Below are 144,179 nucleotides of genomic sequence, written 5' to 3'. Positions count from 1 at the left end.
TAGCAAATGACGCGGGTCTCCATATAAAATGCAGTCCCGTTCTCGTAAAGAATCCGAGTCATCTACCCCTTTAGATATGAGCTGCGCCATGGCCACTTCACTGTCTGACTCGCGGAGGTGGATTCGTTAAAGTGAGTGACTGTTTAACCTCAGGCTCAGGCCTCCTCCGTATTTGAGCTTCCTGCCATTTCCCATCGCGCTTAGATGTGAGATCGCACACTTATTTCCTTCGATGGTTGACTCTTCACCTGAAAAAGGAACAGTGGGTGTGAGGATTGCTTGTGAGTAAAACACGACGATCATGCAGTGTTTTAAATAAACAAAAGAAGCATTACTACAACAACTTACCCTTGGTCAGGCTAGTTCAGATTCCGCTTCAGAAGTATTCCTAAGCAATGAAGGCGCTATTCGTTAAGTGAACGCCGGCGCTTGTGGAGTGCTTTTGTCGATGCCTCTTATTGCGCTAAACCTTCAAAAAAAATAAAATTCGGGAGATTTGGATTTGCAATTGTGACAGCATTAGAGCAAACACGTTGCGTTTGAGTCAAAACGTTACCAAGTGCATATGAAGAAGTCTGGCCCCATGAAGAAAGAGAAAAAAACATTAGTGTTGTGGAGTGCTTAACAGTGTGCAGGATGCCGTACTGATTTCGGCCAGCGCTGTTATTTGTAAAATGCAGCGAAGCGTGGACAGGCGCCCTAATCTATAAGCTGTCCCTTTTCCATTGTCCATTACGCTTCCATTTGGTCGTGTGTCGTTGGTTACTCAGATACATCTGTGGCTTTCAAGCGTCTGTGGAAAGCGAAACAACCATGCTGAATGGTCCTATCACAGGGACGTTACGAATGGCAGAACAGTGAGGCCAAGCACACTCTACCGCAGGAGGACAAATTATAATGAATAACCAGTCTTCACCATCGAAGACAGCTGTCACTTAACCTCGCAGTGATAACTACTCTGTGAAGTTTTTCTGTGCATCACGCGAGTTGCGATGCGACAGCAGCGGTTTCTGCGCCTGGCCGATGAAAACTGCTACCACGTAGCCATCGAGCTAGGGTTCCGTGGAGAATGAACCAGAGTCCTATCGCGGTATCCCATTGTAACGAAGATAGGCTGACGACACGCTACGACATAGAAAGCAATGGAAAGCACTGTTGCAAGCAGTCTCCGCAAGCTGTCATGATCTTCTCTGAGCACAAATCGCTTCAAAACCGGCGCACCATTTTTGTGCAGGCTAGACTCGCTTAGCGACAGAACTGATATAGCTGTATCCCACTTGCCCCTTCGGGGTAACGGGGAAATCGTTAATGTTGAATGCATATAAGTTATGGCGAAAACGGCCATGTAAACTAATACAAAAATTGGAATTGTGACCGACAGCGACAAAGTAGCAGAGGATTTGAGCAGGATGAAAATACAGAAAGCCGAAATCTTATGGTGTCTCATAGTGGCATAGTGTAATTTGACAGAATAGCCAGGGCATGCCAAATTTAAGGACGGGAGGTAAGTTCAGGAAACTTCCTTCAATTATGACTTTGGATGTTGAACAACTTAACTAATTGAAGGTCAGCGGGAGAGCTTTTCTTCCAGCAGTGAACATAGCCTACCTAATGCTGCTGGTGGTGACGATGAACAGAGTAGGCAGCTGCTGTCCCGCCAAGCTGGTTCAGTGATTACGGCGCTCGGCTGCTGGCTCGGAAGACGCGGGTTCGATCCCGGCCGCGGTGGCTGAATTTCGATGGACGGAAAATTATAGAGGCCCGTGTACTGTGCTATGTCAGTGCACGTTAAAAAACCCCAGGTGGTGGAAATTTCTGGAGCCCTTCACTACGGCGTCCCTCATAGCCTGAGTCGCTTTGGGACGTTAAACGCCCATAAACCAAACCTAACACAGCTGCTGCCTTGCCCTGTCGTGCTCTTCGGAACGCTCCTTATTGTAGGTCTTCGTAGCTAGAATCTATAAGCTAAAGGTTGCCACTCGAGAGTACCAAGGAAGTAGCATTGTCGTGTAAAATCTAACGTGAGGAGCAAGAGCTATCCTGCTTCCGGTCACGTCTCATAGTTTGGAGCCCGTGTGCGAGAACCTGAATTGGTTCCATAATGGACGACTTAGTTTAGAAAGGTGGGTGCGTGAGGGACATACACCTGTTAGCACTTTTTACCCACACAGGTCACACCAGTTAGAAAATATAGAAGAAGGATTTTACTGGCTTTCACACATTTACCGTGGTACAGAAAAAACACACGGTTGCCGCACAAAACTCACGGGAACGTCCGTCAAGAATGCACGTTGACGAGCTGCCTTCCCCGACAACACACACTGCCCGCTCTCTCTTCCCAGCCGTGCCTTAACTCTTTCGCTACCGCGCCATAGGCGATCGTTCGCATATGATCGATTTAAATCGCCCGCGCAAAAAAGCTCATTTTGGAGCGTTGTGGACGTGCTCCGCCATCTAGTTAGCGAGCTCAACAACTCCTCTTTCGATTGCAGCCTTGGCTTCAGTGTTTTGACATGAGGGGGCGCCGTGAAAAATAAAACTTTGAACGGCCGCAGCAGCGTCAGCCGGAGAAAATGGCGCCCGCGTCGCCGCGCGCTCCTCGAAAGCGAAAGCTGACACCAAGCACGTCGGCCGGTTTCAGTTTCGTTTTTTGCGACGAAAGCAGCGGTTATTAGTCGGGCAACAATGTACAAACGTCGGATTTCGGTTTCGACAGCGAGACTTCGCCTCGGGAGCCTGGAACGTCAGCACGTACTTGCATGTAAGTTCTGTTTTCGTTCGCTGTGTGTTTTCTGCGGTGCATACGGTTTGTAATTGATGACAGTGGTTTATTTTTGTGCTTCAGGGTCTTGACAACGTATGGCGAAGACAGTTTGCCAAATGCTCAAGGTCGCGTCGCGTTTTTCAACCAAGACGACAGCTAGGTGTCCATGTCGGCACATCGCTGCGGAGCGGCGCTCGGAGATTCGCTCGACTTCTCGACTTTTTTTTTGATGCTCTTCACGGCGGAAATGATTAAGATCGTGTGCGGAAACACTAATAAGTATGCATGGATGAAGATTTTCAGTAAATTCGGCGTGACGGCTCATGGGAAGACGTGAATCTGTTGGAGATTCTGATGTTCATTGGAATCATCATATACATTGGAATTGTTGACCTGCCACGACTGTATCTCTACTGAAATACCAGAATAACCTATTCTGGCCCTCTGCCATCAAAAATTATTTCTCAAAATTGGTTTTTCGCTTTTTTTGTTTGTTTATTTTTGCACGTAACGGACCCGGATGATTCAGTGGCGGCAGCATCTATTGGCAAGACTTCGAAAGTGTCCTGGCTTTTGAACCACATCGCTAAAACTTATTTCATCTATCCTGATGTTTTAGAGCTTGCCTAAAATGCCAAATTTTATCAGCTGGCTTTCAGGGAGCAGCTCATTCAAGAAATCTTCGGGTATGATGAGGGAAAAGAAGTCCACGCCCCCAATCCTCCCATAGAATCCATTCAACACCAATCGAAAAAAATGAAAAAAAGAAGAAACTGCAAGCTCGGCTATCAGAGAACAAGGGAGGAACAAGGATAAAACCTTATGTGAAGCACTTGTCAGTCTACCTCTGCTTCACATCATCACCTCTGATTGCCCTTCACAGTGGCCCCACAGTCATGACCCCTGACTTGACAAGCCGTAGAAAGTGCAGTAAATTTTTCTCATAGCTGAAACTGTGAATAATGACAGCTATAAACATGTGCAACAGTTTGTATATTCCAGTTTTCCTCTAATCAAGTTCGGGCTTAGTGCAGCCGGTAATTTTTGTTTTTGCTATATACTTTTTTTGTGTTTTTAGCAAATTTCACAAATAAATGTTCATTTACTTTTGCACACACAACTCTGGTGTTTGTTTTATTCAGAAGTGTAACTAATAAGCTACAATTTCATGCATTGCAACATGTGCTGGGTGTATTTGTTCTTGAGCAAAAAAATTTTTTTCCAGTACGCTCCAAATCATGCATTTTTCCGCGGTAGCGAAAGAGTTAACAACGCCCTTCAGGCTCCCTAACGTAGGGGGCGCCAGCAAGCGGCTGGTAAGGAAAAGTCACACTCCAAGGCGACCGATACAAATCCATTATCCATGATGTGTCGTCCATCTTCAGCCAAAGATCAACGTTTTCCAGGTGATGATGAGCGGAAAGAGACGCTTGCAAACGTACAGGGGCCGCTCCTGGGATTGTGCCTCCATCATCAACACACCATCAAGGGAAAAGGATGGCCCACTCCTGGATACTGGCGATGTACCCAGTGAATGGAAAGTTGCAAAAGTAATTCCAATTCATAAAACTGGAGACGTTAATAACCCTGCAAACTACCGCCCAATTTCCCTTACCTGTACAGTATGCAAAATCCTAGAGCATATTATACTTCAACACATTGTAACCTATTGTGAACAGAATGAATTACTGAACAATAACCAGCATGGCTTCAGAAAGGGTCTGTCCACAACAACGCAGCTATTGGAAACCATACATGACTTGGCATCGACAATTGACATGCACGGACAAATCAATATGCTTTTCCTCGACTTTTCAAAGGCTTTTGATCGCTTGTACCATCCCAAACTCATCTACAAAATCGAAAACGTTCTCGGTACTAATACGACTACTGACTGGATAACAGCATATCTTTCTGACCGCAAACAGTTTGTTCAGTTTGAAGGATGTTCATCCGAGTGCGTAAAAGTTACTTCAGGGGTCCCGCAAGGCACGGTATTAGCGCCGATTCTATTCCTAATATATATAAATGACATAACAAATGGTATTGACGCTACTGTTCGCATGTTTGCGGATGATTGCATAATATATAAAAACATTAACAGTAAAGAAGACCAGATCACATTAAACGCCGATCTCGAAGTAATATCAAAATGGTGCCAGGAATGGCAGATGACACTAAATCTAGAAAAAACAGTTGGGATGACCGTGTCAAGGAAAAAAAGAACACTCACTTTCCCGTATGAAATTGGAGATAACATAGTAACATTTGTCGATAAATATAAGTACCTTGGCATAATCATTTCTTCAGACTTAAAATGGGACAAGCATATAGCATACGTAACATCCAAAGCATTTCCCGCTCTTTGCTCGTTAAAGGGAAGCTGAAACGGTTTTTTGAGAATTCGAGGTTATTCAAGAATTCGAATCCATCAACCTTCTAGATAAAGCATGCAAAGTATTTTTGCACTAGCATTTAAAATGGTGACATAATCGTCGATTTTTAAACCGCGACGATGTTCAGGCTTCTCCTCACTGCATTGGAGGAGTGCAAGGAAACTCCACAGCGACGTCATTGTTGCCGAAATTTCAGTGTCCGCTGCTTACGCCTTCATGCTGCTGTGTGCCGTCAGTTGGCGCCAAACAATGCATCGTGAGCTTCACCTCCGATGGCGTCGGTTTTCTTCCATGGAATAACCGTTTCTTCTCTGGAAACGTAGTGCCGTCATACGTGACGTCATTATCGGGGCCTCTGCCCGTCGCTGTGCACTTCAGAGAAGCCTGAACGTGGACGACGACTTTATTCGGCGATTACGCCACCATTTGAAATGCTAGAGCAAACTGATTTCGTAGGCTTTACCAGCACATTTCGCACATTAGGCAACCTTAAACTCATCGAATTCTAAGTCCGCTTCAGTTGCTCTTTAAGGCGCTCCATCAATTTCGCCTCACCCGACACAAAATTGCTTGCTTATACATCCCTCGTGCGACCAATTTTAGAATACAGCATAATATGCTGGTTCCCACACACAAATAATTTAATTACCAAATTAGAAAACATACAACGCAAGGCAGTTAGGTTCATCTATAACAAATATCGCCGCCACGAGTCACCATCCGAACTTCTCACCCAGGCTGGTCTCAGCACTATTAGTAGTCGCGCCAAGCATACACGCATCAAATATATGTATCTTCTCTTGTGTGGACCCTTTAAGATCAACAGTGAGAGTTATATCTCCCGCTCAGCTCACCGCAGCACTAGAACACAACACTCCAAGCATTTAATCGAATTCCGGGCACACAGCAACATTTTTAAATACTCATTTTTCCCCCAAGAAGTCCGTGAATGGAATGCCTTACCTGATGAAGTGGTCAAGTGCCCGTCCCTGGAAAGTTTTATTTCAAAGCTGTCAACTGTGCCCTGACTGCAGAATGTTGTCGATTCGTTACTTTTGCCCTCCTGCAATTTGTTGTTTTTGTGACTTATGATCTCTGACTGCAGTTTTTTTTTCTTTGTTCCACTGTGCCAACTAGAACTGTATAACAATAATTTAAGTGTACTTTTCTTACTGTTGTTTTCTCCTTTGTATAATATGCCTCAATCCTGCAACAGCCTCGGCATGAGGCTAGCAGTATGTACTAAATAAAAAAAAATAAAGGCGGGGTAGGAGCGCAGCAGGGCAATTGTGCTTTCTTAGCTCTATGGGAAATCAGAGTCTGATAGTTTCTACATTGCTGAGTGTATAAGGAACGCCTTCCCAGTTTCCCGAGGTTCGGCTTTCGCAAAGACTCTGTACTGTTCTAATGTGCGTTAAGCACAGGTGGTACCTCTTGCACAAGTACGATCACCTGACTTCGTGCAGCGCCAGCGTTCGCTGTAATTGCCAGCTCTGCCGTGTTTTTTCAGTAGAATGCACGCCTCAGACGCGAACTTAATCTTGCAGCAGCTGTTTTCTAGCTAATCCGACAGCTTGAAACGGGAAAGCAGAAGTCCGAAATTTTTCCACATTTTCTGGCACAGAGGAGCTGCATGCATATCTATTAGTCACACTCACTTCCATGCCATGGCGCGGCGTGGAGGAAAGGTGGTACAAGAGGGAGTCCGAAGGCATTTATCGCGTTTTTCGTTCCCTCTCAATGGAGGTCGCACATCTGTTACTAAAGGAAGTTACAAGGAGATCCCATTGGTACCTCGCTTATGAGCAGCATACGTGTCCTTCACAAGGTACCTAATGTCATATTTAGGGCGGACAGATGTGGACATCGACACATGGCTCAACATCACATGAACCGTCCGGCAGATATTTTCCCTCCACGAACAATGTTGCCTCAGCGACATACGCTGGTGCAAGCGGTCTTGTCTAATCGCTGGCAGAAACTGCTTCATAACATCCAGTTCAATGGATTACAGAGGCTCAGCTTGAACCTCCAGTTAGATTACAGAGGTCTAGCCTAACAGTGCACCGTTGTTGGCACGGCACTTGCAGCTAGGCTATTGCTTGCTTCAACTTCAGAAACAGCAATTTAGCCCGGTGTGCATTATAGCTACTAATGCCCTGCACTACGCATTTTTGCGCTGTCGCGTTTGTGACCACGGACAGCTGGTAGACGAACGTGGCGTGAAGTAGATCCCTTTGTTGATGGTGACATACGTCTAGCCCACCTGATCTCTAAGACGGAGGCTGTCAGGTTCCAAGAAGGGGCTCGGTGGCCGCTCGTGTACAGATTGCGAGACTGGGACAGAAAGCTGTGGGCAAGTGCAGCAGCAGGAGGCACTGGTGGTTCCTTGGGGACGCTCCGAAGAGGAAGGCACCTGGATTGCAGAAGGAGCCTGGGCGAAGAGCACCTGGCGGACACGGTGGATCCAAGAGCAGGGACGATGCAGGAAACGGCCGTTGTGTGCGCGAGCTTCTCGAGCTGTTCGCGCGGGCAAGCACGAGCACGGTCAGTCTTCCTCCTCTTTCAATCCGAAAACGGCAAGCAGAGCCTAGAAAGGTGAAGAGAGGGTTTTTAATGTACGAATGAAGTAAGGAATGAACGGGGTGATTTTTTTACATTCACGCATTTTTCTCTCGAAAGCATTGAGCACGCCAGTGCAGCCTCCGTAGGTGGATTTCACAGCATGGCGAACATAATGTACAGGTGCCGTCAAAAGTAAATGGAAGCCAACATTCACGAAAGAATTTAATCCTTGGCCCCCCAATCCATGCATCCTTGAATACATATGTGGAGCCTAATTGTGATTTTGCGAATTTCACTGTGCACCAACAAGCATTGACCATTATGCTTTAGATTTAAATGAATTAAATTTTTTTGACAAAGTCGCCTTCCATTTACTTTTGACTGCGAGTGTACGTCAAAGAGCTGAATAATTAATCAGTTACGTAACTAATGTGCACTTAACAACTTTTATTTTTTACCTGAGTGAGCAAGATTAAATGGAAATTGAGGGCGTCAGCTTCGCAGCTGAGCACAGTTTCCCAATTTATTTAATTGGCAATGTGGTTGGAAATATAGTGCGTCAAAATTACGCGTTTCCGAGCTCGACGAGTTGAGTTTCCAGCGTTGCATATTAAAAAAAAAACTACGGGCGGCACTTAGGTATCCATACGTGCTATGAATGGGAAAGCCTTCTACACTACTGCTTTTTCCGTTGTTGCATTTGTGGTTGGTTGTCTGTGGTATTCCGTGCGTTTGTGTAAACTCGCGTTGGCCACCAAACGGCACACCATTAAAAGCTCTGAGGGTTATTGCCTATATATGCAGAATTGGTCATTCTCCGCTTATTTTTTTAGATTTCAGCAATTCTTGATGCCTCTACCAGCTTAGTGGCGCAGTGGCTAAGCGATACACCACTGCACTGGCCTGTGGCTGTTCCTGTCACAGCCACCGGTAGGATAATCAGATGCGACTCTACACGGACGCGGAGCTGAACGGACGTGCCTAGCATGGGCTCCGCGCTTTTTTACTCCATTTCAGCGGACTTCTTCATCGTTTCTTTACGAAACGCGTCCAATCTGTCAGCCTATACCTTATTACCACTCCTTTTCCTCTAAAACTGCTAATCTTTCCAACAGTTCACCATCTGTGTCTTGGCCACTCCCCCGTAGTGGGTATGTGCCATTTTACTTGAGGCCAACCAACCAACTTCACTAACGCATCCGTGAAGGTGAGAGGATCCGTTTAACATCTTCGGAGCCCGGTTCCGTCCACGTTCGAGCATTTTACTCCAGTTTTCTGCTGCTCCGCGTTGCCAACGCGCTAAGCCTATCGCGCGACGCAGTGCTGCGCTCTTCGCCATACCCGCGACCATCGCGGCCCAGCTTCGCCGCCTGCACCGCGGCAGTTCGCAGACCTCCAAGGATCCAGCGTGGCCTACCAAGTTGAAGGCGTGTCCATCACCCCAGCCGAACTTGCAGCCGGCTCACACTGGGTGCGTGCCGTGAAGGCACACCGTGCAGCCGCGGCACACCAGCCCAGCGTCTCACCACCGCCTGCCTCGAACGCCTCCAGGACATCTCCTCCACTTTCCACCACCAGCCCCTGCGGTACTGCCACTCTACGTCGCCACGCTCCCCTCCCTCGAGCGGAGGACTTTAAAACCTTCTTCAGACCGGGAGGCGTGCTTGACCTCCGCACTGCCACGAACAGAGCCCTGCTGCAAGTCCTCTGTGCCCTTGCAAGCATCGACTACGTCACCGCCAGCATGACGTCACCATGCGCCCCCCGCTTGGGGTTGTGCGCTGCGGAGAAGCTTGAAGGGCGTCGCGTAACTATTTTAATTGGTAGCCCAAAAAGACTTCGCGTGCTTTACCTGCAAGTTTCACACATTCGACCCTTCTGAGCACGTTGAATTCTAAAATCTTTGCAGTTGCCCTTTAACGCTATTGCGCTATTGCGTTAAAAAGAAAACAATAAAAAGCATCGCCGCCATATACAAAACAGGAAAATCTGTGACCTTTTAATCTCACAACATGTTGCTCGTACGAAACAGTTCTTTTCGGGTATCATCTTTAATAAGACAGCTTAACTAATCTGGGGCTCTTAAAATGTCTTTTGTCTCAGCGAATTATTCCATCCGACGCGTCCAATATGCCTTCTTGTACACCTCACTCAATATACAGTCTAATGCTGTGTAGAGCAGGCTTCGGGAACGGAGCTGAGGTACAAGAACTCGCTCTCTTCTTTAAGCTCTTCTCTCGCGTTATAATGGCGCGCAATACTGCAGACGATGTGGCTATGGCAGGATTATGAGATATGGGGAAGCGAAAGCGTAGTGAGAGTTGATGAGAAATTTTCTCTTCGTTGACAGGACATCGTGATTGGTACAGCCACAGAACAACCTCATGATTAATAAAAATTCGCTAAATGTGCTAACTGATGAGTCCGATGAATGCGGAATTTGCAGTGCTCATATCTGAAGCATGTGTTGCTATTTTTTACCCTGATTCATCATCAGCGAGTTCGCCGCACGATCGGACTTGCTGAATTTAATGTTTTGTGTTCGTCATTTCGTAAAGCCTTTTCCTCTTTTTATAAGGACTGTCCTTGCCTTTATGCCCGTTTCTTCCTCTATTTCCCCGTTCTCGCTATTTAATATTGTCTTTTTATTCTCCTTCCATTCCTCAATCTTCCGGTGCACTTTTCATCTTCATCCGCTTCACGACAGTAGATCCTGCACTTGACCTCATCTCATTTATATTCAATTTATGGATTGTCTCATTCTCGGCGCTTCATTCGCATTGCCAAAGTGTTTTGTAATTCATGAATTGTTTAGCAAACGTTTGAGCACGACCTCGTCGATCCAGTAATGATTACTTGAGATAATCTCTAGCGCTACTTTTCATCCCCCTTTATTCCCGTTCTCGCATTTTTTGCTTTTTTTATTTTGTCCTCTATTGTAGCATGCATTCCTGTATTTCCATATGGGCGAAAAAACATGGCAGTACTTACACAGCGCTCATGTTTGTTTTGTCAGCTTAAGTGTTTTTACTTCGTACTGAGGCACACTCAATGCTAACCTTCCTTCATTTTTTCAGGTGATATTTGCCGTTTCAATTTAAAGGGACGTTTTATTGCCCGCATAAGCATTCTACACAGGCCTCAAGAAAGGTAGCCCGTTATTATGGCAACGGGAGGCGCGAAAGGTTAATTTTTCCACGTATGTTCAAACCATTTATGGTCGGTTAAGTCAGAACTGTGAGATCAAAATACCACGGTTAAAAAAAACACCTCGACAGCGTGCAATAATCTTCCATATGAAAGATTCACATGACGGTGGCAAATTAGTTCTAAAAAGTCGTATTTGTACTGATCGCAAAATACTGTTTAAAAGATACTGGTAGGAGACGTACCGCTATGTTCTATATTAAAAGAGAAATATTTATAGCTGCTTTCGCTAGTTCACTTAACGAAAACACTGTGGTTGCAACACAAAGGTTGCTAAATTATCCCGAAGCAGATCAATCACTGCTATGTACAACACATTGTAGAAAAAAGTTCATAGTTAGCCACGTGCCCCATTTTATACACGGCGCCTTAAGGATGTTAAATAACATCTTGAGGAGAAAAAGCACTTGGACGGATTCGATATGCAGCCACCTGCTTAATTTTTCAGATTGTATAACGAAATCGTGCTGTTTCAACAAGTGCCTCAGGATTTCTTTATTCCTCCTACAAATTTTTACCAGCTCTAGAGAGATATTTCAGTAAGACGCTCATGCCAGATCTTAACTACAACTTCACTACGGGAAGGGGCCTTTGGAGTAATTTTGAGCATTTGAAATTTTTTGTGCGCACTGGTATCGCGCAGCACAAGGACGCCTTGCATCTGGCACACATTGAAATGTGGCCGCCGCGGCCGTGATGTCATTACGCTAATTGCGGCTCAGCAGCCGAAATCCGTCGTCACTTACCTGCCACGGAGGTGAATTATCTCAGCACTCAAATGCCGTGAACAATACTGCTTCGGCTGAAACAGGATTAACTGCCTACACACTTCCCGCATGCAAAAGCCAGTTTGAAGTCGCTCGTTTTTCTTTCCCCACACGAAATGCGCCATAGCAACAATCCACGTTGACCTGCATGCCTTGCTAAACAATTCTGCTAATTATTTTGCTCGCTATTAAGAAATTTTCAATCTCAGTGGTAAAAATGGAATGCTGTACTTCAGCAAACGATCTAAAAGTACCATTGAGCGAAGGCTTGCACTTGAGTACATTACTTGTAGTTACTGCCAAACAATGGCAGCTACATGGCCTCGAAAAAGATTGCGTGCTCTTCAGGGCTCTCTTATTTTCATGCACCTCTTTCAGAGCGGTGACCTTCCGAACAAACATTTCCCGCAAGCATTTCCCGCAATCCCCGTAAATATATTCGCCAGTCGCCGCGGCACATCGCTTCATAAATTTTATTTTGCAGTGTCATTAGTGTCATCACAGAGCGGATGTTCGACGCAAGCTGAAGTCAATCTGCTCCGGTTTTCTATTTCAATTGGCCTAATTATGTCACAAGACGCTATCGATCTCCGTTCCCAATGGCAACCATTCAACGAGCACCCTCCAATAGCTTCTGAATGAAAACTGCTGCACTGCGCAACTAATGTATGCATGGTATAATCTTTTATTGAGCTTTGCAATCTCTTCCGTGGTGGTAATCCGTGAATCACTCGCCAGTTGGATCACTGAAGCTCGCGATATGCGCGCAAGTGCAAGGCGTGAGATTGGACATCTCCAGGATATATCAATTTTTAAAGGAAAAACTTTGTTCCCAGATATTGTAAAGAGGTACAAGGAATGCCTAAATAAAGGAGATTCCATAGTTCTACAATCTTTATAAAATGTTACTCCTGAGATAGCGCGAAAATTGCTGTATGTTACATGGATGGTTTAGCTCCGAAGTTATCTTTCTGTTCCGAGTACGTCATCATACAGAAACTACTACCTCTTTTAGACTGGTTAGCTATCCTTCATTGATTCAATGTGTAGGAGCTGGTCCTACCTGTTTTAACACGACAGCATTCAAGGTCAAGTTCTGCTGAAAACCCTACTTCGGGATAGGCATGACTAAACTATCCTGATTAGTAGACAACGTAGTGACGTAGAAAAGCACTCTGGCTAAAAAAAAAATGAGGGTCGAGCTGTGTAGTTAGCCATATGCGAATTAGGTGCGCTTTTACTTCGGATTTCACTTCGGTTCCGGTGTTCAGATCCATTATTCAAGGATGGACATTGATCTGATAGCGATTAAGCATAAATGCCCATATATGCAGAATTCGTCATTCTATACATTACATTAATAGATTTCGGGAACTCTACTTCACTTTCATAGATCCTTAGAAGTCCTCGCACCACTACTGGCGAAGTGGCGCAGCGTTTGAGCGGTTCGCCACTGCCGCGCAATGGCAGGTGCTGCCACCGGAGGTACTTTTGCAATTCAGAATGCTCTTCCTGGGCAACCTCTCGAGACGAATTACTAACTGAACTGCCACCTGCCATGGTGACAGTTTTATCACGATCCGGTGGACAGGTTGCCAGGTTTATAAACATGCATATATATGCGGAGAAGCTGCCTACAACGCTGTAGACAGGTAGGCGGCCTACCACAAAGCGGGCTTCATACAAACAGGCAAACGAACAAGCAAACAAGCAAAAAGCAAAACAAAAATTGATAGGGGCTTCACGTAGTTAAACCGAGTAGACCTGCGAAAGCAGGTGTTTTTTCTTCAATTGGAGGGGGCACTTAGGGGTGGGGCACAATGCCTTTAGTGGGTTAATACCCATGTATGCGGAATTAGTAATTCCTACTTAAAAGTCATAGATGGCGGTGAGTCCTCATATACCATTACCAGCGCCGTGGCGCAGCGGTTAAGCGATGCGCCCCTGCACTGGCAGGGGGCTGTTTCTATCCCTGCCACCCGTCGGGATTTTCCTAAAGATGTTGCTCTTCCCGAGCAATCTCTCGCGCAGTAGGCACGACGCTCGTCCGAACTTACCCGAGCTTATCCGAGTAACTCATGTAAGCTCGGGTAGCAACTCGGGTTGCTAGGCAACGGCACAAGGTCGTACGTGCCATTTTTGCCAATAAGCTTGTGGTGTTAGCTTGTGGTTAAGCGTTTGGTTTAGCTCGTGCCGGCTCCATGGCTAGCACGACGAAGTCATGAGCTATGAAACCCAGAGCCTGTGCGAGGGTGGTGTCCACTGGGTGTGTAGGCGGCAGCAGCGCGGCGCCATCTGTTGGAGCGCCGCTGAAGCGGTTGCTAGGCAACGGCAACTCAAGGTCGTTTGGTTGCCGCACCGCCACGAGCATACGCGACGAGCCGAGCTAGGCTCTAGTAGTGTTTCTTTCGCAACAAAACAAACACACCACTGCTAATTGGAGGAATAGCCACTCTCAGCGTTAGCACTCTGAAAAAGGTATTCAAGCGGAGTCTAAGCGCTGCCCTTAGGGTGGTGAGCCGAGCACGCAAACCCTACATCACTGAGGAACATTCGTTTAGTAGAACAAATAGAGGCTTCCTTCGATCTCCTCACACCGCACTGCAGGCGAATTAGATGAAAAGAACATTTACTTAATTAAGGTAACTAATTAGCTTCATCAATAAGTGTGGAGAATGATATGTAACAAAGCAGTACGTGTTGACATCAAGCATGCTGCTTTCTCCGAAACAGTAAGCCAGCCCTTATAAAAATGGTGTATAGGCGGTCTATAGACTTCTTATAGACTCTATTGCCTTCCTATAGATATTTCTTCTTGTCTATCCATAGTCTATAGATATTCTACAGACAAACGTCTACTAAAAGTGTGTGGCCATAAATGTATAGTCTATAGACTGTCTGAAGGATTTGTATTTCCTGTTGACTATTCTATAGGATTTGTCTATAGACAGACTATAGACTCTATAGACAGCAGTCTATGGACAGTCTGTAGACTGTCTAAAGAAATTTTGTATGGGAAGGGCCCCCAGCAACCGAAGGGACCTTTTTACGGTATCGCGTCATACTCCTAAGGTGACCTTAAGTGTCCGGCAAGTATCCTTTGTGTGCGTTTTTTTACTAGCTTTTATTTCGTCGCTCCCGCTGTTGAGTTGCTATGTTCCTCATTTTCAGCACTAGTGTTTTTACATAACCGCACATGAGATTTTTAACTTTTTTTAGCTACATCAAACAGAAAATGCTCCGTCGAAATAAATAACTGTGCACATTTTCCTCCAATGTCACGAGTGCAAAGGGCAAAACACTGCTCAATAGCGCCGAATACGACCAATGACGCCTCACGCGGTACTTTCGCACTCGGGGATGAAGCCGTCGGGCTGTTCGTCCTTGACTAATGGTCCATTGTTCGTGCTCGAAGAATGTATATTCAACTGCAGAACTTGGTCGTTGCTGGAGGGTCAAGGAATGAATAAAACACCAGGCAGCATTTTATGCTTCGTAGTTGGCGTGCATGGACAGTGCGTGAACCTGCCAGCTTTTTTTCGTTGAGTAGCTTTTGCGTCACAGATGCAGTGCTCTGGAAAGAAAATGTGCCGACATGTACAAGAAGCAAGAAGCAGCATTATTTGTTAAGAACAGAAAAATGCTAGCAGAGAATGGAACCTTTGTGCTCGCTAGCGAAGTAAAATAGCAAAAACTGTATTCTATGTCGGATGCACCAAGCTGAGAACGTGCAAAGTAATCCGTTTTTGCGAAGAAATAGAGCACCGCCCCAGCATTACTTTCTTACACGTGTTGAGCTGGACAACACACTACATGAGTGGTAGTGTGGTACCGAACTGCACAGGCCACAAGCCATATTTGCGAAGCGAAGCATATGCAATAATGCAATCGACAAACCTCTGCGAGCGATATGACATGAAATAGCAGATTATAACTTCGCAAGAGTGATGCTGAAAATAACAGTCTAATTCTCATTCCCCTAAGGCGTCCCATAAGGAATAAAGGGACCTTTCAAAGCGAGCGCTTTCTCCTCAGCTCTTGCGCTATAGCCCCAAAAACAGCCAGCAGCGTCCCCCAGGCCCTGGTGTTTCAGTTGGCATCCCTTTTGTTTCCTTGGAAACATATCTGCGCATGGATAAAAACAAATGCATCAAATCGCCTTCCTTCTCTTCAACAAGACATAAGGCATTTAAACGGAGGCTTGAAAAGTTCTCACAGATTAGGCAGCATGTTAATTCAATTTCAAGTGGGTTTAGGCATACCACATTTGCTTTATGCAGATAGGGACACTTGGGAGAGTTCAGTCTTTTTTATAATGAACATATTTTAAACGAGAGTATCGAAATTTACTGAATAACACTGTGAACCAAGGACTATAAAGAGACAATAAAAGACTTCTGGGCTATCTAAGGTTGTCATAGCCAAAATAAAGCTAAATCTTCAGATCACTTTTCGGCATTTTGCCGCCGGGTCAAAGGCGCAGCTTTCTCCAATTATTTTAGTGATTATCTTTGCGCATGCTTTTTAAGGAAGAGACCGCTACAGAATCAGTCAGTATTTTTTTCTTATATCTGAACATCGTGTTTAACATATTTTCGTGCTTCCTATACGCTTGTGGTCATGAGGCACCTCGTATACACGGTGGAATTGGTTTCTGTCAGCACGAAGTCTCCATATTCCCTTTCCACTAATATCCGCAGAAATACACAAGAACTAAAAGGAAAAACATTTATGGGAAATCACAAAAAAAAAAGTATTCATGAGAGAGCTGGGTTGTGTCCTTAGTCCAAGCAGGACAAAGCATGAGCAGCAAGCGATAGTTGTACAAGTGCATTATGTCTCAACTATTTTTTCACGTTGAGGCAGTCTGAGATATGGATGTAGTGCACGTGGACGGGGCTTAGTTTCATTGTGTTGCTTATGTTTCTTTGAACTTGACATGCTTTGATGAGCAGACACCGTGTAATAGTTTTGCAATGAAGTATACTGATGAATTTTAGCAGCTTCTGGAAAGTCGTCTTCAGGTTTTTCTTTTTTCTGTTTTGTAATAAATTTTCAAGTTCACCAATATTCTGTAGCCATCTGAGCTGCTCTATTGATTAACGTCCTTGATTTTTGTTTTTGACATTTTAGTTTAGTGCTTATCTCATACCGCACGCGTTTTGTGAACTTTTGTTCATCACCACATTTTTTTTTCAAGGATCATTTGAAATAAACTGTGATGTCCCCTGAAACTGTCTCCATCACCCACTCGTCACATATTATAGACACCTTCAATGCCATTAGATTCATCACAATTGTATTTTTATGTGTCCACACTGTTCTAGCTGCGACAAATGTAATCTTTTCTTTCAAGTCTAAGGAGTGTACTCCAAGAGAGTGTGTGGAATTTTACACCACAGTTAAAAATAGAGGTGCAGCATTAAACCACTTTCAGTATAACTGACAGATGTAGATAGGAGACTAGTGCGGTTTAACTGGGTACCTCGGCTTTGAGTCATTGATGCCAATGTGATGGCTGAGTTATTAGCAATGTCTCCCATTCGCAGACCTGTGGTACCATTTATTGCACGCATTCTGCATTTGACGTTAGGCCGCTTTCAACGTTCTCGGAAGCTGCACTCCTTGAGTCATGAGCCTCTCCTTGCTGCAGAGGATTTTGAGCACATGGCATTCCCATCGAGTGACCGCTTATGCGTGCCACGGATTCAATGCGATTGTCAATCTCTCCCTTGCGGCGCAGAATACTTTGATTAAATCTCTATACATGTTGATTCGGGTTCTATCAGACAAAACTTTGTGAATGATGTAATGAAATTTAATCGCTTGATCACTTTCTCCTCTCCTGTCAGCAGTTTACTTCTCAGCCATGAGCTTGTCTAGAAATTCCCCTTACTCAATCAGGGCTCCCTGTTTATATTTCGGTTCTTCTCTGTTTTGAGGCAAGCGCCATTGGATATGCCCCAAAACCGAAGTGCGATCATATTCATAATTACATCTTTGCGTCAGGGAGATTCATTTGTTTGTTATATCCTTCACTTGTGTCTTTCACATAAAATTACACTGAATTCAGCGTTATTTGCGTCAATATGTCACAATTCTTTCAATGTTCAAGGCACACTGGGCCAATCTCCGAATGCGGGTGTGTGCCACTCCAGCTGAGGCCGACAACAACACAAAAGAAGTGTGTACGAGGTGCCAAGACTTCCCGTCCACTCGGGACTTGACCGCATTGCGTCAGACCGGGGACCAGCTTCCAGCACCCGCACCACAGCAGACCTTTCCCACAGCCGCACGCGAAGCCGCAACTTCGATCTGAGCAGCTCTACCGGCTCCGGCGGCACGCAGCTGCCGGCCTGTGTCGCTAGTCCTCGCCTGACCTCCGAGCACGAAAAGTGCTGTGCCCATCACCACCACCAAATCTTGCGAGGCTGTCAGGATCGTTGTTAACATTTACCAAGCGCTGTGTTCTGTATTCGAACCCGGCTCGTGATCACCAATGAGTCCCAGAAATGGAGCTTTGGAAGCCGGTATGTTTGAACCAGCAGCTGGGTTTGCCGCTAAGGAATTTCAAGACTGGTTCGAAGGCCAGACACGCATGGACCAGGATGAGCTAAAAGCTGACAGGAAAGAAGGCCGAGAGTTTATCCGAGAATTTCTAAACGGTAAAGCCGAAGAATCGGATCTCGAGAAAGAACTCCGTGATCAAGAGCAGCTGTTGAGGCAGACACGGCTATATTATTTATTGGAGTTCCGGTAGGGGCATGTTAGCGAAAGAAAGAAGCACTCACACAGTGGTTGTGCAGCCAGCTGGTTGTGCAACAGTGGTTGTGCAATCAATTTGGCTGAAAGCCCGAACCTGGTCACATTGCTTAACCAGGCTGAGAGACCTGAAAGAATTAACATCGAGCTAGCCATATTGAATGCAAAAGCTTTTCATTAACCAAACAAGGCATCAGAGCTGCAAGACATAGCCCAGGGAGAAAACACTACTTGCGCTGAGTGCTGTTCTCTCGTTGGAACGCCACATCAGTGTGTGACAGTTACCTCAGTGCACTCGAGTGAATGCTGTAAAAGGTATGCTGCCTGTCGCACAAAAAAACTGGAAATGTAGTACGAGCCCAATGTGCCACCGGGAGAATTTCGGTACCGTTCATTTGGAAATAAGAGATGAAAGTACTAAGAGCACTAACTGCGAAACAGCCAAAACGCAAAAAGCGATGACGAAAACAGCTTTCCTGAATTCGGGACAGGACTTTTCGTGAAAGATCTGGCTGATGAGCCTGAGAAGCCCGGAATTGCAGTGTTCGTCACTAGACGTTACAGCGCCTTCTCCTCAGTCACCAATTATAATTAGCGATTACCAATCTTCCAATCAGCAGTCACTATCTAGGTTAAACTGCATGCTCATACATATGCACACCATTTCGTTTAGTGCAGTAAAGCACCACAACACCACCTTTTCATTCCGGTTTTAGTTTTTTTAATTATTATTACACACGTTACATATGTACAATTACATACTAGTACGTTACGAAGTCATACGAACCTAGACGCGTTGACTAGGTTGCCCCCCAAACACGCTTGAACCAACGATCCATCATGGCCTATGCATTGTGTGCCCGCCCGACGCGCAGATGGCTTGAATTCAAACCCCATGCCGGCGTAATTTGTTTTAATTAACTACTTTTATTTTCTGAACAACTCTCGTTAGAAGAACCTGCTCGCCAATTTTGGCTTTATTTGGACTGTCCCCCAAATCTTTAGCCTCATTTGAAACTTCTGAGATTTTCCGACTGACACTGAACGACGGGCCACGCCAGATTTGTGCGCGCAGCGTGCAGCACATGCAAACTGCTCAGAGGCGTCTGAAATTCGACCCCGAATCCCGCGCCAACAGCATGGGCTATAGAGGAAACCTCACTGAGAGTGTATTGCAGATCACCGAGAGCCTTCGTCGTGCCTGTTCGGTTACGCCTGAATGGGTCACGGATGGCGAGGATCCAAGTGCCGGACCTTGAACTCCGGCTTGGCAGCCCTACTCTGGTGAAGTGCCTCAAACGCTTCGATGCAATCACCTTGTCGAAACGCTACGTAGGTGACGATGGAGCAAACGCGCACTCCGCACGCACAAGAACGCTCACGCACTATTTTACGAAGTACGACAGAACTCCGCCAACGCTTGAATTCCGGCTTGGCGGCCCTACTCTGGAGAAGTGCCTCAACCACTTCAATGCAATCACTTTGTAGAAACGCTACGTAGGGGACGATGGAGCAAACGCGTACTCCGCACGCACAAGAACGCTCACGCACTAGTTTACGAAGAACGACATACGATGAACCCTGGGCTGCATAGAGCGCTCTGGTCTGGTGGGGTCTTGCCTGATTTGGTGAGGTGGAATTTCAAGATCGCATCGTAAATGGCGATTCGAGCCGCGAAACATGGTTGTCGCAAGAGTTGTACTAGGTCAGCTAAATCTTGTCGGTGACATAAGAAATGAAGCAGAAAGTGCTCGCCGCTCATGCACGTTTCATCGCAGTGTTGTAAATTCTTGCGTTAAGCGTCCATGTAGGTCAGACTGCATGTCTTTAACGCGTTCCTACTCGGTATCGTTCCTACGGGAAGCGGTGAGCCTCCAAAACCTCACCGATAGGAAGCCGAGTGGTTCCGAGTGCTCACGCTTGGACGTTATTTCTGGCGCTTGGTACGGGCCACCCTTTTTGGAATTTCCCTGTAAAAACGGCGTATTTTGCGGGTTATTCCTGACACACTCAGTTGTACAATTAATACTCTGACTTGTTTTTATGATCGGATTGCAGGCCACATTGAAATCTAGAGCAGTGTCCTAAACCAAGCTGAGGAAGAGCCTTTTGTAAGCCATCGGCATTACTAAATAACAGCTCTCAGTACAGAAAGTGCGCATTATTGAACAATCCGAGGCTACGGCCTTTGCAAGCATGAAAAAGTCGCAGATGTGCTCTTTGTGTCGAAAGAGCTCTAACTCGCGCATATTGTTCCCCATCTCAAAACCTACAAAAAGTTGAGCATTGCCGCCAAAATTGTAGCTATTGCGGTCAGAAAACAACCTCTTTTTGTGGCTGCATGGTCCTTGTACGCAACAATCAAACGCACACAGTATATGCCTTCAAAGTTCATCCGTTGATATTGTGACAGTTCTTACACTGATAGGAAACTGCAGCGGCTGAACGAGGGCACCGAGGCTGAACAAGGGAACGAGGGCACCACAGAACGGGCCTACACTTCAGCGTCGTCTACCTCTGCCGATTGCGCTCTCTTTCTTCTACCTCTAATCCACGTGTCACTGCCCCCTCCTCTGGAGCATCGCCCCGATGCGGTGTTCAGGCAATAGACTACATGCAGCCTGAAAGTCAGTCGGGGGGTCGCTCGTAGTATGGCTTCATTCGCACCACATGCACAACGTCGCTGCGCTTGCTGTTTGGCGATGAACGAGCTGGCGAGGCTGGTCCAACAACGAACGTAACGTCGCTGAGGCGGCGGACAACAAGGTAAGGGCCGAAGTAGTGGCGCAGTACCTTTTCAGACAGCCCGCGGCGACGAACGGGCGCCCAGACCCACACATAGTCGCCTGGGTTGTAGGTAACGTAGCGGCGTCCAAGGTTGTAGCGGTCAGCATCGATCTGCTGCTGACGGTGAATGCGGTGTCTGGCCTGTTGCCGCGCTTCTTCCGCGCGATGTACATAAGTGGCGACGTCGACGTCAAGTTAACTCTCACTGTCAGGGGGATCCACGGGTAGCAAATATCCTGGGGGGTGGTAACCTGTCGACCGAAGACTAATTCGAATGGAGTGAACCGCGTCGTTTCTTGCTGCGCAGTATTATACACGAATGTTACGTATGGAATAATTTAGTCCCATGTTTTGTGCTCTATATCAACATACATGGAAAGCATGTCGGTCAAGGTCCTGTTGAGGCGTTCCACCAAGGCATTTGTCTGCAGGTGGTAGGCCGCTGTACGTGTCGTGAGCTGGTGTGCGTGAGCTTGAGCACGGTCTGAGCGAAGCGGGCCGTAAATGCAGCTCCACGGTCAGTAATGATAGCTGCAGGAGCGCCATGACGCAGGACGATGTTCTGGACAAAGAATTCGGCGACTTCAACAGCAGTACCGTTTGTAAGTGACGTGGTCTCAGCGTACCGTGTCAAATAAACTGTGGCGACCACAATCCACTGTTTTCCTGTGGACGACTGCGGAAAAAGGCCGAGGAAGCCATGCCAATTTGCTGAAAAGGGGTCTTTGGCGGGGCTATGGGCTGCAGAAAGCCGGCTGGTTTCAGAGGAGGAGATTTGCGCCGTTGGAAATCGCAGCATGTTGTTACGGAGCCGAGTGCGCTTCCCCACCTGAATTCACCTGAATTCGGGCCTCTTGCTACCCCAACGAGGATGAAGCAGCCTCGACCAGTGGTCCCACCAGAAATGGCCATAGATAGCAGCACCCCGGAGCCCATCCGCTACCACAAGCCGCGAACACCGCCATCTTTTCACGGTGACATGTACGAAGATGCGGAGGACTGGCTGGACACCTTTGAGCGGGTCGCCCGCTACAACGGCTGTAGCGACGACCGTAAGCTCCATAACGCGTATTTTGCGCTCGAGGACTTCGCTAAGACATGGTGCGAGAACCACGAGAACGACCTGTCCACCTGGGAGACATTTCGCCAAAATCTCCTAGCTACATTCCCCAACGAAGACCGCCGGGAGAAAGCTGAAGCTGCGCTTCCCTCCTGTAACCAGCGGACTAACGAAAGCGCCCGCATGTATGCGGAGGACATGACGCGCCTCTTCAAGCGTGCTGACCCCTCCATGGCGGAGGAAACGAAGCATCGCCACCTCATGCGCGGGGTCAAGCAGGAGCTTTTCGCCGGTCTTGTGCGCAGTCCACCGCGCACTGCTGCCGAATTCCTCACTGAAGCGACCACCATGGAGACGACGCTCCTGCAACGAGCCCGGCAATACAATCGGGATATAAGCACTCTTGGGCCCGCTGTTTCTTCGATACCGCTAGGGAGTGATGTGGCCGTTTTGCATGACCTAATCAGGTCGATCGTCAGGGAGGAATTACAAACCTTTCTGCTGCCTCCCAGCGCGCTGTCTGTTACATCGCTGTCTGAAGTCTCCTGGATCGAGGTGCACCTAGCAGCGCAGCAGCAACACCTCTCTGAGATTCCTAGACAGACTGAGGTCAGACCTCCCTATGCATCTGTCCTCTGCCGGGCGCCAGCACCAGGCTACGACGTGAATACCGCGACTCAAGCAGTGCAGCAGTCTGGTCTTTCCCGTTTGCCTGTTCGACCAGTCTATGAGCGGCCACGGAATAGGGATGTTTGGCGTGCACTGGACCGGCAGCCGCTCGGCTACCACTGTGGTGAGGCGGGTCATCTTTACAGGGCTTGCCCGTACCGCCGAGTGGGTCTGCGTGGCTTCGCGCCCGACCACCCTTGCCCACGGAACGGCGAACGACCACTCGAAATTGAAGCTCATCTGTCGGCCCGTCAGAGGCCTGGGACATACGGTCGCTATGATTCTAGGTGGTCATCTCCGCTGCCTTACCGTTCCCCCAGCTCTCGCCGAGACGCCACCTATCCTGAGCGGCGTTCTCCCAGTCCACGCCGGGAAAACTAATTCCAGCGGTCTCCGGAGGCAAGGCCGCTGCTGTCGGAAAAACTGTGAAGATCCTCCGCTGCCGATATACCGATACGCTGATTTCTCACAGGGGCAGGGTAGCGACAGCATCCGACACGCTACTTCTGATCTGTGTGTGAAAATTGACGGAACTGACGCGATCGCTTTACTTGATACTGGTGCAGACTATTCAGAGATGAGCCACACCCTTGCCCAGGAACTGAGCAAAGTTTTGACGCCAAGGTTGGGCCCTAGCATTCGCACGGCTGGAGGTCACCTCATTAGCCCGGCCGGAAGGTGCAAATCTCGAGTCGGCATCCGCGGTTTTGTCTATGTTGGTGAATTCGTCGTCTTGCGTGAGTGTTCGAGAGGTTTGATCCTGAGCCTCGACTTTCTGCAGGCGAACGGTGCTGTGATCGACCTATACGAGGCGCGAGTCACATTTTGGACGAAGCACGCTCTGGCGCATAGTCACACAGAAGACCCAGAAGAAGTCAACGCTCTGCGTATTGTCGAAGACGACGTAATGCTGCCACAACGGTCCAGTGTGCTGGTGTTAGTCAAGAACGACTCGTTTCACGACTACAAAGGTATCGCGGACAGTCACCCTTCGCTGTTGCTCGAGAAGGGAGTGGCTATCTCGTGCGGTCTTGTCGCACTGAATGACGGCTGTGCGAGAGTTTTTCTGACGAATTTCACCAATGAAATTCAGCACCTCACCGAGGGAACGGCCGTCGCCTTCCTCCACGACGTCGATGGGCTGCCGAATCCGTACACAGTTGTTGCACTGAAAGGGAACTGCAGCGGCTGAACGAGGGCACCGAGAGCTGAACAAGGGAACGAGGGCACTATAAAACGGCCCTTCACTTCAGCGTCGTCTACCTCTACCGATTACGCTCTCTTTCTTCTTCTACCTCTAATCCACGTGTCAATATTACATGAAGATACGAGAGCATTGTTTAGGTTATTCCAGTCCTTGCAGTATGAGGAAACATTTCGTCCATGCTTTTCTCAAGACGCTGTTTTGTTAAATTTTGGAATGGTGTCTAGTGTCTTTATAGGGAGGTGGCCAAAATGTTTCTCCTTTACGGCTTTTCAGCGAGGGCCGAGTACGTGGAGAGAACGCTAGCCCAGTTAGACAACGCCGTATACACGGACGCTGCCGTATATCCGCGCGAGAGAGAACGCGTAGCCGCGACGGTAGTGGTAAACAAGGAAGGAAACATGATCACGTGTGCCACGGCAAAGGTCGCCGGCACAGCGGAGGCCGAAGAGATTGCCGTTGCGCTGGCGCGAACACCCGAGTGCGGAGCAATGGGAGAGTCGGCTCACCAGCGGCGAGCTCGCGACCCAAAGGGCCTTAGTGCAGCAAGCGACTGATGCAGCACGACTCAGTGGAGCCTTGGAATAGGGGCCCACCCTTGCTGACGAGAAGCCTCAAGTAGCCAGCGCCAGAGAAGACGACGGAGACTTCACAACCGCGAATCCCTTGAAAGATAGAATAAAGTTTTCACTCACTCACTCACTCACTCACTCACTCCTTTACGGCTTTTCAAGAGTTTTGATTTTTCTTCCAGGTCAACTCAGGACGGCACGCCAATGAGACGCTTCGTCAACTTGGTGTACATGGTGGACGTCTTATTCTCTGGAAGAATTAGTGCAGGAGTAGCACGGCGCACTCTTCGGGAACGATGGGTGCGAGCGCCTTTAGGCCTCCTGTTGAACATATCCAAGGTCGTCTGAAAAAGGCTGTGTTTTACCTACCCCGATCGCTTCGATATATTGTGTGGGAAAAGGACGCATCAGAGCTACACGTCGCTGTGGTACATGCTAAACGTAGCCACAAAATAACACTGATAGAGTTTTTCTCTCGGGTCGTCAACAAGTAATCTAATGAAATCAGGCGGTACTCTGGCTCTTAGCCAATAATCGGGGAGGCATTATATCCTATAGCCGACATTCAAGTATCATTTAGCAGTGAGTTCTGGTCCAGTAGGAGGTCATGCTTCAGTAGCAGCACTCGGAGACGCGGATCTGAAGAATCTCACCTCCAGGCTTGGCGCCTTCGTCAGTTTAACCGGTGTCAGCTTGTTGAAGAAGGCTGGAGCTGGTTCGATGGATTTCATGAGGTAAAAACACCAGTCATTCCCACACTTAAGCTCTAGATCAGATGTCACGAGAAAGTGACCTGAGCAGCAGGCTGAAATTCATGAACAGTTAACAGAGGAGTGGCGCGTAATACGGACTCTTATTGCGTGGTTACCTTGTGCCTGTAAAGAGAAGACAACGTGGCGTGGGTGATAGCAGCGACTGCACTCGTTGCTGCTGTAGACAATGCATTGTTGGTATTGTGTATCATAGAATGACTGCTTCTAGTTCGTGTTCTCCTTAAATTAAGCGAAAATCACCTTGAAATCGCGGAGAACCTGAAGGCCAACATGGTCTGAATTACTCGAAATTCTCTCTGCTCTCTTTTTCTGAATAGCATGAAGCGGAAGCGATATTTACGGGCTGTCTCATCGTGGCGAATAGATGCAAACATGAATTTCAATGCATGAAAGTCTCACCGCCGACCACGCGGCAGCTGAATTGAGTTCTGAGTGGCCTCCACCGTCCTCCAAATTTTTCACCTGGGCAGCTCACTCACCATCCTTCTCTTGTTATGTGGCTACCCGCATAAGAAGAGCCGTCCACGTGCTGAAGGCATGACTGTGTCATTACGCGCGGGAAAGAATTATCGGATGTGTTCCTCAGCAAGACACCACTTCTCCATCGACCACCTCCTCGACAAAACCGCATTAAATGCAGTCATGGTCATGTAGTCACCCCCTTAGTAGTCACCCCCTGGTCATGTAGAACTTTTTAGAATCACCTCCTCGTAAGCAAATGAATGGAGCTTTTCAGGCGCGCCACTGCAGGTACATTAAGTGCCACCCCTTTAAGACGCTTCAATTTTTTGCACAAGAAATGGCGTTCAGTGCCTTTCATTGCAATCATTAGGTAAATTTCGCTGCATAAGCACTGCGGTGTTCGTTCGCCCTTCATTTGCCATTGCAGCCATTGGCGGCGAACACTTGAAAGGTAGTGTAGACGGTTATACACAGCGGGCTGTACTAGAGGCTACCAGCAAAAGCAGGCTCCGGTAGAAGTTGCAACTATGGTCGATTGGTCTGAATAATTGCACTTGGAAATGCTCTTTTAACGCCATCAATTGTTTGAATCTTGTTTGGAGCTGAAGTGTTTCTCTACTGAACGTCTTCCAGACGGCTAACTTCGGGTGTTTTCAGGTATGTTGACCTTCATATTAACTCGGACTCGGTGTAGTGTAAGGATTTTCATCCGACTAATGCCATAATGGCGTTACCATCACATTACACCTAAACAATTGGAAGGGACACTTAAGCTACACCTTAAGGATATGACGCTGTAGCGTAGTGGGTTAAATCCCATATATGCGGGCTTTCATTCTCTACTTTCACATATCCCTCGGAGTCCTCGCGGCACTCCTGGCGGAGTGATTCAGCGGTTCATTAAGCTATGCGTTTGTGCCCTGAGATGTCAGGTGCTGCCATCGATGGAACTTCTGCGCCCCAGGTTGATCTTCCCGACCTACCAATCATTCATTTAACTGCCACCTTCCACAGTCGGCAGTTTGCTCACTATCCGGTGGGTAGCTTGTGATCACGCCGCAAGGTTACGTGACCCAGGTGGACCACCTGCCTGTGGCCACCAGGTGCCATATTCGTGCTCGTGATTTTTCCCTCACAACGCTGACATCGAAATTTCTGGACAACGAGGCCTTTGACGCTGTCGCTTTAAAAATCATAGGCGATGATACGATGCGGTGCGAAAGATTTGCACCAGGAGTATTAGTTATACATTTCCCTTTGAAATTTTCTCTTTTACAATGGCCGCCCTCCAAGAGTGGCTTTCAATTTGATTTCGCCGTTTCTTTTTTCGTTCCGCTGCGGGGGGGGCTTCTTTGGTGTAAAGACTTCGAGTGGGCGGAGTTGGATAGACTGGGAAGGTGCATGGGTGGAGGTAGTTGGGTGTGTGGTGTATACAGGCTTCTGACACACATTCTGCTGCATTTTCCCACCATGTGGACAGCAATTAACGCTATAATACTTTTAAAAATTATTGCATCCAGAGAGATTCCAATCAACGGAGGTTTCGAGCAGATTACTACAGCAGTTCTACAGACAAATGAACAGTCCCTGCATCATCCCACGAGACGCTTTCTTGCTGGTAGCCAGTACGGCAATATGTGAAGAATTGTCCTCTCCATCATCGTTCACCTACACTACGATTGAAATTATATGATAATTATTTTTTTTTTTCAAACGCATCACTGAGTAATATGTGTATACACTTTTTTGTGTATACAGTAGTATACACCATTGCTCCGTTAGAGAAACAAAAATTGCAGGGGATATTCGAGCCCTGACTTCATGGAAGGACGCGATAGCGTTAATGAGTTAATGCCAGTATATCAATCATTAACCCTTCTCTAATTTACAACAATAGATCCCTCGAAGCCTCATACCCCTCCTGGCGCACTGGGGCAGCGGTTAAGCGATGCGCCACTACTCTGCGATAGCAAGTGATGCCATCGTTAGGGCTTGTACGACCAAGGTTGCTCTTCTCAAGCAACTATTTCGTGACCAATCATTTTTAAAGAGAATACTTTACTAGCCTCGTCGAGCCAAGGCCATCTGCGCGCAACATTTGCCCTTCAATTGGAGGAGTGGAGGTGTGTCAGCCACGTGAAGTACCATGTGAGTCGTCCCAGCTGCAGCTGCTCAGCGTCGCCTCTGCTCCGACCACCGCCTCACCATCTGCGTGCACGTGACTAAGCACGTGACTCGCCGGCCGCTTGAAAGAGAGACGCAGAGCCGCCTCGCAGTTTCTCGCTGTGGATGAAGCGAATCGGCCGGGACCGCCTACGCCCTCGGTATGGTCTCGTAGACGACGGGCTGAGTCTGATCATCCGGCTGACATTCCATATCATGCTAAGAACGTGCCACGCTAACGGTAGAGACTACCGAAGAACGGGAGCGTCTAGTGGTTCAACGGCGGTTGAAGGATGCCGAAAGACGGCAGCGAAGAGCTTCGGAGGCAGCCGCGGCTACTTCTGCCTCCGCCCCGACATCGAGTTCGGTGACGGACGAAGAGGTTGAGTCTAACCTGGCTTGGCAACAAAGCATAACAACGCATAATAAAGCTAGCGCTTGCATAACCGGGCTTAGCCGGGCTAAGCCACAGCCATTTTTTATAACTGCCACATGCCACGGTGCGGAGTTTGCCCACAGTCCGGTGGTCAGATTGTGATGATGCTGCAAGGCTCGTGACTTAAGTGGCCCACCTGCCTCTTAGGTGGCTTCTCACGTTATTTTTATGTATTTTTCCCAGACGGTCCACAACGACGACGCATTCGTTGCGACACGAGCTCCTTAACGCTATCACGTTGATAGAAGATGGTTTAGCATGGCTGGCTAAACGCGGAATAGCGTGCAGGAGTAGTAGTTACGGTTGGCATGTAAGGTCCTTACGTGTGAAAGGCATTTGACCTGAAGGCCTTTGTCCTAAAGGCCTTATACAAAAGATACTGACCATAAAGTTCATAGACGAAAAGCCCTTGGACCTAAAGGCGTTTACCATGAAGGCATTTGTTTACCTTGAAGGCCTTCAACCCAGGTCTACCCTTCACCAGGCTTTTACCCAGGTGTAGCCCTGACAGCTGAACACGGCTGACAGGTTTCCCACAACGGGTGGACATGTGGGCCGCCTCTTACAAAGGCTACAGAGACGTGAGTGCGTACTTATGCCCCAAATTGCAAAATGCACCTAGTAGTGCTAATCACCTAAAACAGCGAGGCCGTTCTAAGGCGGACTTGCCACGTTGGCTCGATGGTTATGGCTCTCGGCTACTCAGCCGTAGTTCCCAGGGTCAAACCCAAGCGCGGCGGCCGCGTTTCGATGGAGGCGGAACGTAATTGGCACACGTGTGCTGTGCGATGTCAATGCGTGCTAAAGATCCCCAGGTGGTCGAACGACACCTCTTTCTTCCTTTCTTCTTTCAATCTCTCCTATATCCCTTCCCTTACGTCGCGGTTCTGGTGTCCGCCGAGATGTGTGAGACAGTTACTGCGCCGTTTCCTTTCCTCGAAAACTCAATTTTATTTTATCTCGAAGGCCGCGTTATGAGTTCAGGCACTAGGAAACTGTGCTCAATACATGCTGCTACGATCGGTTCGATCGGTTGCTGAGCACCGTTCGCTCCTCCTGTTAATTTTCGTCTGAACAACAGCTCAACTGTGGCCTACACAATGAGTTGAGCTTGCATGCCACAAAGAAGAGTATACAAAACAGGTTCTCCAACAATACACCTCGGTCTCCAGTGCTCGACAAATATAAGTTTCTAACTGGAAACCGTGAGCGTGCCTCTTAAGGTTCTTCATACAATCGCTGAGAGCGCTCAATATCTAAAGCCTCTGAGTTCCGCACGGGTCATGCAAAAAGTCGTAAGAAATATTCTTTGTATAGTGAGCACAATATTCAGCAGAGCCGCACCTTCAAACACAATCAACAATGCGTCATGTGCAGCAATGTTTGATACTGAATTAAGCAAGCCTTTTCTTGAGCAAGCTTGATGCCTTTAGCGCATGTACGACTTAGCTGCGTAGATGCCGAAAAATCCCCCATCACGCAAAAGAACATAAAGAAAGTTTAAGCAGCCAAAATGCGCTAGCGAGTTTCCTTCTACAAGCACTTTAAATCGAAAGCGTTTGAGTAACTGTTAGCGCCTTCTCCTACTTAAAGGTTACCTTCCTTTATCTGGCAAATATAATAGCACCAATAACAAGCTCTTTTTTAATTATTATATGAACTCTGCATTTTTAAATATTATCTAGGTGGTCATCTTCCACAATTTTTCTTATTACACTTTTAGCGAAGGAGCTCTAAAACATCTTCAAGATTTAGGCTAACTCTTTATTAATCGTTATTTTCGTCTTTACATTTCGTTTCATTGCGATAATGAAAGATGTAGCGCATTTCTTTGCTATCTAATTACTAGAAACAACTGCGCCAAGCCATTACCGATACCGCTACGGTTAAGCTCCCAACTACCACTGAAGCCTGCACTGTGGCTCAGTGGTTATGGGGCTCGGCTGCCGACCCCAAATACATGGGTTTGATCCCGGCCGTGCTGGTCGGATTTTGAGGAAGGCAAAATTCAAGAGGCTCGTGTACTGCGCGGTGTCAGCGCACGTTAAAGAACCCCAGGTGATCTCATTTTTCCTGAACCCTCCAATACGGTGTTCCCCTTTGCCTGAGTCGCTTTGGGATGTTAAACACTAAAATCAACCAACTACCATTCATTTTTGAGAGAATTTAGAATGTTGAATGTTGGACGCTCAAAGCCGTAGGCCTTGTGTGTATGCTAAAATGCCAAAGTGGCACCTTCGTAGTTAGCCCCATTTTTCCTGCTGGCGGCATTCGTTTCGCGGGTACACATCTGCTGATCTTAGTCGCGTTCTCATATGGTTTCGGCATTGTGACCTCCCACATCACATACCTTTAGCCCTTGACGCTTTTTCGCTATCTGGCTCCTGCGCAAGTGTGGAACTTCATGTAGTCGCCGCATGTAGTTCCACTAAAGGCTACGCTTGCAGATGTTTTACATGTGGTGGGTCAGGCAACCATCACCTCCTTGGTAGGGAGCGATGGACTGAGGACACGCTCAAGAATTAAGCGCCACGAGCTGCGTATGCTTAAAACTTGGCATCCAAAAAAATCCGGAGGCCGCACTTCGGGACACGGGCTCAACATGTCTGATAGAGATGGCCTGATAATATAAACTTTCTTTGAACTAAACACTCTAGACTAGCTGATGCTTTAACGACTTTTGAAAATATGTCCACTGCAAAGGTTAATTTGGGAAAAAAAAAACAGGAAAAGAAATTTGCTACACGCGCCTGGAGTTAACCGTTTGTTTTACAATTTTGTTTTACAGTAACTATTAGGCAGCCTGATTCCTGTAGACACTATGTTGGTCCCTTTCTCGGCACTATAGATGCAGAAGCATGACAATGGGCGTTGTATCAACTAAAAAAAAAGCATTGTTTCTGAGCTGTCTTCTTTACACAAATGCCATTATCACGTGATGCGCTTAAACCTGAAGAGGATATAGGCAATTATTTTCTGCCCATAATAGGCCGTAGATTTCTTGGAACAACTGCATTAGAATATTCCAAGAGGAACCCATTAATTGCTTGTTATAGCACTAAGTAGAAGGAGCGCCTACTGCAGCCTTAAAGTAGCACCCTTTGTTCCCAGTCGTTTCAAGAAGTGAAACATCTCTCGATAGTTTTTGCAAATAATATGTCTTGATAGAAAAGCTAATACACAAAAAGAAGAACATTATGCGTCATAGAAAGCCTCGCATCAGGTGCTATCAGAAACTGCTGAACCTCACTGAATTCAGAAAGCAATCACTGCGTAAAAGAGCACACTGTCAACCCCGCGCACCACATACGCACGGATGATGGAGTGCTCATATTGTTACTCTTGGGACAAGACTATGCGTCTAATCACAGAGAAGAGAATTCACCCCACAGCATTCGCAAATAAAAGGCTGAGTGCAAGGACTGTTGGTGAGTGGAACTAAGAAGAAGCCTTGCCTTCGCAGAGGTCTGAGCTATGATTACGATGGTCAAAGTACAAGCGTGTCTTCTTCTGGTCATTTTTTGCCTGGCTCTTTCAGAGGGTAAGGTTGCTGTTTTTCCGCATACAAGGTGGATATGCGATAATATTCTTATGCCTCTAATCAATGCTGTAGAAATGGTAACATAATTTTAGTCTAAAGCATAAAAATTCCAATTGATTGTTGTTTTAAACCTCATAGTAGGGATCTCTAGCATGGAACCTATGAGCGCATTTTTTCATATCCAACGATACCCGAATATAGATACATACATTTATTTACTACACTGTTGACTGCCGCTGTTCCTGGGGAACACGAGGCAGACTGGCACGATAGTTGAGTAACAAGAATCCAATCTCTTGTGTGTTTTGTAAGTTCTCACACCGTTTCCCTGTTCTAGAATAATGAACGGCAAACAGAGCACAAAGAGAGGTTGGTATTTTTATGTAGCCTGTATGTGGACTTGGCAGCAGCGAAACGTTTTATTCCATGTGTTTCTTCACGTGATTATTGCATCAGAGAAGTACTGTGGTCCTGAAGCACCATTTCTGCTTCGCAGTGGTGTTTTAGGTATTTTTGTACCACTCCTCAAAGAACAAGGGCCCCGCCGCGGTGGCTCAGTGATCACGGCGCACGGCTGCTAACGCGACAGACGCGGGTTCAATCCCGGCCGCGGAGGCCAAATTTCGATGGAGACTAAAATATAGACGCCCGTATGCTGTTCGATGTCCGTGCGCGCTAAAGAACCTCATGCGGTCAAAATTTCCAGAGCCCTTCATTACGGCGTCAATTATAGCCTGAGTTGCTTTGGGACGTTAAACCCCAATAAACCAAACCATAGAGCAATAAATAATGGGGCCCACAATCCGAGCATTTATTCACGTCTATGTGTGCCATGTTCGATTCTACGTGCGCTGCGAAATAAGCGCTGCACTGAACGCGAGTTTTTCAACTTTTCGCGCCTGTTCACAGCGCTGCGTCTGCTACCACTCTAGTAATCACGCATACGCAGGAAGTGGCATGAACCACAAGCGAGAGCCAGTTATTGACAAGACCCTCTTAAACAAGAATAACCCAATATTCTTCTCTACTAGGCTGCCAAAGTACACCGCCTCAATTAATTTAGGCCACTAGTTCCATATCGTCTCCCAATGCAGTACCGCCCCCAAAAAAACTACGTACATCTTCTCTGATTTTAGAATATTGATCTACAGAAGAGGCAAAGGGAGGTCCGAGAGCGACTACTTCTTGTTATTCCTTTTTTCCTGTCTAGAAATCTGTCCTTTCATTTCGATTCCTTTTTTTTTCCTTACAATGTCAAAAGAACGAGGCAAACATCAAGTTGTCTTTCACCGTGTGTAGGGATACGCTGCGTATCTCCTCGTTCTTTATCACGGAACATGCAGAGCTAAATCCTGCTTCGCATTTATTATTCCCCACCACCTCCCAAATAGTCGTCCACACGTAATTTAAGACTTGCCTTCTTTCCTACTGATATGGTTTCCATGACCAACCGGCAGGCTACTGACCGTTTAAGTCAGAATAATTTGGTGTTTCCAGCAAAAAGTGGCCTGTCATAGTAGGAAGCTTTTCAGAGCAGTTTTGATTTTCCAGCGCGCAATGCTGCCGAGCAGCGTTGCTGTATGTACCATCGGCCTGTGAAGGAAATTATCCGAGAGTGTAACGTGTGTAACTTTCGAGTGAGAGTACCAGAAACATGAACGAGGACTCTACAAGAATTTCAAATTGTTTAAAACTTGGTACCTTTAGCGATCATAACCATGTTGACTGCACCAGCAAATAGAATGCTTCTTTAGTTTCACGAAGAAATATACCGACACAAAAGTATTTATTCGCCACCAGTAATTAATAGCCCAATAGAAAACTGACCTTCCCCATTCCGCAAAAAAGGAGAGAAATTATTGTGATTTTCCAAAACCCGCATGGAAAGAAGTCGCCACTTGTTGGGGTGAGCGAAAGCTTGGGGGAATTCGATTTTTAAGCGACTGCATTACGGATCTTTTTCTCCAAAGTGTCTGCGGCGCGTTATCTGTTTTTCACATTTCTACTGACCGTAAGAGCATTCACACCGCTCGTAACGAAAGACCTACGGGTGACGTGCGCCTTCATGCAACCGCCGTTGTTCGCTGGCGCGGGAACAGCATGTGATACTTTCCCGCTGAACAGTGTTTGCTCTCACGTAACAATAGCGCGATCTCTTCGCGTGCTATAGCTCTCGAGCTGTGACAGCTCAGTTCCGCTGGCGCTTTCGAATCGTTCGGACGGGCACAATGTAGACTCTCCTTCCTTTTACCTCGTCTGTCTACAGCTAAGGCCCCGCGGCAGCATGCCATCGCGTGCGGTGACCGCAACGGTTTTGTGACTAGCGTCAATGCAAGGAAAAAGTTCTAGTTGAACTACAGCGACGTCAAAGATACAAAACTTGAGGCTGTTGCATATTCATACATAACTTCTTACGATCGCTTGTCATATTTTGGAGCTAGCATTCAACAATGTGGTGAAATTAATAGCGGAATCGCATTACGCGGAAAATAATATTTGAGAAAGCAGAAGAAAAACAGTCGCATTCCGCTAGGGCGGATCGGAACCTGCGACTTTCCTTATGTAACCTTTTAATTTATATGTGTATTGCTGCGTTTCGTCTCGTCTAACTTTTAGTGAGATCCCCACCGCCACAAACATCCACCGAAATGGGCGCGGGTGGTGCTTTGTAAGCTATACGAAACACACAATATTACTTTACTAATTTCCCACTTTGTTCAGCACAAAACAAAAAATTCACGTTTTCCTATACTCTCCTTGGTTTCAATCACTCTTGCCTTCATTAGTGAGCAGCCATCTGAAACCAAATACAAGGGAAGGAAAGATGCCTGCGTTAGAGAGCGACGGCAGATGGGAAAAAAATGAGTAAAAATCACTTAATTAATGTTGACATTATAAAAAATTCAAGGACATTTCCTTCCTCAGTGCCAACTGGAGCGTGTGTAAGAATTCAACTATACCGAATTTAAACAGACAACAGACATGATATGTTCTCTACTACTGTGTGTGTGAGAGAGAGAAACCTACTGCGAAAAAAAAATTAATCCCTCATGTTTCGTGCAGTATGCTTTCTTTGTAGTGACCATTTTCGAGAAGGTGCCGGCAAGTAAAGCATCGAACCGTCATCGAAGAAATCATTCATGAGGTCATTTTTCTTTCAGATTAATACCAACTATCGTTTGCCATTTAATAGCGCACTTAACGGGCTATTAAAAGAGAAAAGCACGCTCAGGCATATCTCATTAAAACAGAGCGATGACGGTGCTGATGTGCATGTGGCGCATAATTACGGGCTGTGGTTATCTCTCGTACTGGATTCTTTCCTCTTTTGTTTATCCTCGGCTTCTATTGTTTTTCGTTTTTTATTCCAGCTGCTCGTCCTAAAAATCCAGCCTGCAGAGAGACTCCACGAGAAACTGGACCCTGCAAAGCATTTTTTGTAAAATGGTCATACAATCACATAACGCGGGAATGCGAAGCCTTCGTCTATGGCGGATGTCAAGGAACGAAAAACAACTTTGAAACTTGTGACATCTGCATGAAAAGCTGTGCTGGTAAGTATAAAGAAAAATATTTTGCTCGCTTCGGACAAAGCTAATGAAAAACGGACGTTTAATGCCACGCATGACACCAGTATCGAGTATGCCTTCCAATATATCTAAGAAGATACATATCAAATAATTATTCGCTTGGAATATTACAGTTTACACATCTGAGAACATTTTTGGCTAGAATCTTTTTTACTTCCACATGCATGTGAGTCATTCCATGCCAAACGTACCAGAGCCTGCGTTCAACCCACTCCGGCCATGTCGATAAAATTTGTGGATCTTTTTCAACGATTTAAAGTAATTACCTCAATAATTTTAGGGATAAATTTGCTGGTCATGTAGAGCGCCTTGAACTTCTGAGGGAAGTGTAAAACTTGGTCTCCCTATAACCTTTACAAAAAAATTTTATTCTTGCGTTCGAAAATTTCTGGTTATAAAGCATACGAATTGTGGTTTTTATCACACAGTAAAGATATTTTTTGCACACACCTTTTGTGTTCTTTTAATTCATTATTTTGTCCAGGAAACATCGTTCTTGCTATTTCTTTTATCCCCTTTCGCTACAATTGTGAGCAACATGGCATGGTTCGGCGCTTCTCGAGTATATGTACTAGCTCAATAAATAGTCTAAATTGCATTACAACGCAATATATTTCAGAAACAAAATGTAGACATGGAAAATTGTTCTGTGCCGCACTTTCGCAAATACGTTTTGTGCAGAGGCGTTCGTAGTAAAAATATCAAATATAGCCCCATTGACAGCTACTTTTATTCAACCTTCTCACACAGATATTTATAGGAGTCTTTTTTTTTGAGCAAGAAAAAAACTTTGATGTTCAGCACCGCACCTCGAGCCGTGGTTGCCCTGTACTATATGCCTTATCTCTAAAAGGTTTTCGAGACCAAAAGCAAAATATTTGTTTTTTTAGTGATTTCTTAGGGAGACCAACTCTTGCAGCTCTTTGATAAATTCAAAGGACTGTCACATAACCAGGTAATATTTTTGCCAAAAGTTATTACGGGTAATCACTTCAGAGCGTTCAGTACAGAGCCACAAAAAAAGATCGACAAGATCGGACGGGGTCGAGCCAAACTTTGGTATGTGTGGCATGAATTCCTATATTTTCAATTAGAAAGCTTCCATCTTCACCTCGAGCATATCTTGACGAAGCGACAAGAAGGAATTTAGCACTTAGCTTACCTCGGTTACCATGCACCAAGCTTTTTTACTGGCTGTCGTCGCCAATATTTTGGCAGCGTTGAGGCAGAAAAGGTAAAAATTAAGCAAGAAGCCCCGCTCCGAATCCTTCCTCTCTACCCAGTCTATTGGTCAACTTCGCAGACGTCCGAGTACAAGAGCTCAGTTTTGCTTGCATTGCAGTTGCCAGCAATAAAACGAACACCTACGCAAGAGCCCTTGTTTTGAGAGTTGGGATTAAAAAACCAAAGCAAGAGCAGTGGAATGCACCTGCACTTATTGCTGCTATGCGCGACAGCAGAAATATTTGACGTTTTCATTTAGAGAATTTAAATAGCCAATCGTAGCCAAGCAAGGCTGTCATTGTTTTAACGCGGCAGTGTTAAAATAACCGTTCCGCACAAAATCAGGTGACGTGGCCGTGGTGAGCGAAAAAGCAGGTCGCCCACCTGCCACCTGGGTCACGTCACCTTGTGACCTGGTCAAACCCTGCCCACCAGATTATTAGCAAATTGCGTACCATTGCAGACGGCAGTTAAATAGTTACTGGTCGGGAGAGGTTGTGGGGAAGGGCAACATGGGTTTCACAAGCCACACCGTTGGCTGTGTTTCAAGAAGCCACTTGCCAGAGCAGTGGCACATCTTTCAACTCCAGCACATTGCCCCAGGAATGGTATGAGGACACCAGCGATCTATGAATGTAAAGAAGAGAAGGACCAATTCTGCACGTATGGGCATGGGCATATGTTGGCATAGAACAGTATCTGTGTCTGAGAAGTGATACGCAAAGCGGATCGTATGCTGCAAAGTACTTATTAATGATATCTCGTCACACCCTTATGGCAGAGCTTAAGTGCCACTCGACATTCTCGCAAGCATTTTGATGTGTACTTACTGACCACTTATTTGTGCCATCGTTCAGTATATCCTAGATTCTGATATATGTGAACTGTGATAAATATTTTAAACGCGCATTTTTTATCGTGATGCTTTTAATGCAAAATATGTGCCAAGTCAGAATATATGATTCGAGATATCGCTCCATTGTATTATAATGAAATGCAGCAGTTCTTTCGAAGATGCTATAAAGAATCTTGTAGGTTTGGTTTTGTTTATGGGGCTTAACGTCCCAGAGCGACTCAGACTATGAGAGGCACCGTAGTGGAGGGCTTCGGAAGTTTCGACCACCAGGGGTTCTTTAACGTGCACTGACATCGCACAGTACAAGGCCCCTAGAATTTTTCCTCCAAAGAAATTCAACCGCCGCGGCCGGGATCAAATCCGCGTCTTTCGGGTCAGCAGCCGAGCACCATAACTACTTAACCACCGCGGCGGCCGAATCTTGTAGGCTCGTACTTGCAAGTAACAGCGCGAAACCGTCTATTCCGTGCTCATTGGCTTGCTCTACGACCTTGAAGAGCGCTCGCCAGCAACACTGGTTAGAGATGTTCAGGTTCCTAAATGTGCACACAAAAGCGTTACTGACTGCATCAAAACAAAAATCAAAGCTAATTTGATTGGTTGAAGCAAATCGAAGGAAATGAAAAATGACCCCATTTTCAGGTACTTATTCCTCCTCAGTTTCTGCACTGCTGAAGGAAGGATTCGGGGCTAACATTATGCAGAAATCCTTACTGGGCCGACAATATAAGACGCAGGTCACGTAAAAAATAAGAATTTCACGGAATGATGGAGGGCAAACGAAAAATATCAGTAAAATTCAGAACGAAAAAGAAAAAATGAAAACACACAGAAAGAAGATTTAAATTTCTTTTTGCGATACTTAAACATAAATTACTCTCATTATGATGCAAGGGCTCAGCGGCTTTCACAAGTATTCCAACAAAAATTTAACCCCGCATACGATAGTTGCTGCGGGTGCCCTCAAGAGACCAAAAAGATGCCGCATACTTTTGTCTGCTGTGGCGAACGGCAACCCTGACTTGACGGTACGCCCCCAGATCCGAGATATTTTATATTAACTCGTAGTGGAAAACAAGTAGAATAAAAGCAGATTACTTGAAAGTCTAATCGCCATATTGCAATGATAAATTGCAAAATATTGTCGAAAACACACATCCAGAATCTAGATCTCACCACACTTCTCCAAACATTTTTTTTTTACTACTACAATAAAAAGTGCTATCACGAACGAATATTACTATCGGATTTCAGATTTCTAATCGTGAGGCCGCACTCGATAACGATATACTGCTCAGATGGCCTCTAGGTACCAAGCAGCACTTTTGGCTAGTCCAGTAAAGCAGTTTTTCAAATGAAATTAAGTTCATAAGTATAAGCTTCATTACACTGAGGTCCGAGCGCACACACGGCAAGTCAAAAAGAAGGAAGCCTGGAAGTTTGCAATATTCCAGCCTCCTCTCAGCAAAATTCAAGCTCATACCTCAAATTAGGAAACATTACCGCTTTGTCGGATGGCTACTAGAGTGACAGTATGGCGTGTCTGGAAGTGTATTATTAGCAAAATAAAAGTATACGGCGGTACGTTCTTCTGACAACTCGAAACATAACGGCGTAGGTGAGAAAGTAAGGAAACAGAGCACTATTATGATTTTCAGTCATTTGGATTGAGCACAACTGCAACGAAAGCCGTCACTTAGTTAAAGTTGGATTTCAATAGCGGTTTGAATCGCACTCTACAGTGAACATAAATGATATTTGGCGCTGTCTGCAGCCCATTAAGGAAGTCTATTCCTCTAGGTTCATCGATGAAGAGTTCGAAGATACGAAATACTAGAAAAATTTCGCATTATTCTTTTTTTCTTGAAAGAGGTCTCTTGAAGATGCAGATAATTATCACAACATTCTGTGAAATTAAAAAGAGATATGTTATTTCAAGATTGCTTGAAAGATCGAAGTTCACAAACCTAGAAATGCTCCTTACGCCTTGCAGTGTTTTGAGGGAAGGGTCTCGCTGCATAACTTATGAAAAATCTTCTTCGAAAATGACAAAAAAAACATTATACTCACATAAAACAGTAGGCCAGGTCCCGGAGTGCAAATCATGATAACGCGTAAGTGACTGAAAAGAAGAATTTGAAAATGAAATCTTTCTACACCAGTTCCGGAGAGCTGAACACAAGGAGCCAGACTTAAAAGCAACGACTAGAAAAACCTAAATGCCACTCATGCAAAACCCAAAGCAGATAAGGATGACAAAAGTCTGGGATGAAGTAACCATGCATAGGAAAACATTATGTAAATTGACTGCTAACAGTTCAGTAACTTTTATTAAATTCTTTATTTCCCTTTATTTATTTATTTATTTATTTATTTATTTATTTATTTATTTATTTATTTATTTATTTATTTATTTATTTATTTATTTATTTATTTATTTATTTATTTTGTCTTCCAGCCCGCTACACGAGAAAAGAGAGAATGCTTTGCAAGAAGCTGACGAGAAAGGCCAATGACAAATACTACCCTAAAAGGGGACCCAAATAACCGGATACCCCAAGAATCTAAAACGTTTTTGATAGAAACGTCACTCTTCTCCTAACGAGAATGCCTTGGCCGTCTGAATAAACTATACAACGGCTGTGCAAGCATGAAGTGATTATTTATTGTGACAGATCTTTATAGCGTCCGGTTACCCTGAACAGCTGGGCATATCAGTCTGGAACAACCGTGCTGCATTTGTAGAAAGTAGTAGAGCTTCTGTGAGCCCGGAGCAAAGAGGGCCCGACATTCCTTGCGGTAAACGATTTGAATAGGCTTGATATAAACAAATAACATTGCATTTTTATAATCCTTGTGCCACAGAGAAGGCAATCGGTGGTTGTTCACATGCATGTGCACTTCCCAACAAATGTGCCAGCATAACTCATCTGTGCGCGCTTGGGAAAATCTGTACCAATGACAGCAAAGAGAGCGCAAAATTTATTCTGAAGGAATCACAACCTAGAACTGGACGCGGCATTAGTCCGCTCATGCAATCGTCGATAATAAAAAAAACGCCAGGCGCACTTCCAGTTGAACCTGCGCATATCGACACAGCAGTGTGCACTGCTGCAAGGAGGAGGATTGGTTCTTGAGTCGCTCTCTTTCTGCCTTTGGAGCTCGTTATCCACCCTCCCTATCCGCGTAACATAGGTTCGCTTCAAAATACAGCGTAAAATATTTGGTTGGAAATGATTCGAACATAATTTAAGGATGCATCACAATATGCGTTCGACTCATCGCAGGAGGTGAACGCATTCACAGCATCACCGGCTGTCGCCCGCTTACGCTGGTAAAGCGCGCAATGATCCTTCGTGTGCGCTTTGGATGTGTGTGGTCCAGGGAACGGCGGGTCCGTCACGGGCTCGCGACGAGTGAAGTGTGTGACGGATGCGGTGCGGCGGCAATTCTAGAGCACCAGCTCCTTCGCTGTACCGCGTTCGCTGATGCTCGTCGTGACATGCTCGCGGCCTACAGGGCGCTGAGCATTCTTCCAGGCGCTCTTACTACGTTATTGTGGCCGCAGGGCAGTGCGCGCACCCATGAGCGAACAATGGTAAGCTTCTGTGCATTCCTTGAACAGACAGGCTTGACATCCCGCCTGTTCTCCGCCAGGTAGTTATGTGCAGTGACCGAACGCTCCGCGTGTGCTACCTTGGATGATGAACAGCTGGACGCCCCCACTCCAGCTGTTTTGTGCTTTGTGTCGTGCGCGTGTTTGTACTGTGCTCAACTAGATCACCCCGCGCGTGCGACCTCTACATATGTTAATTTGTTAATATGTAAATAGCTTTATTGTCCAGTGTACCTCTCCCCCTATCCTTTCTAACGGTCCCCTCACCCCTTTCATTTCATTTCTACACACTGACTGCTATCCTTTACTTCCGCTGCCCCCGCTCAGATGCTTCCCCTAGCGATAGCAGATGCCGGGACTAGCACCAATCTCTTCCTTCGATTTATTGTTTTATTAAACCGCTTTCTATTGCTACTAAAGCGGGGAGGTCGTTCTTTTAGGAAATGAAACGAGAGGATTTATCAAAAGAATGCAAACGGTACTATTGAAAGCAGATGTGCGCATGCAACCCAGTGCATGCAAAGGAAAGAAGTGACGGATTTAATGTTGAATGCACGTATTAAACTCCAAAGCACGCTGATTTACTCGAAACTAATTTATTTTAATGAGCTTCGGTTGTACTATCTCCGAAGCTAAACTCACCGGCTACAGAAAACCAACCAACGACGCTGTGGAGTGCGTCGACCGCGAAAGCTAAGTCGCTACATTTGCATGTACCGAAAATCACATATGGTGCGCGTGTTTTGCGTCGGTGCGGGCAAAAACGACAGTAGAAAAAAAAAACAGGAGATCGCGTCGGAACGCTATTATGCACGCTTTGTTGCCTAAAAGCCAGTGCACCAACTTCGTGTAACATTTGTAACCATAGTCGGTCTCAAATCACCGGCGTGATTACAGGATTGACGTCAGGTAAAGTAATTTATTTATTTGTTCTTGTATTCATAGTGAAGTGCCTACTCATACCCAGAAGTTATAGAAGTGACGTAGAAGGCACAACTGTGTGAGTTAGAGTAGGTTCATGGCTGAACGGCGCAACAACACTGTACTGCAGTTCCATCCCACGGTGCTCATGCTGCTCATTCCAACGTCGTAACGCCGAAAAAGGTCCCGTTCCTAACACATCACGAACTTAAGCGCGGCGGGCATCGAAGCCGCAGCGGATGGACCTTTGGAATTGGCCAGCGCTATAGTAAATGGTGCGCTTACCGATTTACTGAAACACCGCAGTCTTATTTTATAAGAAAGATCAGTCGACTTAAGCGACGCTTAGCATAGGAGCTATCGTGCAAGCGAGCGGATTAGCCGCGCTGTTGGCAGCTGCTATCCGGCTGTCAACAGGCGCTTGTATCACCTGTATCGCACCTGGGTTATTCACATTCCATGTCAGAAGCACCAGAGTCTGCGCTCGACCTTCTCCGACTTCTTTTAAATTTTTGTGGCTTTTTTTAACTGTGAAATGCAATTTGCCTTAATATATTTCGAGAAAAAATGCAGTCATGTGACAGCTCTTTGAATTCTCCAGACTAGTGCAAAACTCCCTTACCCAAGCTCCCAAGCAAAGCTCCCTTACCCAACCTAGCCCATTCTCAATGGAGGCCGCTCTGCGAATTGCTCAGCCAGCTGACCAAACATGGCTAGTGTACAGAGCTCTTCGTGAAGCCCAGACCCATGGACTCTTGGACAACTTGGGGCCCACTTTTGAGGTCATTTTGTTCTTTTGTTCAAATAAAGTTGTTTCGCCCGCTCCTAATTGATATTTTTGTGCTTCCTGCGTCATTGAATCTCAAAGAACAAGCGCTATTCTTGTATTGACAATACTCTCCCGATCGGTGGTCGAAGTGTGCTATAGTAAATATAATCGCAGTACCGCCGCCCACGCTATTCTGACTTGCTTTCACCAAGGAATATAACTTTTTTTTTTCGGCGCTGCTAAGTTTTTGAAGTTTCAGGGCAAGGATTCCACGCATTGAGCCTTTTTGATGTGTACACACGCCCATGCGTTTGAATGCTGAACACAAGATCGGAGATTAGAAACCCGGGGGTGTCGGCCTCTCTTTTCTCGAGGCGAACTCTAAAGCAGATTCGTATGCTGTGGAATTTTAGGGCAATTATCGAATCGCACGTGGTCGAAAATGATCCATGGCCCTTTTCCACGGCGTCTCTCATAGTCCGAATGCAACGTTTGGGCGCTAACCTTCACATATCCACACACATAACCATACCGTACCTTACAGTACCAAACCATCAAATCATTCTCTACCTTGTTGTCTTACTAAAGAGCAACAAATGTTTCTTTCTTCTGAGCGCTCCATAATTTTATTAATCAATGCAACTGTTGGTTGCATCGATTAATAAAATCTCATTGGTCGCTCGTTCCGCATCGGCTAGAACAAAGATTTGAATAAAAAAGCTTCGTTTACTCTGCAAAATGGTCCCTAATCTTTCTCTATTGCTTCAGTCGAAATTTCGACAAGATTGCTTTTGCTGACATCACGACTACTACAAGCAGCTACTTTCAGGCGACACTACGGACATCGCATCATCCATGCATGTGAAGGGGCTACAGAAATCTTCCCGTAAGATGACAAGCTGCTCAGCGCCATCCACTTTCTGCCCTCTGCAATCATACAGAATTAGAAGTACTCTAAACATATGGCCGCTTATGTGCTGTGCGATGTCAATGCTGTTGTTGCTGCTGCGACTGAAGGAAGTATGAAGAGGAAATTGCATGGGCCTGCCTACTGGCTCGTGCTGAGCCACAACAGTACATGTTAAAGACCACCAAGATCACCATTAAAGATCGCAATAACAGGAAAGTGATACGCTCGCACCAGCTGCCAAAAGTCTGAAAGTTTCGGCTATAGACCACGGGCATCGCATTGAAATATGGTGGATTTGCGGAAGATGTTGTGAATGGTTAGATGAGATGAAGTGGTTGTTGCAGAAGCCATGGTTACTGCTGTCTTAAGATTCGCCCCTCTGGGCTGCAAGATGCTGACACCAATGGCTCCACTGCCAGAACAGCATCTACCTCAGGAAGCCTTTTTGACGAAGGGCTTGCGCGGACAAGAGACTTGTGGTTGCATACAGCATAGGTATCTGTAATCCCGAAATATCTTGTTCTGTGCAAATTTGCTGCTTTTGGTAGGCCAGCCTGTCGCGTGGCGGTGTCTTAGGTAGAGCGCGGTAGTCGGCATTTGTCGCATCTTGTGTGGAAGATGGGGTTAACTTCAAAATAGGTGAAGAGGTTGAAAGCTTGCCACGCTTTTTATTAGCAGCAGCTGCGTAGGATTTCCAGCTGCCTTGTCTTGTTGAGTTTGTTGACGTTGGTCTTGCATAGTTGCGAAAAAATTTCAGGATTAGGTGGCGGGTCATGACGTTTACACGATTTTCCTTGCACTTTTTCCAGTTTGTGTACAAGCATGGAGGCTTACTTTTTGGGACACCCTTCGTATGATGCGGGGTGTGGGCCATCGCAGTTCGCGTATCTTCGTCGCGCTCTTGACGTACATTCCTTGTATGAATGAGAGCCAGCGAATACTTTACAGCGAAAGGAGCCGGTGCAATGTCTTGAGATGTGTTCATGTGTCTGGCATTTGAAACACCACGTTGCTGGTCCAAAATGTTCACTTAACAGGGTAGCTGTATAAGCCCAGTGCAACCCATTTAGGCAGCGGGGAATCTTTGGCGAATTCCAATAGTGCGGTGCAGTGACGTACCTCTTTGATGTTTCCACCGGCTTCACAAATGTAAGCGGTGAGTTTCCTTGCTGAGACAACGCCCTGCTCATGGAGGTACTCATGTACATTTTCGTTTGAGTAATTGAGAGGTATGTCCTCAATTTTCCCATAGCTGACCGCGTGCGAGTATGGGACGCGGGCCTCTACAGCCACTGCAGCCAGTTCCGTCACTGCAAACAGACGATTCGCGGTGGGCAGCATCGATACCGAAACCATCAACCTTCTGCCCTTGTTGATGCGATGTCTAAGCACCTTTTCTTGGGCCGCCATCACAATCTCCGTTGCCACGACGTTGGGGCTGGCTTTCCATATGTCTGATGTTTCTTTTGTAGGCCTAAAGACGACAGGAATTCTAGCAACACGTTTTAGAGCGCAGCTCTTTGGCGTCCGTTCCTGGGTTTCGCGTCGTCGTCGGCGTTGTCGTCGGCCTCGTAACCAGCTCCGCCCCCCTTTCATCCCCCCAGCGCTAGCAGCGACCGACTGATACCGCTGGATGCCGCTGACGCCGCTAGAGAGTCAAGATAACGTGACTGCATAGAACACCGTCGCCGCCATGCAGAAAGAGGAGGAAAGGGTCCCCCCCCCCCCTGTTCTTGTGTGGCGGATAGGGTACTCTTCAGTTGCCGACGCGCCGGTTATTTCACGTAGGCCCCGGCACGTCGACGAATACGTGACCACCTTCCCACAGCTAGACCTGGTTCTTAGAGCTGCGGAAGCGAGGGTATCATATTGTTTGTGTCGGCATCGGCGGCGTTGTCCCTGAAACCAACTCCGCAGCTGGGGTTGACTCACTATCGGCGTCAGCGGCATCAGTCAGTCGCTGCTATCTCTTCCCTCCTCCCTTTATCGTGTTGTCCGCTTGCTGCGCGCGCTTCTGCCCCCATCGTTTGCCGTTGGGTGTACACGCCGCCCCCCTCCCCCCTCTTCCTGCGAAAAATAAAAAAAAAATTCTGTGATAGCGCATACATGTGTTGCTCGATTTCTTTGCCTCAATCTATCGAAAAGGTGAAACAGCTTATTTGCTGCGCTCAAATTTCGCATTAGGAAGTAACGTAATCGTCGGTAATTTTTTTTTCTTGTAAGACAAGACCGTAAATGTGGTCTGGTCAAATAATATGTCCTATGATTCAGCCAAAGGCTCGCCGGTTGCGTGATCTTCTTGCGGTCTCTTGTTAACAGGTTCGTGGCCACTGACCAAGGCTATAGTGTCCGCTGCAGCTGCTGCCACTGCTGCTGTGGACGCAATGTTCTCATTTGGCAGAGTTCCCATGAGTGCAGCATGAGGTGCAACCGGTGAGGGGACCAGTCTAGGCGTGTACGGCGCACAGCGCTCAGGAGGCGCCGCCCGACGCGCTTCTTGCGTTGCGCCAGGGCCCCCATATCGTCGTACGATGAATGCATAACACAGATTTACAAGTTCATAGCACAGAAGCACAAAGAAACAGAAATTAGGGGCTCCGCTCGGAGACACACGCCACTAATAATCCTCCGCCTCGTCCACCTAAAAGAATCGATAATGACAACGAAGACTCATAATGTGGTTAACTGAAAACACTAAGGAGTTTCCTTTTTTTTTCATTTAGCACTGCAGCCAAGCAAGACCACGTAATTGTCATAGCGCTTACGAATAAGCAAGCAGACAAGAACATTTTTTTTTAGATATCGCTTCAGTTATATATGACAAGGTGTTGTTTTTTTTTGCCTTTTTCTGTGTTTATAAATTTTAACAATCATTGACTAAATCAATAATGAATATAGATGCCTAATCTTGTTTGCAAGTGGCAAGTTTGCAAGTGGCAAGAATGAAGCACTTAAGGTGAAGTGCATATCATTAGAAAAAAAAACATGATGAAGCTGTGAGACGCATTGTTCACATGGAGCAGTATTCTCGAAACATGAATATTGAAATCCAAGGTGTAGTAAAGCAGGAAGATGAGAATGTCCTGCAGATTGTTCAAGGGGTTGGAGAAGCAATCAAAGAGCCAATCAGTGAGGATGACATTGAATCCTGCCATCGAGTTCCAACAAGAGATGCTGACAAATCAAACATCATTGTCCAATTCAAATCTCGTTCAAAACGCGACAGCATACTTAGGAAAGAAAAAAAGGCCCGACTGACCAATGAGGATATTGGGATCAGTAATGCCGCCCCAGTATATATAAATGAGCACCTCTGCCCGGCCCTAAAGAGACTCCTGGGTATGACTGTAAAGCGGAAGTATGAGCACAAATGGAAGTCGGTGAGGACTCTGAATGGAAAAATTTTTGCTAAGCAAACAGAATCTTCTGATGTTGTTCAGATCACTTGTGAGGCTGACCTTGTGAGAATCGAGTGAGTCCTAGACAGCTTTAACGCTTTAGTGCGTTATTGTTGCTTGTTAAATCGGTCAAGATGGATTGTCACAGCTTCGTCCTACCTGGGTGCATACGTCCTCAACCACCCTCTCTTCAAACAGTCTTGCACATCAATGCTCGTTCTGTACATGGGAAACAAGATGGCATCACACATTTGTTAAGTCAATTTCCTTTTAAATATACCACCATAATGATCTCTGAGACCTGGTACTATGATGGCTGTGACATGCTCCATCTTGATGGGTATGACAGATTCTTTAACAATCGCAAAGATAGACGAGGTGGTGGTGTTGCGCTCCATGTCCAAAGATGTAAAGATTGTGAATTACTGCCTGAATTTTGTGAAATTACCAATGATTATGAATGTTTGACTGTGAAGGCTGGGCTAGAGATTATCACGGTCATGTATCGTCCACCGAAGGGAAACATGAAATCTTTTATGAAATATTTTGACCTCCTCCTAGAATATGTTCGAAGCAATAATTTTCAGCTAACATGCGGAGGTGACTTCAATATAAATACCCTCGATAATACTTCAACTGTCATTGATTTCACTATTCAACTTCAGTCGTTGGGATTCATAAGTGTTATCAATACACCGACTCGTGTTACTGTGTCTACTTCATCTGCTTTAGATTTGTTTATAACAAACTCAGAAACTTCTGTTTTTAGTGCTGGTACTATAGCATCGGATGTTAGTGATCACTGTCCCATCTTTATGTTCTGTGACTCATTACCAAAACCTAAAAAACGTTCTGAACAAATAACCGTACAATATATGCCTCAGTGTACTTTAGAGGCTTTCGAAATAGACATTAGCTTCCAAGACTGGTCTTCTGTGTATGACAAGTTAAATGTAAACGATGCATATGTACAATTTCTCGAGATATTTTCCACAATCTATTCCAAACACTTTCCTATCAAAACTTTTACTCCATCAAAGAAGATAAGAAAGCCGTGGGTAACAACCGACCACTTAAAGACTATAAAGAGAAAAAATACACTTTTTCACACTTTTCTAACAACGCGAAATCCTGATGCTTTGAAAAATTTCAAAGTGGTCAGAAACAAGTTGAATTCTGAGCTTCGGCGGGCAAAAGTTGCTTACTTTGAAAATCTCTCTGCAAGTATTGGTAAACAACAGCCGGCCGCAGCCTGCAAAGTAATCAATAATGTTCTGGGTAGAGACAGGAAGGATTTATTACCTGATAAAATAACTCACGAAGACCAGATAATTACCGGTCGAGGTCTTGCAGACTTTTTCAATAAGCACTTCATTGGAACTGTACTACAACACAAAAATTCCCAAATAAACGAAGATTTAAGTTGTTCATGCGCCGAAAGTATATTTCTTACACCAACAGATGAAGCAGAAGTTTATAGAACATTTATGTCACTAAAAAACAGCAAAGCCCTTGATATTGATAACCTCCAAATTAAGCCTATCAAGTATGTTATAGAATACCTAACACCAGTACTAACGTATATATTCAATCTTTCTCTTGAATCCGGGGAATTTCCAAATGCGATGAAAAAGTCCCGGGTGTCTGTTGTATACAAAGGAGGGGATAAAAACGTGCCAAAAAATTACCGCCCAATATCTATAATACCTACATTTGGAAAAGGATTTGAAAAGATATTACATGACCGCTTTAACAAATTCTTTGAAAAGTTCCACCTAATTTCTAATGCACAGTTTGGCTTCAGAAAAGGACGCTCTACTGAATTAGCATTATTAGAACTTAAGGAATACATAGTGAAAAATTTTGAAAAGAAAGTAATAACCGTCAGCCTTTTCATCGACTTCAGTACAGCTTTCGATTCTCTGGACCATGATATTCTAACTCATAAGCTTTCAGCGTACGGTATCAGGGGTAAGCCTCTATCCTTATTACAGTCCTACTTAGCAAACAGGCAGCAATGCGTATATCTTGCCAACCATCAATCGTCCTTTTTACCAATCATCAGAGGTGTACCGCAGGGTAGCGTGCTGGGCCCTTTATTATTCAATGTGTATATCAACAGTATTGTAAACATTGATAAGACCTTAAAATTCATTATATATGCTGATGATTGCACAGTACTATTCTCTGGTGTAGATGTAACTAAACTAATGATCAAATGTCACCAATTGCTTGATACCCTTCACAAGTGGTATGGTGCTAATATACTCAAAATCAATCCTACAAAATCAAAAGTGATGGTATTTCGACCAAAAAACAAGGCTATCAGGTTTGAAGGTGTTATTACCTGTGCTGGTGAGAAAATTGAAATCGTTCTTGAACACACCATACTTGGGGCAACATTTTCTTCTAACCTTACTTGGGATTCACATGTTCAAAAGTTAACTATTAGTCTCTCGTCAGTGACAGGCGCAATCTGCCGCTGCCGCACTTTTCTTCCTTGTAAAATAAAACTTCAGATATATAATGCGCTATTTGCCTCACGCATCAATTACTGTTCCTTAGTTTGGCTCACAACTACTAAAACAAACATAGAGAAAATTTCACTGCTCCAAAAGAAAGCCATTCGTCATATTGCGAATCTTGATTACTTAGGTCATACTCGACAGGCGCATAATATTGTAAGGATTCAAAATATGTACGAATTGCGAATTATGTTGTCATACTATTTCCCTTCCAGCTTCAGATCAATGGTAGAAGGTACCACACTGCTAAAAGAAAATAGCCATCCAGTAAACACACGCAACACAGACAAATGGCTAGTACCCTTTTTTCGAACAGACTACAGGCTACAGACCCTAGAATACAATCTTCCCACCATTCTCAACAAATACAAAGACACGAATAAATCTACCAAAGCTGCACTACGTCATTATTTTGTAATGATGTAACCTGATGTTCTTTCTCTTAGCTAAAAATTTCTCTCCAATTTTCCTCAGTTTGTTTAACAAATTTCTCGTTTAAAGCGTTAATAAAGTGTGTAAGATTTGCTGTCATTTATTGAGTTGATTGTATGCATATTTCCTTGCAGTTAGTGTTATTTGCCAAATTGATATTTTTCGTGTCCTCTTAATATAACTATATGTTCACTGCCTTTATTTGAATCCATGATACTCTTTTGTTTCCTTGTTGTAACAACTATTTGCTTCTCTATATTCTTAATGTGTGCTGTTATGCCTTGTAACGGCTGGCTGGGGCCTCGTCAAGCTGTTTATGCACAGCTTTTAGCCCAGTCAGCCGACCAGAACCTTCTGGAAAAATAAATTGAAATTGAAGTGACAACAATAATGTCTTTCCCGTGTAGTGTCTCTCGAAGAAACGCATTTTCGCTCTCTCTCTCTGTTTGTTAACTAAATTAACAGCGGCAACTATGTTCTTACTTTGTATCGGGGGCAGCGCGCGCAACTTACATGGAAAGACAGATTTTGTTAAATTAAAGTAGTTTTTCTTGTTTTAAAGATTGCGAAAGACTAATTTTGTACGGACCTTATCCTGGGAAAGATATTAATGCACACTGATCTGTTTCCCAGTATTTATTCAGGAATCCACACTTCGGTGCCTCCTGAGCGCTTCGATTTAGTGGTACGGCAAACAATTTCATCCTGTGTACAAAAAGCAAGGGTGGATAAGACATGCTGTAGGCAGTATAGCGCAAATCTGATCACCAACTCACTGTTAGCTTCATGAGGCACCAAAGGTCGAAGTGTAATAATTTACACGACCGCAAGCCCCAACAATGATTATAAAATAAACTTCAAAAAAACAATACGAAACAAGGAGCGAAGCATTACCAAGTATAAAAATAATGATATAATAGAAAGGGAGGCTCTAGATATCCGGAATTAAATCACTCTGGTAGTCACACAATAAATTACTGACAAGAAGAAATTCATATTAAATTTCATGCGATCAAGGAAAGTAGTACAAAGCAGATAATGGTACTACGCAAGAAAGAAAAACTCATGCTGTGGGGAAAGAGCGGCGTAGCGCCGTATCACGGGGTCCGGTCATAAGCGTCCGACTGCAGGTTGCTGGATGCGAAGCTAATACACTGCCAATGGTGCCGGTGAGCTTGGGCCAGCTGTTGGTTCTTGACTCCGAAGTGTTACTGCGGTCGATGCTTCAGGCCTCGGCGGAAACTCCTTTTAACCAGAACCCCTGGTTTGCTTACCTGTGAATTTATGCAATTCAGTGCAAGTTTGAATGTCCTGACCATTTCTACCATTCCCCCTCGCAAATATTCACACTACTGTACTTCATGTTAGCGCTCGCTGTGGTAAACAGCTCGACACAGTGAGAGCTAGGGGATTTCTGCTTGTTGAACACTAAACTGTCAGCGGCTTCTTGTTCCATATTGCAGGCTTCCATATAACCCACACTCACAAGTTTGTTCTAAACTCATATGCACGCGTTCGAAAAAAAAAAAAACATTATCTATTTCAACTTCGAGGAATTTCCAGTCTCCCTTGCCTCACCTGGCATAGCCTTGACGGTCAATACTGAGAAAACGTTCGTGTAGAGCGGTTTATTGGCACCTTCAAGCGCCGGCGACGAAGACCCTGGCGCAAGAAGCCTAAGAACGAGCGAGGCGAGGGACCGGCACACAAGCGGCAGTTCTCCAGCACGAGCCTCCTACGGGCGGCGCTAGCGCTTCGTCGTCGTTGGTGGCGGTGCTGTATCATCTTCTTCATTCCAACTGCCCCGGCGGAAAGAGGGAGCCATCCTGGCGAATCAGGGCGAGGAGACGACGAGAGGGCTGTAATAAGGCTTCAAGCGGCTGACATGAACGACGTCGCGACCACGGCGGCGATGGTCCAAAGAAGGTGTCACCGGTTCGATGACATAGTTGACAGGTGACGTACGCTCTAAGATACGGTAGGGACCAATGTGCTTGGCCGAAAATTTGGACGCAGCCGGAACAGAGAGCCAGACCAATGATCCAGTGGAGAAGTGTGCAGCGGGCGTGTCTTGATCGGACTCATGTTTGCGGAGTCCTTGACGTTCGACGGTGAAAGAGCGAGCCAACTGGCGGCACTGCTCAGCATGGCGGGTAATGTCAGAAAGGGAAGTATATTCTGAGCGGTCGGGGTTGTAGGGAAGGATGGTGTCCAGGAGGCAGGAAGGCTCGCGCCCGAATAAAAGAAAGAAAGGGGAAAAGCCGGTGGTTGCCTGAGATGCGGTGTTATATGCATAGGTCACGAACGGAAGGACTTGATCCCAATTAGTGCGGTCGGAGCTAATGTACATGGCGATCATGTCCCCAAGAGTTCGGTTGAATCGTTCAGTGAGGCCGTTAGTTTGAGGGTGGTAAGCAGTAGTGGTACGGTGGACTGAGTGGCACGCATCGAGAAGCTCGTAAACAACTTCAGACAAGAAAACACGGCCGCGGTCACTGAGAAGTTCTCGCGGAGCGCCGTGACGCAGGACGAAGTGATGAAGAAGGAAGAGGGCGACGTCGCGAGCAGTAGCCGCAGGTAGGGCAGCGGTCTCAGCATACCGAGTGAGGTGGTCCACGGCAACTATAATCCATCGATTCCCGGCGGTCGTGAAGGGGAGCGGCCCATATAGGTCGATGCCCACACGATCGAAAGGGCGAGCCGGGCACGGTAATGGCTGTAACGGGGCAGTCGAGGGTCGAGGTGGCGACTTCCGCTGCTGACAGGCTGTGCAGGAGCGAACGTAGCGACGAACGAAGTTGTACATGCCTCGCCAGTAGTACCTCTGCCGTAGTCGCTCGTAGGTTTTTAGTGATCCAGCGTGAGCGCTCTGAGGGTCGGCATGGTAGTGCGCACAGATCTCAGACCGAAGGTGTCGAGGAATCACGAGGAGCCACTTTCGGCCGTCCGGTCGATAGTTGCGGCGGTACAGGAGATCGTCGCGGATGGCAAAATGGGAAGCTTGGCGACGAAGAGCTCAAGGGAAGGAGGACGTAGAGTGGGCACGAAGGACAGCGAGCAGGGACGAAATCCATGGATCCTGGCGTTGTTGATTGGGCATGTCCACAGTAGTGAGCGCTGCGAGTAGGGAATCAGGTAAGGGGGAAGAGGGCGCAGGAGAGGGCAGTGGCGAGCGTGACAAGGCGTCGGCGTCGGAGTGCTTGCGGCCCGACCGGTAGACTACGGTAATATCGAATTCCTGAAGACGGAGCGCCCAGCGGCCAAGGCGTCCTGAGGGATCTTTGAGGGAGGCCAACCAGCACAAGGCGTGGTGATCAGTAACGACGGTGAACGGGCGGCCATATAAGTATGGGCGGAATTTCGTGAAAGCCCACACTACGGCCAGACACTCCTTTTCATTCGCAACGACGTCTCTCGCTTAGATTGTCCCGCTCTTAGAAATTTTGTTCTGAGCCGTGGCGCTTTTACCTTGAAGAGTGGTCCATTTTCAGCCATGTCATCCATGTGGACCGTCCAGTAGGAGCACTAGTTGACAAGGGCGACAGCTGGGTGAATTGTGAAATACTTCAGAGGTCTGCGTTGTAACTTCATTTCTTTCGGGCCGCTCAGCATCCTTATTATCTATCATTCGACGGCCAAGTCCTTTCCACGCTTTTTAGTACAGTAAAGTTTCGCCTACAAAGCGAAAAGGTTCTTTTCCTCTTCTTTCCTTTGCACCAGGGGTGCCCCGTCGGAGACGGCTTTTGATGACTTGAAGGCTGAATGAAGTTCTAGCAGACAATGCTTGGCAACAGCTGAGAAACTTTCAGGGGATATAAACGGGAGCTTTATGTACAATAGTTTACATATATGCATACAAGTTGAACAGTGAGCACAACAACAACATGGAACTGGCTAACATTCAGGGGAGGCCCCTACTCGGCATAGCCGAAGATGCGTTACATCTATCTCCGTAGCCTAGAACCATTTTTCCGGGCACCGGGACCCAATTTTAAAGACACCTGGGCCCGGCCCACATTCTTCAGCATCCAATCGTGTCCAACATTTAATACGATTGGCTATTAGCCGTGTGGCCCGCCCTCCAATTTCCGTAAAGCACATAACCCTCTCTCAAATGTACATATTGTAAAAAGGGCATCATTTTCACTTAAAAGATAGTACATTCCGAGAATGCACACACATACGGATTGACCTCCTGGGTTACGTGCCACGCCCCACACTTCCACTGTATTAGGCAAACTCTCTTCCCTATGGAAAGAAAAGCAAAATACTTAAAAACAACATGTCAAAACACTTCCGCGGGTACGTCTGTCTCCCCATTACCCGTGACCTTGACGGTTCTCGGAACTAGGGCAATTATCGGCCCCAACCCCAGCTGCTACAGTCGCGAACAACACCCGGGAGCGCAGAACCACTTTCCGATACGAGTCGAATCACAATGGACTCCCGACCCAGCAGCCGTCATCCAGGGTCCGGGCGGCGTCATAACTCAAGTGGCTGTCACCGTCCTTAATTAAGCAGGTGGCTGTGTTCGTTCTGTCCGGTGGCGTCTTCTGCATGCGCCTGTTTCTTCAGACGCCACGTCACACCGGTAGGCTTGTCCCGTCGGTTGTCTACGGCTGGCGTGCGCAATTACATGAGTCGAGCTGAAAATATGAGCGCGAATATCTTGAAACACGAGCAAACAAGGATAATTTTACGAAACAAAATTGAGCAGGATTACGAGAGTGTATTATTTCACAATATAAATATGCCCATTTACTACAGCGACTAAAACGTTATTAAGCGTTTTAGCTATTTGTGTACCTCACGATGACGACCATTATCTCACTTCGTTTCCTATAGCTGTATAACTTATGTGCTGAGGTGGATATGTCATACCTCACAGTACCTATCTATAAGAAATCCGTAAAGCTTAACTTTCATCACTTCATATCAATCGACAAACGTTCAAACATGCGCAATTCAAGGGCGATTAGGACCGTTCATGTCAGTAAAAATCGGAGCCAACATATGTGCTAATGAACGCATGAAAAATAATTGTGTAGAAAATTTAAAGACCAACCCAATACGTGTTTTTCTGCCTTTTGTTAAGCTTTTAGCCGCTTTTTAAACCAGTTTAGAAGTTCGTAACAAATAAAAAGTATCTTAATATAGCAAGGTAATTTTCTGTTTCTGGATGGCTGTGTATAGAATGAATATCTGAACTCAGCAAATAAGCTAGCTGCTTTGTTTCTAAACCCTCTGAAAACTGCCAGTCTGTCTTGTTTACGCATGGGTGTATTAGTATAAAAAAGGGGACCTTTCTTTCTTGCCTTGGTTCCGTAACAAGCACGTGCGGAAATAAAATGTCACTGAGGTGAGCTGCTTTCTCCACAACATTATGGTGCACCTTACACAGCACCCCTCCTCTATATAATATGCACATGTTTATTTATCAATCCCAGTCGAGGTCCATGGCCATGTTTGTTTTAACCATCGACGATATCTTTTCGAACATCTCAGGACGGGAGTGTATTGTGAAATGATATGCCGGCCACGCGCTGTTTTATTGTTACTCAAACATTTGCTAATTTGCTTTGTCTTGAATTTTATGCTCATCTATGCGTCTTGTCCGTTGGCCTTGTTTTCTAAGGATCCTACATGAACAGAAAGAAAGGAACTTGCGATAGGCTGCTTGAATTCTTAATTGAAAGACAAAGCGCGAAGGGTCACTAATTGAAAGAAGACCGGAATAACCAGCCTTGGCAGCGTTCTGTAACAATCTCTAAAGATTCAATACTGCAGTAGGTTCCTATGATAAATATTCTAGCTTCTTGAATAAATTACCTAACTTTGGAACACATGTAACGCTAGGAATTACGATGCCAGATTCGAGCTGGTACGCACACTGAGCAACCGAGCCTATCGCTCCGGCACACAGGTGAGTCTGCGTACCTGCGGCTGCACCTCTTCCCCACAACCCCGTCAGCAAGAAATATCTTTCATCCGAAGCCACGCTCAGGTAAGCGCGCAGCCATCGCAGAGATCTTTAGGCATTTTTCGGCACTGGTCTGCATACTGGGGAACGAAAACAATCGACGAAATCTATTACACATCCGTACTTCTGCATGATTGGCCGAGCTCAAACTCTCAAACGCTCTGCAGCGCAGCTGTACCCATGTCTCCAGCTAGAGACATGTAAATTTTCTCATAAAATCGCCTCCTGTGGCTATGAGGCGACAAAGTAGTGAATGCGATGGGGCCGGCAGAAATAATTAGGAGGAAGAGAAGGCAAGCATAGCAGGGTGTGGCAGAAAGTTAGGTGGGCGGATGAGATTAAGAAGTTTGCGGGAATACGGGGGCCGCAGCTGGCTAAGGACTGGGTTAATTGCAGAGACATGGGAGAGGCCCTTTCCCTGCAGTGGGTGTAGTCAGGCTGATGATGATGACATTTAGCGAACTGCAGCTAAACGCAATACTCCACGCCAATTTTGGGTCCTCCCCGGCGAATTTGTTGGAACAGTCGGGGCTGCGAAGAGGAAATACGCCAGAACCTGGGCTAGGCGATCGCTTATGGTCAGCCGTTGGAACACTCTACCCGCAATGGAGACACCCCACTGAAATTGCATTTCTTCCGAAGGGACCAGAATCGTAGCCGCATGAGTATTTCCAGCATTTCTTTTAAACTCATTACCAACTAGACAAAAAAAACGGGTACAGTAAAACGGCTGCAGCTATAAAGAACACTGGATTATACGAACGAGTGCGCTGCTACCATCAAAACACGCATTAAAGCAATCACAAGTCGCCGCTGATACAACAAACAACTGTGGCCACGTCACTCGGTTATAGCGAACGAGAAAGCGCCGTAAACTGGCCACAGTAACAGAAAAACTCGCGCTTCAAGCTTAGCGCGGAGGACCAAGAGAGTCTCTCACATAACGCGACACAACCCCGCAAAGAGCATGTCGGCCAGGTGAAAGCACGCGTCGCGAGTGTTGAGGTTATTTGCTTATTGGCCTGGCGGTTAAAAAAAACTTATATATCAGAAACGTTGTGCAGTCCTGGCTTCAGGTTTTCAGGTTGTTTGCATACGGTGGGTTGTCCCGAAGAATTTGGCAACAAGTTCAAAAACTATGTTGTTAATTTCAGAGTTCTTTCTTTCCCCCATCTTGTGGTGGTTCAGGATAAAAACTCAAGAAACTGAATCTATTAAGACGATTTAACGTAAACTGCAGCCTAGTGCCACGGCGTAGTGGTGGCAGCACAGTCGGAATGAGCGGACATGAGCACCTGCCTAAGAAAGAAGAACGGCACTCCTTCCACCATCCCCAGAGGCGAAGCATTTATCTCTGGCGTTCTCAGTTACTGCACAATGCATCATGTGCACTGTAATAAAATTTTTGCGTATCATCCTGTCGGTTATTCATGGAAGACACCCATATTTAGAAAGTTAAAGAAAAGCTCTTACGTTTGCAGAGGACCCCAATAAAAGATAGGAGGGGCTACTTGTGCTCCACATTGAGGGTATGACGGGATAACGTAATGAGTTAATTACAAATATATGCAGAAGATCATTGCCTACTTTACATTCATCGATTCCTGGGAATCATCATACCCTCCTAGCGGCGCAGGGATGCAACGGTTAAGGGATGCGCCACTGCCCTGCGAGGGCAGGTGCTCCCAGCGGTTGTCCTTGTGCGACCCAGGTTGCTTTTCCTAAGCGCCTAATCCTTAATTAACCTGCCACCTGCCACTGGGGCGGGTTGTGATGACGTCACGATGTCACGTGACCTAGGCGGCCCACCTGCCTCCTAGGTCCCTCTCTGGGGACCACCTGCCAGAGCAATGCCCGTGATTTTTCGCTCACTACGCCGACACTGGATTTTCTCGTGAACAGGGCCTTTGATGCCATTGCGCTAATACCTCGGTGACTAGGACAATAACCTCTCGTACTTTCTAATTTAAGCGTACAAATTCATACGGAAACAATTTCCAGCGGCTAGCTTTTAAACCTAGCTGCGGGCATGAGCAGGAAACTCCCTCAGCACCCCGCACTAATTCCTTGAAGAATGTTACAAATATTCCCATTGCGCCCGAAAAAACTGGTCTCAGAAGAAATAAATTACTTATTCCCTTTTCACTGAATGAAGTCACTTTTCGGCAGGAAATCGAGAAGTGATTTTTTTCTAACAGCGTACATCCACCTTCGAACCGCAGCCAGTCTCCAGAAGCTCCTCCAGCCCCACACGATACATAAGCCCACGGAGCAGTGAAACAGAAAAGCCATAGCGAAATCAATTATAAAACGGATGAACTGCAGCTGAAGCACATTTTTCGCACTACATCGTAATAATTGCCTGTGCATTTTTTTGTTACATTCTTCCGCCTCGCTCATCATCGCACACTTTTAGCGCATGTCCTAAATTTTATCTCCAGCAAAAATGGACAAGTCCAAAATAAATTTTTTGCACACGAAGTACGGGGAATCTTGATGCGTGAAAGCCTCAACTGCTGAACCTCTTGTGTTTCCATTTTACATTTTCGGTCCCGCCTGTCTGATTACCTCTCCCTCATATTCCCTCCATCTGTCCTCTTTGGCGAGAATTGTCTCAAAAAAAAAAAAAACCACACCTTTCAACATGATAGCCCTTTGAATGCTTCGTTTTTATTCTCTCCTTCTCCGCAAAAACAGGCTTCTCCGGTCTGTACAAAGACGAAGCTTGCAACAAAACCTGCCGCAAGTATTGCACCGTTCCTGGAATTTCTTTTTCTGCATTCTAATCTTGGTTGCATAGTGTCTGCGCTATTTTTTATCATTTCATGCACGTGAGGCTGTCAGTAGGCACTGTTCTGAATGAGATCTAACAGTGTGCGAAGTTCAAAAGTGCAAGATGCCGGGCTAGTTGGTATTGCATAATGAAATAAAACAGCGCAAGGAACGGGACGAAACACGAGGAGCGCCCGTGTCTGTGTTTTGCTCCTCGTGTTGCGTCCCGTTCCTTGCGCTGTTTTATTTCATTATTCAGTGTGCGAAGGTCTGAGGAGTTTATTTTATCTCAGGTGTACAAATATAAAGCGTTAACCTTGGGCTTCCCGAATTTGTGTGATTTGTTCTCTCTACTGACATGTCCTTCCCGCTTTTTCTAGTCATTGTTATGGAACAGTAAGGTGAACCTCAGCACGTAAGGGCATAGAACAAAGAGATTTGTACGGCCATTCTGTAAGGGTAGGCTTTAGCGCTGCTGAGGCAAACGCACTATGTCTCTTACGCTGTCAAACATATATACTGAGCAAAAATAACTGAAGGACTGCAAAAAGCATTCATATCGGCTCCTTTGTTGGCCGTCGTTTCAAGGTAATGTTTCAAGAATTGTGCATGCCTGGACTCTTTGTTAACATCCGTAAGCCGCGAAACAAAGGCTGATATACCCATAAATTGATATACAGAATATAATCCACACATCCGTCGGCCTCGGCTTACCGAAAACTACTAAATGCAACAAATTTTTCAAGGCACCTTGTGCGTATCTATCTTGAGACATATATTACATGCACCATAATATTTGCTGAGAAATCTCTTATATATAAAGAGGATGCAGCGACAGCACGAAGAATTTTCTTAGCAACGCCCGCTTCAGAAATTCTCGGCACAAGGGTGACTCGTTGGAAGCATCATAAAGAAGTTCCGCTTTTTGCACAGCTTTGAGACATGAGCGCGGCATTCCGGATACAAGTATGCTTTCTTCTGTTCATATTCTGTTTGACTGCCTCAAACGGTAAGTCCTAGTTTTGCAGCATGTTAGGTAGGTTTTTACAAGTATATGAGTGTGCCCACTTTTGATTCGGTGCATATGTCTGAATATTCATTGTATGCATTTGATCTTTTTTTCATGCATGAACATGTTGTACAGCAATTTGTTAGGAACCACACAGTTACATTGTGCTCGTCAACGTCAGAAAATAAACATCACAATCATCACGCCCGAAAACCATAACTGCTCACTTTTTCTTTCTAATACAGTGGTCCTATCCTGCCGCTGTTTCTCAACAACACAGAAGGTAGCACTATACTGCGTTAGTGACCTTAATTCGGAGTTCTTTATAGCGATCGCTTCCGAAAGGTTTGTTACTGCTTACTACTCACGAAAAGGAAGAACTGGGGCTCATTTGATGTTACAGCTCAATCAACCTGTACAGCTGGTAATGGTCCTGTAGTGACATTGCTCGGCTAACCTACGGTAAAATTCAGAGCGAGCCCACCCCCCCCCCCCCCACCCCACCCCCCTCCTCACACACATGCATGTAGAACATGTCGAAATTACCGGCAAAGCGTGTGTGGACAGAGGGGAAGCTTTCCGGGAGCGGTACCAAAGTGGAAAATTTTCCCGCCAGAAAAAAAAAAGCGCACTGCACATGGATTTAAAAATTTGTTGTTTCTGGGAACTAAACTTAATTAGGCCAAAGTTTTGTTCCTGCTATAGGAATCACTTTCTAAGCCATTTTAATCACATTGAAAACACCAGCGCACCATCATTTATCCTTCGTCGAAATTTGGATTTCCAGCGGTTTTGAGGTAGCAAATTGTCGACATTCTTGACCAATTCTCGTGTCCGTTTCCTTTCGAGCTTGAACTGTCGCGACGTCTGATCGATGTTTTTCCCCTTTTTGTCGATGTCACTGGCCGACCTCGATTTTCTTTGCCACTGTGTAGGAATGCATAGCCGACCTGACACCGCCAGAACGAAATGACAAATAGCGCGTGGCTGCAAAGCAGTATTGGGTTGTATTGGATTTTTGCACTGGATGGGATAGACCAGTGTTGCCTGATTGCGGTGCATGATAAGGGCCCGGAGCGGAGCGGTGGTGAGGGGCGGGGGAACCTTATCGGAACGGTGCGGAAATTCGCAGTGAAGTTAGGGCCATGGGGGGGGTCATGCACATGTGGGTGCTCTTCCTCGGCAATTTACAGTATATACCAACCAGAAATCACTGCACCTTTGTTCGGTCACCTCAGTGTTACGAAGAATTCTCAAGGAACTACTTGCCGCTGTCTGCTCAAAACGACCAGGTCAAATCTTTGACATGCGCTGTAGAAAGGTGGCGCACAGGCGCGCACATGGAGTTGTGGCGTCTTTTAATGAGAACTAGTGAAAAAGTTCTCTCTATACCTCAGCAGGTCACAGGCTGATGTGTGAATATATTATTACAATTTATCACTCATTTTCATGAAAACCCTATCTTTAATGCAATGCTTACTTGCGGTTCACTTCAGGATATATCATGTATCTGAAATATCCCAGAACTTAACTCGGTTAAAGAGGACTTAAAAGAGCATAAATGGCATTGAAGACTAAAAACCTGGGCCCATTTGTAGGTTTCAGAATTAAGACTGCCACAGATAAACTGATAATTTTAAGTATTTGCACCGCTGACTTCGGTGCCCTTTATTTGAATAACGGGCGGGCTAATTCCGGATACGATTATTGCAAGCTTAAATACATTATTCACTGTTAATTTGGTAGTTGATCCCTCATGAGGCATTTGAACAAATGGGTGCCTTACAAGAGTGTTCTGTTACCGGCGACTTCTGTATTTCTCTACGAAAAGTGAAAAACAAAACAATATGCGAGTGGCAGTGGCCGAGCTCGCTGTTTCTCATCAATGCTTTGTGGCTGACAAAACTACCCATATAGGGTTCATTCTCGAAGAGCAAAAGATTGCATTGCGACAACTGAGGAGCCGCATAGCCGAGCTGTCGCATATCGCGCCCCTCTAATGCGCGCATTCTAAGATTGAGCTCGGCGCCTCTCACCCTGCAAGAAAATGCAGCGGAAGAAGCAGACGGTGATATATTGGTCCCTCCCACACATCTGCTGATAAGTTCAGCTTTGTAGCACAAGCTTCAAAGGCGCCATTAGATACCTTTAGGGTACCGTGTACCGTGTTACCATTACCGGTACCGGTGTACCGGGAGCGCACGCAAGTCAAAGCGCATGCTCAAATCGCCTTGACGGCGCCAGATGGCTCCAAGTACCCGGCTGCTGCGCGCGTGCTGCAGCATCGGGACCAGTCAGCGCGTGCTCACCAGCAGTGGGCGAGCTCCCGGTACTCCCGGGATGGCAACAGGGTACACAGTATGCTAAAAGTGTCTATTATCAAAGCTGTCGCAGGAATTGTTTGTGTGGGTCGATACGTCGATGACAAAGGCGAGCGCGAACAAAAGAGCTGCATAGTACTTCCACTGCTTAGGACGAGATATTTGGCACCAGATAAAAGCAAATTCTACCATAAAAAAATACCGCGAGCAGACTGTGATTGCCGGCGTCACTTTCTTCGTGATCCACGGAAATTCGTAATATTTGAAGATTCCGGCGCTCATCGTTATAGCATGAATGAAATTTTTTGAAATGATCTGTCTCTGTTATGACACACATTGCGTAATGCTGCAGAACTGGTTTCAAGTTCGTTTTTTTTTTCGTGATTCTACGAGCGTTCTATTAGGCTCGTCAGAGCAGTCCGCTACTAGGAACTCAGTACCTGTTTTTTTGTGAATGCAGGAGTCACGCTTTTTCGGCATTCTACACACACACGCAGACAATCCCACACGCACGCACACACAGCACCCTGCAAATAATCTCGAGCCGTTCCTAGAATAATGACGCGAGCAGTCTATAGTCCGTCGACCGCAGGTGCTTCCTGATCCGCGACGAGCACAATGGATGTTCTTTGCGGAGGTGACGGCTAAGCTCAGCACTCATCACGGATACAGGCGCACCGGTGTTAGTGAGGGCACGCACAAGAACAATGTCGACTGTGAAGCCAAGTAAGTTCGATCGAGTGGGTAGTTAAGAATTTCTGATCGGGATCAGTGATGCAGCGTCATCTCCGGCAGCTGCTTCAGCTAGCTTTTCAAAGTGGAGCGGAAGTACGGGACAGGTGCCAAAAGACTGCGGTGAGCGAGAGCGTCGGACTGGCGGCGAAGGGAAGCACGTATGGTGGAACGAGAGTTCAGATTGATCTGTCTGGAAGTGGAGCAGAAGCGGCGCTGCGGGTCAGGACCGTAGCGGGAGGAGAAGCCACCGCGGGAAGGCGTAAACCATGGGCAACACCAATGTCGGGTTAGTGTGCAACGCGGGAGCAGTCAAAACAGATGGGTTTGGCGCCGGCAGTGCACCATTCCGCCTGATTGCGGTAAGGCGGAGTGGTGTAGGGCTGGAAAGCATAGGGAGGAGGGTGGCGGATGGCTTGGGTGCCAAGAGAACACAGCGCTGGAGAAAGACCGAAGTTGGCCCTTTCCGGCCTCACGACGCCCTGAATAACCGACACGATGTACAGCGTGTTGTCAGGCTCGTTTGGGGGGGGGGGGGGGGGGGGGGGGGGGGGGTCATAGGCTTCTAGTTCACGGCGGACGATCCTCGTGACCGTGTCGGTGACGTTACTCTTTAGTGATGGTGATAAAAAGCATCGTAGGCTTTGCTTTTGAGCACATGGCCGGTCTTATCTGTCTCACTCATGGTAGCGTCGACCATATTGCAAATAGCCAAGATGTTCTGGATGTAGGCACGGTAACTTTCAGTCGAATACTAGGCACGAGATGCAAGGTGCTTTTACGCCGAACTCCCGATCATACGGCCTACCGAACAAAGTTCTTAACTTCTCTCTGAGAGATTCAGCTTGTGAGTTCATTCTCATGGGTTTCGTACCACACTCATGCAGTTCCACTGAGATAAAATACAACATTGGCGAGCATTAAGGTAGAGTTCCTTCTTTTATCGATGCCGACGCGTTCGTAAATTCTGGGCCAGTCTTCCATATCAGTGCCATCAGTGCCGGAAACACTGCTGGGGTTACGAGGAGGAGCCACGACCGCGAAAGGAGCGGTGAGGGTCTCCTTGAGTCCCCGGGTTGAGCCATGGTGATAGGCCTGGCCTAACGACTTCTCCGAAGATGCATGATGTGCTGAGCGTAAAAACCGCACCTTCCCCAAGGATGTTATTGAGGATGACCCTGACTTCGCGCACAGGCCGAGACCACAGAACCCTCTCATGGCACAAAGAAGAGAGCCCAAAAAAGACAACACGCGAGCTGCTTAGAGATTTCGTTCGCTTCGTCTCTATTTATATTGTCAGTTGTAGTATTATCGTGTGCGTTATCGTAACCGGTCGGCACTGGGTGTATTGTACCATTTCGAACAGCATGTGCCCTTCAGCTACGTTTTCGACCGTAATAGCATCGAGAGTACGACGTGTTCGTGCCATTGAAGTGGTGAGGTCATAGACATCTACTAGGCTTATGCGCCATAATTTTCTGCACCCAAAGCTACACCGCGCCAAGCGTTGGACTTGGGATGCCCTGGTGCATTTTCCTGGCTCGCTGCCATCCAGGCTTGCCGTCATGTGACGTGGTTTATTAGAGAACATCACACCGTTAATAATATATCACCTGCGACAGTTGCAGTCAGCTCAAAGACCTGTCCCGAGAGTCGCGGAAGTCCCGCCTCCTCCATTCAGGTAGCGCGGTTAGTGCAGGTCATATATTTTATGAACAATAAATTAGCGGAGGGCATAGGGGGACTTATTACACAAAATATTTAATAATCAAATAAAGGACTTTGACTGTTCGAAGTTGTTAAGTCACGTGCTTAGCATTCTGTTCATTTTGTCTTCCAAACGTCGTGCGATAACTTGATGTTCTCGTTTCAAAGCAACCTCTTTGTAATGCGTTTTCGAAATGAAATTTTACGTTTTTGTATTTTTTTGTCTTTTATTCTTACTCCTGCATTGGCCCGAGACGGGCCTGCAGTATATGCAAAGAAACCAATAAATCGAAAGCTTGGTAACGTCTGGCTTTCATTTGAAATGCAGAGAGTGGCAGCGGCGCTTTGTGCTGATATCAGGTTGGCCAGTTTAGCTGCTATGATGAGCTATCATAATGGATTATACTTTATGCTCTCATTTATGTAGTGAATTAAAGCGCGGGTTTCATTTTAAACCGTCAATAAATACGTTCTTGGTAGCTCCATCCACGTCGTGAACATGCGAGATGAGTATGCGGCCACCAACACGCCAGCGGATACGCTACTATTGCAGTTAAGCACTGATCACGTTCGCAGACTAGCGGTTGAAGCCGTTGCAGCGTCTCAGCTGCAAGGCTCTAGGCCATTGCATGACCTGCGAAATCCAAGTGCCATGCACTTAAAATATACGCGAACAACACCACTCAAAGCAAATGCTACGCGGCTTAGACCACGAAATAAAGCAAAGCTTCTTGAGTGCCAAGCATACCCAAAACGGTGCATAGCGAAGCAACATGTTTCTGCTATTCTCTACAGTTCTCTTTGCTAGCGAGAGAGATCACAGGGCAGAACGTAAGGAAATATAAATAGCAAAGCAGGATCTGGTACCAGGCTACTAGGAGATGTTGTAAGGACAAAATTTGTTGTGGAGGCTTGTTCCGACTATTTGTGTGCAAGTTCTCATTAAAATAAAAAACAAAAGACCTGATGCAATGTATAGAACGGTGTTATTTTCAGATTAACCAAACCGTTTGTGCTTTCCACCGTAACTTTTGTTACAACAATTTAAAGCAAGGAAGCTTGATCTATCTCACGCTGAAAACTTAAATGGCAATAAATTGGAAGTCAAATTTGTCAATAGTACTGACGTACTGACACTTGCACGGTGTATCTGCCCCCAGCATTCCGTGCATACTCACGTAAAGTTCTCGGTAACTATTGAAACATTCAGCAAGTGAGCTCGTAATCACTTTCGCTAAGGTACTTAATTAAACAATTTATATACACAATTTCAATTTAAATTAAATTGTTTCGTTGGTTTTTAAGAGTTTCTTGTAACTGCGTGCGAATTTATCGTCTTTGCTAAAAGTAACAGTAACAGAACAAGCGCGCTGGCAGCCGGAGTGGGCTTGAATTGGGAGGCAGCGCTGTCTCCGGCGCTGGCCGCTGCTTCCCGGCAGTGAGTGTGAACAAGCAGACGTAAGACCGTGCCCTCGCTCATTATGACAGCGCTTCGAAGGTGCGAAACTGCTCGCCGCACAAGTTGCCTGCTTTCTTCTTATGATCGAAGGAAGAACAGTGAGGACGGAGGCTTACGTCAGCCAGCTTACACTCGCACCGGAAGAGCAGGAGCCAGCGCCGGGTACCGCAGCGCCGCTGCTTGGCCGCAAGGCCGCTCCCCGACCACTCGCGGCTTCTCGGTAACTTTTGGCAAACACGGAATTTACTATTCCATATTATACTACTTCTTTCTCAGCGCACAACCGAAAACAACAAGTAGCGCTGTTACGCTTTCTGGACTTTTCTTTCGGCCTCATACCTTCCTTTTTTTCTCTTCTTTCAGCAGCAAGACGTAAGCCCGGGTTTTGCACGCAACCGCCAGATAAAGGCAGGTGCAGGGCATACCAACCAATGTGGTTCTACAATAGCCTGTCTGGAAAGTGTTTGGGATTTGTATACGGTGGCTGCGGTGGAAATCGCAACAAATTTGAGACCTGTTCACAATGCATGAAAATATGCAGTAGGCGTGAGTAACCTGTACTTTTGTTGCACTGCTTTCTCTCTGTATTTATCCTTTTCTTCCTGATGAATCGGTTCAAATATTAGTCAACCGCAGCTAAGCTGCATTGTTTTAATTCCCACATTTAACATATGTTCATTGGCTACTGGCTTGCCAAATGCATATGCCATCCTCCTTGGTCCATGTAATAGATAGAAGGTCCGGCTAGGTGCACCCGAACAGCAGTTTCTCGTACTGAGTTCTGGACTGAATGAAAACAAACGTACCATGTGTAACCGGTGCGGATACTTCGCGGTGCTGCTTTTTCATGGTATTTGTACCTTGGCTTTTGGGAAAAAAGGCACCACTCTCTATTCCGGTATTTCATCACTAGTTTTGTATTTAGCTTTCAGAGTACCAAGAAGAAAACACGGTCTTAGGTACAAAATAATAGCTACACCTGTTTCACGCTAATAAATGCCCTAAAGACTATTCTTTAAAACGCAAAATGGCACTCCTATTGCATAAATTATCGAAGGCATTGCTGATGTTCTGACAAGCAATTTTTCAAAATTAGCTTTAACAGAATACAATACTTCTAAATCTGAATCCACGAGCAACTCCAGCGATCGGTTAATGATCACAGCTCCAGTTACTCCTAAAGCTAACCACATGAGACCTTATGTTAGACTCACGACGATGTGGAGGGCACGGTTTCACTTGTGCACCTCTTGAGCACTCATGCCATAACATGGCACTACTGGAACCTAGGCTATACCAAGCCACAATCATATTTAATAAGAGATGTGCAAAAAATGTGAAGAAAAAATTGTTCATACTTTGTTAGATGGGGCAGAGTCATTCGTAACGTATGAGCAAGCTCATTCTGTATCAACAAGTTCCTGCGGCTCATCAATAACGTATTTAAGGGGCATGCATCAGTGGTACAGTAAGAGACGGTTGTAGAATTGGTACCCTAAACTAGAGCAGAGGCCTAAAATAAGAAAATTAGCATCGAAAGTCAAATATCATAAAATAACAATTTCTTAGACAGGCAATTTTTGAAAATATTGCTCTTCGAGGCTTCAATTTTGAGATACGAAATTACGGGAAAAAAATCCTTGCACACCATTCACCCCAGCGTCTTCATCCATACTCCTTCAATTATCTCTCAAAGGGGCGGCCACATTCTCTCCGTAAAGTTACTTACGCAACATCTTGTGTGGGCGTTCTAACCAGGATGTTTCTAGAGGTTCGGCAAAGTCATTGTTTTCCGGCCAAGGGTTTGAGCTTCCTAAATCTCAGTTTTCTGGCCTTCCTATCGCTAAACTGCGGTGACTGCTTGGAAGTTTCAGTTCATCTTTCGCGCATTGCTAGCTCAGGTTTTACATTTCGTGCACATTCGTGACTTAACTTCTGATTATGAAAAATTATGAAGATTATGAAGGGCTGCTTTGCGAAAGAGCGCCATGGCACAAGGTTTGGTCTACACAATGGGTGGACAGAGGCCCGTTGTCCTAACATTTCGCCCTCTGTTTTGGGCGATGTGGGAAGAAAAAAAGGCACAAAGAAAGGTAAAACGAAATTCACCCCATTGAAGGGGAGCACCAGAAGAGGCGCAAGCTTGTACGACCTGGAAAAGCGGTGCGTGCCGGGCGGCACTGGGGTTCCAACCTCCCTACCGCTGGCATACGATAGTTAGCTTTGACAGAGCAGTGCAATCGAGATAGCCATGAACCTGGTCTGCGGGTAGTGAAAATGAGGTGGTTACATGATAGGGACAACCTCCGACGCCAAGGATGTTGCGTGCTGTAATCGTATTTATACTGCTCCTGTGACTTCCAGCATACTCTGATAAACTCAGGTTTTCTCATTATAACCCTGCGCGTCGGGCCCAGTGCATATGGACACCCTTTTTGTTTTAACAGAGTACGCAAGTGCACATCACCTAGAACCTGATCTAAGTAGCCGAGGATGCTACTCTGCTAGGCACCTGTCTCTCTCAGAACATCGCTGCATGAGAAACAGTTTGAGAAGAACGACTGATGAAACAAATATTTAAGTCTAAGTAGACAGCGCGAGCAACCAAAGAAGGCTAGGATTCAGATGGTTAAAGATTAGTTAGATTAGTTCATGGGGGTTTAACGCCCCAAAAGCGACTCAGGCTATGAGGGACGCCGTTGTCAAGGGCTCCGGAAATTTCGACCACCTGGGCTTCTTTAACGCGCACTGATATCGCGCACCACACGGGCCTCTAGAATTTCGCCTCCACCGAAATTCGACCGCCCAGGCCGGGACCAAACTCGTGTCTTTTGGGTCAGCAACCGAGTGCCAGGTATAGGTAAATTGCTGTACAGGTCTCATGCGGTCATGATGTTTATTGGGTAACACCATGCTGCACACTGGACCACGGTGTTCGAATGCATCAAAGGCCTCTGGCACTCCACAAGCACTTTGCTGAATGCAGCAAATTAGCAACCCCCCATAATAAGAAGAATCCCTCATAATTTTTGAAGAAAATGGGGGCGACAAGCAAGTTTGCACTCCTGGGTGAAAGCGGATAGCCAGATGGAATACTACTGCCGCGCAAGTTTGTTGAACTCCCCCCCCCCCCCCCCCGTACCACACGATAGTGCATCCATATTTACAAACAATTCTTTCACCCCTCTTTTCATTTTTCTGAACTATTTTATGACTTTACTTTTCATAAGTGATACCGTCACTACCAAGTCCGTGGCCGCATTCTTCGCGGGGGCGCTCTTTGGGAGTATGTCAGTATGGAGGTTCTCGCCCAGATTGAAACAGTCACCGCCTCCATCCTTTTGTCGTAGAGAATGTTGACCCTAGCCCTCCTGCACCGCCTTGCACGGCTCACTTTCTGTGCTATTTCGGTGACTTGCCTGTATTACGCGTTCGAGGAGCTTCATGCTTATCCGGGTTCTGCTCAGGCGTCCTCTACTCCTCACTCAATTTGAAAAGACTGCCTACCCTATCCCAACGGCAGCAACATACACCGCACTGCAATGTTAACTCTCTCACAGTAGACCTCCTGCTTCAAGCAGCACCACGCATCTATACATCGAGGTATTTATAAGTGCACTCTTTTTCTCTTCTTTACCCATCAGGACCGAGAGGACAAGCCCTATGCAGAAAGCTTGAAGCGCAATTCGCAAAAAACTTCACGGCCGGGAACAACCGTTGAGGTGAGAACCCCTGAGATTAAAATACTTGCCAGAAGTAGTAGAGCATCCATCCACGCCAACAACGTACGCTCTGAAATTGGGGAGAAGATTTGCGCCAGAATATAGCCTATGTGGCTAAAATAAAAGAAATGTGCAATAACTGTGACTCCTGATTTCTTTATTCATGTCCAACATGAACAAAAGTTAGAGATATTGAAAACTGTAAGGTCGAGATTTAAGATTATAGAAGCTAATGGTCCAATGTTCCTATATGTAGCAAAAGCTTTCTTTTATATTGCTTCCATGGCTCTCGCCGAGCAGTTAAAGCCAATGAGGAACGGTTATGACAATAGCAAAAACGTTAATAGCAAAAATATCATAGCCTACCGACGGGAGATATGTGTATATATTGATTCTTATAGTTAAATCTTAGAATATATAAAAAATTGGGCTCATAAACGCTTTCCCGTTCAAAAATGCTTTTGTACAAAATTGTTGGGTATGTGTGCTCCCGTATCTTTCACCGCTGTAAAGAACCGAATATATCCGATATGATGGAAACAGCAGTGAAGAACAGAAAAGAGCACTGTGGGTGCTAGCAGCGCTTTTGATGTCCGAGCTTTCGTTTCAGAGGTGCGCTCTCACCGATGTGGCTTGCCTGTTTGGTCAATACCGCTGTTTATTTACCAGTTGTACTCACAGTGAAAGGTAGGTAGGTAGGTAGGTAGGTAGGTAGGTACGTACGTAGGCATAAGCATAGGCATAGGCATAGGCATAGGCATAGGCATAGGCAGGCATAGGCATAGGCATAGGCAGGCATAGGCAGGCATAGGCAGGCAGGTCGGTCGGTCGGTCGGTCGGTCGGTCGGTCGGTCGGTCGGTCGGTCGGTCGGTCGGTCGGTCGGTCGGTCGGTCGGTCGGTCGGTCGGTCGGTCGGTCGGTCGGTCGGTCGGTCGGTCGGTCGGTCGGTCGGTCGGTCGGTCGGTCGGTCGGTCGGTCGGTCGGTCGGTCGGTCGGTCGGTCGGTCGGTCGGTCGGTCGGTCGGTCGGTCGGTCGGTCGGTCGGTCGGTCGGTCGGTCGGTCGGTCGGTCGGTCGGTCGGTCGGTCGGTCGGTCGGTCGGTCGGTCGGTCGGTCGGTCGGTCGGTCGGTCGGTCGGTCGGTCGGTCGGTCGGTCGGTCGGTCGGTCGGTCGGTCGGTCGGTCGGTCGGTCGGTCGGTCGGTCGGTCGGTCGGTCGGTCGGTCGGTCGGTCGGTCGGTCGGTCGGTCGGTCGGTCGGTCGGTCGGTCGGTCGGTCGGTCGGTCGGTCGGTCGGTCGGTCGGTCGGTCGGTCGGTCGGTCGGTCGGTCGGTCGGTTTACGGTGTTTAACGTCCCAAAGCAACTAAGGCTATGAGAGACGCCGTAGTGAAGGGCTCCGGAAATTTCTACCACCTGGGGTTCCTTAACGTGCACTGACATCGCACTGTACACGGGCCTCAAGAATTTCTCCTCCAAAGAAATTCGACCGCCGCGGCCGGGATCGCAACCGCGTCTTTCGGATCAGCCGCCGAGCACCATAACCACTGAGCCACCGCGGCGGCCCACAGTGAAAGGGAAAAACAGCGGCCTTCATCACTCGCTGTGTGTGGTCGGTCTGTTAACGATTATGGGGGTGGTGGTGAAAAACATTTATGGAAAATTAAGTTTTTTTACAGAAAGGTGATTGGGGTAGGACCCTATTGGCCCTTTCCCCTTACAATACTGGGTGGAGCCCCTATTCCGGTGCCCCATTGGCAAGCAACGCCGCCCGCGTCCGTTGAACTAAAGCCTTTTGGCTGTTTAGGTCTTGACAGCCGAGCAGGGCCGAATCCCAGTCCTCTCTGGTGGGGTTGGGGTTGGGGGGGATAGATGGGTTTGATTGACACGCCCAAACCATGTGGAAGGTGTCAGCCACCTCCCCACAGAACTGGCACGCGCCATCAAAGGATGTATTGAAATGTTTAAGCACCGCCGGGCACAGCACAGTGTTAGTAAGAATTTTGATGAGGAGGCGCTCGTCAGCGCGATCCAGACCCTTACAAGGGGCCGGGTAGCGCCGGTTCTCCTCCTTGTAGTAATCGGTGATTTGTTTGAATGTAAGGGCCAGATTGTCTGAATGGGAGTACCCTTCCAAGGACAGGGAGATAGCTCGGGGAGAGAGTGCGCGGGCGGCCTGATCGGCCTGTTCGTTTCCCTGGAGTCCCTGGTGACGGGGGGCCCAAATCAGGTTGCGTGGAGTTGGATCTTCGCATCGACAGCTATATTCCAGTATGCGCCAGGCAAGCGGGGGAGCCCAGCCCAAATCGTACTTCCGACAGGCCCCTCGCGAGTCGGTGATGATGTGTTTTGACTTGGGATTCGTGAGAGCCAGAGCAATGGCAATCTCCTCCGCGTGTGTTGCGTTGTAGGCTTTGAAAGTGAGCCCGTTAACTGTGTTTGTGTTGTGTACGACTGCGGTCGTGTACCAACGCGCGTGGTGTGGGCCGGCAACGTCCATGTAATACACGTGTTCTTGGTTACCATAGTATCGCGCCAACGCTTCCGCGCGCGCCTGGCGACGACCGCTATGGTCTTCTCTGGACATGTTGCGGGGAAGGGGTCGGGCCCGGAGGGCGCGTCTCCAGGGTTCTGGCACTCTCTCCCTTTCCTCAATGTGGTAGTTATGTTTGATGTGTAGCCGGTCCAAGAGGCGGCGACCGGACGTGGTCTGTGCAAGACGCGTGTATTGGTTGACTAAGTGTGCTTCTCGAAGCTCCCGAAATGTGTTCACCACGCCCAAGGCCAGAAGCCTCTGGTTGGACGTGGTGACCGGGAGATCGAGAGCCCGCTTGATGACTTTCCGCAGGATGACCTCCAGTTGGTCATCATTGTGTTTGCGCAGGTGCAAGTAGGGAGTTGAGTAGAGGATTCTACTCGTTACGAAAGCATGGGAAAGCCGCAGTGCATCCTTGCTTCGTAATCCGCCCCGCTTGTTGGAGACCCGGCGGACCATGCGGCCTACCTGGTCTCCCACCGTGCGAAGTTTGGCTAGGGTGGTGTCGACTCTGCGTTGGTGGTGTATGAAGAGGCCAAGGACGCGGATCTCCTTGGCCTCCCGGATCGATCCCGAGGGGAGACTGATGCGAAGCGGTGTTGTGTCCCGAGGGGAGGGACGTAAGTGCACAAATTCTGATTTAGCTGGGGCGCACTGGAGTCCGCAGTAGGCCGCGTAGTCGTCTACTAGGGTCGCCGCTGCTTGCAGGCAGGACTCCATGTGGCCCAGGTTACCTTGCGTGGCCCAGATTGTAATGTCATCCGCATAAAGAGCGTGATGTATCCCGGGCAGAGAAGACAATTTGGACGGAAGACGAAGCATTGCCAAATTGAAGAGCAGGGGAGACAGGACCGCGCCTTGAGGTGTTCCCCTCGAGCCGATGGTGTATGGCCCGTGTTCCGCATCTTGTATGCGTATATAGGCTTGACGTTCTGTAAGAAATTGTCTTATGTAATGGAATGTTTTGTGGCCACGGTTCGTGTTACTGAGGTGGTCCACGATTACTTCATGTTTGACGTTGTCGAATGCGCCTTTAAGATCCAAGGCCAGGACCACCTTGTCATTGTGGGGACATTCTACAGGATCTAAAATGTCGTGGTGGAGCTGCAGAAGTATATCCTGTGCTGACCTGTGAGGACGAAAACCGAACATAGTGTTCGCGAAAATGTGCTGTTTCGGGATAATCGGAGAGTCTGTCACGCACCATCGTCTCCATCAGCTTGCCGACACAAGACGTGTGGGAGATGGGGCGAAGGTTCTCCACATCAATAGGTTTGCCGGCCTTCGGAATGAAGGTCACGAGAGCCGATTTCCAATCGAGAGGGAGAGGAGTCTCTCCGTCCCAAATGCTATTGATGTATTTGAGGAGCGCGGCGTAGGCTGCGTTGGGAAGGTTGGCCAAGAGCTTGACCGTAACCTTGTCGCGCCCGGGTGCAGTGCCCCGCTTCATCTTGCTTAAGGCCGCCCGGAGGTCGTGGAGCTGGAACAGAGTGTCCAGCTCCGTGTTCTCTCCGCCTGCATAGGAGTACGCCGCCGGCCGGGGGTCCTTAGTGGTGCACAGGTATAGATCCCTGAGCGTGTGCGCTAGCTGTGTTGTCGATCCTGTAAAGTTGTGCAATGCCCTATGTAAGTGGCGTTGGGTTTCCGTGCGTGTTTGTATTGGATCGATGAGAGCGTGGAATAGGCGCCACGTGTTGCGGCCAGACATCTGGCGCGCAGCCGCGTTGCACCGGTCAACCCAGTTAGTGTCGGCTAGCTGAGTAGCATATTCCGCTGCCTGTTGTGTGAGTTCGAGGATGCGTTTCTTTAGGCGTCTGTTATGTTTCTGTTTCTTCCATCGTTTGGTGAGGCTGGGCCGGCCTCCCAAAGGTGGAGCAAGTGGTTGTCCACGTCCGTTTGTGTTTCTGTGAGCTGTATCTGCTTTTCGTGTTGTTTGAGTGTAGACGTGAGCGATTTGGACCATGCGTCGTATCCCGACTGGAGGGGGTCCACGATGGGTAGAGAGGTGCGGAAAGTCGTCCAGTCCGGGACACGAGCTTGTGTTAGTGGGCGTTTCAGGGGACGCATGTAAATGGTTGTGTTGATTATACAGTGATCACTACCCAGAGTGTCTTCTGTATTCAGCCAGTCGGCATGGCGTATGTTGCGTGTAAATGTGAGGTCCGGGCAAGTATCTCGTTGAATCGAATAGCCGACACGTGTTGGGTTGGCGGGGTCAGTGTGTAAAGTTAGTCCAAGTGTGGAAAGAAGTTCCGCAAGCTTCCTCCCACGTCTGTCCTTCCCGGGGGTACCTCCATAGCCTGCTCGGGGCGTTGAAATCCCCGACGATCAGAAGGGGATCCCTTCCAGAAACCTGCATAGCTTGGGTGAAAATTTCATTGAACGTGGCGTTCTTAAGTTTAGGTGGGCAGTAAATGTTTAGAATGTGTACAGGTGGGTCAGACCGCTTTAGGGGCAGCACTGACACCATCGTGTATGGGAAAGGCGGTGTTGTGGGGAGCGTGACCTCCTGCGCAGTATACTGCTTGTGAACAAGTATACATGTCTGCGGGTTGTGTTGAAATGTAGTGTAGTTGGTTAGTTTGGCCCCGCCGCCGGGTTCCTGAAGGGCAACCACGGCAACGATGAACTCAAAGGTCTCAAGATAGAGCCGGAGATGAGTCCGCTTCGTGCGGTTCTTGAGACCACGGCAGTTCCACTGCGTTAGTGTAAGCGGCTGAGTTGGTCTTGCTCGCGACTTAGGGTTGGGGGCCATGGTCGGAGGCGGAGGGTGGGGTTACGTTGTTAAGCCTCCCCAGTCCGCTAGTGCCCGGCGCAGACGTGCAGGAGTCTTCCGAGAAGTCAAACTCATCGGGAATAACTCTGTTGAATTTGGAGGGGCGGTTAGCGTCCCTGATGGGCCCTACGCGTTTAAGGACGCGCGGATTGTCTTTTATCCATTTTTGGATAATGTGAGTTACAGCTTGTGTCACCTGTGCGATGACACTCTCCACCTGACGCGCAATGGTATCGTGGATAATTTTGGGGAGGTCAGCCAATTGAGTTTCAATCGCGGTGACCCGGCTCTCCAGGGCCGCGGCACGACTCTCCACAGGAGTAGGAATCTCCCTGTCTGTGATGTTTTCTTCCTCGCCGCTCGACGCGGGCGGAGTAGGGAATTGGGCTTTGAGCGAGTTAAGCTTGCTGGCTAGTTTTTCGTTTTGAGCTCGCAAGAGGGCGAGCTCGCGCTTGAGTTCCTGCGTCTCGGCGGTGCTGGTGGGGGAGGAGGGAGGAGGGGAAGCGCTGAGAGCTGGGAACTCCGCTGCTCCGGGTGGTGGCGGTACTGTTGCTGTCTTGCCAGGGGGAGGCCGTGGCGTCTTCTGGTTGTTTTGCTGCCGGCCGGTGGCGTGACTTCCCCGTGTCGTGCCGGAATTGGCTCCCTTGGGTGGCTTGATTGGCGGCCTGGGCCCTGGCTGCGGAAGCCGGATGAATTTCCTGGTGCATTCGCGGGAGCTGGTGAGGTGCGGGCCCCCGCATATTATGCACATGGGATTGCAAACGTGGGGTCCATCACCTCAGTACCAACCCCCACGTTCTGGCCACAAAGGCCGCATCTGTCTTTGACCGGGGTGGGACAGTTGTCCACCCGGTGCCCCAGGGTGCCGCAACGGCACGTTTTGTTATACTCTTTGACGGGAGTCAGTTCTGCATTGTAGTGGACGTAACGCGGAACGCTGCGTCCCTCAAAAGTTAGCACAACTACATTCGATGTTCCCAGCTTGCGCACATGGACTAATTCACCACCGCGCCACTGCACACTATGTTTCAAGGATTCGCTGGTTTCAAGGTTATGCACAGTAATCACACCACGACAAACATCACCGGTGAGCTTGAGGTGTCCGTGAAGCGGGAGCGATCCTTTGCTGGTGGTAATTTGGATGTCCGTCAGAAGCTTTTGAGCCACCTTCGGGGTTCTTCGTGCCACAGACGATAATATTTTGTTCCCAATTTGGAGAAATTGTAATCGCATTCATATGCTGTCTGCCGATGAGTTGCGAAATGGCAGCGCCGAGCTCACCGTGCTGGAATGCTGTCTTGAGGGCGATCGTACTGCGTGGCCGCAGCACAATCACGTAATCGTCAGGGTTCATCCTGACCGTTGGCTTGGGCGTCCACTTGGAGACTGGTGAAAATGTCTTTTGTGGACATTTAGAAGACGGAGCGCGAGCGTCTTCTGTTGCTGATTTGTCGAGAGGAGTCTTGGGCATTGCAGCTCCTCGTGCGTTCTGCCGGCGGCGGCGCCGGCTCTCAACGACTTGAAAAAGGGCAGCTTGCTGCGCCGAAATGGTGGATGGGCCATCCTCTGGCTGGCTTGCAGGGACAGACGACCACGACAGAGTCGTGGGGTCGTATCCGCGTTGTTCAGGCAGAGCCATGTTGAGAGGTTGACCCCGCGGGCGTCTCCGCAGCCAGCGGCGGGGGAGCCGGAGCCGTTAGGCTCAGCTCGACCGCTACGTGGGGATGCGGAGGGTTGCTCGAAGTGGCCGAAAATTGGGCGTACCTGGGTCAGATCGGTGTCTCCAGGATCCTGCTGACTTCACAGATGCAGACGCACAGGTTTGATGGGTGTTATATCAGATTGCCGCGGTTCCTGTCGAAAATCGACGGAGCCGATGTGCCACGCGTCCGATCACTCCGCGCTCAAACGCGGCGTCCCACAATCTTAACGATTATACTTTCATGTGATCCGCCGCTTATGAACCCGACCTCAAAACTTGTAGCAAAAGCATAAGGCAAAGAAGCGTGAGCGACATGGCTCGAGAGTAATCGCCTGACATGAGAGAAGATGTGATGACAGCGTTATTATTTGGATCTTTCCGTAATAACATGTACTAAGCAAGCATCAAATGAAGCAAAAGCGGTATCAAGAAAGAAAGGGGGAAAATGCAATGTATAGCCGCCACACATGATGGCTGGCTCCTGAACCCACAGCGGGACTCCTGCAGGCCTAATCACCTCAAACCATTTGGTCGATAGCCTTATCAAGCTTCTACTGTCAGTCGCTATCCTCCCCCCAGAATTTGCAATCGGAAGCTGTCTTCTTTGAAAGCGTGTCTTTAGAAGTACGCAGTATATTATATGTAAACGTAGATTAACAAAAATTACGAAATTTAATGTTTCGGTTGCAGAAGGAGGCCATTAATAGCAGCTGCAGTTAGAACCGGCCAGATTGAATATCGTAAAAGATATCGCGTAAAATACGATGTCTGTTAGAAAAGTATCTAACTTTTTTTTTTTTTGCGAACACCTGATGGATATGAGACAAGCGCGCTTGCATCAGGCGACCTTGAACCTTCATGCGCATGCATGAATTTTTTCCCGACTGCCGATAGCGTCAGTCGCTGGGAAGCAGCGTTTGAGTGAGGCAGTGTGCAGTGCTCTCGGCCTACCTAGGTAGGCCTCATTTGTAGGCCTCATTTGTAGGTCTCATTTGTAAACGCGACCAATTTCCTGTAATATGGCACTGCTTGTTTTCGACCTAAGCAGGGACGCCTTGGATACCAAATATACCTCAAAAGCAGGCTCCAATGCCTTTTATCAACTGCTTTCTTTCAATCTCAACCGCATTAAAGAGAACCTTGCTGCTTATGGTTGACGAAGTGGCCTTATATGATCCGTGTGAGGAGCTCCTCACCTCACTTTATGAGTTACTCCTACCCTCTTCCAGACTTGTACCCTTGGAGTTAGAACTGAATTATTACTTCGCCTACCTAGTCCTTTTCTTCCCCATCCCCCAACTATGACTACGGGCCCTGGTCCGACAATAAATGTATATTTATTCAATCATTCCATAAACCAAGTTATGAAGTTTTAAACGTGATGCTGATGAATATTACTACATTAGCGAAGCCTGATGTTCTTGTTGCGCATTGTACATTCAAATCGCTCTTTATTTCAGATCAGGACTTCCGCCTGAACCATCAGACTTCGGCGATGCTGCTTGTACGGCAGATGTAAGCATGACCAAATAGTTTGCCTTATAATATAGAAACCAGTGAATACTATATCTTTCTGGGGAGCTTGCGCTGCCCACGTAGCACTGCGGTTGTTCCACATCATAACCAAAATCTTCCTCTTGCTCTAATTCGTGTTTGTAGGAAGAGGTGAGAGCGAGAGGCGCAGGGTTCGCCATGTAGTCCTGCCGCGCGTCAGTAATAGTTCGGCGTATTTCGCCCGAAACAATGCTAATCTCTACTTGAAGACCATATTAATTGTGTGCGTGCAAATTGCAAAATCGCTTTCGCATCCTACACACATTATCTTTGTACCCTGTTATATAACACAATTTGCTCCAAATTCTATGGCCACATCGGTAGGAGAATCTGGAGGCTGGGAACTGAAGTTTCTTTTGTAAAAGTTTTATGAAGCACTGGTTAAACAGCGTCTTACCAAAGAAAAGTTATCTAGACATGGAAAACTTTTTTTCTTCTATGTGCCACTCAAGAGCATTGGAAGACTGTTTCATAGTAACTTAAAGAATAGCTGTTCATTGTGCTAAATCTCCAAAATTTTCGCCGGGCAATGGGAATCGCAGTCATGTCTACGTCGCACAAGATGATGATGCGGTGTAAAGGTAGTCCCAAGGTGGGCATGCTGATGTTTCCTGGTCATTGCGAAGTAACCCTTTCAGTACTCTCTCTTGTAACTCTGGGCGGGGGCATGGGAGGTGGGTTGTGTTGGTAGCGTTGGCCGCCGCACTCGTATTACCGCACAAGTGAACAGCCACCGTCGGTTGAATGTCGACTGTGCTGCAGCCTCGGTAACGGTAGAGTAGTGATGAGACACGACGACCCGTTCGCCTCGGCTCTCTATCCCACCAGCTATGCAGAACGATATTTAGGGTTCTTTTGAGCACGCCGCAAGTTTCCCGCCACTTAGAGTCTCCCATGAGCCCACCGCAGATACGTCGCCAACGCCACTACAGAAGTGCTGCTGCGGATCGCTTGTCTACCGCGCTCTCCTCCGCGGTGCATCTCCTCTGCTTCGTTCCGTGCCGTGCCCTTCCGCCGCTTGGAGACTGAGGAGTTCTCACCATCTACTCGGGTTCGAACGTGGTGGCGCAGCCGCATTACGATAGGGAACACAACCTAAGTTTGGCTGCGTGACGATAGCGCCACTCTTTCCCTAGCGGCGGAATTCTGAGGCGTTGATCAACCACGACGCTGCCGTTGCGCTTTCACTGAGCGTGTTCTCATGCTCTGCGCGCTTTCTCCGCGTTCTTCTCGTTGCGGCCGTCTCCGCGCGGGAGCGCTGGTTGTGTACCAGATGCCGGACGGCTGTACCCTTAGGCGATTATGCTCATCGGCGGGAAGTTTTAGTGATGACCGAGGCGGTGCCGTGGCTGCCTAAAGGCAGGGAAGCGTCTTGTTTGTTTCGTAGGCTTACCTCAGATGATGCAATCGTTTGCAGGCTTGTGTGTTGTCAATGAAATCTACGCAGTTGGAAGTGAGACTGTTACTGCGAATTTTCTTTCCAAGTGCACCCGCGCAGTGAGCAGGGGGTGATGCTGCTTTGTGCGCTGGTTGCGTGCTGTCAACAGCGCGAGTGGCATCACACACTACGATCGCGTTCATGCTCTTTCGCCAATCTCAGAGCAACGATAGGCTTCAACCCTTGTTCTTTCCTTCCCTTGCGTTTTCGGGTGCGTTTAATTTTTTGCGCAAATTTTTCGTCCAAAAGTTACGCAACATATTGCTTGTCTACAACATAGGTTGAACTATCTGCTATAAGCACAAAGCATGGATATGATGCGCTTGCTGCCAGTCGACAAGCCGGTGCAGATTTCTCTTCTTTTCCTCGTGCAGCCCAATTAGAGAAGCATACATGAATGTCATGCTTACTTATGAGCCCCCACGGCGGCTTCGTAGCTAGCGCGCTCAGCTACTGAGCCGGAGAATCTAAGTTAAATTCCAGGATTGCTGGGCTAAACGCAGATGCAGCCATGTGTCCGGCGATTTCATGCACGTTGAATAGACACGGGTGACTGTAATTATTACGGAGCACTCCACTGCGGACATCTTTCTAACGTCATGGTTGAGGTTACCCCTGTTGGGACTGGAGTGTCTCAGCCTGCTGCCTCTGTTGCGCTGAGCTGAGCGAAGAACGGTCGAGGTGACGGTGAGTGAACGGACGTTTATATACAGTGTTTACAAGGATATTTACATAATAGGAACAAGGGCCGAGAGCACAGCGGGATAGGGCGATTAGAGCTGTGCACGGGCCGCAAATTTCAGCCCGCGCCCGGTCTATCATCTGTTCCTCCCGTCCCCAACCCAGTGCAGTGCAGCGATCGTGACCCCAAGAGGAGACAACCAGCAAGCACTGCACGACCTATTCTTCACCAACCAAGAACCTCATAGCGGCCCGAGCCCTACACTACTAACGGAGGCCCGGCCCGGCCCGACACTCAAGAAACCTAAGCCCGCCCGGGCCCGGCCAGAGTTATGGCCCGGCCCGGGCCCGGCCCGACCTGCAAAACTGACATTGAAGTGACGATGAAACAGAAAGAGGTAATTTAAGGAAAATCAGTTTATGTCAATGTTCTTAAAATGCTCGGCTCTCATGGTCTAGATGAAAATTAGTGAGTATATGCAAACACGGCGTATGTAGAGAGTTATCACTCCAAGTTATTATGTAAAAACAACAAATCGTCCATTGATGACGGCTTCAATCGCGATCGCGAAGCCCGGCCGGCCCGTCCGAGACAAATGTACCGTGGCCCGAGCCCGGCCCCGGCCCGGGTGAATAGACTTCCGCAAGGCCTGAGCCCGGCCCGCGGGCCGGGCCGGGTACGGGCTTTCGGGCCGGCCCGAGCCTGTGCACAGCTCTAAGGGCGATGCCCTGCTGAGAGCGTCTCTCTGGCTATGATGGCGCGTCTGCTACCCGTCTCCTGCTGCGTCTGTTGTTGTTGTTGCGACTGAGAGAAGGATGAAAAGGAAATTGCACGGGCCTGCCAACTGGCTCGGGCCGAGCCACCACCGCTGCCACGTGCAGATAGAAGAGAGTTGAAAGATGAGGAAAGATAAAAAGACAGGAAAGACGCGAGGAAAGACAACAAGCCATAATGTAGGGAACCTCCGCCGCCGGTCCAGAGGCGAGAAGAGCCGTCCGCCGTGGTGTGCACCCCCCGACGACTCCCCACTTCAATGACCGACTCCAGAAGCACCAGCTCCACCTCCGCTTCCCCGGCCCCTTCTGTTGCTTGCTTCGGAATGCTTCGCCACCAGGACCTGCCAGTCTTCAGCGGCACCGACGATCAAGACTTTGAGAACTGTTTTCATATCCATAACTTTGAAATACTCATAATACAGAGAAAAATAAAAGAAAACATGTTGGTGGCAATTTTTGGGGCAGGTCTTGTCGGTCACTCATATGGTGCATTTCCCCTTGCGTTTTGTGGTGATCTGATTCTTAGTTTTGTATTGATTTTTTTCTATTTTATAGGCCTTGCAGCCTTGTTCTCACGTCCTTCGTCGCCCTTCTCGCTTCTGCTCCTCGCTGTAAAGATTAAGTGTTCGGTAGAAAGTGAGTACCAGTCTCCGTCTCTGACTGCGACCTGTCGCTTTCGCGCTGCATCTTTTCGTTATGTGATAACAATCGCCACAAAACGCCTCCTTACGTGATTCGTTTCTGATGTAGACAGACTAACTAACTTTTGCAAGCACAGTGCTTTCTTGCGTGTTTTCCTCATAAAATGTTTTATTTTGCCTTAACTTAGTGCAAGAAGGCATGAAGCACCAACTAGCCTAGTAACAATTTTCTTAAAGGGCATTTGGTGCAAGATTATGTACCTTTGTTTAAAAAAATCGTGCACAATTACGTCAGTCTATTTGTCTCTTGATTACACGGAATCCAGTCACTTTAAATGCATTCCGTCTGTGTTTTCACGCATTTTCAAGGAAAACATCGCCATCCGATTTCATTGCAAGCCAGACTAAAACTATTTTAAAGAATATAAGACAGTATAATCACAATCAGTATTCTTGAGTACGCTACTCTTGTTTCCTAATCAAGTCGACGTTATAAAGATAAAGAAAATGATTCAAGATTATCAGCAGTAAACACATTTACTTACCCATTCGCGATCAAAACATTTACCCAGTGTAAAATATCCTACTTTGTCATGGACAGCCTCTATGAGTAAATGTCTTCCTAAGCTGTAAGCTTTGCGTGCGTGGTTCTCATATGTTCGTATCCTGTAAATACCATTGTACAAAGTATATGAACGGTGTCGTTTCCTAATTTTGTATTTTATTTTCTCTCATACCTGCTTGGTGTAAAGCGACTCCACATTATTAAGAAATAAATACAGCTCCTCACCTCACTACAGATGAGTACGGCCACCTGCACAGTCTTTGAATATATGCTCAGGTCAAAACTGGTTTCAGAGCTTTTTCAGCAGTATTGCCACGCTTGAACAGGGAATGTAATCGAAGTGATCTTCTTCTTTTTTGTTTCATTTGCTCCCATTCTTCTTGCTGCAAATATTTTAAATTCCAGACGCTCAATGTAGGTACTGCGCTTGATTGATGGACGAACAAATATTAGGCAGGCCCATTTTATTCCTCCAAAGCATCGTATAGTGAAATTTGCTGCGCATAACTTGCAAAAGTAGGAAAAGAATCCCTGTAATCGTTGGCTTTCCTGCTGTGTCTTCAGAGGTTCGTCGCACCAACCCTGGGTCTCACTCGGCTCTGTTTGTCGCAGCGTTGCCATCCAGCGTCCTGTTACGGACCCGCTTGCAGTACTCCACTGCGTTGAAATCTAGTCGAGAAAATGCATGTTAAGCGAGTACAGGCTTGCCCGGAAAACCAAGACAAGAAATAATTAGAAAGTTCTTAACCATTTTTAATCGCAATTCCAAGCCTTCGTTGTTTGCTGAAATATATTTCTTTATGCCCAAAATATATATCGCAAGTAAGTGTGTAAAGGTCCCACTTCTTGTTCGCAATTTTGGCGGGTTTAGGAGCTTATCCAAAAGCGAAATATTATAGCTAAATTTTCAAGCAACAGTCTGACGCTAGTATATGGCATATAGATGTTCACCTAATCGGCACAATAGTGCCGTCCCTACTAGCACTTACAAAGAATCACTAATTTGCATTCTTTTTTAGATTTGTTTCCAAGGAACGTAGCGTAATGTATTTAAGGCGGCTGTCTGTGCCCTACTAAGATAAAGCTGTCGAAACCTAACAACAAATATTTCCTAGAAGGAAAGGTTCCGAAACAGTGCGAAAATATTTTGCCGTCAAAACTGCCAAGAAAGCGAGGGTCCTGCTCATGGCAATCATGAATTTCATTAAAAAATTTCCTATTTCTCAGTTTCCGCTGCTTCAGAGGAGAGAAACAATTTGCACAAATCTGCAGAGTTAAGTGAACGCCCTGCACGTTAATCGTAAGTTCTGTGTATAAACTTCTAAGCATGCTATCTCAACTAATCGACGTTATCACAACCGATCATATAAATTTTACATGCATTGGACTTCCTTCTGAGATTGGTATTAATATGCTGTAACACAGTCGTATTTTTCATCTATTTCTTTCTGTGTACAGATGAAATGTGAATTAGGTCATGCTTTGTTGCTCTGCTGCGACCACTTTTAAAGCAGTCTGCGTACCTTTCTTTCACCGTAATGCGTTACTTATTTCAAGTGCACTGTACTTCAAACTCTACAAGAGAGCTGAGGCCCCGTCATGTGTCACACGCTTTTGCTCCAGCTTTCTGTTCGTTTGGTATAAAGAAAAGAACGTCTTTGATTTAATTTGATTCGATTTGATTTGATTGGGAATCACTTTTGACTGGAACAGCAGTGCGCGAAAGCTCAGGAGTCCTGCCTTCGCGATCGAACACTGTTCCTCCTGGGCGAAAAAAAATAACTGCAGATACGTTCTTGCAACAATTATGCGGTACCACATTGAAATATTAGGCAGAACGAAGATGTCGCCCTTCCACCCACTACATGATCTTATGTGAAATAAGTCATTAGGGTGCACAAATAGAGCATAGATTTATGGTACGCAGTTTTCTTTCCTTTTGTGATGATGGAAGCTGGCTTGGCGTGTAGCTACTTTGAGCCATGCCTACAAATGCCGACAAATCGTACTAGACCTCAAAACCGTCAAAAATTTGTAGCCAGTAATTTCCGAAGCTTAGCTATTATTAGGATTTATTGTTTACGCACAACTAATACATTATCAATCAGCGACTATTCTTGTAAAGCTTCTATTTTCGATGCTTTCTAATAAAATGCAACATAGTGCTTTATTTCAAAATTTCTTCTCCATCTCAATCACACCTATTTAGGACCTCAGCCTTCTTTTCTGACCAGACATTGTTTTGTACTGCATTATTTTGTTGTTTGCAGTTATTGTTGTAGATTTTATCGTTGCAATATGTTAGCACCCAGATTTTGCTTGTGTGCGCATTATTTGTGCTCGCAAGTAAAACGCATTGCTTTTGGAGCTGTGCACATGGGTTCTTTTGGGTACGATGGCGCTCAGAACATGACAATAATGGCCGCTTTTCAATATGGGCTTTATAATAAGTGAAGGTACCATGGGAACTGCAAGAACAGACAGTAACTCGGTAGAAAACCACCCTCTTTGAATTACAAGCTTAAGAACATGCAGGATTGCTGAAGCAGCACTTCTTCGTGAAGTACGATTTGAGTACATTTTCATTGTTCTAGGACAAACCGGAGACGATAGTATTTCGACTGTAGGCGTAATTTATGAATTGAACTATTTATGAAATTTTAGGCGTCGTGAAAATATAACTGCTCATGCGGCTTCACGTGAGCTCTAAGGATACTTTAGATCATTCGCGCGTGCCTTCTCCAGTCGCTCGAACGCCGCTTGATTACAGCGGCGCTGCATTTCATATGTATGTGCGTTACTATGTGCTGTTTGGCACACTCAAAAATTTATAGGACTTTGATTTCTCCGTACTACTGCTCACGGGAGCACTACGCTTCATACAGAGATAGCGTTCTTTGATGCATCATAAGAACTGCCGCCACTAGATTCACGTCCCAAACATCGCTTAGATGTTCAGCATATTCTGAGCGCTAGAAAGCCCTTGGGGAAGTAGAATACCTCCACAAGACATGAATCACTGGCAAGTGGTAATGCAGTTTGGGAAATAGCTCCTCAAATCCCACAGTTCTAAAATTCATGTTTCATTGATATACGCAATATGATTAAACGTTTCTGAGGATGTGTTTTGTGTGTTACGAGATGCATTTGAGCCGTATAAGCTTTTTGTTAGCTCCTCTAGGGACTTTAGAGGCAAACGTTTATACAAAATATTTATAAAACCTTGACGAGACACTTAGAATCTCCTTAAAGGGAATGACACGACAGCGTGAATGGGTCCCATAAGCGGCCTTGGATCCTCTTTGTGTATTACTTCGCCTTGGTTCTGCGTACCTGCTCATATGAGAAGAATTTTTCATTCCCAGACCGCGATAAGTTCTAATACCACTCCTGCCTCAGTGGTACAGTGGCGCACCGATGCGCCACAGCCTTGGCAGGTGGCTATTTCAGACACAGCCACCGTTTCTGCTTGAGACTCGGGCTGCTCCTCCCTGAGCAACCTTTCGCGACCAATTATTAATTTAACTGCCACCTGCCACAAGGGGCCCTTTGCTCACAGTCTGACCCTCAGGTTGCCGCCTGCCACGGCGGGCAGGTTGTGATGAGGTAGTCAGGTGACGTGACCTCTATGGCAGGTGGGCCACCGGCTTTTTTGGTCACAACGCCGCCGACAGCAGTGCATTTTCTGCAAAACGGGAGCCTAAACGCTTTCGAGTTAGAACACATTCTAAAGCGCCAACGTCCGGTGTTCATGCACCTTTGACGTGCATTCAGTGAATTTTACGAGGGCTGCTAGCTGTATTTTGTAGTAGCACATTAACACGAAAGAGTCCAATTAACTAGAGTGAAGAGTTGGTACAGGGGAGACTGCAATGGAGTTTTTCGCCGCTGCGTGCTTATAATTTTGAAACCGTATTTCTTTCTAGACTAAAAACTCTTAGTGCTCTCACAAGGTGCACTGGAGTTTAATTACTGCACTAGCAAATAATACGTTAATGCTACAAGGAAACTGAGTGCGTACGGGGTTAAGCAAGAGGTTGGTTGGTTTATGGGGTTTAACGTCCCAAAGCGACTAAGGCTATGAGAGACGCCGTAGTGGAGGGCTCCGGAAATTTGGACCACCTGGGGTTCTTTAACGTGCGCTGACATCGCACAGTACGCGGGCCTCTAGAATTTCTCCTCCAAAGAAATTCAACCGCCGCGGCCGGGATCGAAGCCGCGTCTTTAGGGACAGCAGCCGAGCACCATAGCCACTGAGCCACCGCGGCGGCTTTTAAGCAAGAGGGGGAAAGTAAAACAAAAACTTACTGGTGCAGGTGCCCATGCATTTCCTGCATCTAGAAAAGCTGTTGTGGTTTCTTCCGCAGCTACCGTCGATAAATTGAACACAGACGCCGTACTTTTCATCGAAGCGCCAGCGCTGCGTAGGTGTCCTGCATCTTTTTGGACTGGGCGGCCAGCTACAAGTCAATTGTGGGTTACTTCTCGCTGCAAATAGAGCCAAATAAAATACGTCGTTAACACTCAGCAAAGAAATCTTTGCCACAGCACTGGCACTTTGGCTATATTCGAAACGCGGCCGATTCTTCGTTACCGTTGCAATAGCTGGTGCCTTTTACACCCTCGCGGTGTTCTCAGGTTGCGAGGTGCAGAGAGTAGGCGCGCGCAGGCCGAAGGCAGACGTCGTCCGCACTGGCGATTGTAAAGCGAAACAATATTTAAATCCGATATAGGCCGTTTACCAGTTTACAATCCTTGGATGATGTCGATTCCGCGCCTCAAGATGTCAACTTCCGAACTCTCTCCTTTTTTTACCAGCCGTCTTCATGCCTTTGAAACATGAAAACGATATTTCTTCTCCTCAGAGTGAAGTTGCGCTTTCATAATTAGCTCTCTTGGATGAGCGCACACTATTGCGTTCCTTACGCTTCGGTTAGAACGTACCGATGACAAGTAGGCGCACAGAGCTATGAGTTCTGCGAATTTGAAACACTCGACCACATCTGGTTTCACCACACGAAAGAGCGCTCCCACGTGGGGAGCTTATCCCGACCTATAGAATACTTGTACAACTCCCGAACACCAAGCCAGTCATGTGGTGGTCATTTTCACCAGGAATTTGGGCATTGTGCGCCTGTTCCCGTACGGCGGCTGACTGTTTTTGACGTAGTCTACTGTAGTCATGTCGAGAAGTCAATCTTCTTCCTTGCCGCTCTTATGCCTGCTGATATATTTTCTTCTCCCTACTTTCCTGGTGACAAATATTAACCTAAAAGTAAGTAAGCGGAATTGAGAATGGCCACTCGCTGTCTATTACGTACGCAGAGGGGCTACTACACGTCTTAACGAAAACGTTGGCCAGGCCTGATGCAATGCGAGACCTGCAGGCCTCCCTTCCGGAGCTTTGCACTACAACCAATGATTTCGATGGCCCCGGCTATTTGTAACTGCTTCTCTTCTAAGTTCGTATTTCAGGACGAGCTAAACACCAAGTTTGGTAGCGGAATTGTGCGCATGATGACGAAAGAGCTACATCTAATCCACGTATAAAATTCTGTATGGACACGTAGGGTTCTTTCTTAGCTCGAGGCAAGCCCTTGTAGTTCGTTTTTCTATCCGCGAGCCACGCATGAAAGATCAGTGATTCCCCTACAGCAGTACTGCTCGCAGATATTATCTCATTACCGGTGGTAATTTTCTCTAACGACCGAAATTCACACGGCGTTTTATCCTTTTAATGCGCAAGTGCTGAGCTCGGAACTTTGACAAGCGCATTTATTGCGCCGTGGCAAGGTGTGATCTTTCATTTTGGCCCACATACACGTGGGTAGACATGTGTTATTTCACATCCTCCTGGGAGTCACGTAAGCTTTCTTTCGTGCTTCCAAGCGCGAAAGGTTGATTGCCTGAGTATTATTTTGACTCATTCGTAAATATCGACATGATAATATTGCTCTAAAAACAAGTGTTAACACTTGTTCTTTTTGCGTGTTCCTGTTGTTCACAATCGGGTACTTAGACATTTTTAAACTATTCTGAAGGCTTCGTAGCAAAAATGCTTCCTAATTTAATTTTATAATAGACCGCTTTTCTAAATTTAGACTATAAAAGTTGTGAATTACATAAGTGTAGGAAAGTAATATTACATGGTCCCTACTTAGTAGAACGATTGCAATAGCTGCACTGTGTGTAAATGCGTGGCTTATTTAACCTCCCTGCCATTCCGTTCATCTCTCTCTCTCTCTCTCTCTGCACTGTGCAACCGAAAATAATGCAATTATAATATTAAAAGCCTTGTAAACTACGTAATTAAAACTGAATGTTTGTTGTTTGAAACAATCAGTCAATAACTGCGACGAGTTAATTCCCCTATTCAGATAGGAGACACGTGTTAGCCTGCGTCAATCTGTACTACGACTGTCCACCCAGATGATTTCCAACGGGCTCTGCGAGAAGGGCTACATGGCACCTTGGTGAATTGCACCATGCCGCCAGCCGGCTTGCAGTTGTGTGCTGGAAAAAATGCTTCAAGTCATAGCCGTATATCACCACCACCAGCTATTGTGAATGGCAATGCCATGAAATTTATTATCCGCCACATGTTTTCCGGGTGTCTTGAAAATTATGTTGACAAATAAAATGTACAGCAGATCATTGTAAGTGGTAATTATTCCTCTGTGGCGCCATCCGCACCACTCCTGTTCTCTCGGCAACCAATTCATTGCCACATTCGACAGGTTTTATTTATTCTTTGTTTTTTCTGCACGAATTTCATATAAAACGTTAGTTATCTAGTGAGCGCATTAGAGCTCCTTTTGAAATACACTTTGTGACAATTATTCCACCTTTCGTGCAGAAATTAAAGCCTGCTGTACTGCACACACTGTTGAAATATCTATCTCAAAGCTCAGCAAACACTATTTCCGATTGCAAACATTGCTATCCATGGTCTTATTTAGAGCATCGAGATGCGTTTGCTTAGAAAAAATCGCTGAAATGTCGGCAGCACAAGGGTGCAGTTTTTTTAGGAATGTTCAGCTTGAAAGGAGTGATATCAATTTTCTTGCTGAGCAATCGAACAACCGAATAAACAAGCAAGCTTAGCTACGTGGCACCATTCATCTGCGAAGGGATGGTCTTTGCACTCGCAAGAGAAAAACCTACTCCTAATTAGCGTCTCTACCTGTCCAACTGGTATCGATACTTTGCTGTTCGAAATGCTAGTGCTTCTAAATCTTCCAAGTGCCTCTTAAATTTTATTGCTATTGCTGAAACTCACATTCAAGGCACTGCCACCTGGGGATGCAACTCCACGCACTGCCTTTGCGGCAGCCTCACTGTGATTCATTAAAATGCCTACGTGTCTTATGTGTGCTTTCCGCTGTGTGAGTATAAACCGCTCAGTGTACACGCTGAATTGATGAATCGCGAGTAAGGCTTCGTCGTTTAAGGTGTACTTACGGAAACAAGTGCTCAGACAGTCTTTCTCAGAGTCAAATTTGTTGTCGTTCCCGCCACAGCCACCGTAGGTAAAATACTTGCAGAGTCCAGTTTTTGGGTCATAAGCCCACTTAGGAAAGCTAGCCTTGCAGGGTCCGGTTTCTGCAGGTTTCTTGCAATAGTCAGGAGTACGCTTGCCAGCCACTGGAGGAACAAAGTTAACAAAGACACGGCAGCATTTAGTTCCAAAAACTTGTCGATCAGGTCCTCCATAAGGGCAGATATTTCTATTCATATGACACGCAGAACCACACTGGGGATAATATAAATAGTTTAGAAACATAATAGAGGCCAATGAAAATTTCTCGTAAGCGAATTTGATCCATCCGAGAATCTGTAGGAAACAAATTATGCAGTGCTTCTCAAGCCTCGAGGAGAACGGAATATATTAAAATAAAGAAGATTATTTTTTTTACCGCACACTTTGTGAAGTGGAATTAAAGACGAGGGAGTCTAAAATACCGTGCATTCAAAATATATTCATACAAAAATACGACAAGAAACTTGCTATGAAACATCCGCTTTATAATACGGGACGCGCAAATTGGGGCGAACGTGAATTTATCCATTAAAGATAATGGCATACATTCTATCTCCATCGTAACGACCATTCAAGCACTCTCTCATAATTTATTTAATCTGCGTCGTGAACACTTCATCATTAATCTGCGTCGTGAACACTTTATCACATGTTTTGTCTAACAGTCTTAGTCCACTATGTTTGTTAAAGCGCGGCAGGAGAAATAAACTAAAGTTCACTTAAGTCTCCTCATGTGCGGAAATGCGAAAGAATTTCCAACTTTTCCAAATCCATTTTATTTCCAACCTACAAGTTGGGGGTCCCCCAGGCAAAAAGCTGTCACAGACAGCTTGACTGGGCCCTGGGGGCCTACAGGCAGCATCACGCAGTGGACCTCACAGCACTATAAAAGTGAACATGAACATGAAAATGCAGTGCTTACATTTCCTAAAGAAGTACACACACAACAGATACCAAGATGAATATGAACATGAAACTTACAAACAGCAAATGCAGTGTTTACATTTCCTGAAGAGGTATACAATAATATTTCTATATAATATATTTGATTTCAATACGTTTAAAAAGAAACAAACCAATACATGCTAGCACATTATGATGCAAACAAAAGTTAATCGATCAAGAACCAATCAGTTTTCCGCCGGTCGAGTAGTGGTGTCAGTTCTTATTGGTCAGTGTCATTTATTTGGATTGCAGTAATATTCATTGCCTCATCAGAAAATGTTTTTAATTCATATCTAAATGAGCTAAGTGGGGCAGTAAAATCAATGTGGGTTTTAAGTTTATTATAAAGTGATGGTATGCGGAAGTCAAGTGTGGACCGGCCATAATTCGTTCGTGTACGCGGCACTGGTTTTAGTTCCCTACGTAAGCTGTAAGCATGCATGGGACGGTGTGCATCGTTTGGAAGGTTATGTTAAGTTGCCTCCTACGTTACTTAGTGACGTAATTAATAATTTATTGTGAAAAAGTAAATCGTAAATAATAATGAATAATACTGATTAGTAAATAATTGTGAATTAATTATTATTACTTAAACAATCATTATATCATTTAATATTTATTCATTACCATTTAGTTTCATTAAATATTAATAAATCTATTTAACTATTGTTTTTATTCCTTGAATTCAAAAAGAATCACAAGTAATTCGCCAATTTCGTGAAATACTCGAAATAATTAGCGAAGCTATTTGTCTTATAACTTAATTGCTTTATTCAGTGATTTTGGACATTCAAACATTCCACTAAAAACATTATTAGAAATACAAATCATAATTACACTTTTACTTTTACTGAATGATCGACAGGTCATGAGGACACGCTTTTTGCACATTTCCTGTCGACAACCAGTGGTGACATGTACAGTCTTTGTGAAAAGTAACCAGGCTGCATGGTTTGTTTCTAATTTGTATAGTAGAGCCTTTACGGCTTTCTCTCAGGTCGAAAAGTTCGTTGAAGTTGTGGACAAATGTTCTTCTTACCATACAGAAATTTAGAGCTTGAGGGCTGGCATAATCGCTTTAATATACGACTGAGAAGCAAAACCATGCAGCCTGGTTACTTTTGACCAAGGCTCTACATCCTTTTCACGCCACTCATGAGGCAAAAAATGCTTTCGCATTCAAAATGATGGTCGGTTTGCGTAATGAGACCAAAAGCATATTAGGTGCGCTAGCAATTCGGTTTTCACTTCGCTTTCAGTGTTCAGATCCAGTGTTCGGATATCGATGACGGTTCGTATTGATTACTCACTTCTTTACATTCGTAGATGCCTAAGAGTCCTCATGCCACTAACAGTGGGCATGTGGTTGTTCTTTCGTCTGCTTTTCTAATCAATTAGCTTTAAGCGATAACATATTCAGTAATATTCTACATTGATCAACACCAGAAAATAAATTAATTAAAATCCCCTCTGTCCCTTGGTTTCTGTGGCTGTTTGCTTCTCTCCTATTTATAACGAGCCCCTCATTCCCCTTGCCTTGTTTGCTTTGCAAACAAGGCAAGGGGAACGTGCAAGGCCCCAATGTCAGATCTGAAAAAGGCTATCTCAATGAAAGCACCATCATCATGTGCCATCCGAGCTTCGGCATCAGCACGGTCGTTTACCGCTATGCCGCAAGGCTCGGTATCCACTGAATATTTATGATATGGCCATGAAAAAAATCCTCGGCTAACAAAAGCACAATCTGTTGAACCAACTGCTCGCATGTCCTTGGTTTAACATAAGTTTGTATGACCTGCAATGCCGATCTCGAGTCGCAGAATATAGTCCATAGGGGCGCTGACTGGTGACCAATATAACGGACAGCCTCTCGTGTGGCTGCCAATAGGGTTGCCGTAGATGACCCTTTATGCACTAGCCTGAAACGGTGACAAAAGGCATTTCCTGGAACTATCACCGCTGCAGCTGAAGAGGTGGTCGTCAGGGATCCGGCCACAAAAACAAACATGTTGGGGGTCACCATACACAGATGCAATGTATGGCAGCGTCAGCTATCTCAGACCGACTGTTCTGTTGGGACATGCGCCATTTTTGTTAACCCTAAAATGGTTGTGAGTTGTGAGGTCTTGGTACTGCCCAAAGGGTCACCTCCGCAATCTGGTGTGGCATATAGTTCGAAGGCACCGCATTGCACTGCATTCAGGGGGCTTTGGAAAAGGCTCAATCTGGACGCCCAGCACTAATATTGGTCAGGGGGTGATGACGATGCCGAGTCAGACGTCGCAAATGCACACGAAGAGGCTCTGTTGAAAATATATTCGTGCTGGGCAAGCGTGGCATGATATGGGCGTGGTAAAAAGCCTCGGCTAACAAAAGCACAATTTGTTGAACCAGCTTCTGGCATGTCCTTGGTTTAACATAAGATTGTGTGACCTGCAATACCGATCACGAGTCGCATAACATAGTCCTTTGGGGCGCTGACTGGTGACCAACATAACGGACGGCCTCTCGTATGGCTGCAATTCGGTTGCCCTAGATGACGTTTTATGCATTAGTGTGAAACGATGACATAAGGCATTTCCTGGCACTATCACCGCTAAAGCTTGTGGGCAATTCCTCTGCGCGGGGACGCACAGGCAGTCACTCGAGGCAGGACTTTGTACAAAGGGTTTATTCTCACATCAGGGGGGCGGGTCGTCGTCGTGGCAGCTGGGTCAGGTGGTCCTTTCGGCAGGGCTGGTCCAAGAGCAAGAGAGCGCGAGCCTTCCCGGTCTCGCCTTATAAAGGCTCTCTCCCAGCCTCGCTCCCCCCGCCCCCCAACTAGGGAAGAAGGGGTCCGAGGCTACCCGCGGTGAGCGGCGCGAGATTTGACTTGCCCGCGAGCAGACCCTACATCTCCCCCCCCCCCCCCTTAAACGTCCGTCCCGGGGTCCGCCAGTAGGCGTTCGATGACCTCCGGGTCCGGGTCCATAGAGTCGTCGCAGGGGGGAGGGGTGCTCGCCGGGGGGCCGCTCACCGCTGGCTGGACGGGCTCCTCACGAGCCGCCTGGGGGAGCGAGGCGCCTGGCTCCGCTGGGGGCCCTGCCGGCAGCGCCCTCCAAAGCTCCTCTTCACTAAACACGGCCGGGGGCTCCTGGTCCCTCTCCTCCAGGGTCCCTCTACTCCAGGGCCGCGGAAAGGCAGCGGCACTTCCTGGAGGTCACCGCCGCGAAGGGGCTGCGCCTGGTCCCGCCACCTGGACCGCGCGCAGTAAGAGATGGCCGCTACGTTGGCGACCGTGGTCCAGGTGGCCACGTGCCGCAGGACCCTGGGCCGCTTGGGTTGCGGCTGCTCGGCGGCCGAAGCGCCGGCTGGGTGCTGAGGGGGGCCCTGCGCCTGGTCGTCACTGGCCCTCTTGCGTTGTCCTGCACCACTGGGAGGTTCTCTCCAGTGGTCAGGCGCGCGGTTAGACTGGCGGTGGGGGCCACCGCGGCCGTGGAACCTGCGCCACTCGCGCGGCTCCTGCCGCCAGCCGGGTGGCGCGCCTTGATGGCGGCCACCGTTCGACGGTGGTCTGCCTTGCCTTCTGGAGTCCGAGCCACGGGCGTCGGTCCGCTGGAGCTTCCTAGAAGACATACTGAGAGGGCGAGAGCACTGCGAGTGATAATTGATCGAGAGACACGGGTGCTACCTGGTCCTCAGGTTGTAGCGTCGGTTGCAAACCGCACCGCTACCTGCTCGTCCTCCCGGGGGTGAGATCGCCGCATCGCGCTGATTTTCCACCGCTTCGCAGCCATCGTCCTTGCGAAGGTGGAAAGCCTTCAAATCAGCGACATGCACCGGACCGGCGGTTTCGCCGTTTGTCAACAACCGCAACTGGTAGGTGAGCGGCGTAGTCCGTGCCGTAACTTCGTACGGCCCAGCCCACTTGTGCGCTAGCGACGCGGCGAAACCGCGCGCTGCGTTACTAAGTGGGTGCGTTCTCTTGAGTACTAAGTCGCCCGTGTTGAAAACGACGTGACGGCGACCTTTGTTGTACTGATCCGCCTGCTCCATGCGCGCGACATCGAGGTTTTCTCGGGCTGCGTGCTGCGCTGCCTCCAAGCGCTCCCGGAGCCTTGCCGCGTACTGCGAAAGCGGAGGGGGCGCAGGCCCCGCCGCGTCGAGTAGGGCATTCTCTAGCGGAAAAGCGATCTCTCTCCCAAAATTCAAGTAAGCGGGTGTAATACCCACTGACCTGTTCACGGTTGTCCTTGTAGCGAACGCCAGTTCGGACAGCCGCGCGTCCCAATCTCTGTGCTGCTCGGTCGTCGCGACCAGCATGCTCTTCAGATTTCGATTCACCCGCTCGGTTATGTTGCTCTGAGCGTGGTAGGGACTCGTTCTCCTGTGGCGGATTTGAAGCGCCCGACAAGAGTCTACAAAGACTTTGCTTGTGAAATACGAAGCATTGTCTGTAATCAGGTCGGAAGGGAAACCGAAACGAGTGAAAGTCTCCAACAGTTTTTCCCAAATTCGTTCCGAAACAAGCTTCCTAAGGGGGAAAACCTCAACCCACTTGGAATAGTGGTCCGTTATTACCAGGATGAATTGGTTTCCGCGCGCGGACCGAGGGAGGGGTCCCATGATACATACATACATACATACATACATACATATTTATTTTGTCATATTTACACATGGAAGTATGTGTGCCCGCGGAAGCGCAAGACAGGGCGCTTGTGGGCGGGCCACGGCAATCAAACAAAGTGCAGACTCAGTACAGACAAAATTACATCGCACGCGACCACTTGCCACGGGTAGTTGCTAACTACCGCCTTCATCATGCCAGCGGGCTTGCCCGCCCGAGGCTTGGCTACCTGGCATACCGGGCAGGTACGGGCGTATCCCAGCACATCCTTTCTCATGCCTGGCCAGGTCGCGACACGGCATAACTTGTCGTAAGTCTTACTGCCGCTGCCATGGCCTGCCAGCGCTGAGTCATGGAAGTACTGCAGGAACCGTTTCCGCAACCTTCTCGGGACCCCGACTCGGAAAGGGGATGCTATCGCCTCTTCCTCGTCAAGTTGGGGAATATAGCGGAGCAGCAAGCCATCATCGCCCAGCAGATACGCGTCGTACTTGCCCTCAGCGTTCCCGGTGCAAGCTGCGCTGCTCGCAAGCTCCTTCAGCACCCGCTGGCAAACACCGTCTGCTTTCTGGGCCTCGATCAGCTCTTCTCTACTGACCGCTACTCCCCAAGACAGATTTCTTTCTGCCTCGCTCCTAGGCAGGCGAGCGGTCGCCGCCACGAGCTGCTGTGTTTCCCTTCCGTCACAGCACCGTGCGGGACCTTTGTCCGTCTCCTCTTTCTCCAAACAGGGCGCGACACTCCCGTCCGCCCTCTCCTCCTCTCCAACAGCGGTGACGCCGCTTTTTACAAAGCTGGGCTGCGCCTCTGAAGCGCTTCCGCCAGCATTCCACGGTGCGCGCGATAAAGCATCGGCCACCTTGTTCAAGCTGCCCCGGCGGTACTCGATGGCGTACGCGTAACGTTGCAACGTCAGCGCCCATCTCGCGAGTCTGCCTGCGGGGTTCTTGAGCCTCTTTAACCAAGACAATGCCTGATGATCTGTCTGCACGGTGAAGACCGCTCCGTCTAGGTACATGTCGAACTTCGACAATGCGAACATGATCGCCAGGCATTCCTTTTCGGTCACGGAGTAATTCCGCTCCGTCGATGTGAGCGTGCGACTAGCGAACGCGACAGGGCGCAGTTTGCCCTCGTGTTCCTGCAACAAAACAGCTCCGACACCGTAGTCACTAGCGTCTGTCTGCAAGACAAACTGCTTGTTCAGGTCGGGGAGGCGCAGACTAGCGGTATTCGCTATCGCGCGAGCCAAGGCAACAAATGCGTCACTCTGTTCCTTGCCCCAGACCCACTTCGAGCCTTTACGCAACAGCAGGTTCAGCGGCCTTGCAAGCTCCGAACAGCGCGGGATGAATTGCCTGTAGAACGCAACCATCCCCAAAAACCTCTGCAAGCTTTTCACATCCATGGGGCAGGGGTAGTTCAGAATTGCCTGCAGTTTGTCATCATTCGGTCTCAGTGTGCCATCATCCACGACAAAGCCCAAGAGGTTCACTCTCTTCGATGCCAACTGCACTTTCTTTGGATTGATGGTTAGACCGGCACGTCTCATTCTATCGAGAACGGAATTCAGGTGAATGAGGTGCTCCTCGAACGACTGTGAGAATATCACAACGTCGTCGAGGTACGCCATGGCGTAGTTGAACCTTGCATCGCCCAGCACGATGTCCATCAGTCGCATGAACGTGCTCGGGGCGTTAGACAAACCAAACGGGAGTCGAGTAAATTCGAAGAGCCCGCGGTGGCAGGTGAATGCGGTTTTCTCAATGTCACCTTCGGCCACCTCAATCTGCAGGTACCCTCTGCTTGCATCTAGGACTGTGAAGAACCTCGCGTTCCCTAACGCGTACATCACAGCCTCGATCGACTGAAAAGGGTACGCAACCGTAGGCGTCAGTGAGTTGAGCTTACGATAATCAACACACAGCCTGACCGATCCATCTTTCTTCGGCGCTAGAACCACTGGTGACGCCCAGGGACTTTGTGAGGGTCTCACCGCACCGGTATCAATCATCTCGTCAAGGGCACAGTCGAGAAGCTGCCTCTTATGCGCACTTAACGGCCTCGGGTTACACCTGAAAGGGCGCGTATCACCCGTCTGAATCTCGTGCTGAAGCAGGTCGGTTCTGCCCGGTTTCTCCGTGAAGCAATCCGAAAACGGGAGTAAAGTTTCCGCGAGCCTTAGGCGCTGACTACTGGGTCCTGAGAAAGACGCAATAATCGCTTCTAACGGGCCACCGTCTCTCAGCATCTCGAGGGAACTCACCTGCCTTTCTGTCGCACAGGTGTGGACAACCACCTTTTGTGCAGGACAGCCGGGCAAGGATGCGCTTTCGAAGGGAATGAGGGGGGCGAGCTGGCTGTAACGATAGCCATTCTCCCCCATGTCGAGCACAATGCCTTCGCTCGAGAGAAAATCCCTTCCCAGAATTACTGGTATCGACAAGCCAGGCAGATAGACGAAGCGATGCCTCCGCTTTCTGCCGTCAAAGCGCATCGTAAGACGCACTGCTCCCTTTGCCTTTGCCGCCCCAGCTGCTAAGCTTAACGGGGTTTCGGCCGGTCTGACACGGATGTTACCTATCCGGCAGGCCTCGTACACCTCGTCACCGACCAGTGACAGCGTTGAGCCCGTGTCTACGAGTGCAGAGTAGCATCGACCCGCTAACTGCACTAGCATAAAAGGGCTTGAGCGCGGAACGACTCCCTGAGCTTTACAGGCGAGCGGGACAAAGGCCTCCCCGTCGCCGGCGCGGGAGTTCTTTTCCTGACTAGCGCCTTGACAACCATGAAATTCTCCCGCTGACGGTGAAAGGTCGGTGCCACCAGACATCACCGCCAGCGCCTGGCGTTTCCCTGCATACGCCTAGCTTGGCATTCGCGTGCCACGTGGCCGGGCTGGTTGCAATTCCAGCAAAGCCGGTCGTTCACCCGCCGCGTGGACGGAGGACCCCTCGTTCCACGAAGCGGTTGGGGACGACTCTCCCCTTTCTCCGCGCATTCCTGACGCTCGCTCGGCGCGTGGCCTGTGAGGCCGGCACGACGCCGCTGCTCGAATGCGTACGGGTCAAGCGCGCGAGGGACAACAGGGGGTTCCGCCTGCCTTTCCACGGCCATTACCTCGGCGCGCCGAGCCCTCATCGCGCATTCTCGGCCTCCATCCCATGCGCATCCCGGTTCTAGCGATTCGGCCGGCCTGGGGGGCGGCTGGTAGCGCAGTTCGGCGAGTAAATCCGCCTGCACGGTCTTGGCCTCCTGCGCTAGGGCCTCGAGGTTTGTAAAACTGCGGCCCCGCAGATACGGCTTGAAGCGTGGATGGCACTGCCTGATCACACGCGCAACCTGATCTCGGTCGGTTGCCGTCGGATCTGCCCTCTTGTACAGCTCTTGCATTGCGCGTACGTACTCGAGGAGGCTTTCCTCTGGGTGTTGGGTGCGCAACGCGAGCTCCTCCAGCATCCGGCGCTCATAATCAGGCGGCAAGAACTCGGCCCGGAAACGGTCTTTGAAGTCCGCCATCGACTGGAAAGTCAGCTGGCAGCGCCTCCATCGCGCCGCGCTCTCGACGAGGGCTACAGGCAGGACCTGCCCTAGCATTACGTCATCTGGGGCGCCCAGATCCGTCTGGTAGTCCTCGAGTTGTTGTAGAAACTCGTGGACTGATTTCGCGTCCGTGTACCCGGAAAAGGAGGGGACCTCCATATTTATCCGCGGGCGCGATGCTGTCGCCGATGCTACCGATGCTGCGGCCTGGCTGGCGCCAGCCACCGAACCGAGCTGACGGGCTAATGCGGCAAACATCTCAGTCACCTGCCCCATTACGGCCGCCGCGTCGGCCGTCTCACTACCGGCTGCCCCGCCATCCAAAGCCGTGGCTGAAACATCCTTTCTGGGAGGCATAGTTCGCGCTAACTGTCCGGCCGCACCGGCTAACTGCTCATGGCAACAAGAACATTCACATACACAACAATCTATCTACAAACACGCGGAAATACACAACACAAAACGCCCGAAAACTACATAAATAACACAATACCCCTAACAAATTTACAACACTACACAAGTCGCTACCCCGCGAACATTCCGCCTGACCCGCTCCTTAACCCTATCGGTCCGGCGTGGCCCTGAACAAAGAGGGCCTGCCACGAGTCTGGCTGCCCGTCCCAAAATCGGCAGAGAAATCGTCCGCAAGGTGTTAATTAAAGCCGCACGCTGGGCGCCATTATTTGTGGGCAATTCCTCTGCGCGGGGACGCACAGGCAGTCACTCGAGGCAGGACTTTGTACAAAGGGTTTATTCTCACATCAGGGGGGCCGGTCGTCGTCGTGGCAGCTGGGTCAGGTGGTCCTTTTGGCAGGGCTGGTCCAAGAGCAAGAGAGCGCGAGCCTTCCCGGTCTCGCCTTATAAAGGCTCTCTCCCAGCCTCGCTCCCCCCGCCCCCCAACTAGGGAAGAAGGGGTCCGAGGCTACCCGCGGTGAGCGGCGCGAGATTTGACTTGCCCGCGAGCGGACCCTACAAGCTGAAGAGGTGCTCGTCACGGATCCGTCCACATAAACATTCTGGGAGTCACCATACACCCATGCAATGTATTACAGTACCAACTGTCTCAGACCGACTGTCGGGACGTGCGTCTTCTTTGTGATCCATGGAATGGTTGTACGTATACTATATGGTTTCGGTACTGCCCAAAGTGCCACCTCCGCAATCTGGTGTGGCATGTAGTTCGAAGGCCCCGCATCGCACTGCATCCAGAGGGCATTAGAAAAGGCTGACTCTGAACGCACAGCACTAATATTGATCAGGGGGTGATGACGATGCCGAGTAAGATGTCGCAAATGCACACGAAGAGGCTCCTGTTGAAAATAAATTCGTGCTGGGCAGGCGCGCGCCTCGTAAAATGTGCCCCATGTAGAAGTTTTGTGTAGAAAACCCAAGCATACTCTTAAAGTACGAGCCTGCGCGGTTTCTAGCGCATGCAGGCCTGATAGTCTGACCCCCGAGAGAATGGGTGCACTGTATCTGAGAAGACCGACTACCAGAGCCTGGTACACGTGAAGTAAAGATCGCTCAGAGAGACCACAGGATTTCTCTGCCACACACCGCATGATGCTTGCAAAGCTGTTGAGCTTCTTTTTCAGCAGCGAAATGTGGTTCGTCCAAGACAGGTCACGGTCTACCGTAAGACACAAGAATCTGTGATGTGTTACGTATGGAAGAATTTGTTCGCCGATTGTGACCAATACCACGCTATTCACTTGCGTGTGAAGGCCAAGATTACGCTTTTAGCTGGTGAAAGTTCAAGCCCCTGACGGCGCATGTACGCAGACGCACTGGAAACCGCACGCTGCAGCCTTGCTTTCACTTGGGGACGCGTGACACTTGATGTCCATATGGAAATATTATCTGGGTAGGCGTATATTGAAAGTGTTTGGTAGTAGCTTGAAAAGGCCGATAAGCAAGAGATTAAACAACGTTGGACTGAGCACTCCTCCAAGGGGAACATCACGAGCAACATGATGATCTCTTGTGTCTCCTTCAAGAGTCTCCATGTAGACTGTCCGGTTTGTCAAATAGCTTGCAATCCAATTATACAGATGTCCGCCTATATCACATTCATCGAGTGCATTTCATACTGCATCGTGCTGAACGTCATCGAATCCACCCTTGATGTCGAGGAAAAGAGCAGCAGTCAATCTGTGACGGCGTTTTTCATGTTCTACCGTTGCCACAAGATCCATTACACTGTCGATGGCAAACCGGCCTTAGCGGAAACCCGTTATTGTGGAGGGGTTTAGTCCTCCTTTTTCAAGGAACCACTCGAGACGGATTAACACCATATGCTCCATCATCTTGACCATACAACATGCAAGAGCTACTGGTCAGTAGGATGTTAAGTCGAGTGGCGATTTTCTTGGTTTGAGCAAGGCCACAATGCGGCTTCTTTTACACTGCTATGGAACAGTGGCAGAGCCCCATGACTGGTTGAACAATGTTAAGAGGGCTTCCATTACCTATGGACCCCGACGACGAAGCGCGCTGTATGTGATTCCATCAGGTCCTGGGGACGAAGGATGCGTACAAGCAGAAAGCGCTACTTTCAGTTCTTGAATTGTGAAGGGAATGTCCAGTCGATCGTCCGTTGTGGGAGGAGCACATCAATGCTGCCGAGGTGAAGAAGCGCTTCCGGCAATTCTCGAACAGAAATCCTCCGCGACCCCTAGTTCTTGCTGTTTTTCATGAACTGCCAATGCACGGAAAGGTTGCTGCTGCTGGGGAAACGTCGGCAGTGCTTGAACGACGTGCCAGATTTTGGAGAGTGGTTTGCGGGGATCGAATCTGTTGCAAAATGACCGCCACCGTTGTCAGCCTAGGTTCTCTGTATAGCGCTATATTTGCTTCTGGGCACGTCGAGAGGCCCGGAGATCCGAGACATCCTTTAGCCTCCGCTAACGAAGTGGGTTGAGCTTAAGTTAAGGACAACGAAGCGAGTTATGGCAAGAAAAAAATATAGGTGTAAGGTTACGAGATAGGAAGCGGACGGAGTGGGGTAGGGAACAAACGCGAGTTATTAAGATCCTATTCGAGATCAAGAGGGCGAAATGGGCTTGGGCAGGACATGTAATGCGAAGGCTAGATAACCGCTGCTCCTTAAGGGTAACGGAGTGGATTGCAAGAGGACGCAAGCATAGCAGAAGGCGGCAAACTTAGATGGGCGGATGAGATTAAGAAGTTTGCAGGGATAGAGTGGGCGAACTATCAAAGGACCGGGTTAATTGGAGAGACATGGGAGAGGCCTTTGCCCTGCAGTGGGCGTAGTTAGGCTGATGATGGTTATCTGAGAGTACCTGCCAAATTCGCTCCCTCCTTCTTATTATTATAGTTACTTCGCTCATGTGATCTCTACCTGCGGACTCGGACGCTGCCTGCCCTAATTAGACGTATTCCCTAACCACTTCCAACGCCTTTCTGTCAATCGCAAAACTGCTGTTGCTTTCATTCCGACACTGTTGAACATTAGTTTTCTGAAGACTAATTTTAAACCAACAGGAAGGGTCCGATCGATAGCGATAGAGAAAGAGGCAGAACGGGGTGATAGCTGCATTCATCTGGATGTGCTGAAGAAGGTGAGCCTCCGGCACAGTGAGTGATGCATGATGGTAAGGTAAAGGCGTTTGTCGAGGCGGAGCTCGAGGTAGACCTCTTTTATGCTGCGGTGAAGGGTGAGTCTCCCACCGAACTACCCCTATATATATGCGGACCTGGCCCATTTCCTCTTCTATTGCCCGACTGCTCAGCAGTCGCGTACCTACCCCCCACTTTCTCTATCCATCACCACCTGGCTCGACTGACTTGGCGCTGAAGGGGAGGAAGAACAGCGACTTCTGGTCGCCCAGGCGGTCGATATGCTCGGCCTGTAAATTATGGTCGAATAAAGGTCTTCTACTACTACTGCTACTAAACCAACCATTCAGCATTGCTTGTGTAGGTCACTGATAATGATTGCATTTCATCCCCTGAGTGACTTAACGAGGAAATATTACATTGAATTGCAGATTACTAAGTTACTCCTCATTAACTCTTATTCCCCACTGTTCCCAATACAGGACTATGAATACCTACTGTAAACACGCGGTTTTAACACCAGAGAAATCGTGTCTTCTTCTCTGACACCTTCCCTTATCGGAATTTCATAAAGGCCTACGGTAGTTGTGCAGTCGTTATAAATATCTTCCTGTAGTTTTACATAGCGCTCTTTACACCCTGATTGCGCAACACATTGCATGACAGCTGGGGTTTCTACTGAGTTAAGTGCTTGCTTGCAATATCTGAAGGTTATATATAAGGGTTGGTTATATTCTGTGCATTTTTCAGTCATCTGATAATGCGAATGGGGTTTATTATCGAGTACGCTTTGCAAAGCGCTGTCAGGTCATGTGGTTAATTGAAGTCTAAGGTTTTCCTTTTTCTATTAGCGACCACCTTAGGGAATACTTTTTTGGGAAACGAACAATAAGCTGATAAGTTCGTAATTTTTCCACTTCTTTACGACCCCTTCTTCTGGGTTAAGTTGATATTAGCCCTCTTGCTTGATTCCGGTACGCTCGAGGTCTTAACACAGTGCGCATACAGGATGCCTAGTTTCATTAGCACACTCAGCCTACCACCCTTTCATAGATCTGCTTTTACCTGATCCACACCAGCTGCTTTCCCCCTCGCCTTGCTGCTAAGGCTTCTTTTGCTTCTTCTAGTACTGGCAGAATGTCGAATTGCTTTGCACTGGCTCTTGTTTTGTGCACTACGTAATTTTTCCGGATATCTATACTCTATCATAGCGGAATATACAGCTGCACATCTCCCGCCGGGATTCTTGCGGATTTGTGCCATTTATTCCGAAACACGCAGCCGTTTGGATTTCAGTGGCAGTTTTAACTACTGGGTGAAAGCGCAGGACAGTTTGAAAGTAAGATCTTGCAACGCATCCAAAGGGTGTACAATTCCTATCGTTATGTTCCTATAAAATATCTTACAGCAATCCACAGTTGTCAACCAATTAAAAGTAATGTCCAAGAAAGCTTCACTCGACTTGAGAGCGTTCACGCACCGACCGTGTTTTTATACGTTCTGTTTCACTGCTTCTATCCAGTATCCCCAGCGCCAAGTAGGGAACAGGATGTCTAACTTTATCCTTCCAGGGTTTGTTTTTTTTTTGGCTGCAAAATCTATCTTCATTTATCAGAGCAGTGAATGTTTCGAGAAAACACAAATAGTCCTCCTAATCTCACGTAAAATTCATTATCGCGGGACATTTAAAAAAAAAATAAAAATCTTAGCACTTCGCACTAAAACGCCTTAAGCAATGTTTTCATATAAAAACTGAAGCTAGTAAAATGCGTTTGCTTACCACAAAAGCAGGAAGCGGCCAGCAGTAGGCATACTGCGCTCACAAAATGCATAGCTGATTTGCTGCCTTTATGCGAAGGCAGGATCTGTGCTGACTACCAGAACAGCGAGCGATCTAGGCAGAAGCGCAGGAGCCACAAGCCCTAATCGTCTTTCACCTACCTTGCAGTGGACGGCCTTGGGTGACATTTCGTGAAGCTGACCCATGTCTGCTGCTTACCCCGTGCCCTAAAGAAGCAACACCCCCTGACAGAACCCGCCGCATCATCGAATCACCACCTCCGCGCCTGCGCAGAGGATCTTCAACCCATTCCGGCAGCCATAAATTTGACAGCACCGGCCAACAGCCCACCAGAACAGCGAGCGATCTAGGCAGAAGCGCAGGAGCCACAAGCCCTAATCGTCTTTCACCTACCTTGCAGTGGACGGCCTTGGGTGACATTTCGTGAAGCTGACCCATGTCTGCTGCTTACCCCGTGCCCTAAAGAAGCAACACCCCCTGACAGAACCCGCCGCATCATCGAATCACCACCTCCGCGCCTGCGCAGAGGATCTTCAACCCATTCCGGCAGCCATAAATTTGACAGCACCGGCCAACAGCCCACCAGAACAGCGAGCGATCTAGGCAGAAGCGCAGGAGCCACAAGCCCTAATCGTCTTTCACCTACCTTGCAGGTGTGTAAAAGCCTTCGCGGCCTTTTTTACAAAGCCTAATTTTTGAAAGCTTGGATCGCTCGCTGTTCGACATGGGTGACAAAGCACCGTCATCTATCAAAGAGCTGTACAAATTTGTAACAGAAGCAAATGTGACACTGAAAAAAGAACTAGATGAGATGAAAGAGAGCTTAACTTATATGAATGATACATTTGAAGAACTTCGCACAACTAAGCAAGAATTAGACGCCCTAAAGCTAGAGCATGCTGCTTTGAAGGAAGAGAAGGAACAGATGGCAAAGACGTTATCTGATACCCAAAAGGAACTGACTGAACTCAAGCAGTATAGCAGAAACAACAACATAGAAATTAAAGGCATCCCGCAAGAACCAAACGAATCACTGGTGGAAATCGTGACGAAAATTGGTGACCAGATCGGACAGGAAGTGTCACCATCTGATATTGACACAATGCATCGCGTGCCCACAAAAGACAAGGAAAAAACTAACATTGTCGTCAGGTTTGTGTCTCGAGCAAAAAGGGATCAGGTCTTGCAGGCGGCAAAAAAGAAAAGGTTTGCCGCAGATTGCATCGGGTTCTCCGACAAAGAATCGGTGTTCATTAATGAACATCTCTGCCCAGAATATAAGATGCTGCTCGGAAAGGCTATCGCCAAAAAGAAGGAAAAGAACTGGAAGTTTGTGTGGGTGTCCCATTCAAAAATTCTTGCCAGAAAAGCGGAGAACTCGAAAATTATTCACATCGCAACAGCTGCCGACCTTTCTAAAATTGTGTAACTGCGCAGTGTCATTCGCCAGCCATTTGAGTTTGTTCCAACATGTGCAACAAACCAACCACCCCGAAATCTAACAATTTATCATTTCTGCACTGTAACATCCGGAGTCTCAACAGAAATCTTGATTCACTTTTAGCAATGATAACTCGAAGGCGTGTTCATTATGATATTATGGCACTGTCAGAAACCTGGCTGAAAGAAAATGAATTCACGAACATACCTAATTATAAATTTTTATCACTTTCAAGAAAAGATGGTAGGAGAGGCGGAGGTGTGATGCTGTACATATCATCGACACTAGAATACCGAAAAATAGAACGACATACAGTAACAAAGGAAGGAGAATATGATATGCTTTTTGTCGAATTAGAAGGTGGCGTCATAATTGGAGTATTATATAGACCACCGAACTCACATCTACCAACATTCATGCAAAAATTGGAAGAAGTCTTAGACGATTTTTCGAACACACAGAAGAGGGTAATAATAGGTGGTGATTTCAATATTAACTTAGGCGATCCAGCGAGTAGTGAGTACCTAAACCTACTGTCGTCCTATGGCTTCAAAAATCATATCGATCATCCGACAAGGGTAACATCAACGTCTTCTTCCATTATCGACCATTTTCTCTCCAATTGCGATGAGAATCTAGTGAAGGCTGATGTAATAACTGAGTCTATAGCTGATCATTTTCCCATAACTATATCTGTAGATCTTGGTGCTCGGGGCTTCACTAACACGAATATCAGAAAACGACTCAGATGGGATCACGAAAAAACCAGAGCATTGCTTCGAGAAAAGAACTTTTCACAGGCTCAAGACGATGATGTTAATGTAGCATATGAAAAGTTTTCCTCGCTGCTAAAATCAAGCTGTGTCAGCATTAACTGCAATACTCGGCGGTCAAAATACTTTACCATCCCGATCTGTCCCTGGATGACTGAATCAATACTGCAAGTTATCAAACATAAAGAACACTGGCACAATAAAGTAAAGCAAAATAGAGACAACGCCTACTATAAAGAGCAATACAGAATTTCCCGCAACCTATCCGTCTCAATGATGCGCAAACGCAAAAAGCAATACTACAACACACTCGTTCAAAAAGCACAAGGTAATTCTAAAGAGATCTGGCGTATAATCAACTCGATAATAAAATCGTCGCCCCAAAACGCCATTTTACCACATGTTAGCAATGATCACGCATATCTGGCTGAAACGTTTAACGATTTTTTTATTCAAATCGGCCACCATTTTTCGTCCACACCTAACGTGTCATACGAAACTGCGCTTCCAAATGCGGTAGATAACACGTTTGTGTTCAAAGAAATTACCGCGCAAGAAATAGTTGATGTCACTCGCCAGATGAAAGCAAATAAGGCAATGGGCTATGATGAAATATCAGTCAATATATTAAAAGAAAACATTGATGTCTTGTGTAATGTTCTAGAAAGCATATTCAATCAATCATTCTTCACCGGGGTGTATCCCGAACAGCTCAAAATTGGAAGGGTAACACCAATATACAAAGGGGATGACCAGAACGTCATAGCAAATTACAGACCAATTACGATATTATCTTGCATAAACACACTCTTTGAAAAGTTAATAGCTAAGAGAATGACAGATTTCATGGAGAAATATAACATACTTACGCCTAGCCAACATGGTTTCCGTAAGCATTATTCCACCTCTACAGCAGTACTTTCAGTAGCAGAGATTGTTAACAGTGCGTTAAACAATAATCAGGTTGCCATAGGTGTATTTCTAGACATAAAAAAAGCTTTTGACTCCGTAGATCATAATATTCTTTTACTAAAATTAGAACGTTGTGGTTTTCGTGGGATAGCCATTGATTTGTTCAGAAGTTATCTAACAAATCGTACTCAGTATGTAGAAATTAATGGTGTCCAATCTTCATTAGGAAAAGTTACAATTGGAGTGCCGCAGGGCTCGGTCCTCGGCCCTATCTTCTTTTCGTTATTTATAAATGACTACCCCAGTTTCCTACAGAGCGCGCAGCCAGTGTTATACGCCGATGATACAGCTCTTATTATAACGCACAAGTGTTTAAAAGAAGCAGAAACAATCGCAAATAATGAACTGGAGACTACAATGCAGTGGTTTAGAATGAACAAGCTTCTACTTAACACCAAAAAAACTAAATTTGTAGTTTTCGCCTCTAGCAGAAGACAGGGGCCTAAAACATGTGCAATACAGGTAGGGGGAATACCCATTGAAAAAGTGAAAACCTTCAAGTACTTAGGAATAACATTAGATGAATCTCTAAATTGGGCTGAGCACATAGAAACATTATGTAAAAAATTAACTTTTGCATGCGCCACATTAATTAAAGCTAGAAAGCATTTCAGCATTGATACATTGCGTGTGGTCTATTTCAGTATATTCCATTGTCATCTTACATACTGCATCCAGTCATGGGGCTACACTTACTCATCGTACCTCGCGCCGCTTATTACTCTCCAGAAAAGAGCATTAAGGATCATAGCGTCAGCACCTTGGCACTCATCATCAGATCCACTCTTCAGAGACCTCAACATCATGCGTTTTCATATAATTCGCGATTACAAAACAGCGCTCTTGGTGAGCACTATTATTAAAACGAATATACCGTACAATTCTTCCATCCTGAAGCTTCCTTCAAGTCACACTAGACACGCTGACAACAATAACCTCAATTTACCCACAACACACAATGTATACGGACGTAGAAGCATAGCATTTGTGAGCGCTAAAGTTTGGAATATCATCCCATTCAGCATTAAGTCCATCTCGAACATTGCACCTGCTCTAAAAAAGTACATGCTATCAGAACAATACACCTCCCCTTATTGTTGAATTGATTATTTTTATTGCATTATATTAGTTGTATCTTTTGTATGTTTCAGCCTTGTTCAACTGCCTAGATTTGTAACATGTTTGTAATGGATCCGAAACTAGCCACTGGCTAAGGATCCAGATGCCTCATTCACCGAGAACTTTGTATATTTTTCTGTGTAATAAAACTTGAATTGAATTGAATTGAAATGCTGACTTGTGCGGCCTTATGTACAAAAGCGCGTTACGTGAAAGTCGATTGTTAGCTTTTTAAATGTGTAGAAGTGGTGTCATTGCTTTTATTTTAAAGCTTGGAAAATCTCGCATATAATGGACGCATTGTAATGTCTGTTGACGTCCAAAATTTGACTTCATGCTGCTCTTTCCAGCGGCATGATTAATCTGAAAATTTCTATGGTTCACGTATAACGCATGTAATAGCACTTCTTAGTCCATGCGCTCAGATTCATTTCTATTTTCATGCACTGTAGCCCTCTTTGCGGGATGAATATTCGTATAGGATCTTTCGAATCTCCACCGTAAGGTTTTTTGGCTATAAAACCAAAAAAGTTAGCTAACCAGTTTAAGTAAATTCTTGTTCGTGCGGCTGTAATTTCTCCGAGTGTGTGCAAGAAACTCACGCCCAAAAAACAGACCACAGCAGGTGCGCTTTTGTGAAATGTTTTGTCCTCATACCAAACCGAAGCAAGAGTCGACGGCATGCAGTGTAGAGCCCAACATTGTGCACATTTGCTAGCCTATTGTCCATTGTTCTCCTCACTATTCGGTCGTATTTTAATCCGCCAGATATGCGTTTTCTTTTTTCTTTTCTGTGACAATGGGGTCCATGAGTCAGAACAACATACGAACCTACTCTTTACAGCAGCTACATCACAATCCAGACTACGTCTGAATCTTATGGCCAGAATAAGTTCCTGAGGTTCGGTTCTGTAACAATTTTTCTCCGTTTTCTTTCGCCACAAGTTATTCCATGCGCACAGCTCGGGCGTCACAGTCATGGAAATGTCCCGATGGCATTATCCGTTGCTATTCAAAATAATTAAGAAGGCCACATCGATGTTTAGGATTATTTCTGTTTTAACAAAATATTTTTTTCTGTGACATCTGGCCGAAAGGCATCTACACAGCACTGTAGAACGAGTGTTATTGTAGTGAACTTCATAATATTCAACTCCAGTATCCTTCGATGTATCCTTATTGTCACGGAAAACTGGCGCAACTCTTCCTGAATTAAAATGTTATGTTAAGGGAAAGTTCGTTGTTAAAGTTAGGATAGGTTAGAACCAAACAACGAGGAAGAATTGTTTGGAAGACAACCATGATCGTTTGCTGGGCACGCAAATCAATGAAAAATTTTCAGGCGTCCCTTTCTCGTAATCTTTTGGGGAGCGGAATTGGACCCACATAAAGGAAAAGAAAAAGAAACGAAGTATTACTATTCCTCTAGAAGCTGCAACAACTTAATGGGAATTTTGTATTTGCAGAAGCCTTAGGTAAATTTAGGAATTCATACAATTTGCATAAATTCAAAACTTTAACTACAAAGGCGGCCAGAAAGACCGGTATTTTAATTTAGCCGAAACCAGCGCCATTACTACAGTTTTTTTTTTACTCGAGGTGCTTGCCATTAGGCATAATGTAAAAGGAAAAGAAAGATATAAGAAAAAGTGTAAACAAGCCTCGCTTAAAAAGTGGCAAAGTTCACGATAAAGCGATTATCATGAGTCCACTTGCGATAGTCGCCTACAACAGTTACCTAAAACCAAACCGGAACTTCTTATAGAACAGTGAGAGCTTTCGAGCTGAGTGGACGAATTTTCAAACACTAAGCGTATGCAGCTATCGTGAGTGCACCGAAAGCGTATGTGTTGAAGAACACAGGAATACACTTTTAGTTTTGTTTTCTTGGGTGCAAGCCGAAATGTGCGCTCACAAAATTCATAGCTGATTTCCTTCCTTTATGCGAACGCAGGATCTGTGCTGGCTACAAGAAGAAATGCTGACTTGTGCGGGCTTATGTACAGAAGCGCGTTATGTGAAAGTCGATTGTTTCTTTTTAATGTTTGTATAGCTTGTATCATTGCTTTTATTTTGAAGCCTGAAAAATCTCGCATATAATGGACGCATTGTAATGTCTATTGACGTCCAAAATTCGGCTTCATACTGCTCTTTCTAGCGGCATGATTGATCTGGAAATTTGAATGGTTCACGTAACACGCATATAATGGCACTTATTAGTCCATGCGTGCTCAGATTCATTTCTGTGTTCATGCAGTGTAGCCCTATTTGCGGGATGAATATTCTTATAGGGTCTTCCGAATCTCCATCAAAATAATGCTTTGTTGCGAAAGCAACACTACGCGAGTCGCCGAGCCATTTCATGGTGCAGAGGAAAGGCCATACTGCGCATGCGCGAGGAGCAGTGACGTCATACGGCGCACAGCTGGCGCGCCGCCGCCATCAATGCGCGGGTGACTCAGAGGTGCCGCCGCCGCGCTCGCCTGTTACGCATGCGCAGTAACGGCGCATAGCTAGCGTGCCGGGGCCGCCGCCGCTGCCGCGCGCTCTCCATCGCCTCTCTGACTCCTCGTTGCTTTCGCAATCTTCCAGGTTAAGCCAGAGCTAAACCAATGCCAATTTTTTGAATATAAAACCAAACAATGTAAGCTAATAAGTGTAAGGCAATTTTTGTTCGTGCGGCTGTAATTTCTGTGCACGTGTGCGAGAAATTCGCGCACGAAAAATAGACCCCAGCAGGTGCGCTTTTCTGAAATGTTTTGCCCTAATACCAAACCGAAGCAAGAGTCGACGGCATGCACTGTAGAGCCCAACATTGTGCACATTTCGTAGCTTATTGTCCATTGTTCTCCTCACTATTATGGTCGCATTTTAATCCGCCAGTTATAGGTTTTCTTTTTTTTCTATGACAATGGGGTCCATGAGACAAAGCAACATACGACCCTACTCTGTACACTAGCGCCAGAATATATTTCGAGGCGTAAAAAATGAATAAGAAAATTTGCCTCTCCCGCAGTAGCGACAGGACAATCCAGTCTACGTCTGAATCTTATGGGCAGAATATGTTCCCGAGGTTCGGTTCTGTAACAATTTTTCCCCCTATTCTTTCGCCACAATTTGTTCTATGCGCACACCTCGGGCGTCACAGTCATGTAAATGCCCTGATGACATTACCCGTTGTCAGTGTAGTCAGTGTCAGCACCTAAATTATTCTTAGCCTCGCCGCGGTGGCTCAGTGGCTACGGCGCTCGGCTGCTGACCTGAAAGACGCGGGTTCGATCCCGGCCGCGGCGGCCGAATTTCGATGAAGGCGAAATTCTAGAGGCCCGTGTGCTGTGCGATGTCAGTGCACGCTAAAGAACCCCAGGTGGTCAAAATTTCCGGAGCCCTTCACTACGGAGTCCCTCATAGCCTCAGTAAATTTCTTTGGGAGGTTAAACCTCAACAAACCAAACAAACGAAAATATATTATTCTTACACCGTGCTCGTAGCCAATTTGTTAAGCCTCGCTTCGGCTGGCTAAAATACACAAGCATTCACCACGTGACCTGCACATTACTCCTTTAATAGACTTCTTCGGACCCGGAACCTGTGAAAGCGAAAAGCAATATGATTCGCACATGTGAACATTCCTCGACGAGGTCAGCTTTTGGTTAATTTTCTTTCATAATGTTTACTTTTGTGCACACGATGATGTGTGTTCCGTCACACAACCACGTTGGCGTCGTAGTTTACCAGCAACATAAGCGCCTGTGAAACGTTATTTACAATGTGAAATAGAAAAATACGCATAATCATTTCCATGAAAGAACTGTTATAAACTTTTAATTTCACTTCAGAACGCAGCACTCACGAAATCAACAGAAACGGGAACTATAAAAACAACGTAAAATGCTTTCACGCAGCCACATTTCTTCAGGCCGGAAGCAAGTTCCAATGAGTTGTAACCTACAGCAGTACATTCGCCTGGTTTCGTAGTTCTTTTGCTATCAAAGCGTACGTGCGCTATAATGGAGAAATTAATTTTAATTTGACAATGTAAATGCAAAAAATTCGCATAACTCTCAGGTGCAGAAGAACAAAATCACCAAAGTTACATATCACTGGTAGACAGCGTTCGTGGCATTCTGAAGGTGAACAAAAAACATGAAAGCTTATTCAATCTTTATAAACATAAAATTGAGAGGTGAGATATTCGCGGTGAGTGTACCAGGTTTTCTTAAAAGGGCGCACCGCAAAAAAAAAAACGAATGCAGAGAAGCAGGGATGGAAACGAGGAGCAGCCGGACAGGATAACAGGAGAAAGACAGCGCGCCGAGAAACGCAGTGGCGTCTCAGTGGCCACTTCAATGAACACAATAGGGCCGAAACCGGAGAGATGGAAGCAAATGCACCGAGGATGCGTGTCATTTCACGATTAACATTTGTTCTAGAATGCGATCTGAAAGAAATTTAAATGTTTGTAGCTTCTTTAAAACTTCGCCGCAAGATAATGCTGAGATGATTCAGTTTAGGCTCTATGGAAATACATAAAATTCCGGATAAAATTCCATGCATGGGTGCTGCAAAATTACACGAGAAACGTTGAACACCCAGCCCAACACAGAATGTGATATCATAATATGCTCACAGATTATAATTTAATTTCTTTCTCAAATCCCACGATGCTGCATGATTTGCAAGGTGCTTGTGAATGTAGTACGCTTCCAGTCGTCTTTTTTGTTTTCAGTAAATTTTCCACGTGTTAAAATTTCGGTTTCAGACGTTTGGCTTGATTTTCAGACTGAGTTGCGCACGAATGGAAGGTGAAGAGAGTGACATCTAGAGCGAGAGAGAAATATTTTATTATATTCGAGTGACTACGCGGGTAGTTCACGCAGGTACGGGAATCCATTGTCGAAGACGGCCCTCCGCGCATAGCCGATCAGTTGGCGCTGAAGGGGAGCTCTGCGTGAGCCAGCTTCACCTCTGAGAGCGCACAGCGCACCTTAACTCGCGGGATGGTAAGCTGCGTCGAAGGCGTAGAGTTTTAATGCAGCTGCCAGAGAAGCTGACCCGCTGGCACCGCAGAGGTTAGGATCGCGCTTGCGCCCAATTCTGTTTTCCTTTATTTCTCACTCCAACTGGGTGTGAGACCAGATGCCGCCAAACGAGCCGACGAGCTGCTTAAACAAAAAAACATTGGGGAGCAGCCTCTAAATGCGTTCCGCATTATTGTCCTCTATTTCTAAACTACCTCTTTGAACTGTTTTTTTTTTCGTGTTTCATTTGTCCTTGATAGTTCATGTTGTTAGGAAATGAATACCAGCATCAAGCGAGCTCGCGCTTCCAAGAGTGGCGCTCCTTGACTAAGGCTTTGTTTGGATTCGCTGTTTATTTGGTTTTTGTCGTTAAAGCAACACTACGCCAGCAAGCTCGGCTCGTCGTGTGGTCGCACTTCACCCGTATGCCATGGCCCACGAACGACCTTGAGCAGCCGTCGCTTAGCAACGCCGCAGCCACGCTCCAACAGATGGCGCAGCCGTCGACGCCGCTGCCGTCGCCGCTCACTCCACTAGATGTGCTCCTCTGGGGTAGAGGGAGAGGAGGTGTCGTCTCGCGGGGGTATATATATATATATATATATATATATATATATATATATATATATATATATATATATATATATATATATATACAGGGTGTCCCAGCTAAATGTAACCAAGCTTTAAAAAAAGACGAAGTGCCCTAGCCCCAGTGAGACCAACTGAGGGTTGTTGCCAGTCGCGTGTCCTAGTCTGTAGTATTTTTTTATTATGCAAACATGAATAACTAGCAGAGAATAATTAGCTAACTTTTTAATTATTGCCTACAGGAAGAAAGTGTCAATGCAGGAGTTGAAGATCCCATAAAAAATGAACCGTTTGCCGTGTTTTCAGCCAAGTACCACTGATACAACTTCTTTTATTTCACTTAAAAGAAAGCCCGCGAAATATAAAAAGAACCACGTGATAGGCAAGCAGTTTCAGCGCTCCGAAACGACCGGTCGAGCAACGACATTCTCTTATCATTGCAACGTTGTCCCGCACGGGGTTCGGCGTTTTGCGATGGTTGCGAGATATACGCCAGCAACTCTCGCATCGGCGCTAGGGCAACCGTTTCTTCAGCGCCTGACGGTGCAACTTAGCGGCACGGCCACATTCCTATCACTCGAGGCGAGGTTTCGCGTGAAAAAGCGCTCCATGCGAGCCGCGCTTCACTGCATTGAAAAGCAGTGCCCGCTCACTTTCCATGACGCGTAATCAGTACCTGGCGCGTATCTCGCCACCACCTCAAAACGCCGAACCCTCTTCGGGACAGCGTTGCAAACATAAGTGCATGTCGTTGCTTGATCGCTCGTTTGGGAGCGCTGAAACTGCTTCCCTATCACGTGGTTCTTTTTGTATTTCGCGGGCTTTCTTTTAAGTCAAATAAAAGAAGCTGTATCAGTGGTACTTCGCTGCACACATGGCAAACGGTTATTTTTTTATGGAACCTACAACTCCTGCATTGACACTTTCTTCCTGAAGGCAATAATTAAAAAGATAGCTAATTAGTCTCCGCTAATTAATCCGTTTGCATAATAAAAAAGAATACTGCAGACTAGGACACGCGACTGTCAACAACCCTCAGTTGGTCTCACTGGGGCTAGGGAGCATCCCCTTTTTTACAAGCGTGGTTACTTTTAGCTGGGACAACCTCTATATATATATATATATGGAGTCGTTATGGAAAGTTAGATAGAGTGGAAAACACTTGTGGCCATTATATATACCAAAGTAATCTCAATTACAGTTAAATTTGCCCTGTCCACTCAGCGAAACCATGGCAGGAAGGCCTATTTCAGGCACATCGTTTCACACACTACGCTCCGTGTAATTGATGTTAACTTCCTGATGAGCGTGATGAGTTGAAGGCGGCCTTTACATGCGATTCAGGAGGTAGTTATACTTTTGTGCTGCAGCTGAGCTTACACTCAGCTGAAGTCCGCTTTGCCGAAAAACATCGACGTTCCCATGTCGCTTACGTACTTTGCGATAGAGCTGTTATTTCTCTTTTTTCTCTGCAGCAATTATTCATGTAGTGCAATTATATATGTAGTGCATGTATTTTTCCGCGATGCAGCCAAATTTTGTCGAGCCACAGTGGTGAGGGTAATCGTATTTTCGAAATTCTATAAACTTACACGGCTATTACAAGCCACAAACTTCAAATCTCTAATAGCAACTAGCCGCCTAACTCTACTAGTTAAAAGGTTAATTTTTAAAAATTAGTATTTTTACCACAAAAAGCCTATTTTGAAAATTTTTGAAAGTGTTCGCTAAAACACCCGGTATATTGCGGTATATCACATGCGGAAACAAGCTGTCGGTGATATCTGCTACGGCTCCGAGCACTTCTATTACTTAAAGGCCGTACTTTTCCCGCCTTCGCGGCATACAACCGTTCATTCTGTTGGGGAGGAGGAATAACCGCAAACTTGACAGGACTGAAGATCGAGAAGAGGACAGGACGAGCGGTCCTGTCAGTTTCCTGTCCTGGTCCTGTCTTCCGGTCCTGTCTTCAGTCCTGTCAAGTTTGCGGTTATTCCTCCTCCCCAACATGTCTGACCAACTGGCCCAAAGCTTCCCCTTGTTGAACCGTTCATTCCTATGCTTTACAGAACTTCCAGGTTCTACCAGTTTGAGCTGTAATCTCGGCAGGTTACATCCAGTCCCGAATTAGTGACTGAATTTCTCCGTGCCTTAGAGCCCCAAAATTATGCAGCCGTCGCACACTCCAGTGTCGGCGCTCTGCGAACCAGCCATGTCTCTCGAGTGGGATATGATGCGCTTAAAGGGCCACTGCAGCACTTTTTTGAGAATTTCGCGATATTCAAGGATTATAATCTGTATAGGCTGTAGGTAAAGCATGCCAAGAGTTTTTGCACTAGCATTTAAAATAGTGACGTAATCGAAGATTTAATGTGTGCTTCTCCTTAATGCACCGTAGGAGTGCAGAGAAATTTAGCGTGACATCACGAAAGGTATGATTTCAAATTACCGCTGTCGTCAGCCACACCCCACCCTGACTCGTTAGACGCTGCCAAACAACTCTCGGCAGGGTTTTCCTTCGGTGGTGTTGGTTTTTTTCGTTCGAAGCAGGCGTTTCTGCGTTGGAAATGTACAGATACCTTCGATGACGTCATCATGCGCACCCCACTTGGCGTTTTGCGCTGCAGAGAAGCTTGAAGGGCGTCCGGATTTTAATCGGCGATTACTTCACTATTTCAAGTGCTAGCCCAAAAAGACTTTTCATGCTTTACCTGAAAGTTTCACACATTCGACCCTCATAAGCGTGTTGATTTCTAAAACCTATGCAGTTTCCCTTTACCGACGCGGAAATACACGACCCTGAGCGCCGTCTGCTATACAATGCAGACTTCTGGGAGCTACTGGCTGAATTGCCAGTCCATATCGCAGCAGAGAGTAAAATAAGATATAACGCGTGTAACGTCCGCTCGATCTTCATTCCAGCACGACTTCAACTTAAAAATGTCCGATTCAATGCAGCGCATCATTTATCCCGGCACTCTAACCACCAAGAAATGAATCCCGCACCAAAAAGAGATGTAGCAAGGGCCTTCTGGTCACAAGGGCTTCGCAAACAGCGGGATCCGGGCGCACGCACCTCGCGCAAACATATCGCGGGGCAACTCGGCGGATGCAATATGTCGCCGTTAGGACCTGTCCTCCCTTTTGAGCCTCTCAGAAGGCCCTCATTCGCCGCTCTTTGGACAGTGGATATTTTCCGCTCCTTCTTAAGAATTAAAAACTTGCCTCTTCTCAAACAACGAGCTATTCAACGCGTCTTTTATTCCTCCCGATTGGAACAGTCTCCACACACAATTAAGAGGTGGGATATTGAACTGCGCTCCTGAAATCCATTCTTCTACATGTTCCGTCGCTCTGTCAACTTATTCTATTGTAGTTGAGAAGACTTTGCCCTGGTGGACCCGCCAGGCAAACAGCGTAATATATAGGCAATTCTTTCGTGGAGCTTATATACAAGCGGACACAGCAGGTGCAATATACATACGTAAAAGCTTGTGGCTTATTGTGCAAGTGTTATGCTACAAAATAATTGTCTCTTCAACCCGCACTAAAGCAAACAGCCTGCGAGCCATTTCATCTGTACCGCGCACGGATTAAGCAGCGGGCTAGCCTTTTTGGTCCCACCTGCCGTAGTGGCTCAGTGGTTACGGCGCTCGGCTGCTGACGCAAAACACGCGGGTTCGATCCAGACCGCGGCGGTCGAATTTCGATGGAGGCGAAAGTCTAGAGACCCGTGTACTCTGCGATGTTAGTGCAGGTTAAAGAACCCCAAGCGGTCGAAACTTCCGGAGCCCTTCACTACGGCGTCTCTCATAGCCTGAGTCGCTTTTGGACGTTAAACCACAATAAACTGAACCAAACCTTTTGGTCCAAGTGTGTTGCAGCGACCGCTCGTTTTTGTGTGTGGGTGTACATAGTATTTCTGCCCCTTTTCGTCGTTCGTAACGATCAATTCGTCGGTAGAACATGGAAGAAAGCCTAATGAATGGGGAATTGTGGACGGCGATTGTGTGTGATTGGGTAGAGATGTGCGCAGGAGAGGGGTTTTTCAAACCCCAACAAACATAAGCGCTCGTGCAGGATAAACCAAGCATCGGTAAATGCCGTCATTTCGCCGACCTTCCCTTGCCTGTTTCATCTCGATTTTTTTTTATACAATTCAAAACTCATGCCATAAAAGCCATTTCAATAAGAAGTCGCAAGACAAAATGGGAGTCATACGAGGCATCGACTATGTGTTGTCACAAGCTGCCCAATGGCACAGATTTCATAAAGTAGTCATTGTGCCCGGAACCCCCCCCCCCCCCCCCCCCCCTGTCGTCTATACGTACGGCAATCGTTTGTGCTGATAGAAAGCTCCTTTGTATTTCCGTGCACGTGGCTGTGTATCGAGAAATAGTTCGATGAAATCGCCCTGCAGCATTCGCAACTGAACGTCTTGTGCAGCGGTGAATGGTGCCAGCAGTTCCGTGTTCTTTGCAAAGCACTGAGATATGAACGCGGTGATCAAATTACAAGCGTGCTTCCTTCTGATCCTGTTCGTTTTGGCTCGATCACTGGTAAGATTCTCCTTGAACATGATACCGGAGCAGACTGCAAGAAGGTTTCCTTATGCATTCATCATGCAGTTTCCCAAATAAGCAGAAAACCCCTTCGTTCTTACTGCTCCTGAATTTAAATGCTCGCATAAAAAGTGCCACACATTAAAGAGCAACTGAAGCGGATTTAGAATTCGATGAGTTTAAGGTTGCCGAATGTGCTAAATGTGCTGGTAAAGCCTACGAAATCGTTTTGCTCTAGCATTTGAAATGGTGACATAATCGCCGAATAAAGTCGTCGTCGGCGTTCAGCTTCTCTGAAGTGCACAGCGACTGGCAGAGGCCCCGATAATGACGTCACTTATGACGGCACTACGTTTCCAGCGAAGAAACGGTTATTCCATGGAAGAAAACCGACGCCATCGGAGGTGAAGCTCACGATGCGTTGTTTGGCGCCAACTGACGACACAGAGCAGCATGAAGGCGCAAGCAGCGGACACTGAAATTTCGGCAAAACAATGACGTGACTGTCGAGTTTCTTTGCACTCCTCCAGTGTAGTCAGGAGAAGCCTGAACATCGTCGCGGTTTTAATTGACGATTATGTCACCATTTTAAATGTTAGTGCAAAAATACTTCGCATGCTTTATCTAGAAGGTTGATAGATTCAAATTCTTGAATAACCTCGAATTCTCAACAAACCGTTTCAGCTTCCCTTTAAACACACGAGTGCTATTATTTTTTCGATTTATTATTATAGAGAAACATATGCACTTTTATGCCTCAATGCACTGCAACTTTCTTTTCTTGAAAAATGCAGAACAATGACGTAGCATAGTGCGTTATATACTTTACTTTCCGGTTCTATCTAATCGCTTGACCTTTAAATTCATTTCTTTATCGATCAACATGAAGGAAAACGAAAAAGACACGGATCAATAATCGACAACAAAACTGCGCGCTTCATGCTCAGATCTGATATTCAGGTGATGTTGCAAACTGTGCTCGGGCAGTGGTGCTAATTCTTTGTTGTGGTAGTTAGTGATCACGCCATATGCACTCCCTGTCTCTTCGCAGCTCTACTCAACGTTCGTGGCAACGCGCGTAGCTTATAGTGTAAAAGTAATAACGCATACACTGCTATAGATTTAAGTAGACCAGACACCAGCGTTCAAAAAAATTTCATGGTTTTGCTTAGAAAAAATAGCGCCATCACGATGACATGCCAGTTTATCTTTATATCCTAAACCACAACTGCTAAAGTGAATAGGAGACACGATAAAATCGACCACTCCACCGCACTCGGGGCTTGAGAATGAATTTAAAATTGATTGCTAGTGACGGGCTCAAGAGAATAATCTTTCACTGCGCCCATCGAAAGGCACATATCAATAACATCTCAGTGCCGTGACCTACCGCACACGGTAAAATTCACTGAGTGGTGCATCAAAAGTGTTACACTTCGCTACTACGTCTTCGACCGTCTTCATGGTTTATGGTTTATGAGGTTTAACGTCCCAAAGCGACTCAGGCTATGAGATACGCCGTGGTGGAGGGCTCCGGAAATTTCGACCACCTGGGGTTCTTTAACGTGCACTGACATCGCACAGTAGACGGGCCTCTAGAATTTCTCCTCCAAAGAAATTCAACCGCCGCGGCCGGGATCGAACCCGCGTCTTTCGGGTCAGCAGCCGAGCACCATAACCACTGAGCCACCGGGGCGGCCCGACCGTCTTCATTAAGTGCCCGCGTTTATTGCCAAATGTTCGAAGCGTCAAAAACCGCGAAGACAAAAAACTGCCTAATTGGGACATGTATCGCTCATTATCGCATAAACGCAGTTGGTGCTTTTGTTAATAATTTATATATTTATTTAGTAAAGATCGTTTTATTTTGCACTGGCGACATGCTATGACAGTTATGTCAACAATTTATATTTTTATGCATTATGCATGGGGCGGATGTTACACACAGTGGCGAACGGCGGCGGCTAAGATCAGTTCTGATCGGCTTGGGCGTGCGGGAGGAATGGTGCCAGGAGCGCGCGCAGCTTGAGCAGCGCGCTGTCCCGGCTGCGGAGCAGGTAACGAGGGACAACGGCGACGTCGCGAAACGCAGCAACGGGCGCTAAGGAGCTGCGCTCTACAAAGTAAATTATATTCTAAACTTCCGGCCAAGCAGAATCCCGACGGCCTCACATATTGCTGCAGTGCGCGCGTAAGTGCCGTATAGGCAAAGCCTATGGACTGGGAAGAGAACCATGGTCGGCGTGAGGCAGGGGCAGTGCGGAAGGGAAACTGCTTCCCATGGTCGGTGACGAACCAATGGTAGCGACATGTGCAGTCTCAGTACCAGGCATGTCGCATCACTTGATGGCCCATCCGTTCATATGGAACGCGTCGCCCTCAGTCAGCTCAGCGCCTACTGCGCTTCTACCGTCATTTGCAAGCCTGGCAAGCAGCGGCGCTTTCAAAGATGCCTCCTCGTTCGATATAGGCCCACTAAAACACCAGTGATGAGGCGCGGCTTGTTCTTCGAGAAGCTTGATAAGTTCGGTATACATGCCGACAAGAAACGGAAAGGTCATGCTCGTGTTCGACAGCTCTACGGAGCGCCAGGTACTGTTCTACGTGACCATGGTGATCATGTTCTTCTTGCACCCAAATGCTACGCGCAACGTCCAGCTACTGGACAAGGGCACCCCGCCGTAAACACACCGAGCAACATAGTCCCGAACCCAACGGCGAATACTCTGGGGTACTAATATCAGTCCAAACCATTAGCTTGAGCAAGACTGGTGAGTTTGAGTACGTGTGCTTTAGGCGGCGGCGCAACGAGAACTTCGCAAGCTGCAGCTCGAGATAAGGCGTGCTGCTTCTACGCAGCTCCCTTCGAGCTTTGCAGTTTGCGTAACGTAACGCAAACATTGCGCAATTTTCTTTTTCTTTGATTTATTTCCCATGCTCAAGAACGGAGAGCATTTGTGAGCGCGCGGTGCATAATCGGCATGGGAACCTACAGGCAGGGTCGGCTTTTGCCCTCTTTGCATATTTCCATTTAGGCCCATGAATGCTTGCAACGAATTCATGCTCTGTTTCCATGTTCAGTTTTTACATTTCAATGATTTGCATGTTTTTTTCGCTTTCTGTTGCAGCTCGCCTTTTAAAAAAGAATGAGTGCAACCACCCGCAAGAAACTGGACACTGCAAGGCTCACAAGATTAGATGGTACTATGACCAGAAAACACGCCGGTGTAAAACGTTTGTCTACGGTGGCTGCGGAGGAAATGGGAACAGATTTAATCGCTGCGACAAGTGCATGCTCACGTGCAGTGGTAAGATGTGAAGAAAGATTGTTCTGCGCGCGATAAAGCTTTAAGGTATTTCACTACCGTTCCGACGATGAGACAAACCCAGTATTGATGCCTCGCTTTTAGCGAGTACTTTTTCGGTAACACCGGCAGACTTTACCACAAGAGAACGACGAGTAGAGTTCACGTTTAAAGTTATATTCCTGCTTTTCGTATTTCTTCCCTTCTATCTAATTAAGTGCTCCAGTGACCCGCCTTAATCTCCTTGATGCGCAAAGGCAGTACGCCTCCAAAAAATCTGGTTTTACCGTTTTAATTAGCTCAATTAGCATTTTGCTCATAAATGTGCGGGTTGATGCTTTAAGATATAGTCACTTTGCAGCTGGCCCGATGACAACGGTTCACATCGCGCGTAGCTTCCGCAGTATGACAAACTAAGATAAAAAAAGTACCTACCTTTTCTTGTTTTGTTATGTATTCTCGGTGTGGCCAAGACCCAGCCATGTACTCGTATGCTTTCGGCGTCAAATGAAATGCGAACAGTAGAGCGCGTACCAAAAGGTCCAGTTTACGCCGTCTGCCTGTCTCCACCAGGCATATGCGCACTTATCCAGTTTGCCACAGTTCGTTTTTTCGCGTTGCTATTGCAGCGCCGCGCTCATACTTTCCACCGATCTGCGCGGCGCAGCCTCCTGGCTGCAGTGGCTGGGCCCCGCGTGGGTGAACCCAGCGCTCTTGGCCACCTGGCCTGCAGCGCTTTGATTTTGCTTCCGTCATCGTCCGTTATCAGCGTCTGCTTGCGATGCGAGCGATGGAAAAGACCGATCAGGTTCTGGCCGGCGTCCAACATGGCCGTTGCTGAAGAGCTTGTTTCTGGCAGGGAGCAGAACTTTCTCGCCGTGCCGTCACCAGAAATGTGCGCTCTTACGGCGAAGTCATAAAACGAAAGTCAAAGATAACAGAAGCAAATCTATCGCGAACCGGAAGGGCGCATCTACATCTTACGACGACAGGCGGATGGTGTAAAAAAAACTGCGAGGACACTTTGGCAACTAAAGTGTTGAGAGGTGGAAGCCGAGGACAATGCCTTGACGACTTCCGGTGGATGTGACGTCACATCGTTCCCGTAGCTCTATCGGTATCCAAATTATACAACTTTCGGGGATCTTAAAGGGCAACTGCAGCACTTTCTTGAGAATTTCGCGATATTCAAGGATTCAAATCTATATAGGTTGTAGGTAAAGCATGCCAAGTGTTTTCGCACTAGCATTTAAAATAGTGACGTAATCGACGATTGAATTTTGCGCTTCTCCTCAATTCCTCAATGCACCGGAGTAGTGCAGAGAAACTCAGCGTGACGTCACGGAAGGTATGATTTCAAATTACCGCTGTCGTCAGCCACGTCCTGCCTTGATTCGTTAGACGCTGCCAAACAACTCTCGGCAGGGTTCGCCTTCTGTGGCGTTGGTTTTTTTCCTCAAAGCAGGCGTTTGTGTGTTGAAAATGTACCGATACCTTCGAAGACGTCATCATGCGCCCCCCACTTGGCGTTGTGCGCTGCAGAGAAGCTTGAAGGGCGTCCGGATTTTAATCGGCGATTACTTCACTATTTTAAGTGCTAGCCCAAAAAGACTTTGCATGCTTTACCTGCAGGTTCCACACATTCGACCCACTTAAGCTCGTTGATTTCTAAAACCTATGCAGTTTCCCTTTAAGTGTTAATTACGCTTAATTACATATTTTTCAATCTAATCTGACACAAATCCGACCATTCTGTGACAATTTTCACTATGCCGAGACGACTTTCGATGGATGTGACGTCACACCGTTCCCGTGGCTATATCGACGTCCGTGCTATTTCTACACAAATTTGTCATTTTGGGCTGTAATTAATTAATTAATTACTACAGTCATCAAACTTGGCTTCTATGTTTAATTTTTCCTCCTCTATCTGGAGAAACCATTCGTTTTCTCCTATCTTTTTTAGTTCCCGAGCTGACAGGAGTTAACACGCTGCCAAAGGTGTGTCACCTTCTGCTAACGGACGACGGTATGAGCCATTACCTTAAGAGACCTTTTCCCACAAGTTCCGCTCTACGCTTTTCATTTGACGCTGACAGTACCGTATTTGCCGCCACCGCGGTGGCTCAGTAGTTATGGTGCTCGGCTGCTGACCCAAAAGACGCGGGTTCGATCCCGGTCGCGGCGGTTGAATTTCTTTGGAGGAGAAATTCTAGAGGCCCGTGTACTGTGCGATGTCAGTGCACGTTAAAGAACCCCAGGTGGTCGAAATTACCGGAGCCCTCCACTACGGCGTCTCTCATAGCATTAGTCGCTTTGGGACGTTAAACCCCATAAACCAAACCAGTACCGCCTTTGTCAACAGTAACCGGGCAGCCGCGTCGGCGGTGTTGCTGTCTCCGGCGCTTGCTGCTGCCTCCCGGCTACGAGCGTAAACTGGCCGACGTAAGCCTTCACCCTCGCTCAGTGTGGCAGCGCTCCGAAGGCGCGAAATTGCTTGTCGCAAATGCTACCCGTTTACTTATCATCCGAGGAAGCAGTACGAGGGCGAAGACTTACGTCAGCCAGTTTGCACTCGTAGCCAGCGGCCAGTGCCGGAGACCGCTACGTCGCCACTCAGCTGCGAACCCGGTCCTGCCGCCGAAGCGGATGCTCGGTTACTTTTGGCAAACACGGTACTACGTGCCTAAGCTAGCTGCGTGCGTGTTTCAAGAATACAGGAACGTTTTTTCTTTGTCAGATATTTGGCATGTGGCTTCCATTACGCATTTCAATCTAGTAATTATTGGTTTTGATTTGGTTTCTTGGTGTTTAACGTCCCAAAGCGACTTAGGCTATGAGGGACGGCGTTGTGAAGGGCTCCGGAAATTTCGGCCACCTGGGGTTCTTTAACGTGCACTGACATCGCGCAGTACACAAGTCTCTGAAATTTCGCCTCCACCGAAATTCAGCCGCCGCGACCGGAAGTAATTATTGGCACCGAAGTAACCTGTTAGAGAGCTGAAAGATCCCTTCTATACCGAAAAAAAAAAAGGTTCTTTTTTTTGCTATATCACTGAAGGAACCCTCCTGCACATAACCTTAGTTCATGCCTTATTAAGCGGTTGGCACTTAAGTGTGGGACCTGTTCAAAAAATAAAAAAAAAGAATTAGGCGTTTATAACTGCTCTAAATAGGAATGATGTTCATGAGACTAATCTGAAGCGCTGAGAACACAAAGGCAAAACGCTGGAGCAGTGACTTGAAAGCCATTCATAACAGTGCATCATCATCACCCTCGTTCTGCGCTTAAGGAATCAAGGCAGCTCATGAAACAGAAGCGCAACAACCTGTCTTCCGAACGGCTTGAATGCAGTTCACAGCTTATAGTTCGTCACCTTGTTGTCGATGAGCCATGAAGTGTTCAGTCCTTCAACTGTATTTCAGTTTCGCAGCACCGTAAACCTTTCGATGAGCCCATACATGTCAACACCCATCATCACGCTATGGTGGGGAATTGAACTTTTCTGCTTTTTTTTTCACTCAAAACAGAATTGCCGAAAATAAACTATGACTGCTTTTTGTGTTGGGTGACGATTTTGACCAAATTCCACCAAACGTAATAAAAACTTAGCACCGCATCCAAAAAAAGACGAAGACGGTGATGAACACACAATAATGAGCACAATTAATGCCACTTCAATGAGCACTCTGATGGTCGTGTCCACTTCCAGAATTGTAATACGCACCAGCTTTATTCTAGCACAACACACAGTGAAGCAGCTATTGAATTTCGTCCCTGTTCTTCAGCAGGGCATTTCATCTGTCATCGATTGGTCTTGCAGCTAACACAGCTCTTCTCTGTTATTTTTTGGTCAGGTGCACACCGTCTACGATAAAATTTTTTGGTTAATTTACCTCTCTCTATGCTTACAAAACAAGGGGTAATCCATGCTTTCTTTTTCTCGTTTTTCTAGATAAATCCCTTTTTGGCGCAAAATTCTATTGCTGGAAGCTCAGGAAACAAGCTAAGAATATTGACAAGCATGGACCGACTTTCAATGCAACGATACAGGAATAAATGGTAATATTAAGAATCTGCAGCCCGGATAAAAGTCTTATCACGGTTTAAATGTGCCTTATCACGCGCACTTTAAACGGAATGTCTTCCAATAAACAGCCATAGGCATGTATGACTCCTTTCATGGCTAAACCATTATCGAATCAAACCCTTTCGTTTGCAAATATTTGCGATTTTACTTCGACGCACGTCTACTGTGCAATGATCGATGTTAAGGTGACGGCAGAAGTTTTGTTTTTTCAGACACTGTGAACAAGTAGAGGTTTAGTTTGGTTTGGTTTGGTTTATTGGGGTTTAACGTCCCAAAGCAACTCAAGCTATGAGGGACGCCGTAGTGAAGGGCTCTGGAAATTTCGACAACCTGGGTTCCTTAACGTGCACTGAAATCGCACAGTACACAGGCCTCTAGAATTTCACCACCTCCGAAATTCGGTCGCCGCGGCCGGGATCGAACCCGCGTCTTTCGGGTCAGCAGCCGAGCGCCGTAACCACTGAGCCACCGCTGCGTGGTGAACAAGTAGAGGTGTTGATTCAAAACAACTTACGCAGAATCAGTAAACCTTTAACACCATTCGGATCATTATTTTCCTCAGGGTTTTCATGTCTCAATGTCCCGAACAAGTTATGGCCACCAAAAGTTAATGTTTGCGATGCCGCGAATTTTAAATATTTACCCTTGGGTACTTTCTATGGTAATGAAAAACCGGTATGACCAAAGTTATAAAAGAGCTGCGCGTGATATGCTAGTGTCTTAGCATTGCTGTATCAGTAAACATTGCACTATTTTTTTCCTCTTTGAAAGCCGTTCTGTTTTGTGTATAGAATTGTTAGTTTAGCTGCGTTCTTTGATATAATTTGGCTTCTTTCAAATGCTTCGAATGTTTGCTTTTTTGTTGTTGTTTTTTGTGTAGGAAGGCAGGCCTCAGTCAGGAGCTTTTAGCGCCTTTTGCCGGCTCATCCTCGGTTTGCATGTGTTTTGTGAACCGAAAAATCAAATTTAAAAAAAAAACGCGCCATAAACGAGAGCAAGAAATGCACTGTCAGTCAACACATCCAATGCAACGGGCGCTATTCTGCAATGTATGCGCCTTTGTTGTCCTGGTTTCAGTGCCTTGTTTTTCATCTGCATCACACAGTATGTGATGCGAACTCCAGATTAGCTTATTAGAAAAATATACAGATTTCCTGCTCACGTTCGAGCTTCAGACACATTCTCACGCAGTATCAAGAAGGCAGCGAACATCAAGAAGCACTCGCCAGCCAGTGTGTATGTGTGTGTGGACATCACCGATGAAACGCATTGTATTGTGCCATCATCAACCTTCATGCGCACTTTCCCTTTCCTCCCCTTCCCTTTCCCCTGTGTGGAATATAGCAGGCCAGGGCCTTGTTACCACCGACCGAACTCTGCTCCTTTTCCTCTCAATCAATTTCCTTTCTCTCTCTCTCTCACTCACCAACTGACTTCGTAGAACGGAAGCCAACAAATAACCTGAGAGCAAGAGGAGTCTCGCCGCAAATGTGCACGGTAATGAAGCCCATTACCTGTAACAGACTCTGGTGTTAAAGTAAGGACAACTCATTACTTATCTTGCTCATTATTCCGTTTGATTCTGGTTAACTGTGACAGGCAGTAGATGTCGATGCGTCACAGGCGCCCTGTGCGTCGTTGGTGATGAACCTTTGTATTCCGGTTTTGAATTGAAGCCCACTATTCGTCAGCGGAACCCGCCTCGCGCGTGCTTTTTTACGTTTGGATGCGCGCAGATTCATGAAGCGCTACCAAGCGCCAAGGAGCTACTCTGCGTAACCTGTAAGCTCTTCGCCGACTGCGATGAACACGCACGTGATTACTGCGGTGATGAGCCCTCGGCTCACGGGGGAAGTTGACGTTAGCTCTGTTTCGACGCGGTTGCGACACCCATAATTGCGGCGGCCCGGGCAAACCGCCGACACGTTTCCGGACGGTGCCTGGGATCACGATGTCTTTTCCAGGCCTGGGTCCAACCACATCCAAAACTGAGACGGCGACTCAAGTGGGCCTCCCACAGTCCAGTTACGTTGGTAATGCAGTGTTCGTTGAACCAGCGTGCCATTCATCCGTGGTTCTGTGGAGTTGCGTGCAGAAAAGGCGGTGTGCCAACTTCACTTCACCCGCGTGCATTCGGAAGCGGAAGTGTGCATTCGGAAGCGTGCGTTCCGTTCTGCTACAATGGGTGTGTCGTAGCTTTAAAAATTTTTTGCAGCCCGGATTCAATTGGTGTTTTATTCGTCGACTGTGATGTGCTACTCGTCGTAGGCGGGCAAATGTTTCGCCGCTCTTCTAGTGAAGAACCATGTGCACCAAAGTGCAGTGCAAACAAACATAGTGACTTCCTGTTTGCATCCTTCAGGCAGAGCAAGTGGCCTTTGCTTGAGAAATAAAGGGCATAGTATACTGGTGAAAATTTCAAACAGAAGGTATATGAATATATGAGCTGCCAATGAGGTAGTCTATGACCAGGTGCCAACAAGAGCTTTTTCTTTTCCTTAACCAAGGTCAAACGCGACTACAGATTAACTGAAATCACCGTCTTCGGATTTTATCTACAGCGTTTTCAAACGTGAAATGTGCAATACAACATCAGTCAATTTGACCATTTAAAAAAAATATCTGCAAGAATAACATGCCAGTAAAGTTCCGTACAAAGCGAAAAGGTTCTTTTTCTCTTCCTTCCTTTCTTCCTTTGCACCAGGGGTGCCCCGTCGGAGACTACTTGCTATGACTGAAGGTCGGTTGGACAATACTCGGCAACAACAGCCGACTTGCAGGGAATACAAACTGAAGCTTTAGGTACAATAGTTTAGATATATATACAAGTTGAGCAGTGAGCACAACAACATGGAACTGGCTAACATTTAGGGGAGGCCCCTACTCGGCATAGCCGAAGATACGTTACATCTATCTCCGTAGCCCAGAACCCTTTTTCCGGGCTCCGGGACCCAGTTTTAAAGACACATGGTCCCGGCCCACACTCTTCGGCACCCAATCGTGTGAAACTCTTAATACGATTGGTTATTAGCCCTTTGGCCCGCCCTCCAATTTCCTTAAGGCACATAACCCTCTCTCAAATATACATAGTGTAAAAAGGACATCATTTTCACTTAAAACATAGAGAATTTCGAGAATGGACGCACAAACGGATTGGCTCCCTGGGTTACGTGCCACTCCCCACACTTCCACTGTATTAGACAAACTCTGTCCCCTATGCAAAGAAAAGCAAAATACTTAAAAACAACATAGCAAAACACTTCCACTGTATTAGACCAACTCTCTCCCCTAAGGAAGAAAACGCAAAAAACACATAAAAACAACATAGCAAGACACTTCCACGGGCGCTGGTCTCCCCAGAACCCCTGGCCTTGACGGTTCTCGGAATTAGGGCAATTATCGGGCCCAAACGCGAGCCACGACTATCGCGCACAAAAACGCCAAACCGCGTCCCATGCGTGTCCGATTACCGTGCACTGCCGACCCAACAGCCGCACCCCGGGGTCCGGGTGGTGTCATAACTGAACTGGCCGTCACTGTCCTTAATTAAGCAGGTGGCTGCGTCCGCTATGTCCGGTGGCATCTTCTGCTCGCGCCCGTTTCTTGAGAACTGTGGATGTTTCAGCTTCCAAGCTTTGGCGCCATACTGAACGCCAGCCAGCTGCCCTGTCGCTGACAACTCCCATTTATCTGGGCGCGTCTGGCCCCGCTTCGTCTAGTAGTGTTCCCTTTTCAAAGAAACGCTGTCTAACCACCGAACGAAGCGTTCGCAGCTAGATTGAGGCGCATCTGGTATCTGTCAAGACGTGGTGACCCGTCGTCGTTCGTCACCCTGTTAGCGCTACGTTTTTATTGCTCTTTGTATACTGGCGCGAAGCGGTCCTGGGCGAGAAGCAAGCTCCGCGACCCCGACACTCGCGTCTTTCCCCGAAAGGGGACAATGGGATGTCTGGGCGAGCCGGCTGCTCCCCCTCTCGCTGCTGCCCGCCTTGAGCGCTAACTGCCGCTTCCGCTTTGCGCCCTCCTCGCAGCCCCCCCGCCGGGGGGTCTCCAGAGTCTGCAGCGGTGGGACACAGGAGACAGAGAGATGGGCGCTCCTAATGAACCCGCGCGCATCCACAGATCTCTTTGTGGCCCGCTCAATAGCGAAGCCGACCTCCCCTAGCCGCGAGAAAACGAGGGGGGGGGGGGGGGGTAAATACACATGGTGCATGCTAGCCCTCTACAATGCCGTAAATAATACGTAAACAAACAGACGCGCATATGCTAGCTTCAGGGCACAGGATTATCTCCAACACCACATCTCAACACCACAAGTCATGTTTTCAATAATACTGCACAGGAATACGTAGGGTTTTGTTGCGGGGGCAGGTCAAAATTATTGCAACCATTGTCTTTTCCAGCGAGATTTGTGGGGCTCTCAGTCCTTACGACAGAGGCCTCGGCAGTAGCCGCATTGCGCGCGGCAGAGATGAGAGGCACGTACATTAAATGGATATCGTGCGGCCGCCTTTTATTGCTGGAATGTGTCTGCTTCCGCCAGTATCTACTCCCGGGATACCTGGCTTACCGCACTGCTGCGCAGCGTTCTTTTTTTATCACCAGCGGTCGGAAGGTTCGTGCTAACTTGCACTTCTAATGTGCGGCGAGTACAACAAATCCCAAAACTTAATATTGACTTATTGAAGGGCAGTAGGCGTTGGTGTCAAGGCGTGCCACCGAAACCGCAGAAAAGAGGACGCCACGTAAGGACTCTGCAAAGAGTGACGTCGTAGGTTGGAAAAGCTGGCTCCAGCGTCAAGGCTGCAGAGGCTGCGTCCGCACAAACTGAAGAAAACAGGTGCCGGAGGCGAGCGCAAACCAAAAGAACCTGTACAGCGTTTCATAGACAATTCCCTTGTTTTTCTGTAGTTTCTCAGTAGGCGGCTTTCTGTCAGAGGTGTTTCGACATGAGCACTACAGGCAGCAAGAGGCGCTTCCCACTGCTTACCTGAGTGCATTCCAGCTGTGCGCCAAGGTTCGCAGAATTTCATGTTATTGGGGCGAGAGCTCCACTAGGCCCTGTTTCGTGAAGGTCATCGGATGTTGCAGTTTGACCTTCAGCAGGAGGATCGCCGGAGGTGTCGCTGGGACTTCAGACCACGTGGCTCAGAGCAGCGGCAGCCGATGCTCCACTGCTCCAACCGGAGTGCGCCGACCGCCGCTTCACCAGATGTGGTCATGTGACTCGGCACATGCGCGTCACTCGGCGTTCGCCTTGGGAGACGATGCCGCTCCCGCATGTATTTTCGCCATGGATGATTGATAGCGCGGCTCACAGTGTGCCTGGAACGCCTGCGTGGCGTTTCAAACGTTTGACCAACGAAACGTAGCCAAGTGCAATGAAACTTTCGCTCCGTCTAACTTGGTTTAGGAGAGTTATGACACTGCCAATTTTTTGTTGTCATGTAAGCGTCACAGTTTCGATTTTATTACTTTCCAGAATTTTTTTTGTGGTAAAATTTTCTGGCAGTAAGTCTGAGGCTTCAGTCAGTCTAACGTGCGATGGTAATAATTTTGAAGGCCGGGGCACTGTCTGAGTGGTTATGGCGCTCGGCCCCTGTCACTTAAGACACGGGTTCCATCCCGGCCGCTGCGGTCGAATTTCAATGGCGGCGATATTCTAGAGCCTTATGTACCGTGCGCTGTCAGCGCTTGTTGCAGACCCCCGGGTGAACGAAATTATCCGGAGCCCTCCGCTATGGTGTCCCTCATAGCCTGAGTCGCTTTGGGGCATTACACTGGAGCAGCTGTAAACATGCCTTAATCCTAAACGTGGTGCACAAAGAACTACTTTAGTGTTTTAATTCTATTCAGGTCGTCTGTTTTACACTATAAGACACGTAAATTATCGCGTAGGGTGAAAACTTCACGCTCCTTTCACAACTGTCGCAGGAATGACAGTATGATCTACCACCCGCTCCTCGGCTCACAAATCAAGCCACATGTTAACTTCGCATATCGGAAGTGCAGGATGCTTTTAATGCCATGCAGATTTCTTCTTACACTCCGAATATGTTAGAATATGCTGCTTGGAAACTGGGGCCCTTCATCGTTCCCTACAATACTTCATTCTTTCAGCTAACCTTTTACAGGTCATATATTTATGCTTCTATGCGTTGGGGAAATACAACAGCCATAAAAAACTTCTCAGGGAGTGCATGTATATACAAAGCTTTAAACTGCCGTTGGAGTTCGTTTCCATCTAATAAACTAAACTTAGTTTGTACCATCACTGGAATCCTCGCTATTTGACCATATCGCGCCTACGCCTAAGTCTATGCACATAGCAAATTAACGACGTGAGCCACGCTATGTTAGTCATCCGCACTCAGCACTATTCTGCCGCCTTCGAGAAGCAAAGAGCCCTAAAGCAAAGCAAAAAGCATCGCAGTTATTTTATTATTTATTTTATTTGAACATACTGCAGGCCCTTTTCGGGCCCATGCAGGAGTGTTTACAATGCATCATTGATCAAACAGAGTAAAAACAAAAATTCAAAAATACAGAGATGTTCTCTGACCCAAACACAAAAAGATTAGGAGAGAATTAAGCAGAAAAGTCAATTTTTTCGATATAATTAAGAAATAGTTCCGCGGACGTACACTTCACCGCATCTTCAGGCAATTTATTCCAATATGATATAGCATCTGGAAACAGGGAGTACTTGTGGATATTTACACGGCTGACTGGTTGACGAAGTGTTTTACTATGGTTTGTTCTAGACGAGTGTTTGAATGGCGGGTGTAAGTATTGTGAGTTGGCTATTTTGAAGTGACCGTGAAGAAGTTGGAACAAGAACTTTAATCTTGAAATGATTCTTCTCTGTGACAGGCTTTGTAAATTTGTCTGAACTATTAGACTGGTAGCGCTAGTTTGGCGTGAATACTTTGAATAGACAAACCTCACTGCTAGTTTTTGGATGCGGTCTAATTTGTTGATTAAACTTTTTTGATGGGGGCTCCAGACTATATCAGCATATTCTAGGGTAGGTCTTATAAGAGTTTTATAGGCACTGAGTTTAATATGGGCCGGCGTGTTACGGAGCTTTCTCCTTAAATAATGTAATTTACCTTCAGCTTTAGAACAAATGGAGTTAGCTGAATACGTGAGCACGATGCTAACTGGTGCGCCATATTTGGTTGCATCTCAGGTTCCTCGAAACTCGAGTTGGTTCATAAAAGGCGGGAAGGGGGAATTAAATTCAGGAACATTTAGGAACTGTTGGGAGCATTGAGAATTTAAATACCGGGTTATCATACTTTTCGCGCGTTTTTAAACACAAATATGCGTCAATTTTCATGCGCATGGGAGCTTTGTTATGCAGTATGAAAACTTTCGCGGCCTCTGTTTGCAGCTCATGCGATAATCATCGCGAATTCTGTTTATACCGAAGAATAGGAAGAAAACAGGGAATCAGAGCAGTGCTAAAAACTGGACCTATTTAATTAGTGGTTGGTACCGAACTGGTGTGTTTCCTTCCGTCGCCCTGTGTCGCGGTCTTTTGGGTTCATTATATGCGTTATAAGCAGTCCTTTTCTTACAACCTCTCGATGGTATCTGTTCGTTTTCGTAAAAAAAAAGGCCCTTTCCAGATTTAGCCATGCAACGTTCATCCAAATTTATGCTCCTGCTTTTGAGCGAGTGCTTTTTAAGCGGAAAAAAGCTCCATCGTGTTGTTCCTCCTAGAAAAATGATAGCTGTTATGTTTACTTCCTAATATTTAAGCTCTCCTATTTGCGGTAATCAAAGGGTGTATAAGAGAAGGTGCAAGATATAAAATTTTCACTCCACCAGATGATAGCAAGATTAGCTCCTCTAAAAGCGACGCTGCAAACTTCAGCTGAACAATATTTCGCAACCACTGCTAGAAGGACAGTGCGAATAATTTTTTTTTTACTTCGCTCCTCTGCAACATATTCAAAAACCGACCGCTTCGGTCAAAGAACTAAATATCACAATAGAAGGATGGTGATCTCCGAAAAGACAACAACCCGGCCACCTGAGGTCATCGTATAGTTCCTTTTTAATACAAAGCCACATCTTCAAGAGGCTTAGAAAAGGCACGAATTCTCGCCAATGGAAACACATGTTGAATCATTGCTTGCGCACAACGAGCAATCAGTTATCTCTCTAAAGAAAAACATTGTTATAGACAGGGAACACACTGCAATAAGAAAAGAATGGATTTCTGGCCCGTCCACTTTTCCCACCTCCATGCTACCCACTTATTTCGCTAGCGTAGAAGTCGCCCTCATCGACACCGCCAAAAAGCAATCACATTGTTTTCCGACAGATGCATTTAGCAGTTGTGAAATATAACGAAAAACAATACATGAGCTGAAAGTAAGCTCGATTTTTTTTGTGTGCCAGTTGAGAGGTGCCTGCGTGCGTAAAGCTTGCAGGTTACTTTGTTTTTGTTTTTTTATAACCGAAGTAAGGAGCATGAACGCAAGTGCTTTTGCACCACAAAAGCGGATTTTCTTCTACAATATTTTTCTATCATGAGAACAATGTCGTGCGCAATAGAAGCCGATGACCTCAGATAATACCTGAAAAAGGGCATATACTTTTAAGGGTGATGCGTAAAAAGAAAAGAAGGCAGTTGATACTTTTGCGACATCTTCGACCCTCCATATTTAAAGATTTAGTGTGCGCGAAAGTATTTCTTTCAGACAAGCACTGTTTTTCTTGCCAAATATATCACAACCTGAAAAAGAAATTAAGCAAAACACGCAACGTACTATATATAAGACTGTGCATTAGCCTGTCTATCATAGATTTTGTGGCAACGTTCCACGACGCATTAGGGAGAGCTTTCCCGCCATGCATAATCGCGCCTCTTTCAGCATACTTTTGGCCACCGCATTCGTTGCCTCTGGTAAGGTGTCGTTTTCAACTCCAATTTCTCTTTGAAACTTTTTTTTATCTAATGTGTCATTACCAACCTAGTGTAAAAGCACCTGTTATATAATGAAACAAAACTTATTAGCGTTATTGATTGTTGTGCATTTTATGAAAAAGAAACCCTTCGTGCTGCATAACAAGCATTAGAATATAGCACTCCATTAAACGCCAACTATAAAAGTACAGATTGAACGGTGACTAAGCCAACTATTACAACATGAAATGCAACCGTGCCTCATTTATCCCGATATTTGGTCATTCGGAATCCCTACTAACTGATTTTTATAGTTTCACTGATTAATTTTATTTTGGTAAGAAGGGGATGGCCTGAATGAATCACTGCGATCTTTAGAAAGGAGAAAATTTTTCGTATTTCTTCTATATGCCGGAAATCAGGCGGAACAAATTATTACATGGATGCAATAAAACTACCGCCGTTCCACAACGAATGGCCATAGGGTGTCGGTCCGCACACGAACTTTGCGCTTATAAGAAACGATGCGAAAATTTCGTTTTCAATTTTGCTCTTTTTATACTATATGTCGGCTCAGTACCGTATTTCTGATTCTCATGTGCCAAAATACAACGAGGACGTCGACATAGTCTAAATTCCGAGCGTATGACACAGCTGCCAGAGCAGCCCATCACTTTCTCTTGTTACAACACACATCTCGCCTGAGACGTTTAGAGAGAACATCAATTTTTATGTGATATTATACTGTTAGCTTATGCTTTTACTGCATGAATGGGGATGAGTAAAGTTTAAAAGTCTGCAGTACGCCAAGTGTAAACTTTACACAAACCAGACATCACCGACCCAAATGAAACAAATCATCGGAACAAGCCAGGGCATTCTCAAAATACAGTTGTCAAGTTGCATAGATATCCTAGAGCGCTGCTGCTATGTTCAAGAGTTCTAATATTCCGCCCAGAGAAATCCGGAACAGCCGGCTGAGGACACAGGAAAATAAAAAAAAAAGCAATAGACAATTTCAAGTATGATAAATAACAAAAAAAAACATTTTAGGATTGGTGGAGATTCCCTGCTCGCAAACAACCTCAAAGAATTCGAATGAGCTGTCATCGTACACAAAATAAAACTGTAAATGAGTTAGTTCATGCAACTACGCACGTAACCCGGCCTTTGTGAAGTCGTTCTTAAGTCCCTAGAAGAAAGCAGTTTCGAGTAAACACTTGCATTTCAGTTGAGGTAATCATTTCTCAATTGTTAAACTTTAGCTTGCGCACTTCCTTCGTACTGAAAGTGAAAAGTTTCGCTCATGCTGCATATCAGTCACATCATCCATAAAGTTTAATCTGGATAGATTGGAGCTATACGTGTCCTTCTCTTAAAATATTCCATTATATCAGCCTGGTTTTTTTTCTGGAAAGGCTCCAATACGATGCTTGGATAATTCAGTGTTGGACTTGCTAGGCTTTTATAACGGCCCTGCAAAGCTACGGCTGCTCCTCTGGCAGCGCGATTACTGCGTACACTCGATGAGGGGACTGGACACATCTGTCGCCCGTCGTTCATTTAAACGCTATCGTGCCAACAGGAATTTGTTTTCTTCGGCGTTTGCGTGGGGATATAAGCAACCTCCGCTGCCAGTGATCTGTGACACGAACTTGAGGGCATATGTTGGGCAGAATTTCTTCCTAGTTGGACGTCCAAATAATAACAAAAATCAATGCAGACGCCATTTTTCCCCCAGGTCCTCCGACAGAACTACCGGGGGCGCACAGTTTTGTTACAATTCTGCTTCAATACCTCGCTTGCTATCACCACCTCTTTTTCTATATCAAACATTCTTTCAAGCAATGGTCGAGGGATGATGAGTTGTCAGACGTTTGCTGCCATTTGTGTCTCGGTCGCCAATTTAATCGGTTGACTGTAACATAGCGATAGCCCAGCGGTGTGAACATCTACCTTGCATGTGAGAGGTGCGGGGGTTCGAACCCCAGTGCCGCCAGCCATCCACTGGTTCCATTCGCACATGACACACGTTTCACGCGTGGCACACTTCGTTTCACCAGTTTTGAGAACCCAACTGCATAAGTGAAAGTGAAGATGCAATTACCTTGAAATACGCTGCTATCTTTTTTTAAACATTCAACTAGCCTTGAAAACTCAGCATCAGATTTGATGATCCCCGCTGCAACTTGCACCTCACTGCCAGCAACATGTGAGACAGATTTTTTGCACTTTAGGCCTTGCTTTCTTTTGGGGCGTTTTCTTAATCCATCGAACACAGCGGGTCATGTTAGCAGTAAAAACTTGTTGGATACGCTTAGAAACAGTGGTGCCTACCCTATCCTCTTTCTTTTGGCGCCGCTTGCGTCCAAAAAAATTCAGGGGGCACTTTGATTCTCTAAAGTGCTGCAAAATGAAAGCCTTTCCTAGCGCACTGTTTGGCATTGACTGCGAGACTGTTTGTGCTGTACTAGTGCTTTATTTGACTACACACTTTGACTACACATTACAACTACACACTTTGACTGGCGACTTTGAGTTCTTGTTTAACACGACTCTCTCTCTCTGCTTCGATGAGTTCAGTTGTATATATGGCTCTGTTCGCAGTAATGAAGTATGTAATGTGGTCACCCACAGACGCCTTACGCCCCATGACGCCCCCTGTGGGAGCGGACGACAGCTATTTCATTAGTTGTCGTGTCCTCCAAAAGGGGGCGTCAGGCATCCGTGGGTGACCTCATTACTGCGAATCCGCACGCTCTGACGTCATAACCATTTCGAACAGCCGAAAAGCGTGACACCTCTGCTGACAAGCTTCTGTCGACAAGCTTCTGTCGACAAAGATGAGGCATTGAAGGCTTCAGCTTTAAAAAGTCATCACCAAACCTCAGTGGGCGCAGTCTATACCGAATCCTCACCGAATTTACCAGTAGCGCCTAATACAATACTACAGGGCTTTGATAGAAGCATGGGAGCTCTCATGACTTTCAGAAATGTTCCTCGCTGGCTATTGCCAACGGTCTTCTATGAAATACCAACAATTTCTTTCCAAATGCACGCGTCAATATTAAGGCAAAGTGTACTAAAAAGTGGAAAATTGTATTTCTGTGTGATGCTAAATGGAGGTTTTAGTTGACGATGTAAGCCAAAGCATGAATAATAATATTCCTGTACTATGGACACGATAGCTATCACTACCGAATTTCGCTGTCAACCTTTCCGGCACCACAGCTGCAGCGCGGCACTGAGGAATGCACCTTCCAATTTTATTTTCTCTGTCAGTTTTGAGCAGGAAACAAAATTTCGTGCAAAGCGCCAGTGGGCTTATCAAAGCGGAAGGTAACCATGAATCTGCGAGGAAAAATATTGTAGAATACAGTTTAGTTAAGCTTTACGTACTATGAACATCAATGGGAAAATGTCCTTATTTAATTTAAACACTTCTTCATGCAGCCGGGAATATGCGCTGCGTCCTTGCTAATATCCTTGCTCGTGCGATCAACTAAGACAACACAAAAGAAGTTTTCAGCTCCTCTTTTAAAGAACACAAGTCGCACAAGTATGAGCCTTGTCCTGCTCTTTCGAGATTTCTTTTTTGGGTTTTATTGTGGCGCTGGCCTATCGTTCTTTGTTTACTTCACAAATATTCTTCGGAAAGCTGAACTTCACATTTGACAAGCATTCGTCTATCTCTAGAACCCCTTTCTGAAGCATCCGTCCATCTTTTAAGGTGTTTTACAAGGTTTTTGTGTCCTGACCATCATGGTTCCTCCGTGTCAATAACTGGCTACTCAGCACAAGTTTGTGGGTATCAACCCTTTCCATGGTACCCGTATTTCGATAGAAACCGATGCAAACGCATAAGTGCACTCATAGTTCGGCGTGTGTCACAACAGCCTTCGTGAACGAAATTAATTCTTAACCTTTCTCTGCATCGTTCTTGATCGCTCACAATGTGTCTCAGTCAACTGAATCAATTAACAAAGCATTTTTTTTTCAGTGGTTGCCCAGCGAGCTCCACCCTACTGCTACAAAAAGCCAGAGGTGGGCCTGTGCAAAGCTCTCATTGAAAAGTGGTATTTCGATCCCTCTGCCCGAACATGCAAAACTTTCTATTACGGTGGCTGTCATGGGAACGCCAACAACTTCAACACGAAGGAGAAGTGTCTGGAAGTCTGCCTACGTGAGTGCACTGCACAGGCGATAGCCTGTCTCTCGGAAGACAAAGCGACCGCTGGGGTGCACATGTGATGGCACAGCCAGGGGTAGGAAACTTCAGTTTGTTCCGGTTTAAACTACTTCAACGCACCTGGCGGCTGGAGGTTAGCTAATGCTTAAAACTGAATGAATCCTGCCCACGCACGTGGCGTGATGAGACTGCGGCCGTGGCCGAATCGTCTAGTAATCGCGATACGAAGATGCTTTTTTTTTTTCATCGGTGGCTCGAGTCCGGTTCGGATATTACGTTTTTGTTAGGCTGGACACCGTTGTCATGACGACAATACAATGCTCTAGTTGGCTTCTCTCCGGCCGCTATGGGAGGAATTGGCGTTGATGTTTGTACTTGCTGGACAGTCGTGTATATGGAAGTTTCCTACCCTGGCATAGCAACCCGACCACAGCGTGTCGAACGCGGCGCTTTATAAAGTGGCGCAAACTGGTTGCACAGATAATGTGAGTAGTGGCGCCATGTAGTGCTAAAACCTTAGATCCTAGTTTTGTGTCATTTGATGGCTTACGCGAGGACCGGCACCTTGAAAAAGTTTATTAAATGCCTGTACCCAGACCAAACGTGCGCCCACAGGTCAGTGCGAATTGTTGAGCCACAGGCTGTGGCGTGTGTGTCAAGATTTCCACCAGCGCACTAAAGTGTGGCCATTACTACAATATTTCACTCGTTCGAACAAGCTGTGCTGAGTTTCCGATACTATATAAGCAAGGAATTCCAAGCCTTCCCTGTCCAGAATATAAGCTGCAGCTACCGGCATAGTAGTGCTTATAACAGAATGGATCTCAACACAAAATTTTTTCAAGAAATGCCATACGCTTTCTACACCCTAAAGCCCCTGAATTCTATGACATCCTGAGAGCGACCTGCTGCGCAGGGAATTTTTGCTTGGTCGCGGCGCGGTTCAATATAATCATGTGAACACTGAACTGTTCTCGATAAACGCCAGGGTAGCATATTAAGGGGGGACTGTGCTTGAAAAACTTGCCATCCTACATACGCAATGCCTTATGACCTCAACCGTTCCTAAATCTTGCAAGAACGCTAAAGTTATCTTGATACATAAGTAAAGGGACGTCACGGACTTGAAAAAATTAAAGGCCGATCAGCTTACTGTCCACCGCCTGCAAGGTACTCACTAAAGTAACAGCTAATGAAATCACGACAGACTCAAACATTAAAGGACAAGGCAGGCATTCCTAAAGGCTACTCGACAATTGCCATATTCACACTATTATTATGGTGACACAGAAATGCGCAGATTATAATGAATCCCTGTATATAGACTTCATAGATTACGAGAAAGCTTAGGAGTCATGCTGGCATTACGGCATCAAGGTGTGGAAGAGCCATAAGCGAAATACTAGAACGCATCTACCGCGGCTCCAGAGCCAGTGCAGAAATTCACAAAGTAATAAAATACTAAGAAGGAAGGGTGACAGGCAGGGAGCATAAGAGTTAATAGAAAATACCGTAGTAATCTGCGATTCACTGATGACATTGTGTTGCTAAGAAACTCAGGGGACGAATGCTTTGACAGGAAAAGCAGATGGGTTGGTCAGAAAGTAATATGCCGGAAACTGGAGTAATATCCAAAAGTTTCAGAAGAGAACGGCTGTTTACAAAAGGCAGCCAGTTGCTGAAAATGGCAAGGGAATACATTTACTTATGGCATGTGGTAACCACCGGTGTGAACCTCGAGAGTGAACTGGCTTGCAAAATGAGAACGGGGAGGAGCGCATTTACCAGATACCCTCAGATCACGAATGACAGTTGACCTTAAGCTCTTATTTTTTACAGCTAAACGTCGACCTGGCTCGGTTTGTCGTCAAGAGCCTGATACAGGCTTCTGCAAGGCTTATAAACCACAGTGGTACTACGATATCAGCAGAGGGTATTGTTTGGGATTCGTGTATGGAGGCTGCAAAGGAAACGGCAACAGATTCGGTACCTGCTGGGAGTGCATGAGTAAATGTGGCAGAGGTGAGTAGGCGTCACGTATAAGGTGAGTCCCTACGATATGACGAAGACTGAATCAGTGGACCAAATCAAACGTATTTGCAACTGCGGGAGCTACCCATGCAAGCTTTTTATTTGAAAGCTGTGCGTAGAACCATAACCGAGGTGCAGTAATCTTCGTCAGAGCCAATCTGAAATTGGGGGTTGACCTATTCGCGGAACCAACCTATTTTCAGGGTCTAAGGTCTAACTTTCCTCCCAAATCTTATTACTTAACCACAGTATTATTCAAGCCGCTCGAACGCTCCTGATCTCTTCGTAAACAAGTACGATTAATAGACTCAGTAGGTGGAGTATATCGCGGTAGGTATAGAGTCAAATTACACGGCTCCATGAATCGTACTGCACTCGCTAACTCTGCATGAAGTAAACTCCTCATTGTTTATTTCGCCGCACCATTATTGATCTGTCGGCGCCGTTCCGTGGTTGGCCAGCCATTATTGGGTCTTTTGAAGCGGACACAAACACTTGCTTGATATGGTAAATCTCACAAGGAAGACCTCCAGTTTCAACGTATGGCGGAGGTCTGTACTAACGTCTTTTATTTATTCATCAGGTAAGAACAAGCATCTCTGTACGAAGCTCACCCGAGAGTTCAAGAGGAACTACACAAGAATTGGCGGGTCCTTCAACGAGCCACGCCTGCCCAAATAGCGTCTTCGCTATGAAGTACTGAGTAACAAGCTACCTACCATATATCTTCTGCAATTTGAGCATATTGCCAAATAGGTACAATACACATGTTTTAATCTTCATTTAAAATAAAGATATCCAAACAGTGACTGATGATATCTTTGTCGTTCACATATCCTAAACATAGGATAACCTCAACATCTGCACAATAATCAAAACAGCGGTATCGAGTACTAAAATGGGCGTTTCGGCTTTGTGGTGACTCCAATACAGCTTTTCAGTTCTCACTACGCTGTAGTAACGGTGTAGCATCTCCAATAGTTTCAGGTTACTTTGGTTCTCCATATGGTAAATTTCACTCTAGTTCTCGCCATGATGAGGATTTTTGTAGCACCAAGCATTCCCCCGTCATAAACTGTCCGTGACGGTTTACGACGGCCTGAAGTGCCGAACTTCAATGTCATTTTTTGATGCAACACTTTAGCAAATTTTCAATTGGTATACACATTTAATCAGTGATATAGAATCGCGCGACCAAAATGAAGTGGTGTAATCGCTGCGATGCTTAGAATACCCGGCGGCAGGAAGGCATGCGGCTGACCCGTGCTATAAGATTAATACAACGCAGTTTACAAGTTAAATTTTTGAAGCAAGTCCATGTATCCCTCTCATCTCGAACGCCGGGTAAAGTCGAGGGCAGTTAGGTCTCGCAGATGGTAGGCAACGAACGCATCTTTGAAAGCAACGTATCACGAGCGGACAGCCTGCTAAAAAGGTGCAATGCATGCGCTCTGAGTGTGTCAGGGTACGTGCACAAGAGGCAGGGGCTGGTCGTGGAACGGTGACATGAGCCGTGGGATGAAGTAGGCACTAAATGAAACGAAGACGTTAGCGTTAGTACGAGCATTAGGAAGAGTTGTAGCATACGCTACCGTAGCATTTGCTTCCGCGCGTCGCCAATGCGAACGCGCTGGCTGGTCCCAACGCGAAAACCGGGCGCTCAGCTCGCCGGCACGCGGCGCCATCTAATGACCTCGCGGCGACTTTTTTGGACGACCCCTTACCGCGCACTCCAATTGTGTACGTGCTCGAAGCTTCTACCTACTTGCTAGTTTGGTTTCTGCTGGTTTATGGTGATTTAACGTCCCGAAGCGGCTCAGACTATGGGGACACCGTGGTGAAGGGCTCCGGAAATTTAGACCACCTGAGGCTTTTTAACGCGCACTGACATAACACAGTACATAGGCCCCTAGAATTTCGCCTCCATCGAAATTGGATGAAGGCGAAATTCTAGAGGCCCTCGTATTGTATATGCCTGCCTCTTGTTGAGCTTCCAGTACAACAATCCCCTTTGCGAGTCTGGGCGTATCTGCCTTCGCAACGTCATTATTGTAGGCGATAATTTAAAACCTTGCGTAATTAGCGCAGCTTAAATGGAAGATATGGCGCACTAACACACACAAGGAACAGTAAACAGAATTTTTGAACTTTTTTAATCAGCACCTCTTGAATTAATGTATTTACTGCAGGACTGTCTGGCCGGGCAGATGCAAAAACTTTTCAGATAAAGAGAGGTAAAAATGTAGCTGTTGAATGGATTCGTGCATTACGATACATAACAACTTCATTTCTCGCCGAAAACAGAACAGAGAGCACCTAAGCTTAACCCACTACACTACAGATGATGGTCCCGGGCCCGAATTTAAGAATTGAGAGGTTTGATCCACAATCAGTAGCCACCAACCACAGCAAA

General features: G+C 46.8%; 2 protein-coding genes across 2 annotated transcripts; one reads left to right on the top strand and one right to left on the bottom strand.

Moving 5' to 3' along the window:
* Positions 1-83,323: 83,323 nt before the first annotated feature.
* Positions 83,324-131,786, bottom strand: LOC149331559 (amblin-like). Its single transcript, XM_089557367.1, has 4 exons — positions 131,617-131,786; positions 90,196-90,378; positions 87,043-87,222; positions 83,324-83,403 (listed from the first exon to the last, which is right to left on the bottom strand). Exons 1-4 carry the CDS (start codon positions 131,657-131,659, stop codon positions 83,324-83,326), a joined length of 486 nt encoding a protein of 161 aa, XP_089413493.1. The 5' UTR covers positions 131,660-131,786.
* LOC149331558 (amblin-like) lies at positions 131,709-142,447 on the top strand. The gene is made up of 4 exons (XM_089557366.1): positions 131,709-131,814; positions 139,547-139,729; positions 141,575-141,757; positions 142,350-142,447. The coding sequence occupies exons 1-4, from the start codon at positions 131,709-131,711 to the stop codon at positions 142,445-142,447; spliced, it is 570 nt and encodes a 189-aa protein (XP_089413492.1).
* Positions 142,448-144,179: the final 1,732 nt, after the last annotated feature.

This window comes from Amblyomma mixtum, chromosome 8 (genome assembly GCF_055824585.1).
Source record: "Amblyomma mixtum isolate Tamu chromosome 8, ASM5582458v1, whole genome shotgun sequence".
In the NCBI taxonomy this organism is placed as follows: domain Eukaryota; kingdom Metazoa; phylum Arthropoda; class Arachnida; order Ixodida; family Ixodidae; genus Amblyomma; species Amblyomma mixtum.
This window is presented reverse-complemented; position numbering and strand designations above follow the sequence as displayed.

Excerpts from the sequence above, each read along its gene's own strand:
- LOC149331558 (XM_089557366.1), top strand. The coding sequence starts at position 131,709 with ATGTTGCAGTTTGACCTTCAGCAGGAGGATCGCCGGAGGTGTCGCTGG. Across the intron at positions 131,815-139,546 it reads GCTCCACTGCTCCAACCGGA|TGGTTGCCCAGCGAGCTCCA; the intron begins GTGCGCCGACCG and ends TTTTTTTTTCAG. Across the intron at positions 141,758-142,349 it reads CATGAGTAAATGTGGCAGAG|GTAAGAACAAGCATCTCTGT; the intron begins GTGAGTAGGCGT and ends TTTATTCATCAG.
- LOC149331559 (XM_089557367.1), bottom strand. The coding sequence starts at position 131,659 with ATGAAATTCTGCGAACCTTGGCGCACAGCTGGAATGCACTCAG. Across the intron at positions 87,223-90,195 it reads CTGTCTGAGCACTTGTTTCC|CGAGAAGTAACCCACAATTG; the intron begins GTAAGTACACCT and ends CTCTATTTGCAG. Across the intron at positions 83,404-87,042 it reads ATGCATGGGCACCTGCACCA|ATTTCAACGCAGTGGAGTAC; the intron begins GTAAGTTTTTGT and ends TTTCTCGACTAG.